The sequence below is a fragment of the Malania oleifera genome, chromosome 2, assembly GCF_029873635.1.
Source record: "Malania oleifera isolate guangnan ecotype guangnan chromosome 2, ASM2987363v1, whole genome shotgun sequence".
In the NCBI taxonomy this organism is placed as follows: Eukaryota; Viridiplantae; Streptophyta; class Magnoliopsida; order Santalales; family Ximeniaceae; genus Malania; species Malania oleifera.
The window spans coordinates 78978340-79122518 of record NC_080418.1 but is presented as its reverse complement, the minus strand read 5'-3'; the positions used below and the strand labels follow the sequence as shown (position 1 = coordinate 79122518).

General features: G+C 36.2%; 1 protein-coding gene across 4 annotated transcripts; it reads right to left on the bottom strand.

Moving 5' to 3' along the window:
* Positions 1-34328: 34328 nt before the first annotated feature.
* On the bottom strand, positions 34329-140341 carry LOC131149427 (probable sugar phosphate/phosphate translocator At1g06470). Of its 4 annotated transcripts, none has more exons than XM_058099856.1 (12): positions 139464-140341; positions 138921-139090; positions 126327-126412; positions 126125-126174; positions 103132-103199; positions 73692-73792; positions 73355-73367; positions 59738-59922; positions 58262-58348; positions 37538-37632; positions 35619-35771; positions 34329-34766 (listed from the first exon to the last, which is right to left on the bottom strand). In XM_058099856.1, the coding sequence occupies exons 1-11, from the start codon at positions 140012-140014 to the stop codon at positions 35666-35668; spliced, it is 1512 nt and encodes a 503-aa protein (XP_057955839.1). In that variant the 5' UTR covers positions 140015-140341; the 3' UTR covers positions 34329-34766; positions 35619-35665. The 4 variants fall into 4 exon arrangements, 3 of the variants coding, with proteins under 3 accessions (XP_057955839.1, XP_057955840.1, XP_057955841.1); XM_058099857.1 differs by having other exon boundaries at positions 139491-140328; XR_009135218.1 differs by lacking the exon at positions 34329-34766 and having other exon boundaries at positions 35719-35771; positions 37538-38943; positions 139464-140328.
* Positions 140342-144179: the final 3838 nt, after the last annotated feature.

Sequence of the window (144179 nt, the reverse complement as noted above, 5' to 3'; positions counted from 1 at the left end):
ACACATAGTCATTTTTAATTCATGTAAAAACCTAATTCAATATATAAATTTTTCCCTTACCTAAATTCTCAAACTACACCGACAAGGACTCCGGAAAAATTCCTACGGCGCTCACCCGGACCTTGAAATTAAAAATTCTAGTTCCATGTAATTAATCCTGAATAAAATATTATTTTAATATTTCCTAAACCCATAAATTCTAAATATATCCTTAAATATAGCCAAATTATCAAATTTTCCAAATTAATTAATTCATTTCCCCAAAATACTACCCATCTAGCCTTCGCTAGGCTCCACACACCTCAAATTAACATTTAAACTTATATTTAATACTCCCACTTAATTTTCTAAATTATGACTGCAGGGCCCAAAATTACACCTGCGGCACTCACCCGATCCCTGAATAAAAAACTCTAATTTCATTTAAATTATTCATAAATAAAATACTATTTAAATATTTTTTGGGGTCATAATTTTTAATTAACAGTTATACTCGCAAATTTAACTAATTTGTCAAATTTTTCAAATCCCACTCTCGCTTTGGAGTAGGGCCTAGAAAATCCCAATTGAAAAATTACCTACGTCAAAATGACAACAACGACGACTAGGACCATGTGGTGGTACCCGATCGTCGATTTAACTGCATATTAACAACGAAATTGAGAAAATGGGAAAAAATTATCTTTCCCCAGGAGCAGTGCCTAAGTCGTTCCCATGAAAAATCTGCTCCAGTAGAAATGTCGGCAATGGAGTTAGGAGTCCAACGAGACTTTCCGTTTTTCGATCCATCACAAACTCGTCGAAAAATTGAGACAGAGAGAGAGAGAGAGAGAGAGAGAGAGACGGAGACAGAGCAGCTGTGACGTGCAGGAATTTGCAGAGAGGGGGGTGGCCAATGACTGCTTCTTCTTCTTTCTTCTTCTTCTTTCTTCTTATTTCTTCTTTTACTTTATATATATATATATATATATATATATATATATATATATATACAATAACTTACTATATATGTGTATATATATATATATATATTTTATATTCTCTTATTTCAATTAGTTTTTTTTTAAATCCAATGTAAAAATATTTAATTTAAGAACTAATTATTTAATTATTTAATTTATCTTAATTTAATTTAATTACTTTAATTTTATTATTTTTTTCTTCTTTTTCCCACATCATTCCTTTTTTTTCTTTTTTTATTTAGTTGTTATTTTATCTATTTTTTTATTATTATTTCAATCATTTTAATTTTTCGGGTCTTTACATCAATTTCATTATATTGAGATTTACATTGAAGTATATTTTGTGCTTACACTTGTACTAACTTGCTCTATCTGAGAGTGATTCTTGTACACAAATTCTTCTTCTTGTTTCTTGTTTCTTGACGGTTCAGGGCTATTGGATCATTGTAACCGAGTATGGGGTATCGCTTGGAGAGGGAGCTCCAACCTATTGAAGGAGGGATTGTAATGGTGTGTTCCGCCCGTAAAGGAACATGTTAGTGGAATCCTTAGGTTGTTGTCTAAGGTGAGGACGTAGGCTGGGTATAAGTCAAACCTCGTAAAAAACTCAATCTCACTCTATTTCCCTTACTCTTTAATTTCCAACATACTTATTAACTGTGTGGTTGATTTAAATTGCTTCATCATAAATACTACGTAGATTGGACTTTAAATAAACTAAAGATTAATTTGATTTTGGAACTTGCGGAAACCGAAAGGAAGTACGTTGGTTGATCAATATAAATTACTGAAACCATAAGGGACTACGTTGATTGGTTTACACCCAAAACCTATTGACTGAAGGTTTATTTGAAATCTAAATTTTGCAAAGAGTGTTGATGTTATCTTATTTATCATCTTGAAAGACCAATTTCATTAATACAGGGCTTAATTTCTACAAGCATTCATATTCAGAATTTGCTATTTAATCCCCAAATCTTGATAGTGCTGCAATTCATTCATTAACTCGTGTTTGGTAAATCAATTGGTTGATTTTCATTAAAAATCATTAATTTGTGTTGATATTAAATCAATTCATTAATTGAGTGTGATTTGTGGTTGGCCTATACAAGCATTGAATATCTAATTATTCTTGAGTGATTGCTAAATATAAAATAAGTTGGGAATTTATAAAAGGAATTAAAATAAAAATTTTATAAACCCAATTCAGCCCCCCTCTTGGATTACACCTTACTTTTTTAAAAAATGAATGCCCAAAAAAAAAAAAATGTTCTTTTCAAAAAGATTTCTCAAGGGAAAAACAAAGAGAGAAGGAGAGAATAAAATTTTACCCCAAAAAAAATTTTGAAATAAATGTGAATGTGGGGGAACTTTGATTAAAAAAAATATGAGAGGATTTTGAAAATAATCAAAGTTGTTAATCAAAGATATGAAGGGGGTATATATAGATTTCTAAAAAATTTGACCATTAGGGACATGCTTGGTATTTGTAAAATTGTTTAATTAAAAAATTAAACGTGATTAGCGCTGGAAAATAACCGAAACCTGAAAGGTTCAGTCGACCAATGCTAGTGCTGGTCAATTGACCCTTAATAAAAATTTAAATTTCTGAAGGGGTTTGGTTGGCTAGGTATGGTGCCGGTTAGCTGACCCTTGGTGATTTCCAAAAGATTAAGAAATGGTCTGTTGGGCCAAGGTTCGGTCGGCCGAGCCTGAAGGGCCGTTCGGCTAGGCATATTTTGTTCAGTGAGGCCAGTCAGCCGAGGGGTGAAATAGGCTGAGAATTAATGGCCGGTCAACTGGCCATCTTGAGATATATATTGGCCGGTCAGCCGATGGTTTGTTGACTGATGTAGTTACAATGTACAATGGTCAGTTGACCGGGCCTTGTTAAAAATGCAATTTTGGCCCAATTTTTTTACCCTAAAATTATTTTAAAACCTTTAGTATATTTAGGCAATTTTTAAAAAGGTTTTGTATGAAAGGTTAGGTCCCCTAAGGTCAATCTATGGTCTTGTTTGAGTTTTCATCCATATCATGCAATACTTGCATTATTACAGACCAAAAATAAATCTAAATGCATTCACAATTAGAAATATATGTCTTCTTTTTCTTCTTTACTCTTCAATCTTCCATGGAATACGCCAAGTTGATAAGCTTGAAGTTCCTCCTGGCTTCCATTTCCCTCTGTCTTATGTGTATGCCAAATTATAAACCTGTTTAAGCACTAAGTACACATAAAATGCAAGTGCTTTGTCAGCATCAAAACAAGGATCAGACTCAAAAAGTCAAAAATTGTGATCTCCACTCAAGTTTTGGAAAAATATTTTGCCGTCACTCCACAAACTTTAGTTGCTAGACTAAGAATCAGAAAGGGAGAATTTAAGTGTCCACCCCTTGGACTATCATGGATAATGGCTCAAGACCTTACCCCTGAAGAGTTCCTACATATGATCATGAATGAGGAACCCGTATACTTTAGTCATCCTCCCTTGTATAAACAACTTTCGAAGATGGAATTGGCCTCTTCAATGCTTCCGCAAACAATAATCCACTAGCTACAACTTTTGCCTTTCCAGCCATATCATCCTCCGAATGACTCCCTGCAACCTGTGAACCACCGTTAGCACCTCCCCTCAACCCTCTGATAACAGTTACCGGAGGCGGCGCAGCCATGGCTAGCGACTACTTGTTTTCCATATTGAAAACCTAAAAATAAAAAACCAAACTTTTGTGAAGATATTTGGCCATCAGAGCACTTCTTATGTCATCGCCATCACCGTGAAACTATGTCGCCATCACAAGTTGTCGTTGCAGCTTCGTCGTCACCATCGCAGGTCTACGTTGCAGCTTCATCATCGTCGTCGTAGATTCACTATCGCAGGTCGTCATCTAACATTTGGCTTTTAATGCTTAGACTAAAATTGACCATAAAGTCCAAATATTATCCCTTAAATGAAGTAAACATATTTTACCTTTCTACATTATGTGAAGGGCACCGTTAAGTTCTCAAAACTAAGATCTAAGGTGGCAACAATGGGGTTTGTTTTGGTACCCATTTCTCTCCAAGTCTTAGTGGGTTAAAACCTGGTGTTTCTTTGACTCTCCAGACTTGTTTGATTTTTAGACCTTTCCTTTTAAATGGGCAATCAAATTTGATGTGGCCCTTATTTTTACATAGGAAGCACGTGGTGTGAGCATAGGGACCAGAGGAGGTACTAGCAAAGAATTTTTTTAGGCTTTTACAAAGTACCCCATATAGAGGTCCTTTTCTTCTTGTTTTCAATTCCATTAAAATCTATGCCCTCCTGTTCTAAGATCATCTTCAGTGAGCCTATCAACTTATCAAAGTTCTCTTTGCCTCTAGTAAATGTATAGATGATCTTTGCCCGTTCCTCTATTTTATTTTCAAGGCCTAGTATTTCTGAATCTTTTATGCCTTTACAATTTGGTTGTAATCTAACAAGTTCTTTGGCCATATTGTTAATTTTACAATCAAGTTCGGAAATATACCGATCCTTCTCATTTTCAATAGAAATTTGGGATCTTAAATCTTCTAGTTCTTTTTCCACCTTTTCAATCTTGTCTTTCAACAAAGTATATCATTTATTTATCTTATCAAGAATCTTATGAGTCCTAATATATATTCCTTTTGTAATTCCTCATAATATGGCAAGCTATCATCATCACATTCATCATATAATTTACTACTAGATTTATCACAGTATATATCACAAGAATCATTACATGAATCATCAATTGAGATAGAAGGTGAAGCATGCACCTCTTTAACCTCTTCATCGATTAAAGCTAATGGCAGTGATCTTCTCCTCTTTGATCATTTGAGCTTGAAGCATCCAAAGTAGTGGCTTTCTTTTTCTCGAATTCTCCATACTTCTTATTGAGTTCTTCCTATATTTCCTTTGCATTTTGACATGCCATGATTTCCTTAAAAACTTTAGTATCTAAAGCACAATATAACATGTTTATGGCACTAGCATTGATTTGCATTAAACTAATATCATGCTCATTCATTTCATTTTCAAGTTTGGGAAACTTTACATTATGAATAATTTTCATTGGGATATAGTTCCCTTGATCAATAACTTTCCAAGACCTCCAATCAATTGTTTGAATAAAAATGATCATTTTTTGTTTCCAAGCGGTGTAATCTACATCACAAAACATTGGAGGTCTTGTAAAGGATCGACCTTCACAAAACAGGGATACACCAAAGTGAGTCATGCAATCTTTATACAAAAACGGTTAAACTTATTGCAACCGGGCTCTGATACCAATTGTGAGGAATGGTGTAATCCCAAGAGGGGGGTGAATTGGATTTTTAAAAAATTTTTCTAATTATTTTACCGATTCACTGATAATATCCCAATCAAAATTTGAAGCATGTATGTAAATCAATCACGATAATGAACAAAAAAACATGCATATGTGGAAACATAAATAGTGTAGGGAGAGAGAAATCAAACATAGCAATTTTTAACGAGATTCAGCTATCCCCACCTACATCCTCGCCTCAAGCAACCCACTTGAGGATTTCCTTTAACCACTCCCTAACAAGGTGGAGCTACCTTATACAAACTCATCAATAGGGTGGAGCCACCCTTTACACACTCCATCAATAGGGTGGAGCCCCACTTTACACACTCCATCAATAGGGTGGAGCCCCCTTTACACACTTCTTCTAGGAGGAGCCGCCTCTCTAAATGATACCCCATGCCTAGCATGGTTCACAACCGTATTCCCTCCTTACAGGCGAAGAAGCCTCTCCAAGTGATATCCCCTCACCTGGCACGGTTCACAACCCGAATCGCAAATACAAAAGATTTGAAAATAAAAATTTGCGTACAATGAAATGCTTCTCAAAATCTAATTTGTACAATTGAAAAACTAGATGCACTCTCAAATAATTTTAAATATGAAGCTCGGTAGAGCATATGTATTCCTCTCAAAAATATTTTGCAAGAAAATGAGAGTATGTGATTTTTGAGAAAATGTGTATAATAAAATGCTTCAAAGATTCAAACCCAATACAAGATTTCCCCAAAAAAATATTTTTCAGGATAAAAGTAGGAGAAGTTAGGGTTTTCTCTCAAAAATATTTTTGCAAATTAATGAGAATTTGGAAAATTATTTTCTACAAGATTGACCTTTGATAAATCAAGAATAAGAAGCTTTTCAAGCAAGATATATGAGTTGAATATATGCCCAAAGCTTTTCTTGAATATCTCAAAAATTTCTCCAAATAGGTTTTTCAAAATGAAAGTTGGAGAAGTAAGAATTTGATCTTCAAAAATGAGTATAAAGTATGACTAAGAATCAAAGAATAATCAACTATATTTTCAAAATGATTCTCTAACATTTTCCAAGTGATTAGGCAAGGTTTATATAGCCAATTTCAAAATATGGCTGTTATATGATCGTTGGGCAATACTATAGTAATTTATTTTGAATTTTATGACCATTATATGCCCAGAAATGGAAGAACCCGAGAGGACCGGTAGACCAGCCAAAGGGCGAAATCCCTTTTTGCGCGGTTCGATCTACCAGGCCTATAATCCGATCTGCCGAATCATCTTTGAATGAAGTCTGGTCGATTGGGCCCTTTATAAAAAATACGTTTTGTCCATTTTGTTCTATCCAGTCGATTGGGCTTTAACAGCCAATTGACTAACCCCTTTGTAAAATTGAGTTTTGCCCTTGTTTTGATTTCAAAAACACTTCAAACCTTTTGGTATAAGTTTATCTTTGTAAATAAAAGGTTTTCATTTAAATCTTGGGATCCTAAGGTCAATCTATGGTCAATATAGAGCTTCAATTTAAATCATATGATATGCATGCTTATTTAACACATAATAATATTACAACTGAAAAAAAACATGAAGTCTTCAAGCTCTTCTCTTCAATAAATTCATAGAATACACCAGAAGATGTGATTGATTAAGTACTTCAAGGCTTCCATTTTGCATCGGACATTTGTGCTTACAGAAATATAAACATGTTCATACACTTAGCACACAAATGAGATGTTGTGCTTTGTCATTATCAAAACGAGATAGGACTCAAAAAGTCAACATGTCACATCTAATATACTTCGGTTCTCAACATTTATTCGACATATTTCCTATAAAATAGATTTAATGAGCTCATAATCCATGTTAATTCTAATGCATAGCATTCAAAATATAATATTGATATAAAAAAAGTACTACTAGTTTAAGCACATCATTTGGCAGTGAGGATCATGAAAATATCGACAAATTGGCTCCCAATATTTATGGAAAATCTTATCGAATGGGTGTCATTTAGCTTCATCTCCCATCTTCAAGAAATGTTTGTACATGTTATGCCGATAGGTATTAAATCAAGCACATAAGTTCCCGTTCAACACTTTTTTAACATGGGGGCCAGTGAAAATGTCAATATCAAAGGACGCCTACATATAACATACATATAGAATGTTAGAGAATAAATAAATAAAGTATATTAAAATTAATACAACTTGTTGGAAAGCTTACCAATATACTCCTGTACAGATTAATGTCTACTCCTCAGTTACTTGTGTCCAAGTGTAGCATATAACTAGAGCAAATTGCCGGTATAAAATGCCCACCTCATATACCCAAACTTGACATCAATCATCCATCGGTGTCATGTAGCTGACTAGGATCTCAATATGAATACGTTGTCTGGTCATATGCAAATGCTTCCAAAGCATGGTGTTTTTCACTACGCCATGTCCTAACCTCATTTGCGACAAGGTTGATGCTAAAAATAGAATTTAAGGATTAATAATAAACATACATGTATCTAAAACAATTAATTTATTAAAAAAAATTAAACAATCATAATCTTACCCATGCTACTAGTGTGGGTAGGCAAAGCACCCTGAGTCTTCCCAATCAATGGTGACCCCTCAACAGGTGTTGCTTCTAGTTGTATTATCGCCGCATCATTGGCTTGAGTAGTAGCATCGAAGGGCACACGCCTCATATGTCTAAAACCTCTTGGTGCCATGTATGCATTATAGAGAACACTGAATAAGAAAAATGTATATTGAATGGAATTATAGTAAAGTTATTTCAGTTATTTATGCATATCAATTATATAAAATGTAATATGACAATATAAATGCGTACCTATGAACTATGGTATAATAGAATGTATGAAATGATTGCAAATCCTCAATATTTGTGTCATCGTCGCTTTCTAGTATCTCTTCCTCCTTAGTACAATAATCCACCATTATTTCATCTTATACATCACTATCACCATCGTTGATGAAATCAACATACACATTATAAATTTGAATTTGATAAGTCCCTACTTGTTCTACTGTGGCACCAACCTTATTAAATGGTATAGGATTAACTTCTTCACCATCAACATCGTTGTTATCAAGCGAGGCCATATTGGAATTAGATTAAGTTATTGCACTAACAGATGGCTCACCTTATTGGAAAGCATCCTTGATTACATTTTTCTACCCATCTTTGACTTCTTGTTGACCTCATTGGTCACACCCAGTTTTGATTATAACAAATACTCTTGGTATTGATGGTTGTATTGAATATTGCATGCAGGTTCACCTTGTGCGCGCTCCAAGACTAAAAGACATATTATGATGGCGTGCGGTGTTCGTGCCGAAAAATGAAGATCTATATGTTGTATTTTGTATTTATTTGTTTATTTCTTCAATCTGGGATGTACTTTATTATGAAATGTGCACGTGTATAGCTTGTAATAATTTGCATCATGCATGGTAGATAGGTATGCTCAAAATGACCATAGTTGGATTTTAGGTACGTAAGCAGACCTTAGGGATGGTCGACCGACGCCGGATTTTTCCAGTAGGATAGAAAGTCCTCAGGTCTCTAAACAATTGCACTAATAAGTCCCCATTATCATCGTCATATAAGGGGAATTAAAATTAGCTAAAATTGGACTCAAAATTGAAAAGGTTGAGAGGGTTCGGGCGACCGAACCTATTCCGTGTAAAGCGGCTCGGGCGACCAAACAAGTCAACATGTTGACTTGGTTTCAGGTGACCGAACCTATTTTGAATGTATCTTCCTCAGGCACTTGAAGGCTTTTCAGAGCACTTTTCAACTACTTGGGCGACCAAACGTTTACGTTCAAAATAGGCTCGAGCAACCGAACTGTCTAGTTTGGTTAACCGAACTCTGAGCCGGGCACCCGAAATGTCGAACAAAAGCTACTGACTTTTGTTCGGCCGACTGAGTCATAATTCGGGCATCCGAAGCTCTTAAAGTTGAATTTTTGGCTGTGTCTGTTCGGGCACCCGATCTTATAACCGGGCGACCAAACCTCGCGGGTTAAAAATATTTTTACTAATTTTTAAATGGGGTAAACTGAGTTAATTTTCTTAATGATCTTTTAGACAATTCTAATTATACCCATTGTGTCCCCAAACGGTCAAAAATCCTCCTTGCCAATATATATCCTCTCATTTGCAAAATTAAAGGTCGATTAGCAAGATCATTAAGCAAAAAATTCTCTCAACTCTCAAAACCCTAAAAACCCCATATTAGCCAAATACTTCTTGAAAACACTCACATACTCCTCATTCTCTTTCTCTAAGCATTGTGAGTATCTCTATAAGGCTATTGTGCTTAAATTTCTCTAGTTAATACTCTCTTTTGGTATATTGATTGATTGATTTTACTTGAGAGTATAGCCTAAAGTTCTTCCACCGATTTCATTTGATAAATCTAGTGTGGAAAGGCTTTGAGGGTTTTGGTTCTTGCATTATTGTTGCAAGTTATCCAAACCTAGATTTTGTGTGCAAAAATCTTTTCTCAAAAAGCTAGTCTTTCAAACAACTCCATTGTGCTCTACACATTGAAATATACTATTGAGTTTGTTTGATTTATCTTGCGTAGCATATTTGAAACCTTGATTTGTTTTTGTGATATTCAAATAGTGTGTTTCAAAACTTGCTTAGATATACACTCTAGATCTGGACTGAAAATATATACGCAATTGAGTGTTTAGCACATATTAGAGCACTAAGCATATTTACATATCATTCGTGCTTGCATTATTGACTGAGCTATATTGGTGCACACATCTGTTTGTGTTGAAGCGCATTTACGTGTACAAACATTTTTATACACATTGGTTGTACTCTAGGCACGGACCTGAAGAGGGAGACTAGCCCTGTGGAATAGTCCCGGATTGGCTTAGACCTAGTTAGGAAAGTTAGGTGCGTCATCCTATTAAGGCATGTTGGTTGAGGTCAATCCCTTGAATTGACCTAGTTGTATTAGGTGCCGCTCTACCCGTTTAAGTGAGCATTATAGTGGTAATCCTTGTGCTGGTGTGGCCAAGGCAAGGACGTAGGCACAGTTGGCCGAACCTCGATAACATATCGTGCGTGTTCTTTACATTTTCGCAATTTACATTTACTGCACATGTATGTTTGCCTGATGATTGCGTAGACTGACCCTAGGCTGAATTACATTATTGTTAACATTAGTAGACCTAGACAAAAAATTTTAAATACCCAATTCACCCCCCTTTTGGGGTTGCATCATAACTATCACTTCTGTTATATTATACAAACTTTTGGGCTTTATGTTTTGTGCCAATAACTCTTTCAATTTTGTGTGCTTAGGAAAAAACACTTGTTCTGCTTGCATTGCTAATACAAAATGGTCATCAAGATACCATGTCCTGTTAGCTTTGGTGTATTTCCAAGAGGGGGAGGTGTGAATTGGAAATTTAAAATTTATCTCCTAGGTTAAATGAAACACTCGTATAATATAACCTAGGGTCTTTCTATGCAATTCCAAATGCGCCAATAATATGATATGCGGAAATTTAGATCAAGCACATCATTCACACCATAACTTACATGTATAGTAAATATAAAGTGCAGAAATATAAACAAGGCACACGATATGTTATCGGGGTTCGGCCAACTGTGCCTACGTCCCCGCCTCTAACTCGCAAGCCCGAGGATTCCACTAAAGGCTCACTTAACGGGTGGAGCGGCATCGATTACAACCAGGTCAATTAGCACAAAGCTGACCTCAACCTTTACAACTAGGTCAATTAGCGGGATTGACCTCAACTTACACCTTAATAGGATGGCGCACCTAACTATTCTAACCGGGTCTAAGCTAATCCGGGATTATTTCAAAGGGCTAGTCTTGCTCTTTAGCCTCGTGTCTGGAAACATAACAGTATGTTCACAATCAATTAAATTGGTATAGTGATTATACTTTCAAGTAAAGCAGATGTGTACCCAGTTACGCGCAATCACATACACCACCAACAAGATATAATAAGTAAACTCAATGTGGTTTAATATATGTCAACTCTCAAATAAGTATTTGCTATCAATGTAATTAGTGCGTGAGAGTGCAATCACTATCATCTTTATATCACAAGATGTATTCAATCTAAGTGCTCAAATAAAGATATTAGCCAAACAACATATATATATATATATATATATATATTTCAATCAGCAGATTTTCTCAATCGTATGATGCTCAAGTAATGTATAGATTTGGTTTGCAAAAAGAGTTTAATATTTTTATTCAATGAATGATATTAATCAATGAATATTGCAACAAAGATTTTTATCACATGAACAAATATCTCTTCAAAGATTTATCAAGATGAAACATACTAGATATTTGAAAGTGATTTGAAAAGAATTTTTGCAACCAAAATCAAATACAAACTTCTCAAGATATTGCAATGACGATGCAATACTTAGAAGCTCCAACGAAGTCTTCTTAGGAAAGACTTATTGATAAAGCCCCCTAAGAACACTTGAGGATGTGCTCTCAAATAAAATAATTTCACACAAACACAATCTTGAGAGAGCAATCCTTATGGAACAACAACACTCAAATCACACTTACAAAAGATATTTTGAGTAGTAAGAATTGGTAAAAATAAGTGTTGGAGGCTAAAAATGAGTATTATGGATTTTGGGATTTCAAGGAATTTCTCCAAATCAAGATTGCTAATCCTCTGCTAATTATTCCAAATGAGGGGGTATTTATAGACTTCCCTTAAAATATAAACGTTAAGGACATGGTTGGAATAATTAGAAAATATTTAATGATATTTAATTATTTTAAACATGTTTTACTGAGTTAACCACGATAAAAAATTAGGTCCAACCCGAGAGCACTGGTCGACCAGGACAAGTTCGGTCAACCCAAGTTCTTAGGATTTGGTTGACTAGGCCAAAAATGAACTGTGAGTTCAATCGACCGGACTTATAAATTGAAAGCTTTTTTGTGAGGTTCAGTTTACGAGACAAAAATGAACTGCATGTTCGGTCGACCGAACTTGTAAGTCCAAAGGCGATTTTTCCATTTTGCGAGGTTCAATCGACCAGGGCCATTTGAACTAGACTGGCCTGTCGACCAGATCATTGGGTTCCCACACGTGGGAACTCGGTCAACTAGGTTGGTGCAATACAAAAATCACTCGGTTGATCAGGAAGTCAATAAAGTTGACTTCATGGAGGTTCGGTCGACCAGGGTCAATTGAACTATAGAAGTTCGGTCGATCGAGCTGTGGTCAACTTGTTAACCCAAACCAGGTTCGATCGACCGAGGCTAGAATGAACTACATAGGTCGGTTGATCGAAGGTGCACATTTTGTGCATTTCGGTCCTGTTTCATCCAACAAACACCATATTCAAAAGTCTAACACATACAAGTGAGTGAGTGAGTGTCCCAGGGTCATTTCTAGGTCCTTTTGAAGGCACCGAAAAATCCGGTGTCGGTCAACCGAAGGGTGTTCCCTAAGGTTCATTTTAGTCATTTTTGGTTTTGAGCTTACTAATTAGATCATACAGGTGATGTGTGTGTGATTATTAGAAACCAAGCCCTAATTACTATTACAGACCTTTTCAATAATAATGAAATGAAATACAACACATAAATATTGGGTCTTCAACTTCACTCTCTCTTTGTGTTATCATCATGATTTGCCAATTTGAGTAACTACACATAACCTCAAACATGCATTAAATACAATGAGTATTTGTCATTATTAAAATCGAGTGTGGCCTATAAGGTCAACATGTCCTATTAAAATAAAGTAGGTCTTTATGTTAACCCACTCTTCTTATTACTAACATCCACCAGTCATATTTGAACAAGTAGACAAGTCTATTGGATCCATAGTTTAGTTCAATAATGTCATTTAAGATACCAAAATAGTCAATATCCTCATCTCCTTTTGTGCCTAGCATGACAACACCACTATTTTTGGTTCTTCTATGTAGCTCAAGAGACTTTGTATGAAAACTTATGTCATTAATAATGCAACGACTATAGTGATTAACTCGTTGATCGGGGCCACATGCTAATGTGTAAAAATCTTTACTTTTCATAGGTTCTTTATTATATAATACATGACTTTCATCTAGTAAAGAAAATTTTAGATGAGTTAAAAATTATTGAAAGTTTAATTATTATCAAATTCACAGAAAAGTTGTTACTTACACGTGTCCCATAGCACTTGACAAATTCTTTCTTATGTCTTTCTTCAACATTTCTTTCATTTTTCTTTTCAAGTTCAACTTTATGTTCACTGTGTACAACAATGGAATATGTTAATGTCAATTAAGTACATATGTATATATACAATACAAAGTATGGATTAAGAAACCACTTATTCGATATATGGAACAGCTTCATTACAATTATTGAGCATGTGAAATACACCTTTGCCAGCTCCTCAATATCAATGAAATCATGTACTCGTCCACCCAATGGTCAAACATTTGCTCGAAATTTGGAGCTGATGGGTTCTTCGTCTTTGGCATTACTATTGACAACATTTGCATGTCCCTTATCACGAGCAAACCTAGTGTCAATATCATGTAGATACATTGATCAAAATGCAAGACATTCACTATCAATGTATGTCTCAATGATTGAGCCTTCTAGTCATACCTTATTGCGTGCATAGTTCTTTAAAGTAGACTAAAACATGTGCATTTTACACAAGATTATGACATCTGCAAATAAAGTGAGGAAATCATGTGGCAATTGTTGCATGATAAAAATTACCTTTTAATTGGATACATCCAACGGTATTGCACTGGTCTTGCAATTATGACCTCCCTTGGTAAATGGATAGCTAGGTGGACCAAAACATCGAAAAATGCTGGTGGAAATATTTTTTTAAACTTACATAGTATGATTACAATGTCCATGTTTTAACATTTAAGTACATTTAATTTCAATTTTTTTGAGTACAACTCCAAAAAAAAATACCCAACTCAATCAACATTGAGCAAATATAATCATTCAAGTATCCACAAAGGAAAACTGGAAAAACCCTCTAAAGAAGGACTTGAGAGTCATGAATTTTCATTCATAAAATCTTACCTTCCAACGTGCTTATGCATCGAGATATGTTAGATACATATCTATCGGAGAACTTCATTGATTTCAACCATTCAAAGAAATTTTTTTTTTCATCCTACTTTGACAATGTATAATATGCTAATGACATGAGAAGCTTGTCCCCGTCCTGAATGAGGTGCAACTCAGGTTGTATTGTCATATCCTCCATATATAGGCAAGCATTTGCATTGTCCTTTGTCTTCCCATTTATATCTAATAGTGTCCTAATCAAATTCTCTCAAATAATCTTCTCAATATGCATAATATCTAGGTCCTGGCATAGTAAAAGATCTTTGCAGTATGGCAACTCCAAAAAAAAAAAAAATGCTTCTTTTCTCCAATTTAACTTAATGTCATGCCTTTCTTTTTTCTACTGCTCAGTGCTTTCCTAAATTTGTTGAGAATTCCACTTGTGAAGTTTGTCCCACATTGAAAAATTTGAGTGGATGATGGGTGCTTATATACATGGTTGGGCCCAAGACCCAATAGGGTTAAGCTTTTGGGTCAAGTTGGTGTTCACCCATGTGTATCAAGCCCACCCATGGGCTCCTCCAGTCCTAACAAGTGATATCAGAGCCGATGGTTTGGTTCCTAGCTCTAAGTGAGCGACATTGTAAAGTCGAGATGTGAAGCTAATTCTCCTGACATGCTAATAGTTGGAGGACCAAGTGTGTGACTGAGGCCAATAAAGATCATCTAGGCAGCGGATGGATCTGAATAAGGTCAAGACGTGAGAGGTAGGATTGGTTCAGAAGCACATGGAATGCAATCTGATGCACGTAAGGCGCTAGTGGTAAGGCCAACTTGAGCAACTATTGGGAAATTGGGCTTACTCCCGTGAGGGAGGCAGTTTCCATTCAAGGGGGAGTAGTTGGAGTTCACAAGAGAGGGGGAGATTGTTGAGAATTCCACTTGTGAAATTTGTCCCACATTGACAAATTTGAGTGGATGATGGGTGCTTATATACATGGTTGGGCCCAAGACCCAATAGGCTTAAGCTTTTGGGTCAAGCTGGTGTTCACCTATGTGTATCAAGCCCACCTATGGGCTCTTCCTTTACTAACAAAATTTTACATTTTTTATCAACTTCAACTGCTCTAATATCTCTTCCCCACTTAATCATTTTGGTTCAACCATCGTTCAAATTTTCCATTAAAGTTTTTATTTTAACGAATCCTCCAAGAATATCCATGTAGTAGAAAACGAAGATGACACATAAAGCATAACTTTCATCCATGCTTTAAGAATAATGAAATAGCATCCTTATTACACATTGGGCAAGCGAAGTATCTTTTTGTGCTTCACTTAGATAAATTGTCGTAAGCAAGGAAATCATTAATTGTCCACAAAATTGCAGCATGCAACCAAAATATTTTCCCAATTTCCAAATCATATGTTTCCACTCTTTTTTCCCATAGTTTTTTCAACTTATCAATTAATTACCTTAGGTATACATCAATCTCATTACTAGGTGACGTCAGTTCAAGAATAAGCAAATACATGTAAATGAAGGATTCTTTCATTCATTTCCAAGGTGGCAAATTATATGGCGTCATCATAACTAGCCACATGTTATATGATTTGCTCATATTACTAAAAGGATAGAAACCATATGAAGCAATATTAAGTTTGATGTTGCGAGAATCACTAGGAAACCACAAATATATTTTTTCGAACTCAGCCCATGTTTATGAGTCTGTAGGATGGTTAAGTGTATTTTCCACTTGAAGACATTTCCTTTTATGCCATCTTATATCTATAGCTGCATTTTTTGGACATGTATAATCTTGAAGCCTTAGTATCAATGAAAAATATCGCATAATTTTGTGGGAGATTTTTTACCCTTCTTGTGATTAGTTTTATACCTCAGTTCACCACATTTTGGACTCTTGTTTGTATTTTCAAATTGACCATAGAAAAGTGCACAATCATACCTATAGGTATGTATTGGAGTATAACTAAGACCCAAATCATGCATGCATGGCCTCATAAAAAGACTTTGAAAGTGTTTCATCTTTAGATAATGTGGCCTTAAGTAGCCTCAAATTCATGTTAAATGCCCTCTGAGTTTGATGATGCATTGTGATTGAATGAAGCAACTTTATCAAGAACTCTAACTTTAAGAACTTTTTACAATTTGGATAATGTGGCAGCCTGCGATATGTTGTCATCCTCAATGTCCACTTTGTTCCCCAAGTCACCTAACATTTCGATTTTCAATTTTCAAGTGCAAAAGTTTGGATTGGGTGTTTTGTTTGCTTAGAGGAGAAAACCCAAATTTGCAGCTGATGGATTTGGATTCCCTTATTTGGTGGCTAGATGGGTTTGTGAGTGATTGCCTCCGCTTTTGAAAATTTAAGAAAAGTACTCATTACAAAAAGTGGGCAAGATAGAGATTTGGGTGGGGACTAAAGAAAATTAGAATGGTAAGCTTATAGAGTTGGGTTTACAAATGAATAGTAAAGGTTTTTGCAAGAGTTGCAGACGATTGTGGGTTTGGAGAAGACGAGTGTAGTTGTGGCTCAATTTGCAAACAGTCATCCTAAAGTTAGAAGGAGGTCTTATCCGGTTGTTCAGATTTCATGAACGGTGGGAGGCAATGTCGAAATTTTAGTGGTTTTGAATGGGTATCGTTCTTTAGGCTGAAGCATTGTTAGTTAGAAGAGAAGCCTTCCTTTTGGTTCATTCAAAAGAGGTCAGCAAGTGAGAAGAGTTAGTTGAGGAAAATAAATAGCAGTAGTCTCCTTCAAGTTTATTTATGGTGATCTTATTGTAGTCATATCTTCAAGATTCTAGGATACTATTGCTTAGGAAAGCAAGATTCTAGGTTCTTTAGGGAATTGATATTTTTGCTTAATTAGGTTTCTTAATTTAGTTTCCTCAACTTCCAAGAATAAGTCTATGAAGGTCGTATACATTAGTTTTGAAGGGGTTGTAATTGAGAATTAAAGTTGTTGGATATTGATCTTGTATCACCGTATGTAGGAATGCTGCTTTGCCTTGTGGTTATGTTTCGTATTTGGGGATTCCCAAAATCCTTATTAAGGTGATACAGTATAATGGAAGCTTAGGATATTTTAGTCTTGGTGAGTTTTTTTTTTTTCCATATTTCCTCAAATCCATTGTTCAAAATGAAGCAATTATTATAAAGGTTCACCATTGTCTTTTGTTTCAGAAGTTGAATTTGAAGTCGATGATAAAGTTCTGGTTAAGAGTCATTCTACAGATAAACCAAATGTATTGGGAAAATATTTGACAACTCTAGTTTAAGCCTTGGGGATCATTTAAGTTTAGGTTGGCCTATCGCATAAGGCTTCCACTCATAAAATGGTCCAAAAAAGTGGATGCGCGGAGCTTATGGCTGTTTGTGGTCTAGACTTTATATAGTTGATGTAATGAGATTTTAGTGATGTATTTCAGTGGGAAGTGGAGTCAAAGATGCACGTGCATAAAAAAAATGAAAATATCCATATTATGTGGTGGATTATATTTTATTTAACTTATGTTTTGATCTATATGCGTGTGTGTACGCAGAAATATAATATTTTGGTATAAATAGGTAATAAATCAATTTTTAGTGTCGTCTACGATCATAATTTCCTAATGTGTTCATGTATAATATAAGAATTTTTCCAGATTGGTGCCTACTTTTGTTATTATTGTGGGATAAGATTATTGTTGTGGCTTCCCTATGGAGTTCTGTGGTGGGAGTTTTTAAAGGAGAATCCAGAACATATTGACTGCTGAGAGAGAAAGGTTATGTCGATGTTAGATTTTGGGGGACTGGAAATGAGAATTAAAGTTGTTGGGTGTTGGTTTTGTATCAAGTGATATTAGAGCAGGTTATCCAATCCATCTTTCGATGTTAGCTATCAATTTTTGATAGAGTTGATTATGAGTTTTAACTCAAACTTGTTGGGTTGATGATGAATTTTATTTGGAGTTATGTTTATCAAATTTCGAGGATGAAATTTTTATGAGGGGAGAATATAACGACCCAAAAAATAAAATGCATGGAAGTGTACAAAAAAGAAATTAATTAATTAGTTAATTAAATAATAATTATTATTCATTAAATAATATAATATAGTATAATATAATATATTAATATAACATAATATAATAACATATTAATATAATATTATAATATTTTATATATATATATATATATATATATATATATATATGGGAAGGCTCAGGAAGAATCCTAAGCCATTCTTGGAGACTTCCCCCCCTCTAATTCAATCTTCTCTCACTGTCTCTCTCTTCTTTCTCTCTCACCTCTCTTTCTCTCTCTCTCTCTCTCTCTCTCTCTCTCTCTCTCTCTCTCTCTCTCTCTTAAATTCTCATCCATTTCTTAGCGGAATTGAAAAAAAAAACATCATTTTTCGGGTCCTAACTCCGCTCCTCAACGTTTTAACCGGAGAGATTTCGTCATTTGGACGTTGTAGGCACCACTCCAAGGCTAAGGTAAGGGGAATAGATTATGTCAGTTTATTTTGAAATTGAACCGATTAAACTTCAGTATTTGGATACAGAAATATTATATTGGATTTTTTGAATGAATCAAGCGTATGAAATTTATGATTTTGGATTTATTATATTCGTATTTGGGAAAAATAGAAGTGTGTAGGGTGATCATCTCCTTTTTCCTGTAATTAATATATATATTATGAATTAAATTAAAACTGTAGAGGTGATCATACCCTTATTTTTAGCAAAATATACCAAGTGTATTATGACATACTTTCTTCGGTCATTTTACTAGATTATGATATAACACTCAAATTGTATGGCATGAGAATAATTTATTATATAGCAAATTTAAACTTGTTGGAATTTTTATGGTATTATATGGCAAAAGTTGTGGTATTATACTGATTTCTAGAATTGTTGGGGATAATGCGGATATTGTGAATTTGACGATTTAATACTGATCACGTGGATGGTTGGAAAATTTTGTGAAAAACTATTGTGAATTGTGTGTTGAGAAATTGATTGTTGAGAATGATGGGGAGAGATTACTGCGAATTATGTGTTGAGAATTGAGATCATGTTATCTGTTATATTATGTAAATTTCATTATATGTTCTAAGAACCTTGATGGACTAGTGGATGCTCAGTACGGTAGCTACAAACAAGAATCAGTGCAGCCACACTGTTCAAAGAGTGTTGGTGGATGAAAAGTTGATTTGGCCAGAGAAGGGTTGTGTACCCTCCTGGAGTCCGGACCAGGAAGCGGTAGGCAAATCGAACTTACAGACGAGTTATTTTGATTTAGTCTTGGTAGGCCAACCAAGGCTAAGTCTAGTCTTCGGACCGCATAACCCATCATAGGGGTTAAATATGTCGTTAGTCCAAAATAAGAGGTTCTTTTATACATATTTGTAGATTTATGTAATTGAGGCTATTATTGAGTCAGAGTTATTAACTAAAGGAAAATAAGGTGTGAGTTACATTTTACAAATGCCATTTTTATTTAAAGTTAAATTAATGGATGTATTTTGCTTACATAAAAACTCATTTTTGCCACACACTGGTAATAATTTATTCCGTCTTACTAAGAAGCACCTCACCCCAATTTTTATCAAACATTTTAGATATCTTGAGGAGTATAGCCGAAATTAGAATAGTATAGCAAAAGTGTGGGTGAGATAGAAGAGTTATTTAGAATAGATATTAAATTAATTATGTTCTTATTGTTTTAGAATTTTAGGGTTGTTAATTTTGATATTGGAGATATCGTTGTAATAAAGACAAGCGTAGTTTAGATTAAATATTAAGTTTGTTATTTTTTGAATGTTTTAAAATTTCTAAGGATGTATTAAATTTGATTTTGGAGATATTGTGATAATGAGGTTATTTAGTACTCTTGTATAATTTATATTTGAGGTCTTCCACTGTGTAAAATGTTTGGGTCATCACAAGTGGTATCAGAGCTTAGGTTATAGATTTTGCAAATTTTATGAATGATTTTTACTAGAGTATAGGCGTAAATTATGGTGAGGATAGGAATGGGTAGGCTAGGTGTTGCAAAGTTGATCGGGTATAGGATGCATAGCGAAACAAAATACAACAAGCAAATTGTAATTTTGGATTTTTGTCTTGCATCTTGGAAGTAGAAATCCATCAACGGTTTTCTGTGATTTTCTTGAAACAATCAATGGTTTCAAAAAAGCCACGGCAAACCATCGACGTTTTTTCTCCCGAGATGCTGCACTATGTTCTTTTTCTTGTGTAAATTAGTTCCTTCAAGAAATGAGCCACCATTCACAGCACTAGAATATTTTAATTAGAATTTCGTGCATTTTGGAAGGTGCGCACATTAGAGTGCACTTCTAGTTCTCTATGGTTCCTTTAGGGTTTAGTGTGCGTAGATTTGAGAGCAACTGAAAGAATGTTGGTGGTTACCCTCAAGGTGGATGCTTAGAAGTCCCATGGGTTCTTTAATGGTGAACTTCTTGGGGAAAACTAGTTATCCTAAGGTTCTATGAAAAGTTATAGTTCTCTTGTGCATGTTGTTCTTTCATGTTTTCCTTGCACTTAAAGAAAATATTCAATCTTTCTATATTCCCATAAGTCACCCATGGGTCTTTAGATCACTTTCTAGGGAGAGTACAGAGTCAAAATTCAATTCTAGTTTACAATAAAAGTATCAAGGAAGTAAATTTAAATTTTGTTCAATCAAAAGAGGAATAGGAGATAATTTTTTCTTGTAGCCCATGAGTCAAGTATCCAATGAAATTAGAATTTCAAAGATTGGGAATCTTTTAAATTTTTTTAAGAAAACAAAACAATAATCTGGGGAAAAGAAAAAGAAAAGAATGAGATAAATGTAAATTAAATGGGGACACACACCAAATGATATGGAGAATAACTAATCCAGGTGAGTGTGAGAAAATCCTACAATAAGAAATCACATTATACTAGCACATAGAAAAACATCCAACACCCAAAGGAATACTGACATGTAAAAGAGACTGCGATGCATAAGATGTCTTAAGACTTGTTCCATGATTAGTTTGACCAGTTATCTTAGATTTGGAAGTTACAAAGTTTGCATCAACTTAACAGGATAATCTAGTATATTAAGCTGATAATCTAAGGACTAGTTTGGAAATCATCAAAACTCTATAACGTATGAAATTGGAATTCAAATAAACAAGCACACATATATAGATATGAAAGCGAAACTTCTGCAAAATAGTTCCAGATTGAAAGAAAACCTTTCAATTTTCAAGTGAAAAAGTTTGGATAGGGTGTTTTGTTTGCTTAGAGGAGAAAACCCATATTTGTAGTTGATGGATTTGGATTCCCTTATTTGGTGGCTAGATGGGTTTGTGAGTGGTAGCCTCCACTTTTGAAAATTTAGGATAAGCACTCATTACCAAAAGTGGGCGAGATAGAGATTTGGGTGGGGATTAAAGAAAATTAAAATGGTAAGCTTATAGAGTTGGGTTTACAAATGAATAATAAAGGTTCTTGCAAGAGTTGCAGACGATTGTAGGTTTGGAAAAGACGAGTGTAGTTGTGGCTTAATTTGCAAACAATCACCCCAAAGTTGGAAGGACGTCCTATCTGGTTGTTCAAATTTCATGACTAGTGGGAGGCAATGTGGAAATTTTAGTGGTTCTGAATGGGTATCTTTCTTTAGGCTTTAGCATTGTTAGCTAGAATAGAAGCCTTCCTTTTGATTCATTCAATCAACTAGTGAGAAGAGTTGGTTGAGGAAAAATAGTTGTGGTTGCCGTCAAGTTTATTTATGGTGATCTTATTGTGGTTATATCTTCAAGATTCTAAGATACTATTGCTTAGGAAAGCAAGATTCTAGGTTCTTTAGGGAATTGATATTTTTGCTTAATTGGGTTTCTTAATTTAGTTTCCTCAACTTCCAAGCATAAGTCTATGAAGGTCATATACACTAGTTTTGAACGGGTTGTAATTGAAAATTAAAGTTGTTGGATATTGATCATGTATCACTGTATGTAGGAATGTTGCTTTGCCTTGTGGATATGTTTTGTATTTGGGGATTCCCAAAATCTTTATTGAGGTGATACAATATAATGGAAGCTTAGGATATTTTAGTCTTGGTGAGTTTTTTTTTTTTTTCCATATTTCCTTAAATCTATTGTTCAAAACGAAGCAATTATTATGGAGGTTCACCATTGTCTTTTGTTTCAGAAGTTGAATTTGAAGTCATTCTGTAGATAAACCAAATGTACTGGGAAAATATTTGACAACTCTTGTTTAAGCTTTAGGGGTCACTTAAGTTGAGGTTGACCTATTGCACAAGGCTTCCACTCATAACAGGGTCCAGAAAAGTGGATGTGTGGAGCTTATGACTGTTTGTAGTCTGGACTTTATGTAATTGATGTAATGAGATTTTAGTGATGTATTTCAGAGGGAAGTGGAGTTAAAGATGCATGTGCATAAAAAATAAAATAAAATGAAAACATCCATATTATGTGGTGGATTAAATTTTATTTAACTTATGTTCAGATCTATATGCGCGTGTGTACGTAAAAATATAATATCTGGTATAAATCAGTAAAAAATTAATTTTTAGCGTTGTCTACGATCATGATTTCCTAATGTTTTCATGTGTAATACAAGAATTTTTCAAGATTGGTACCTACTTTTGTTATTATTGCGGGATAAGATTATTGTTGTGACTTCCTTGTGGAGTTTTGTGCTAAGAGTTTTTAAAGGAGAATCCAGAACATATTGACTGCTGAAAGAGAAAGGTTATATTGATGTTAGATTTTGGGGGACTGGAAATGAGAATTAAAGTTGTTGGATGTCGGTTCTGTATCAAGTGGTATTAGAGCAGGTTATCCAATCCATCTGTCAGTGTTAGTTATCAATTTTTGATAGAGTTGATTATGAGTTTTAAGTCAAAATTGTTAGGTTGACAATGAATTTTATTTGGAGTTATGTTTAGCAAATTCCGAGAACGAAATTTTTAAAAGGAGGGGAGACTGTAACGACCCCAAAAATAAAATGCATGAAAGTGTAAACAAATTAATTAATTAATATTATTAATTAAGTAATTTAATATAATATTATAATATATTAATATAATATAATATACTAACATATTAATATAATATAATATAATATTATAATATTATATATATATATATATATATATATATATATATATATATATATATATAGGAAGGTTGAGGAAGAATCCTAAGCCATTCCTGGAGACTTCGCCCCCCCTAATTCACTCTTCACTCTCATCGTCTCTCTGTACTTTCTCTCTTACCTCTCTCTCTCTCTCTCTCTCTCTCTCTCTCTCTCTCTCTCTCTCTCTCTCTCTTAAATTCTCTTACATTTATTAGCGAAATTGAAAAACAAAAATCATTTTCGGGTCCTAGCTCTGTTCCTTAACGTTTCAATCGAAGAGATTTCGTCATTTAGACGTTGTAGGCACCACTCCAAGGTTAAGGTAAGGGGAATAGATTATGTCAGTTTATTTTGAAATTGAACCGATTAAACTTGAATATTTGGTTACAGAAATATTATATTGAATTTTCTGAATGAATCAAGCGTGTGAAATTTATGATTTTAGGTTTATTATATACATATTTGGGAAAAATAGAAGTTTGTAGGGTGATCATCTCCTTTTTTCCCGTAATATATATATATATAGAGTTAAATTAAAACTATAGAGATGACCATACACTTATTTTTAGTAAAATATACCAAGTGTATTATGACATACTTTCTTCAGTTAGTTTACTAGATTACGATATAGCACTCAAATTGTGTGGCAAGAGAATAATTTATTATATTGCATATTTAAACCTGTTAAAATTTTTATGATATTATATTGCAAAAGTTGTGGTATTATACTGGTTTCTGGAATTGTTGGAGTAACGCGGATATTGTGAATTTGACAGTTTAATACCAATCATGTGAATGGTTGGAAAATTTTATGAAAAACTATTGTGAATTGTGTGTTGAGAAATTAATTGTTGAGAATGATGAGAAGAGATTACTGTGAATTATGTGTTAAGAATTGAGATCATGCTATTTGTTATATTATGTAAATTTCATTATATGTTTTAAGAACCTTGATGGACCAGTGGATGCTCGGTACCATAACTACAGACGAGAATCAGTGCAGCCACACTGTTCTAAGAGTTTTGGTGGATAAAAAGTCAATTTTTTCAGAGAAGAGTTGTGTACCTTCCTGGAGTCTGGACTAGGAAACGGTAGGCGAAACTGACTTACAGACGAGTTATTTTGATTTAGTCTTGGTAAGCCAACCAAGGCTAAGTCTAGTCTTCAGACCGCATAACCCATCATAGGAGTTAAACATGTCGTTAGTCTAAAATGAGAGGTTCTTTTATACATATTTGTAGATTTATGTAATTGGGGATATTATTGAACCGAAGTTCTTAACTGAAATAAAATAAGTATTTTTTTTTTTTTTACTATATAGGTGTGAGTTACATTTTACAAATTTCATTTTTATTTAAAGTTAAATAAATGGATATATTTTGCTTATATAAAAACTCAATTTTGCCACACACTGATAATAATATATTATGTCTTACTGAGAAGTGTCTCACTCCAATTTTTATCAAATATTTCATATATCTTGAGGAGCATAACCGAAATCAGAGTAGCGCAGCGGAAGCGTGGGTGGGATAGAAGAGTTATTCATAATAGATATTAAATTAATTATGTTTTTGTTGTTTTAGAATTTTAGGGTTGTTAATTTTGATATTGGAGATATCGTTGTAACAAAGATAAGCGTAGTTTATATTAAATATTAAGTTTGTTATTTTTTTATGTTTTAGAATTTCTAAAGATGTATAAAATTTGATTTTGGAGATATTGTAATAATGAGGTTATTTAGTACTCTGATATAATTTGTGTTTGAGGTCTTGTGTTGTGTAAAATTTTTGGGTCATCACATACACATTCCTAAATTGTCAATGCATTAGACAATTCTAGAATGGTTAAAATACAAACTTCACTAATCCTAAATAAAACAAATAATTAACATATTTAATTGATTATTAATTTAGATAGTATGATTAATAATCAATTCAATATTAATTGATTTGCCTCATATTTATGATGAGACATATGAATGTATAGTAACGATTTTTCAACAGGTCTAAGTTTCAATGAACAGTTGCATATAATTAATGAAGACAACCAAATCAAGATTCAGAAGAGAATAAAGCAAAAATTACATTCATTACTCAATGAGGCACATTTTGTTGTAAAGTAATGCTTTTTAGGTCAAAGAATGCTAGTGCTAGATATCATAGAGTCATGATTACATTATCCCATGACATGATGCACAAGGAAGTTGAAGTGTATGTTTATAACATGACTGCGAAGTCAAAAATTGATGAAAAACACACACAAGTGCTGGAAAAATCATTTGAAAGATTAAAAAAATACAAGCTAAGATTAAACCTAACTAAATCTACTTGTGTAACAACTTCTAGCAAGTTGTTGGAATTTGTAGTAATTCAAAGGGGATTGAAGTAGATCAAGTTAAAATCTTAGTCATAAAGAAGTTGGAACCTCCATCCATTGAAAAACAAATACGGAGATTTCTAGAAAAATTGAATCACATTGCTCAATTCATAGCTTAGTTAGGTGTGGGATTAGTCACGGACCGTAAAACGGACGTGAACACCCGGCGTAATCCAAAAAAAAAAAAGAAGTTCAATCAATGTGATTCAAGATATTCGCCAATGGAAAAAACATGTTGTGCTTTAGCTTGAGCTACTCACTAGTTAAGATAGTATATGTTGTACCATACAACTCACTTGATCTCCCGAAAGGACCAATTGAAATATATATTAGAAAAGCCAACATTGTCAAGAAGAGCTCGATGGAGCATGTTATTATCTGAGTATGACATTATATACAAGTCAGTTAAAGTGATCAACGGGCAAGTGGCAGTTGACCACTTGAAGATGTCTTAGCTATGGAATTTGAAGAGAACAATTCGAAGATGTACTTTGATGTAGCAGTAGATACATATGGATGAGGAGTTGGAATAATTTTGGTATCACCTCAAGGGGAACAATTTCCTATTTTAACAACCCTAACTTTTCCCTATATTAACAATGTTACTGAATATGAGGCTTGCATAGCTGAATTGAAAGCAGCACAAGAAATGGGAATCGGAGATCTTGAAGTATATGAGGATTCAACTCTTATCATAAGTGGGGGAATCAAAAACCAAAGATCGGAAATTGATATTCTATTAATATTTCATGGATAAACTTGTCCAATAGTTTAAATTCATATCTTTCGAACACCTATCGAGATTAGAAAATAGATTTGTAGATGCCATGTTTCTACGGATGATATGCCATTTATGCAACCTCGTATCATAATAGAATTAGTGCTTGTCCAAATAATTGATTTAATAAATTAAATCCATTATTGCTTACATCATTTAATTAAAGCGCTGATATGTTTATTATGGACATTTTCTTTAGGCTTTGCTTCATTTTAAATACTAATCTCTCTCTTGTATGCTACTTAGATCTGTATTTAAAAACTTTCTCTGATAAAATTTGTTGTGAATCCTCTTCCTGAAAATCGTTAAAAAAAAAAAAAAAGAGTTTTGCTCCCGGGATAAGATTTTTTAAGAATGTTTGATGGCATATGATTGATTTTAGCCAGTTTTCACTTTGTTGTTCGCATTACAGATTACCAAACGGATTGTATCCAGCGAGTATATATGCATTCACATATTAGTTTTTTTTAAAATAATTATAGGTCATATTTCAACTGTATTGGATCATGTATTTAGGCCTCTTCATAATCTAGCCTCTTTCCTACTCTCAAGAGGCATGCTTTTGAGTGTACATAGAACAGCGTATAACCTGATAGAACATGAGCATCTAGGCTTGAATCAAATCTTAATAGAAATGCCAGTGTTGTTAGTCAGAATGGTATGTTTCAAATACACTCTGTTAAGAATGCATCGTCTTTAGTTTGCTTTTTTTTTTTTTGTTTCATTTGCTTCATGTAAACTTATAATGGAACCCAGACATGGCTGCTTAGAAAACTGGAATAGTCAAAACCTCGTGGGAACTTTTATGTTGAATTAATTCAATCATATCCTATACTTTCTGAATGCAACAAAAGTGTAACATGTCAAAACCCCAGATTGGTGTAACTTAGAGAAAGATGGAATCTGTTGAATGCATACTGCTTTTTGGACTATTGCTTTGTCCCTAAGCCCTGCCCCTGCTCCTGCTCCGGCTTTCGACCAAGCTAGCAATACGGTCACCTGTAAATTTATCCATGTATACTGATGTGCATTTATCCATTGATCTCACACCTTTCGCTATCTGGGTTACTATATTCATATGCTTCCATTACTTGATGGGAATACTTTGAGCTCTACCTTTTTAAGTCTCTTAAAAATCAAACGTTGGGCTGGTCAAATTCAGCGATCCATCCATTTTATGGCAATCTGCCTATTGCAGTTGCCAGAAGAAAAAATATGGAAAAAAATGAAAACAAATTCATTCATGAGGTAAAACTCATGCTTCAAAATAGATGATAAAGCACACTGTACTGTTTTGTCATCATTCACTAGCACCACGGCACACAATTCCACTCCCATTGAGATCCAAAATATACATTGCACTACTACATTACAAATGCTTTAGTTTTATACACTTTGTTGGGAATGTGGCTCATATTTAGAATAGATCACATGCACCGAAAAAAGTTACGTGAAACAAGGGATAATGGTATGAGAGAAGTCTATAGGAGGAAGGCAAACTGTCGACGGATTGGGCCCAAATTGTCGACGGTTTCAAGCAGAATGCGCAGAAGGTATTTTTCTCAACACCAAACCGTTGACGGTTACAATTGGCGCAGATATCGCAAATTCAAATCGGGGCTTATAGATTGTGCTAATCGGAGGATTTTCCTCGGGAGGATTGCTACAGATGTAGTTTAGATATACTAGAACACTTCTGTACGCATTGAGTCCATACTTAAAAAATATTGTAACCCAAAGATTATAGCTTTGACATTAATCATAGTAAAAACCGAAATGCTGCTCCTGTGGACGTAGGCTATTGCCCAACCACATAAATCTTGTGCGTTCTAGTTGTGTTTTCATTCTTCTTATTATTGTTTGCTTGCTTCTTGGGTATATTTCATCATCAAGTGATTGCATTGATGGTTGTTGATTGATTCGTGTGTGATTGTGTGCTTCCATTACGCGTATCCGGTGAACAAAACAACAACAAATGGTATCAAAGCTATTGATTCAACAATGGCTGGGGTCTCTTCGACTAAGTTTGATGTGAACAAGTTTGATGGAACCGCTAATTTCGAGCTTTGGCAACGAAGAGTGAAAGACTTGCTAGTGCAACAAGGGATGGCGAAGACTTTGTACGGAAAGAAGTCTGCGACATGAATGAAGCGTTGGAAGAAGCTTAAAGCAAAGGTGGTTTCCACGATCCGACTGGCCGATGATGCTATGTACAATGTCATGAATAAGGAATCGCCGGCTGCGATTTGGTTGAAACTCGAAATCCGATACATGTCCAAGTCACTTACGAACAAGCTGTATCTTAAGCAAAAGCTTCACTGGCTTAAGATGGTGGAGGGTTCAGACCTTGATCAGCACATAAACACTTTCAATCGGATTATTAGTGATCTAAAGGGCGTCGATGTGAAGCTCGAGGAAAAGGATAAGACATTGATGCTACTAAATTCCTTACCGACGTCTCCTAGATACAAAAACCTGGTTATGATGCTAACTTGGGGTAAAGAAAATCTGGAGTTGAAGGACATCATGAGTGCGTTGTTGGGGTTCCACCAAAGGAAGAAGGCCAGCGATGAGGGCTCAAATGCTCAAGAGCTCACGGTGAAGGGGAATCAAGATCGTGGGAGGAGCGATTTTCGAGGTGGATCATGTGGCCATATGGCTCAGTCCAAGTCCAAGAAGAAGGACATGTGGTGTTTTAAGTGTGGGAAAAGAGGGCACCTAAAACCCAAATGTTCGGAGAGGAGGAAGGGGGTGATGGTGATATGCTCTCGGTTTCATCGGGGTAAGATTAGTTCTCGCTGATTCTTAGATTTTGGACTCTACATGTTCATATCATATGACGTCCAATAAGGACTGGTTTACTACGTATAGATTGGTTAGTTCTTGTTCCACTATGATGGGGAACGATGTTGTGTGCAAAGTGATCGGGATAGAGAATATCAGAATCAGGATGTACGACGGTGTAGTGCGGACGTTGTGTGATGTGAGGCACATACCAGAGTTAAGGAAGAATATGGTTTCGTTAGGCACCTTGGATTGTAACGATTTCAATTACAAGTCCGAAGGTGGGGTAATGAATGTAAGCAAGGGATATCTGACCGTGATGAAAGGGAAGAGAGTGTCGGGTAATATTTACACACTGCTAGGTACCACAGTTATAGATGGAATTGTAGTTGTAGAGTCTGAGTCTGATAGTACTTTTATGTGGTGTATACATCTAGGGCATATAGTAGAGTATGGGATACAAGAACTTCACAAGAGAAATCTTTTGAAGGGGGTAAAATCATGTAAGCTCAAATTCTGCAAGTACTGCATGCTTGCGAAGTAGAACCGAGTTCAGTTCATGACGACCATGTAGAAGACGAAAGGAGTATTGGACTACATTCATTCTGATGTCTGGGGACCGGTGAGAGTGGCATCACGAGGAGGACATGTGTATTTCATGAGTTTTATAAATGACTACTCACGGAAGGTCTGGGTTTACTTCATGCGTCACAAGTCGGAAACGTTTGCCAGGTTCAAAGTGTGGAAAGGTGAAGTGGAAAACCAGACCGAGAGAAAGATCACATTCCTCAAGATAGACAATGGGTCTAAGTATACAAACTCGAGATTCAGAGAGTTATGCGAGCAGCAAGGCATAAAGAGGCATTTTACCGTACGCATGACACTGCAACAAAATGGTGTGGCTGAGAGGATGAACCAAACCCTGATTGAAAAAGCTCGGTGCCTCAGGTTGCAGGCAAGGCTCACTATGAATTTCTAGGCCAAGGCGGTTAATATGGTGTGTTTCTTGGTAAACTGATCGCCTAGGGCATCATAGAATGGGAAAGTTGTTGAGGAGGTATGGATAGGAGAAAAAGGTAGACGGCTCTAGTGTACAAGTATTTGGGTGTCCAGCCTATGCGCACATCCCGAGTGAGGAGAGATCTAAGCTTGAGGCGAAGTCTAGACGATGCATATTTCTGGGATATCAAAAAGTCGTGAAAGGGTTCAAGCTATGGGATCTAGTGGCAAACAAGGTGGTGATAAGTAGGAATGTAGTTTTCGATGAGAAAACTATGTTACGGCGTACTCAGGATGAAATAGAAAAACAGATGCTAAAAAATTGTAGCAGCAATGAGTATACGATTTAAGTGGAGTTAGAAACTCAAGGTAGGCGTGCAAGGAGTCCTAGCCTGAGAGATCAGCTAGTGGTGCAAGTGGAGTCAAAAACTTAGGGTGGAGATGACATAGGGAGTTGTAGCTTAGATGACCAACAGTTGCGTCGGAGCATAGCTGTTGACAAACCCAGACGCGTCGTTAGGCCACCCCCCCAGGTATGGTTTTGACGATCTGGTGTCTTATGTGCTTGTCACTAGCAGCAGGGACCCTACTATCTATTAAGAGGCGATGCATAGCTAGGAGAAGGGTAGCTGGATAGGTGTCATGGTGGAGAAGATGAAATCATTGCATAAGAACCAAACGTGGGACTTAGTGGAGCTTCCAACTGGTAAGCGAGCAATTGGATGGAAATGAGTATACAGGAAAATGAATAGTTTCAGAAAGGGAAAGAGAGAAGTACAAGGCTTGCTTGGTTGCGAAGGGGTACTCACAGAGGAAGGGAGTAAATTGTGATAAAATCTTCTCCCCTGTGGTCATGCACACTTTTGTTAGGGTAGTATTGGGACTAGTGTTGCAACATGATCAGCATCTGGAGCAAATGGACGTAAAGACGATGTTCCTCCATATTAACCTAAAGGAGCTAATTTACATGACATAGTCAGAAGGGTTTAGCCAACCTAGATAGGAGCACTTAGTCTGCAAACTGAATAAGTCACTGTATGGGCTAAACTGCAAACTGAACAAGTCACTGTATGGGCTAAAGCAGTCTCTGAGGCAATGGTATAAGAGGTTTGATACCTATATGACCCAGATTGGCTACAGGACATGTGAGTACAATTTATATGTCTATGTGAGGAAACCTTTGGATGAATCTCTCATTTTTCTGTTGCTATAAGTTGACGATATGCTGATTGCTACTAAAGACATGACCGAGGTCAATCAATTGAAGTCTTTTGTTGGGAAAAGAGTTTGACATGAAAGATTTGGGTGCAGTCAAGAGAATACTTGGCATGAAGATTCGCAGAGACAGAGCTGTAGGGAGACCATGGTTATCTCAACGCGGCCATGTGGAGAAGGTGTTGGAGAGATTTAGCATGACTAATGCTAAGCCAGTGAGCATGCCTTTGGCAACTCATTTCAGGCTGTTTACTGCCCATTGCCCAAGGATGGACGACAAGATCCGAGATATGTCAAGGGTCCCCTATGCTAGCGCAATGGGGTGTCTGATGTATTCCATGGTGTGTATGAGTTCGGACTTGGCACATGTTGTCAATGTGGTGAGCAAGTTCTTCTCGAATTCGAGTTGACAGCAATGAGATGTTGTGAAGTTGATTCTCAGGTACTTGAGTACAACCGGATATGGCATAAAGTTCAGTGCACAACAGAGTGATCCGTTGGTGGTGGGGTACGTGGATGTTGATTATGCAGGAGATTTGGATGAAATGAGGTCTACCACGAGGTATGTATTTACTCTGGTTGTAGGACCTATTTGTTGGAGGTCTATGGTGCAGTCGTCCGTGACATTGTCTACTACTAAGTCAGGGTACATAGCAATGGCTGAGATTGCCAAGGAAGCATTGTGGCTTACGAGGTTGGTCAGAGAGCTGGGTGTCTTGTAAGGTGGAGTTTTGTTGTAGTGTGATAGTTAGAGTGGCATCTCCTTGGTGAAGAATCAGGTGTACCATGCGAGGACGAAGCACATTGATTTGTAGTATCACAGGGTTAGGGAACTAATTGCTTCAAGGGAACTTTTCTTTGAGAAGTTTCATACGTCTGACAATGCAGCTGATATGTTGATGAAGCATCACGATGGACAAGTTCAAGCATTGCTTGGACTTGATCAAAGTCTCCAAGTGCTAGACGGGAGACAAACCCAATCAACAGGCTTAGGTGAAGCAGGGGTTATGCTTTCAAATTTCCAAGGCGATAAATATTCGCCAAGGTGGAGATTGTTGGGGATGTGGCTCATATCCAGAGCAGATCACATGCACCAGAGAAAGCTACGTGAAGCGAGGGACAATGGCATGAGAGAAGTCTGTAGGAGGAAGGAAAATAGCCGATGGATTGGGCCCTTATCGTCGATAGTTTTAGGCAAAATGCAAAAGGTATTTTTCTCAGCACCAAACCGTCGACGGTTTCAGTCAGCGCATATTACATAAATTCAAATTGGGAGCTTGTAGATTGGGCTAATCGAAGGATTTTCCTTAGAGGAATCGCTATAGATGTAGTTTAAATATATTAGAACACTTCCGTACGCATTGGGTTCATATCAAACAATATTGTAACTCAAGATTATAACTTTGACATTGATCATAGTGAAAACTGAAGTTCTACTCCCGTGGACAAAGGCTATTGCCGAACCACATAAATCTTGTACTCTCTAATTGTGTTTTTATTCTTATTATTGTTTGCTTGCCTTTTAAGTATATTTCATCATTGAGTGATTATATTAGTGGTTGTTGATTGATTCATGTCTGATTGTGTGTTTTCACTGTGCATATCCTGACAACAAAACGACAACACATTCCTCTTTCCCTCTCTTCCCACAGCATTTCATTTTAATATATTTGCAAGACTCCTTTTAGGTACTGTGAAATTGAGCTTCAAAAGTGTTCATAATTAATTAATACTATTTTGGGTTATGTGCTAGGCACTACTATATGGGATTTGACAAATCTACCCTGTCCTATGTTCGATCAATTGAAATTGGACATGACAGAATGGCACGTCGACGGTTTATCTAACTTCCTCACTAACTCTCCTTGTTTGGTCACACTTTCTCTGGACATGTACTCGGCCAGTTACATAAAACTCCGCGTATGTTTAGTTTGATCATGTTTTTCTGTTGCGCATCCACTTGACCTACAAAATCCTTCTTTGTTTCTTTGCGTTTTTTTTGTAAAGGGCGAGAAAAAGGCAAGTGGATATGCTCAAATAAATTTGATACACAGCTACTGGAACTCCAAGGGTGATTCTGTCCATTGTGTGACGCACCATCTTAAAACAAGTATGATATTTGGTTTCAGAGCAGTCTTACGTGATTAAGTTGTTGGAGTTCCTGCTTAAAAGTGCCGTAATGGTGATGTCTACCGAGAAATGCCATGGCAGAAGAATCATCTCAGCACAGATCAACTGCTGGAAATTTCCCAGAAGCTGTTAACTTTCCCTAGAGCCTCAAACAGGGTTGTAATTCATATTTCTTGAGGTTTGATATTAATGTATGTGACCATTATTGCATTGCATTGCTACATCCTCTCTGCTGTGCAGTAAACAAGCTTACTCGTTTGAAATCTGCTCTATTCTCCCTGAAAATGAATTACTATTGCATTATGCAGCTAGCTGCCCTTGCACATTGAAATTAATGGATCTTTGTTAACGTACTTGCCTTTCTTTTGGGTTGATATCTTGTCTCGACTCCAGACAACTAAAAAATGAACTGCTTGGCAAGCATATTTTAACAGTGTATAGTAGTATCGAGGGAAAAAATGATTACCATGAAAAAGGACATCTGCTTATCTCCCCTGTAGTTGTATCCAAATAAAACCGGAAATGGCATCTAACAAGATGGAAAATCGTAAAGCGAGAAAAGCCATTCAATTCATTATGCCTAGGCTAACAATCTCTTCATCACAAATTCTTCTTGATAAAAGAAAATAATGAGAATTTGTTACAAAATTGAATCAACAATAAACTCAAAATATAGAAACATAAACTGTAATTACCAATAAAAATATTCCACTGGCTAAAAGCTAGAGAAAACCTTCCATTCCGCATGAGCTTCTCTCATCTTGGGCAGGTCCTGATGTCAAATTATTTGTTTTAGTCTCGTGAATTCTATGGAAACTCCTTGCCAACCAACACAAAGATTGTAAATGTAAGGGCAAATCTTGAAGAGCATGGGGAAACATTAAATGCTGCAATTTTAAGAGTAGCCGCAAGGGATTATCTTCACTGAATTCCCTGGAAACCACACCTGAGAATGAACATTCCCTGAAAATATTTTCCCTCATCAGGTCATATGCATTGTGAAACTAGCAAATAGCTCATTGCATTAAAGAGGTCTTTCACAGCAAATTCAAATTCAAGGTATATTATCTTTTACTCATGTACAGTTTCCTACATTTTTTGAGAATTTCTTAGGTAAGCCTATGTTAAGAGATAAACCTTCCAGAGGACGGATCGACTCCTGCCATCAATATCATGGTATTTATGGGGAAAAGGGCTACCTCTTGTCATGGTGATCAGTACTCAACACAAAACCTTGTGTGAGAGAACAGTTAATGCACTTGTGCAAATAAAATAAAATAAAATAAAAATAAAAATTGAGCAAATAGAGACATCAGATGACTTTGAAAAATATTGGCTAGGGTAAAGTTTAAAGACCTGTGGAAAACCCAAGTCATTTTAGGAATTGACAAATATTTGTATCATTGAAAGAAGGCCTTCTTATAGGAAGAAATGGACAAGATATGATACATCTCTTCAGAACCTCCACACATATGGCTCATAACGTTTAACACCAAAAAGGGCAAGAGAATATATATATATATATATAAAATAAATCCACTTGGTTTCAGACTCGGTACAACCCAAGATCATCATTCCCTTTGGTTTGCACAATCAAAAATTTTTTTTGAAGGTTTACAAGAAGATCAAAAAATACGGAATTGTATCAAGAATTATGTACAATAAAATACGAGAATATATATATACCAAAACTATCAATTTGAAGAAGCATGGCCTCCCATGCATGCCAAATAAATAGTAAATGAGAAGTGAAAAGTACACGAATGCTTAGCCAAATCTCTGTACCATTTTAATATAAAGAGGTGAGAGACTTACTTTTAGTTTATTGAATTCAAATTATGATATGCAATTTGCAAGAGCTTTCAAGAGCTATCCTCACGATCATCCATCTCCTCAAGAATAACATATTTTGCAACAGATCCCCCCATGTCATCTTCACTAACATGAGCCTTTTGTAGTTTTTCATATCTGAAAAATAAAAGGGCGGGATCATAGTTCCATAGGAAAATATATATATATATACACATACATTCAAAATTCTGAAAGGCAACAAAGTTGAACGATAAAAAAATTGAAGATCACATATAAAAATTTGCTACATCACAACGATTCAAGAAAACAGCCTATAGCTGACAAATTTAGGGGTTGTTTGGTATCATTTATGTTTTATGTTTCTTGTTTTCATTGCTGTGCAGTGAAGAAACATATGATAAAAAATATGTCTTTGTTGCTAACTTTCAGTTTCTATTGTCGATTTTCAGTTAGTGCCAGAAACTAAAAGTCAAATTTTATAATTTTTAGTTGTTCTAGCAATCTATTGCAATTGATATCCATAATTCACTTTTGTAGATTAATAATTGTGACACAATTTTTGAATAAAAATAAAATAAAACTGGCATTTGAATTTAAAATAAATTTTAAAAAATACCCATAAAATTTCTTAAAACATTGAAAAAATAATAAAAATTATTCAAAAACTAATTTCACCAAATTTCAACCTTCATTAATAGGATTGTTCTTGGAGCATTAAAAAATAGGTATAAAATATAATAATGAAGTTAAATGATTATATATTATTTTCATTTTTTATTATAGTACTTTATAATTTAGATTCTTTTTAATCTTCATTATTCTAATCATATTATTATTATTTTTTAAAAAATTATTTGATCCATGGGCAAAAAAGAACATGCATTTAACTAAATTTTCAATTTGTTTCAGTTTTGCGAATATTAACCAAAGTTGTCATTTATCTATTTTTAGGTTTTTTTTTTTTTCTTTTTCTTTTTCTTTTTCATAAATTTGACAGGGACACTAAACATCCCCTTAGTTTTCATATGGTATCTAAAAATTCTACAACTTGACAAAGGATTGAGCCTATAATGTACTAATATCAATTCCTTCTATTATAGAGAACAATGTGCTCTCCATAGAGAAAAATGTGGAAATTCTTTCATTATAGAAATAAAAATAATGCATTATAATTGTACTCCTGAACAAGGAAGATGAAACTTATGACAAAAAGGACAAAATTCAGAGAGGAGAAAGGATAACAGTAAGGATTTAGAATTCAGTCTGCTCATTAATTTGGTCCCGCTCACAACTGAAATGAAATCCTTTCATGAAGTCAAGAATTTCACAGCTATCATAATCATAACTTGCCTGATGTTTAGAGCTTGCAGTTCTAAAGTCGATTTAGAATTGTGTGGATTTAGATAAAATGCAACAGACCTCGTATTTGGATGTATGGATATAGACAAAATGCAATACAAAATTGCAGAGTTTCGTCTACATGTACGTATTGCGGTCCAGCACAGGAAAAAGAGGTGTCTGCCACCTTAAACTATACAGATTTGAAATGTGATAAAGAAATTCAATTATATAGGCAGCAGTTCCATGGTCCAAACAGGGATACAAGCCATCTGACACAACAGGAAACGACAAAAATAGTTAAGGCATTATCACATGCTTAGGAACAAATTGAAGACAGGCCTTGAAACTTCGGAGAATTTTGAGCCAGTCATTAACATAAACTGCAAGCATAGGTTCTGGAGGTCCAGTTTTCCACCATCAGACGCAAAAGATTAATGACAAGTCCCCACAAAGACAACATGAAAATTAAAAACAATTTTTCCTTCACAAATCTGATGGAGTTATGTCTTCATCAAGCAACAGAGACAATGGATTCCATAACAAGAATACTAATCTTTTTGAAAATCTCTCTGATTACTTACTTGTACCAATTGAATAAACTGACACCAATCATGATTGTGAAGAGACCAACCCCTTTCAACCAGGTAAATTTATCATGGAAGTATAAGACTGCAACCTGAACATGGAAAGAAGAACATCACTAATGATCATCAGTTTAAATAAAATTAAGAGCTAACAAAGAACTCAGGACAATTATGGAGGATGGACTAGGCTCTCTGAACAAAAATTAGTCTAGAACTAAACATGACCAGTCCCCAAATGAAAACATGGGCATGGCTACATATTTGATGTCCATGACTTTATCATCAATGCGCAGTCCTGTTCAAAAGTGTTCATGAGCATGCCGAGGAATCATAAATAGTAATACAATGCTAAGTTATATATAAAAATCACTGACTTGCACAGCACTTGCATATTCACCCACAATCCCCCCAGTTTTCAACTCAAATAAAACATGTCAGACCCCATGGGTGATCAAAATACAATTTGAGAAAACCATGTGAAACATAAAAAATTAGCTGACAAATTGCTGATACAAGTTTTTTTTTTATCCTTCTTTTTTGCTTCAAAAAATTGAAGAGGAAGTATAAAAAGGATCCACTTAAATTTTTAACATTTGATAGACAAGGAAGGAGAAATGCTTTGGGTGCACCATAATATACAAGAAGCAAGGGAAAGGATGAGGGGAAAGGAAAAGTATTAAAACCCAAGGGAATCCCAATATATAATAGCAAAAAATTCCCTCCTGTTGAACTTTTCCCACAGGCCCACAAAGATAGCTTCTGCAAAAAAAAGGACAATTTTAAACTTTGAACATCAAAACTGCTATCTCAAAATCACCAAATATAGAACAAGATACCCAGATCCAAACACAATTCTGGAGCTTATTTCTGCCCCCCACCCGAAAAAAATTAAATAATAATAATAATAATAAAACCACCAGCCACCAAACACATCTTTTGCAAATTGTAGCATCACCTAAAGCACTCCAACAAAAATAAAAATAAAAATTGCAAGGGTTCAAAGCAGTTCTAAAATGAATAAACAAGTGGCTTACCAATTCCGCCGCCTCTTTACACAACAATACATCTATTTTGGAATATATCAAATTATGTCAACTAATTGACCTGGAATTATGCACTTGTTCAGTGCCATAAGTGAAGAATATAACCTTGGACGAAGCCAAAGGGGTCCAAATTCTTCTAACCAGAAAGCTTTCCATGGCTATAACAACTTACCATCAGCCATTTCCTCAAAGAAAAAATAAACCAAGAATTTAGATTTGTACTTTTCTTTTGGAAAACCATATCACCGCATCCCAAATCCATATTGCTCCCTTCCGATGAATGTAGTACTTCACCCAAGTATCTTTCTTTGCTCAAGTTCATAAAGATAGGGAAAATCTCCAAAAAAGAGAAATTACCACCTGTCGTTCATAAACATCTCTGACCAATCACCAACTTCAAACAAATCCCTTCACATAATTGCTCAATATAGAAGTCATTCTAACTAACATTTGTATAATATTGAAAATTTAAAACAGAAGTTCAAGATATTTCTGCTAATGCTCAACAAAGTTACTGATATATGAAATTTAAATAAGTACTAGAAATTTGGCTTTTTAGACTTGAACTCATTGGCATAAATTAAAATTAAACTTGACTTGTAAGAAAATGGTAGGGATACTAATGTGAGGTTTAGATCTTCTTTTGAGTCCTTGGAGATGCGTATTGATAAGACCCTAGTGTTTTATTGTGGAAAAATTGGGGAAATTGAAAGGATGGAATATAGAAAGAGAAATAAGTTGATCACTTCAAGGAAATCTACCACCAAATCAGCCAAAAGCTCTGAATTATATTATTACTTGAATGAAAAATCCCCATACAGTTACGCGCACACACACATACACACATATAGGGTAGGGAATCCTACTTCTAGTAGGATATATCCCAATCCAAATACTTGATGCACTCCAATAATTAATCCAAAAAATAACAAGGAAAATAACAAAAAATAAACATAACATTAAATAGAAATCCCAATTGATTTGAGAATCCTAACATAAATTGAAATCCTAATTGGTTTGGGAATCCTAACATAAATAGAAATTCTAATTGATTAGGGAATCCTAACATTCCTGCCTCATTCAAATAGAAATCCTAAATGGTGTGGGAATTCTGAAATCCTAATTGATTTGGGCATCTTAACATTCCTGCCTCATTCAAATCAGCCTGGTCCTAAAGGCCGAGTAGCAATAAACTTTGAGAATCACTCCTCTAAGGACTGATAAATTTCTCTAGTTACTTCTTCATCTTGTAAGCAAGACTAGTGAACTAAAACTTCTATAATGTCTCAAGTTCTATGTTTGAACACTCAGTGAGCCAAAATTTCTTGTGGTTGCACTTGAACGTCACTAATAGTTGTAATATTAGGCAAGTGTTGTTGCACAGTTACTTGCTCCCCCAACTTCTTGAAGCAACAGACATGAAAAACTAGATGTACCTTACAACCTAATGGTAAGTCAAGACAATAAGCAACAGGACCTATACATTATAGGATCTTATAAGGCCCATAGAATCGAGGAAACAACTTCATTGAAAAACAAACAGTCACTGATACGTGTCTATATGGTTGTAGCTTGAAAATTCCTCTTTTCACCATGATGCTTATCAGCATGATATTTCATACAAGCATGAGCTACAACAAGATTTCCTTTAAGGAGTTGAAGCACCTTGTCTCGATCATATAACTCCTCAACAACTTGATCAATCTCGAGGATCGAGCTAAATATCTAGCAAGGATAGGAGAAGCTCGACCATAAACGGCATCGAATGGAGTCAACTTGCTGGAGGAATGATAAGTGATATTGTACCACCATTCTCCCCATGGAAGCCATTGCACCCAATCCTTTGATTTGTCACTAGCAAAGCAATGAATATAAGTCTCCAAGAACCCATTATTAACTTCAATTTGCCCATTTGATTGTCGATGATATGTAGTTCTCATACTCAATTATGTTCCTTTCAAACAAACATTAGTAGGGACATTACCTAGCAATATAGGAATGCAGTGATCATGTGTTCACTGAGCTCCACAAGCAAGTAAGAAACTTCTAAAAAATAGAGATTCTAGCTCTTCATCCTAGCTAGATTGATGTTGTAGCTACATTGGTGCTCAAAGTTGTACCAAGCAACCATGCTGCAACTTTTTCAGAAGCTTCTATAGGATGGTTTGAAACCATAATGACATAACTACAATGTTTGCCTTTAAGAGTTGCTCTCTAGCCGTTCACAGAGAACTTTATAATCAATTTAGAAAAATTCCAACCTATATCACCCAAAGTTCATCACCATTCAATGCCCAAAAACATTTCATAATCTTTTAGTGGTAACAAAAAGAAATCAACATACAACTCATGATTTTGCATGGTAAGCTTAACCTTCTGACGCTTGCTCGAAAACATGACAAAGTCTTTCCATCCGCAACCTTTACATCAAACTTTTTACGTTGCTCCATAGGATAGGCTAGCTGCCCAACAATTTCAATATCCATGAAATAATTGGTGCTACTTGTATCAATTAAAACACCGACAAGTTGGCATTTTAGGAAGCCAATAATTTTCATGGTTTGAGGATTAGCATACCCAACTAAAGCATGAACTAAAGAAGTGATAGATTCATCATTATCATCAGATCCCATACCTTTCAAATTTGAATTAGCACAGTCATCCTCAACCTCTTTTGGCTCCTCCACTGGTTCAATTATCAAGAGTCGTCTCTATTTGCAACATTGCCCCCTATGCCACTTCTCATCATAATGCCAGCACAAACCCTTTGTCATTTTCTCCTTATGTTTGTCTCGAGTCAATTGTTTGGTAGGAGGATTGCAAGGAGCAGGAGGTTTGATAGTGCTACTGGCAATTAGCTTGCTAATGGACTTTCTAGAGCGACAACACTCTTCTTCCAATTTCTCTTCTAACCATGCGAAGGAAATTGCAATCGTCATAGTCTGTGGCCAACATACTTTGACCTCACACCAAATGTTACATATAAGATCTTCAACAAATGTACCAATGAGTTGGATTTCATTTCAATCTTTAGTTCTGTTTGATACACACTCAAATCATGTTTGCCATGCCAAGACAATGCTAGTTTATCATATTTTGGCAAGCTCTCCATCAATATTTTCATCTAGTGGGCCCAAATCGGACAAGTAATCTAGAAGCAAATTCTCACCATGAAGGCATTCAACAAAAAGCTTCAAACCAATCATACCATTGAATAGCATCATCATCCAAACTAATAGCAACAATGCCAACTTTAGATATTTTTGGAGTGCAGTCAAGCAAAGTATTTTTCAGCCCAAGAAACCAAACTAGTAGTGTCATCGCTGTCCCACAGAGGGAATTCCACCTTTATCACGCTCTCCTTAGAAACCTCCTTTGTGCACATATGGCTGCTCCCTACACGATTAATTGACATAGAGGCATCATCTTCTTTCTCTTTATGGGAAGATGCACCAAGTAGTTTATAGAAGGATGCCTAGATCTCTTCAAATTAAGGCTTAAACATGTTTCTAAGTTCAGCCTTTGGCCTAGCTTCCATTTGAGACTTCTAATTTTTATGATGTCATTGTGTACAAGTGAAGATAAAACATTCTAAGATCTTGCTTTTGTCGATGATTTAACAACACCCAAAAGAATGGCAACACTGATAGCAAATGAAAAGACCCTAGGTTTTATTGTAAAGAAGTGGGGAAACTAAAGGGATGGAAAAAAAGAGAGAGAGAGAGAGGGAGGGAGAAAATGGGGTTGATCACTTCGAGGGGATTCGCCTCCAAATTAGCCAAAGGGTCTAGATTATATTACTACTTGAATGAACAATCCCCATAAGGTTACACACACACACACACACAAATAGGGTAGGGAATCAGACTCCTAGTAGGAGTATAAATCCCCAACCAACTCCTTAATGGACTCCAATAAGTATTCCTAAAATAACAAGGAAAATAAGGAAAAGTCAACATATCATTAAATAGAAATCCTAATTGATTTGGAATTGTAACATGAATAGAAATTCTAATTGGTTTGAGAATTCTAACATGTATCTCAGCTTTATCCACATTTTATTTCCAATACCAAATTTGGGGTGCCTAATGGGCTTCACATTTATTGAAGGGAAGACCCATGGGTACGAGATTCGGCATCTTTTTGTGTCATTTTATCATTTATATCAACTTTCTTCATTACATAACAGGGTGGATTCATCTTTTTTTTTAATTTCTAATAAAGAGAATTTTTTTTGAGATTTCCATTTCCTCGGCTCTGAATGATAGAGTGGTGGAACTTGCACCTTTGTTGACGTTGTTGGAGGGTTGTTATCCTTCCAATAGGGTCTTTGGGAGGAAGTCGATGTTGGAGTCTTCCAGGGATCACTCTTTCAAATTTTTCCTTTAGTTTTTTTATCCAAGAAAAATTGTGTTTTTTCACCTATCATAGAATTTGGAAAGCCATTTTCTCAATTAAGGCTTTTATTTGGTTGGTTGTTATCAATAGAGTTAATTAACAATCTGTTGCAGAGGAGTCCTCCTAAGGCTTTATCCTGATGTATGTGTTCTTTGTGTTCATAGTTCTGAATCTACCTCCTATTTTTTTCCTTTTTTTGCATTGTTCCTTCTCCTGATGATTTGGAATAGACACTTTGGTCTTATTAGGGAAAGTTGGGTTTGTCCAAAGTTGAAGGAGGACATATTGTCCATTTTTTTTTCATGGTTCCAAAGAAGCAAAGAGAGATCAGCTCTTTGGAGACGTGGGTTGTAAGCCGTGTTGTGGGGTGTTTGGATGGAAATGAACCATCGTATCTTAAAGGGGAAAAAGACTTCTTGTTCTTTGGTTGGGGATAAGTTTGAACATTTGGCTTCATTATGGGCTGTTGGCTGCTGGCTGTTTCAAGGGAATGCCCTTTGGGGATGTTCAGAGTGATTGGTTTTTTGTTTTCTACTAATTTTTGTTTTTTTAATTTTGTTCCTTTGTTCTTTATAGGAGGATTTCTTATTCTCCTGTCTTGTACATTTTTTCTTTATTAATAATGTTCTTCTTTTTTAATAAAAAAGGTAATAGAACTAATATTTTTGATAATACATGAAATTGCATTAAGAAAGGAGAAGAGCTTACCACCTAAAGGAGGACAAGAAATCTTCACGAAAAAAATATGAAAAAAAAAAATTATCCATCCAGAAAGGAAGAAACATATACAATAAATCTCCAAGTAAATCAGACGAATTAGAAACATAGCCATATTGTTCCCCAAACACATCCAGAGGCAAACCACCATCATGATCAAACTGATGATTGGTTCATTGCTATCAATATCTGACACATGACCCCATTTATTCTTCTCCTAGCCTCTGCTATCCCTCCCATTTGTATCCTCCTTCTGACCATTCAGAGATTCCAAAATACACAAGCCTCTGTCAGCATTTATTCTTTAAAATGTATTTTGTTCTCCCATAACAATCACCTCGCTTGGATTCTAAAGCTTTTTCTGATACCATATTTGTTTTCCCAGCTCATCAAGAAACATGAACCTAATTACCACTGTCATTTTTGTAAGTCCTTTGCTTACCAATAACCTTATCACCCACGTCATCCCATTTACCCTGAATACCCTCCACTCACCCTTCCTGGGTCTTAGTCAAGCCCACCCGATCACAATTTGCCAAGGGATGCCTGCTGATCTTGTCAGTACAGCAGCCCTCTCCCACTGAAGACACAGAAGTGTCAGCCAGTCTCCTGTACTCACCCAAATCATTGTAATGTTGAGCTTGAATCTGCCCAGCATCATGCACCTTGTCCTCAACCATAACCTGTAAGAAGAATGTACTTGGCTTCTTCTTATCCAGCTCGAAACAAGCCTATTTGGACTGCAATATTGTATACTTCCAAAGTGGATTCTTGACCCCTGCACTACACCCTCCTTCTCCAAACTATGCTTCCTCTTAAGTAAGAATTTTGGGCCTGATTCAGACGCTCATTAGGTTCTAAAGCAGATTGGGTTCAGCACTTCCAAACCCCACCATAGGCCTCAGCCATATTAGCTTCCACATTTACTCTCTCTTTAATCCCTCTAGATTGAACCTCAACAGTTCCCAACTGAGCTTGCTCTTTGGTCTGCTCCAAATTAAAAATAAGTCCAGAACAACCATTAGCCATCTTACCCAGTAAAGGGGCCAGGCCCAGATGGACTCATTTTCAATCTGGCCTACCTAATGAGAAGCACTATCTGCCTCCACTCTGCAGCAATTGTCTTTCTCTGCTAACCCTTGTAGATTCCCATTATCCTCTGCTGGCACATGCCTCATTTCTTCATCACACTTCAAACAAAAATGAACAATTTTGGACATCAGACTTTCTTCCACGAACAATCTCTTCCCTGCAATCAGAATCAGTGTCCTTCACCAAATAAGAATCTCCCTTGTCCATTACTTCCACCAAAGATCAAAGTTCTTCTGCCAAGTTCTTTTGCGAAGTTCTTCCATCCACCACCATGATACCCTCCTGGAATGAAAACTGAGAGAATCTCTTGCCATTCCACCCCAATCTAGTTCCAAAAGCTTACTGGTATTCATCAATAATTGACCCTTGCAAATTTAATTTTATGAGTGAACCTCCTAGTCTCATTGAATATCCGAGAAGCTCACTCCATTGAAATGCCCCATAACCAGCACACCAAAGTGATGCCAGGTAATGAATCTTTTCCCAAACCAACAAAAAATTCAACTTCTTCACCAAAAAGATATGTGCATTATGTTCCAATCATAACCCCCACACCAGGTGCATTTCCATAATGCAGCCCTGTCCTCTCTCCTTCCAAACCCACAAATGAACTAGCCAAAAAGCCCTCCAAGTCTGGGCAAACCCAACTCTCTCCCAATAAACCAAATAATTATTCCACCCTCTCCAAGAAAAATCATAATGCAAAAAAATACAAGATGCTGTTGTTATTGGCATTGATTCAACTGAGCACCACCAACCAGATAAAAGCCTCGACTCTTGGGGGGACTTTGGCTTTCTAAATAGTATTACAAGAAGGAAAAGAAGAATTAGAAGGATCATGAACTCACAAAATGATTTACATGAATACGCCCCCAAAGGATCCGAGAAACAAAAACGAGAATCCAATCCCAAAGAAACACGACAACTATTCAACAAAATTAATGAGGAAAGGTCATCCCTCTCCCTATCATTAAGAGATCTCCGAAAAATGAAGCCAAAGGACTACCCAAATCAACAAGAAAATAAGAAATAATGCTATTCCACCCTGAGCTCAAATGGAAGAGATGAGTAAAAGAGGAGGATAAAACAACATTTCCAACCAAATACCTTTCCAAAAACAAATATGATAATCCCTTCCCACCAAAAATTTAGTATGGGGAATGAAGAGGAGATAAATCTGAGAGATAATCTCCACAGGCTCTTATCCAAATCCCAAATTAGTATCCCACCCATTCTCATTCAGCTCAAACTTTCTTTTAACAACTCTATGCCAAAGGGAAGAATCCTCTAAGGAAACCACCAAAGCCATTTAGCTGAGAGAGTGATACTTTTAGACACCAAATTTCCAAGACAACCCACCCTCCAATTTTGACCTACACACAACATCCCAGCTCACCAAGTGGTCCCTATGACCCCTGACCCCGAAGCATAAGAAATCTCTCATAAAGTTCTCAATCTTACTATGCAAAAAAGCTTGGATAAAATTGATTCTACCCCCAAGAGAGAAAAGAGCCCCTTCCAACCATCATGACACTTGGGTATCCTTTCCACTGCTGGATTCCAAAAATTTGCAGAGATGGGTCCCCCCCCCCCCCCCCCCCACAAAACCCCAAAGGGACACCTAGATATGACAAAGGTCAATCCAAAAAACCACACACCATAACAAAGGACCAGTCCCTAGCTTGCGCACATTAATAGTAACTAAACCACTCTTCCCCATGTTAATCTTAAGTCTAGAAACCCTCACAAAAATATGGAGAAGACCCAAAATGCTCCTAAAAGGACAATATCATCTAAAAGGAAATGGTGTCATCAACAAATTGAAAGTGTGAAACCACTATACCCTCTCTCCCCACCGCTAACCTTTCACCAATCCCCTGTCCACTACCCTATCACCATCCTACTCAAAACATTAATCAGTGGAACAAACAAAAAAAATGGGGAGTGGGTCACCTTGTCTAATACCTCTCGAAGCACTAAACAAGGATTTAGGTTTGCCATTCACTATAACCGAAAATAACACATTGAATGTGCAACCCCTCATCCACCGAGGTCGCCTCTTGCCAAACCCCTTCCTCACAAAATTTTTTTATGCAAAAAAATCCAGCTAACTTCACCATTGGATTTCTCAAAATCCAATTTAAAAATGAAACCCTGCTTCTCTCTCCTCCAAATATCCTCAATCACTTCATTTGCTACCAAAATAGCATACACTATCCCCCGCAAACGCACTTTGAGGCTTAGAAATGGTCTGATCAGCACTACACTCAACCTATTAACTAATACTTTTGTGATAATCATATACACACTTAAAATTTGAAACTAGACTAACAGGTTTGTATTCTGCAATCTTGGTTTCCTAGATGAGTACAATATCAGGGGAGTGCCCAGTCATAACCTATCTAATTAGACTCTTCTCCCAAATATATGTAAGCCTCTCATGTTCCAGCCAATAATCTTCAGAATTTAACTCATTTATCACCCTTCCCAACACCCTTAATACCCCTTATAATTAACAGAAGAAGCAAATTTTTTTAATTCTTTCTCAACCTTCTTTTTTCTCTCATATGTTCTAGAACTCAAACCTAACCTCACTTCATTACCTGCGAGATTTACTAATCTCAAACCTAGCTAGGAGTTTCACAGGTCTCCATAGTGAATGCTTTTAAATAACAGTCGCGACCATTATGAATGCCATTACATAACATTTTTTTGGGTGCTCAATACTGCCACCATGAAATCGGTTGGAAGAAAAATCACACCTGTAGCGGCTGTTGCGGACCACGACCATTATGTTAAGGTTGCTACGGCCATTACATAACCTCTGTAGGACCGTTACAGCAATAAATAAATAAATTACTTTTTCTTCTCACTTTTGTTTTTGCTCCTCTTTTTCTCAATATACGATGGGAGAGATGGGGAAAAAGATTATAATGAAGATGATAATGATACAAAATTTACATTTTTTAAGTACTCACAAGAGATGCATTAATAACAATTTGATAATACTAATTTTCTAAGAAAATATTTTATTTTGATAATATTAGTATGTTCTATAATTTTCAACTTCAACCTTCTTTTCTTTTCTAGTTATTGTATATTTGTCTTACTCGTATGTCTTATGTGTTTAATAGATTAATAGAGTGTATAACATATTTTTTTTATTAACTAATTTATCACACATAAGAATAATGAAAAAAATATGAATACAAACACTCACATAATTTTTCTATCAATGGTGGTTTAAAACAAATGTAAATTTCTTGCCCTTATCAAACAACTTAGTTGAACTAAAGGATCCAATATACACAAACTCTTTCTAAGAACAATTAAAAGCTTAAAACATGTAAAATACACTTATATGCATAAGGTTGTGAGTGCTTGAAAAAAATTCAGGTCGTTACACTTGCTTCCTGTTATGTAACATCCACTACTCCTGCTTCCCAATACACCCATTACCATAATGTTATGCTACCCACAACTTAAAACTATGCCATAGTCTCTCTCACCTCCCCCAAGATCAACAGAGAGCCATCTCCTTGGGAAGGATCCTCCCTTTGGCATAGAACAATAGAGGAAAGAATGGGACCGTACAAGAAAGGGAAGAATACCTTTTCTAGATTTAAAAGCACTTGGATTTATATGTGAAGCGTATTTCAACAAGTTATGTAGGTCACTACATATCTAATTTCCGTAGATGAAAAGGATCAATATGAACATTTCACCTTGGATATGTCACACCACCAATCTTCACCCAAATCAGTTTACAAGCTAACCTAAGTTAATATTAAGTTGGCATCTACTCTATTATATTTAACTGTTAACATTGGATTCTGATGAAGGACTGCTTGTGGATAATTCTACGTGATCATAATTCATTTGGAGATTTAAAAATTAAGGAATTTCTTTATTAGCAAATCTAGATATTTTAGAAGTTTAGTTAATTTAGGTGATTATTTGTATTAGTACTAATGTTGGGCATATAACCGTATAAGTACTTTTTTTTTGTATTTTGTAAGACAATTATGTCATTTGAATGCAGAAGTGCTCTCTCTCATGCAGCCTCCCCCATTTTCTCTTCCTCCTCCTTTCTCCTCTTTCCTTCTCCTTCCACACTTCTCTTTCTGTGTTTATTTTCTGCCCTGTTTCTGATCTTCCCATTCAACCTGCAGCAGTCTCTTTTCTTCTTCCTTCTTCTATTCCACTTTCTATCTCTCTCCCTTAATTCTCTCTTTCTGTTTCTTTTACTGTCCTACATTAATTTGGTATCAGATAAAGCTTCGATTCATCCACAATCTTCTTCTGTTATCATCTGTACCTTGTCCAATGAACAATCATCCAAAATTCAAAGCCACAGCCGAGACCAAAGTGCAGCCACTGCAATTTCCTTCCATTGCTGCCAACATTGTACTAAAGCCACAGAATACCAACCATTTACACAACAATCAAGGAAAATTGGAGGCTCAAAGCACCATACATCAACGTGCAACTTTCTCCAAAAATTTCAACTGTGCCTGTTGAAATTCAAGCACTAACTCCCAGGCATCATTTCACTGCATACCCATCTCCATTGAAGACAGACACCACACAATGGCCTTCGCCTGAGGTTTCATTGTCATCCTCCACCAGAGAAGCCCCATGTGGCACCTGAGATTTTCCAGCCACTGACACGTTCAAAATCTGGAGTTATTTTGACACACTACCACCACCAGTAGAGTCAACATCTGGGATGTAAATCCAGCAGGAAGTCCACCACTGGAAGGTCATTTGCTGGCAACGCACACACCTCACACACTGGCGCACACATGTGAAAAATTGCCAGCACTTTCTGCAATTTTCAGAACCGTGAGAAGATTCTAGAAAAAATATTAGAATATTTTGCAATATTTTACTTTGATTTGGGATATTTGACCTATAGCATAGGGTCTTGGACTGACAATGCAAATTTCAGCTTTTTGGAGATTGAATTAATTATGCCATCATTCAGATTGATACTCAGCTGTGTTATTTTGAGATTTACTGCAATATATTGGTTTCCCTTAACGAGATTTTGGGAATGATTTGAAGAAATTCAACTGTAAATGTTTAATTTATATTTTTGGAAGAAAATTCAGTGCTGTCATCCCACAGATTCAGGTTTAATTCTGAAACTCGGCAGAATATCATCCACAAATTCAGAAATAATGCTTAGAAATTGAAGTTAAATTGGGGCCAGCATTTTTAATACTCAACAAGATATGAATTTGGGAAATGTTACATGGGCTTCCAGGCCTTGCCTTCAGGATATTGCTCGTCTCAGTGGTAACCCTTTTCTAAGAAATTTTTCATGGATTGGCTGTTTCATCTTGATATTTATTTTGAATACAAGGAGACAACCGAAAGAAGAACAAGATTTGCATCTAATAATCTAGTGGGCTATGTGGCTGCATGATGGGATAGAATAAAATGCTGCCGTAGACAACTAGGTAAAACTCAAATCTTCAGTTTTAGAATTAAAAGTCTGTAATTTTCCCAACTGTTATCATGAGATCATCTTCCATCTCAAGAGAAAAAATAATTCTTATTTGGGACAATATGAGTTTCCAGTTTCAAAAAGCTTATCAAAGATGAAACAAGAATTGTTGTTCTTATGGGCTATGCATATGATCACACAAAAGATGAAATTGCAAGTGAACCTGAATTCATTGTTTGTAATGATAATCAATGTAGAAATGAAAGCTTCATTAATTGTGTGAACAATAGACCACATGATGCCATCCTTGAAGAGCAAGCAATTGCAATGGAATAAAATGTTAAAACTGAAGAAGAGTTTGAGAAGCAGGCAGCAAAAATCAATGTTAAAATTACGAACTCAATTCAAAGCAAGAGCTTTTAGAGGATGAAATTGTTGAATCTTGTGCTAAGTTTGAGATACATGGACCCAAAGCCTCCATCTTCCAAAGCGTAATTCTCCACCTATGGACGTTGGGATTAGGGCTCTTGAGAAGAATTTCAGTAATTTATTGATATTGGCATGTCTATTGAAAATGGACAATGTGAAATTACTAGTTGACTGGCTCAAGGATATATTCTCCCTGTGCTTGTCACGCCATCGTAAAACTCAAAGTCGAGTTTTCTCTGACAAGGGGTGTTTAATGGAGAATCACTTGCAGATAATTCTAGGCAGTCACATTTTGTTTGAAGATTAAAAAATTTGGGATTTTCATTTAAATTAATAAATCTGGATATTTTATAAGTTTAGTTAATTTAGGGTTATTTTATCTATTTTAAGTACTTTGGGGTTATTCTATAAATTATTTGTTTAGTTGCAATTTTGGGTGTATATGCACTTTGTTTGTATGAGACAATTAATTAAATTCATATGCTTAGGTAATAATGGAATTATATGTTTACCTAGTTTATTTAACACAATTATAAAAACTAAGAAAATGTCATATGAATGGAGGAAAAACACTTTAATACCTATATACAAAAATAAATGAAAAATTCAAAATTTTAATAACTATCGTGGAATTAAACTTATGAGTCATACGATGAAATTGTGGGAAAAGGTAGTTGAACAAAAATTAAGGCTAGAAGCAAAGGTCTCAAAAAATCAATTTGGTTTTATGCCTAGGAGATCTACCACAGAAGCTATATATCTTTTAAGAAGATTAATGGAAAAGTTTAGGGAAAAGAAAAGAGACTTGCATATGGTATTTATTGACTTAGAGAAAGCATATGATAGGGTACCTAAGAAAATTCTATGGTGGGTTTTAGAAAAAAAAAAAGGTGTATGTAGTGGGTATACTGATGTCATTAAGGATATGTACGATGAAGTTATGACTAGTGTAAGGACTATAGATGGAGAAACTAGAGAATTTTCAATCACCATAGGTGTACATCGAGGATCTGCTTTGAACCTTTATCTTTTTGCTTTAGTGATGGACAAACTGACTAAGAACATTCAAAATGAGGTTCCATGGTGTATTTTGTTTATAGATGATATCGTATTGATTGATGAAACTAGGGGCGAAGTAGAGGTTAAGTCAAAATTATGGAGAAGCTTTGGAATCTAGAGGCTTCAGGATAAGTAAAAATAAGACAGAATATACAACAGCAGCGAAATCAAGCCTTAAGTCCGACTAGGTGGGGTCAGCTATATGAATCATTTCCGCCAATTTATGTGATCATGGAGCATTTCTTTTGACAAATTTAGGGCTATTAAATCCTTATTAACTATCTCATTCCAAGTTATTTTAGGTCTACCCCTACCCCTTCTACCAACCCCCGCAGTAACTAACTCGCTCTTCCTCACTGGCGCACTATGTGGCCTACGTTGCAAGTGCCCAAACCATCTGAGTTGTCCCTCCCTTATCTTATCTTCTATAGGAGCTACACCTAACTTATCACGAATATGTTCATTCCTCTATTTATCTTTCAGTGTTATATCACTCATCCATCTAAGCATTCTCATCTCGGCAACTTTTACATTTCAGATATTCTATTTCTTCGTTGCCCAACATTCTAATCCATATTGCATAACTGGTCTTATAACTGTCCTATAAAACTTCCCTATTAATTTTAAGAGTATTCTACGATTACAAAGCACACTTGAAACACTTCTCCATTTTATCCAACCTGCTTTAACTTTATGCATCACATCATCTTCAATTTCTCCTTCAGCTTGCATAATAGATCCAAGGTATCGAAATCTACAAGTTTCTTTTGTTCTCCCTTTTCTTCCTCTTTCTATTTCTCTCCCATAATTCTCTCTTTCTGTTTCTCAAATCACCCTACATCAAATTCTCCAAGTCTTTCAATTTGTTAATGTGAACAGGCACCACATGATTATTAATATAATATGGAAAAATTGAAAGAAATGCTAGTAATTTCATTGTGTGTCTATTTCTAAACAAAGCCCTTCATAAATTACTCATTGTCATATTTCAATCCTCTAGTTTACTCCTTCAAAACAACTAGCCAACTTGAACGTGAACCACATGACTACTAATGTAATATGGAAAAATTGAACAAAAGGCTAGTAATTTCATAGCATGTCTACCTCTACGCAATGCCCTTTTGAATTACTCATTGCATATTTCATTTTTCTGGTTTACTCCAAAACCATAGTATCAAATAATGACTGCTACATAGCATAATGGTCATTACGTAATGGAAAATAAGGCCTTCGATACCATTACAAACCACTAATGCGGTGCGCAAAAAATTCACGGCTGTAACGGCCCATAATGGGTGTTACACTTATGTTACGGCCCGTAACAGTTCTTACACTACATTATGGCTGCTGACTCCTTATCTCCTCGAATCTAGTTCATTTTTGTGGTTCTCTTCAAGTTTTGCTGCTTCTTCCCCTCTCATCTCCTTCATCCAGCTTAGATCTACTGATCTGAAACTTTGAAACCCCCAAAATCAGCTCCAATTTGTTGTTTGTAGCTGTGCTCCACAGGTCGGCTGAGTCAGCTCTTCAATCTATGGAGATTTTCACAATTTCTTGGCAAAATTGCTGTTATTTGGGAAAGTTTAGGATATATTCTACAAGGAAATCGTGAAATAGAAGAAATTTGGGGATTTGGAGGCTTGCAGCTCAAACTCACTCCATTTGGTAGGTTCAGCCACTTTTGGGACTTAGGTATGCCTTCTTCCAAACTTCAGTCTTCCATCTTCTTCTTCTTCTTCTTCTTTTAATTTAAAGCAGCAGAGGCTACTCCAGCACTACTACAGTGCTACACTGCTAGTAGGCTACTAAATTATTAATTTATACTTATTACTAATTGCTTTTATTTTATTTTATGTATGTAAAATTGTAAATAATTAATTATACAAGTAAAATTTATTAATTAATATAAAAAAAAATACTAAAATAGTATAAAGTATAGAATCTATGGCACATAGATTTACAAATAATATATAAGTAAAAAATTATTAAATAATATAAAAATTTCTGCAAATTATAAATCTACATATTTATTTTTTTAAATACCTTGACAATTATTAATTTAATATTCGATCTACAATTTATAATATATTCTAAGTTCTACACAATTAGTCAAGTGACTCAAGTACACTACCTTTTAAATAATTAAATTGTAAGATCTACAATTCTATATTTATTTTGCTAAATTGTAAATTGTAAATTGTAATATAAATAATTGTAAATCAACTAAAATTTTTAATAGTTAGCAACTTAAAGTCTTAAATTTAATCCATCATTATCTTATATTGTTATGTAATTAGCTGATTATGTACCATTTTATTCTTAATTTCTTGTATAAGGACCATAACTCTTTATTTTTACTTGTGTAGAAATCTTCTAATCAAGCATCAAGATGCCGCTTGATAAAAAAGGAAGTGAAGAGCTACTCCAGTGGAAGGTAGTAGACATGTTGTCTGATGAAATTATGTGGAAAGACAATTAAAGGAGGAATTACACGATTGAAACAACACCTAGCACATAAAAAAGGTTAGGTGTCTTCGTGTCTCAATGTAACCACGCAGGTTAGAGAAGAAATGATGAAACATCTACAACAATATGCAGAGAAGAAGAAAGATAAACAAAAAAGGCAAGAGGAACTAGAAGCTCAAATTAGATGATATTTTGAAAATTTGAGTGATGAAGAAGATTCAGAAGAGGAAAGAATGACATTTGCTCAACAAGAAAGCATACAAGCACAAGAAGAATGGGAAGAGAGACAAAAATTTAGCGCAAGAATTGGTGAAAGTGGCAATTATTATGAATAGGGTGGTGGCTCTAGAAGTGCCAGTGCCGGTGGTTTTGGTGGAGCTCGGTCACTAAGAGTTCATGAAGTTGGAGGTAGTGGACAATAGTGGATTTGCCTTGATGCCCCTGAAGTTAGATTAAGGGTGATGTATCCTACTTTAGAAAGAAGTAGGAGTGCCAAGCAACTAAAAATAAATAACACAATTCTAAAGGGTTTAAGGAGTAAATTAGGAAAAGCAGTGGGAAAATTCCTAATTTATAATCAAATTCCAGCGAATGTAGCTGATTCTCCATTTATGTAACCGAAGCTTAATGTTGCTATAGAGGTTGGAATGGAGGTGAAGAGCCCATCACCCTATGAGGTCTCTGAAATATATTTGTAGCAAGAGTATCAAGAAATGAAAAATTATATATCTTCTTTTGTTGGCATTTGGAAGGAGAGAGATGTAACCATTATGTGTGATAGTTGGGACCCACAAGAAAACACATAATAAACCTTTTAGTTTATCGCAAATAGAGGCACTATTTTCCACAAGTCAGTTGATGCCTCTAATGTGCCAAGTCGAATAGCTGAATGTTATTTCAAGTAATTTTCTTATTTTGATCGACTTAAGTAACTTGATGACTTGTATATTTTTCAACTAAGTAGTATTAAATCTACAATTTCATTTTGAATTAATGGATGAGGTGGTTGAAGAAATTGGAGACGAAAATGTTGTCCAAGTAGTGACTGACAATAAAGCTACAATGAAGGCAGGCGGGGAATTATTAATGCAAACGAGGTCCAATCTCTACTGGATAGCATGTGTAGCTCATTGTATAGATCTTATTTTGAGACATTGTTAAGAAAAGTATGCGATGAAAGTCTTAGAAGATGCAAAAATAATAACCACTTTTATTTAAAACCACATATGGACAGTGAATTTCATGAAGAAATTCACAAATAAGAGAGAATTGCTTCGTCCTGCCATCACTCGATTTGCCACCAACTTTATTGCCTTAGAGACCATTGTTAGGCATAAACAAGCATTGAGGGAAATGTTCATATCTCATGCTTGGAAAAACTCAAGGTTTGGGATGGCAAAATCAGGCCCAGCATATAATATGAAGAAGATTATCTTAGGGAGAGTTTTGACGAAAGGCCTCTGATATAATTAAAGTATAGGAACCCTTAGTGAAAGTTTTTAAATTAGTTGATAGTGATGAAAAACCAACCATGGGATTCGTATACAAGGCAATTGATAGGGCAAAGTTGGTCATTCAGAAAGAATGTCAATTCTACAAAGATTATTGGAAAATTATTGATAACTGGTAGAGTTTTCAATTGCACCAAGACTTGCACGCAGCTGGTAAGTGTAATAAAATACAATTTCTTAATATTTAAACTTTTAAATTATGCATAATTGCATTAAAACAACATTATTGATTAATACGTTTGTAAATTTAATTTTAGGATTTTTTTTAACCCCTAACTCCTTTATGGTGCCTCACCGACTCACCCTCTCCTGAAGTTGCTAGAGAAGTCATGGATGGAGTTAAAAAAAGTGAAAACCAAGCTAGTATCTAATATAGATACTCAAATTTGGGCTATTAATCAAGTAAGGATCCGTTCTATTGAATAATGAATTATTTTAATATTTTGTAATACTTTCTATAATACATATCTAATTAATAATTATACTTCACAATCCTTCTTTTTTAGTTGTTGCTAACTTGCTATATTGGGATAGGTAGGAGACATTTCGAACCCCGTTGGCTCAAAAGGCACTAAAACAAACAAATCTTGGTAAATGCAGCTAAATAATGGATGAATATATTTGTTTTGTCATTTTTTTGTTCAAATTTGACTTTTCAAAAATAGACTATATTGACATATGTTTTTCTTCAATTATTTATGCAGTCAAATGGTGGATTCATTATGGCATGTGTGCTCCTAAGCTCCAAAGAATAGCAATCAGAGTTCTTAACCAGGTCACATCAGCTTGGAACTATGAGCGTAATTGGAGCACCTTCAGCATCATCCATACAAGAACAAGGAATAAACTAAAGTACATGAGACTACAAAAACTTGCTTTCATGCATTACAACATGAGATTAAAGTTAAAACATACAATGAGAAGAAGCCAACAGAAAATCGAAGAGAGTTTCAACCCTATCAATTTGGACTATATTTGCCCAAAAGGATGACCCTTAGGAGAGAGAGATACTTTTACTCGACAGTCAAGACAACTCAAATTGGTTACATGAAGAAGTTGGTGGTACTGTAGAAAGAGGTGATCAACCACCAATAAACATGCATGATTCAAGTTCAAGTCTTGAACGTACACAAAGTGATGATAATCTTGGTTTGAGCCCCCCAAAGTGATGATGGTGGTAGTGGTACTAGGACTGGGGCTGGGGGTGATGGTGGTGGTATCGGTGGCAATGCAGAATATGATTATGCGCATGACACAAGGACATCATTTGTAGGGAATACATATCCTCCTAGTCGTTATGGACAACATGATATATCCAAAAAATATGACTGGGGTATTCCGGACGAGTACCAATCTTCACAACCCAAGAGGAGTGCTACTAGTTGTGGCCCTAGTGGGAGTCATGGTGCACAACCTAGAATAAGTCAACGACACCGAGATCGTGATTTTGCTGAAGATTCATATGGTGTGGTTCGTAATTTTGGAGACTTTGCTTTAGATGATTCATCATCACAATCATATGAATCTCACAATAGCAGTTATCATACAGCATATCCACCACCTCAACACTATGATCCATATTATGCGCCTCATCCTAGTGGGTCAAGGTCTAGTGAGTCTTCTTCTATACACTACCCAGAGCTAACTCCAGCCCCAACTTATGGATATTATTCAAGATATGGTCAAGGAGGAGATTATGCACCTCCTATATCAGTTGGATTTTCACCACCAGTAGATTTTTAGGAGTAAGAACAAAATAATGTGAACATGTGTATATTCGGCTATGTATTTCCACAAGGGCGGGGATATGATTCCCAATCCCAATCTCACGATAGAGATGCAGATTATGAAGACCCTCCACGCCATTCTTTTGGTGGTGACATGTGATATATTGTAATATTGTATTAATGTATTCAACTATTGATACCAATCGTTTTTCCAATTCATGTATGCGTATATTGAGTATTGACTCATTTTTAGTAATTTTATGTCTCTAATTAATTGATTCTTCATTTTAATAACATTTCTACATTTTCTACCCATTAAAGTAGTGCAAACTAATATATATATATATATATATATAACTTTTTTTGTATACGGCACACTAAAATTAATATAAAAATCATAATGCCTATTAAAAAGCATTTGTAGGTTGAATACAAGCAGTCAAAATTCATTAAAAATCATGTATTAATAGGTATCATGCTTATTCTTCAATTTTGGCATGGTTGTGCATGCGTGAAACAAATTCACAACTGTTATGCCGCTTCCCATTACATAACACCCACGTCTCCGACATCCCACAACACTCGCAACTGTTATGCGATGTTACCCGCAACCGTGATTTAAAACCATGTCCAAAACACCTAGCAAGCTCTGACAGATATTCACAGATTTTTTTCAAAACAGAGACTAAAAGAACTATCAAAATAATCTATTAAATAGAGAGCATAAGACACATTGACTATGATAGATATAAAAAAAAAACAGAAGAAGCCACAATTCATTAAGTATTAAATGCTAGACTCAACCATAGTTCATTGATGGTTCATACCAAAATAGTGACAGCCTCCTTGACAACTCCAGCAATTGTCACAGTCACTGCACTAGTTACCGAGACAAGAATGAATTCTGTTAACACCTGCAGCAAGAGGCACAGCTTATCCCTTGTGGGCAGGAACTCAGATCAAAGGAGACGCGGCTTACTAGAGCATGAACATAAGAAAATATGAAATATTTGTTTTCAATATCACCCCCCCCCCCCCCCAGCGCCCAAAACATCCAACCCAAAAGACACTCTAACACCACCAACTAAAAGGAAACAAATATGTGTATATAAGCATGCAACAGTGTAAAGCTATTTATGATTAAATATATCGACTTTTTTTTTTTTTTTTTTGCAGGATCTACATTTTGACAATCCCACTCTTCGATACAAAAACTATTCTAGCCATGACCACCATTCAATGTCTAAAAAGGCTCAATCGAGGCTCGCCTCAAGATGAGGCATGACTAAAACATCTCGAGGCTCAATCTAAAAATCCAGCCCATTACACACTCTTATGCATTTGTACAAAAGGCATGCCCTTTATGCCATTGAAGTTCAAGCTTATGCAATTTGGGTGTGTGAATCTCAAGTTAGATTTGGCTAGAAAATTTAACCACACCTTTATATGAAAAATGTCGTAGCATGAGTTAATCTGTAAAACTGTTGAACCTCAACCTTTCCAAAATAATTGACAGTTGCACCTTATATCTTGAAAATAATTTGAACTTTATAATGTTATACCTATCATTTGGTATGATTTACTAAATGAATTCAAGTTAGTATTTGGCGAACAAGTATTTTACAAATTATATGTGATTTTTTTTCACATTTTAGTTGTAATTCTTTCAAATTTTTTTTCCTTTTTATAAATATATGTAATTTATTCATATATTTTTGTCCAGAAGTAAAATTCTCTAAAGGGCTACACCTCAAAACCTTCCTTATGCCCCCCCTGTTAAGGGTTTGCCTTATGCCTTCACCTTTAAAACATTTTGGCTACAAAGAATTAAGTTGGTCAAATGTTGTTAGCTATTTTATCTAATGGATTAAAATTTAATTTAAACACTAATTGGAAGCAGCATCTGGATGAGATGACAACATGATACATTTGGATCATAAAAATCTGAACCACACAAAAAAATTATTGAGAGGTGCAACTGTAGCAAATCTCTATTATTAATTAGCGGAATCGTTTGCGGTTTTCAATCAGTTTTTTTTTTTTCTTAAGACTGAAACAAATTTTTATAACTTCCAGTTATCTTCTTAACTTCCCATTATCCCCTAAAAATAATAAATTTAAAGAAGTGAAAACATTTAAACAAGTCTTTATAACTTCCCATTATCTTCTTCTCTCTATTGCTTCCCAAAAAAATAGTAAATCTAAAAATGTGTGGCACACACGTAATGTGGCCCACAACTAATACAACACACACTCATGCACACGCGCACACACACAGAATGCCTTTTTATAGAAATGCTTACCATAAAGAAGGCAAGAGTTCCACCAAAAAACATCAGCAAGCAACTCCGAGCAACATGCCACGAGTTATTGAAGTACTCGTTCATTTTTAATTCGCGCCATGGATCCAGCATAAGAGAGAGGAAAGCAGTTGCAATGGCCATGACTGGAGTCACATAGCTCATCAACACAAGAGGATTTTTCAAGCCTGAAAACAGCCGCATAGAAGCATCTCAGGCTAGATTAGCAGTAAATCAATGTATAATTGATCCTAAATATCTCAAAAAATGTAAAATAGACTGATCTTTGCATGGTTTTCAAACCTGGAATGATCAACAACCTGGTAAAACTACTGGGCCTGTTGGACCAGTCGGACCAACAGGTCAAACCAATAATGCCATCAGGACAATATTTACATATATATAATACAGCACTAGTAGATATAATATTACAAATATGTGGTCATAATCACCTATTAGCTAGTTATACTAAAAAATAATTACCAGCAACAATTTATATAAAAAAAATTTATAAATGTCAAATATTTAAAAATAATTTTGAATTTTTAAAAAAGGCAGATAGAGGTGAGTTCAGTTTAATTGAAAATTAATTTAAGTTGGAGCCCATGGGCACTAAACATTCAGACATGTCTTAATCCTATCTAGCAAATACAACATCAAACTGCAGTTTGTTGGGTGGTAACTCATTTCTATTTGCTTATTTGAGGTCCTGGGATCAATTCCATTTGGCTGCAATTTGCCTACACAGTATTCGCATTTTTGTGCAGGAGCAGATTAACCCACCACTAACCCCAGTCCAGACCTGTTTGGGTCAGTTTAGGCTGATTCTGACCGGATTGGTCTGTTTCAAATCCAACTTCTAGCTTGTACTTGGATCAGTCTGATTATGGTTCCAGTAGGACCTGATTGGATCAGCAGTCTATTCTAGGTCTTGAAACCATGGGTTTCGGAGTCAAAAGAATCATATGCAGGGCCAAGGTCAAAGAGAATGGACATCTGCATGAAACAAAACTAAGATAATTCTGAGCCTGATCTGTCATTGATTGGAACCACTTACAGTAAGGGCTGAAATTGAAAAAAAAACTGAATTTGATAAGCACTGATGATAAATGCTGAACTGGATTAGTTTTGCAAGTCCTAAGTACCGTTTGGCTAAGCCAGCAATAATTACTAAATATAAGTGAAGTACTTCTAAAATTAACATTAGCTACTCAGATTTATAATAAGTAGGGAATTTTCCAAATAATTCTACACATATTTCATATTTTAACAAATTGTGGCATTAAAATAAATAAATTAAAATTACAAGATAACAATTAAGTGAAAATTATTATAAATTTAGTTATAGTAACATATTATTAATTTGATTAAAAATATATTAATTATATTGAAATTTAAAAAAAAAATTACAATCCAATCAATATATTTGAAGTATACATTTTTTTTTAAAAACATAATTCTTAATAATACTCATATTTTAAAACTACTATAAACTATATTATAAAAATATGAATTAATTTGAAATTTATTAATATAATTTATAACCCTTATTATTTAATATATATACTTTTCAAAAAAATTGAACTATGTAATTTACTAAAAACACGAGTTTGCTATCGTGTGGTAAAGTAGCACTACAAAATGCCAGCCATCTGTGGTTGCTTATAAAAACCCACTCAAAATAATAAATTTTTTTTTTTTTTACCTACATTATATAATAACCACTTTTTTGTTTAGATGCTAAAGAGCACTAGTTGACAAACACTTATTTTGACAAACATTTATTTTAAGACTGCAGGTCTGTGGAAGAGTGACAAATTCGCAGTCTTATGGTGTATATGGCTGGAGAGTAATGCACAGATTTTTTTCTGTGAAGAAGTTAAACTGCTCACTAGTGTGGGAAAATATTCAGTACATGGCATCTTTATGGTGCATCAGGTACGGAATTTCTGGGGAAGTTAGTTTTCGGGATTTAAACAGGGCTTAGAGGAACTCGCTGGTTTGATTTTTGTTGTCTTAGTTTTTTTCTTTTTCCTGGTTTGAACCAGATTTTCTACAAGAGAAAATATCTTATTCTCCCTCCTTTTAAATTCTTTTCCTATTAATGAAATTTCTATTTCTATATATATAGTGATAAGCGCTTCATACACTTTATTAAGGGAAAAAGACAACTGACCTTCTGAGGTTTGCCAAAAAGTCACAGACCTCCCCTAAGGTTTTAAAAATCCCATAGACCTCCCTTGACATTTGATTTTTCGGACACTCACCCCTCAAAAGGCTTGGCTCTTTGCCGAATATAAGGGTAAGTTTTGTGCCTTTTTTTCAAACCTCGACGGAGGTCTCTTGAATTTTGAAACCTCGAGGGAAGTCTGTGTCTTTTTGCCAAACCTCAGGTGAGGTCACTGTCTTTTACCCTTTTTTAAAAGTGCAGTGAAATGGAGGCTAAGCCAGTTAAAGACTTACACATACCTTGAGTACGGTATCCTATCCTAGGATTGGTGTAATGAACCATCTTGCCATTACTAAACAAGACTGTCTCATACTAATCAAAGGAACTAAATATTCCAAGTGATGATATCTTCTAGCTTTCATCTTTCTGCATATAGGAACCACTATTGATCCATTTGCAACAGCAGCAAACTGACAGCAATAAAACTAGATTAAAATTAGCCTTGGTACTAATCGCAACTGACAGTCAATGTTTTATTTAGGATTCGACTAATCTCATGTTCCAACCATAAAGGTGAATTCCACACAATGGAACTAGGTTGACCACTCCCAAGTTTATGGTTGATTGATTTCCACAGTAGTTGCAAAATTTTTATCTTTATAATTTTTTTTATAAGAAAAATAATTTTATTAATGAATGAGAGTGAAGAAATACATGAGTTGGAGAATGAGGTGCACACAATTTCAGGAAAAAAAAAAGAAGAAGAAGAAAAAAAAGACACCACTAAGAACAGTTAAAAAAGGGCAGCCCTTCAATCCCTAAGCAAATTTGATAAAAAAAAAAATCCTTCAAAATGGCCTTGAAGCTAACGCCTGTAGGGAGGTCAAAAAGCCAAATCTATCCCATGACTTGTAGGAAGGTTTTATATTTCTTGAAAAATCCTAGCAATCCTTTCAATCCACAAGGTCCCAAAAGTAGCATGTAAAGCACAATTGCGCAAAATTCTACATTCCTTACTTCTTCCAAACTCCCAACACTAGACCAACATGAGGTCATTTGGTCATGGGGGTCTCCCATGCCTCACCAAAAAGGGAAAGAAAGTGTTACTCAAAGCTGCCTAGCCACTCACCAACATAGAAAATATGCTTATTCGTATCCTAGACTCAAAACATATCACGCAAATAGCTGAACTGATGGCCTTATTGGGTTTGATCACCTACAATAAGTCATTGGTATTAATCTATTGAGAACCACGGTCCAAGAAAATCGCTTGATCTTGGAAGGGATCTAAACCATCCAAGTAACATCCTCTAGAGGGAAAGGATAAGAGTTCGAAGATTTCAATAAGTGGAGGGAAAAAGATTTAGACAAGAAAAAATCAGAACAATCCCCAAGCCAAATGCAAAAATCACACCATAAATGAGGGGCAAAGGAATCCAAAAATACCAACAAATTGATCAACTCATGCTATGCTACCTCAATTTGCACCTATAATGATGAGTTTATACTTACTTTTTATAATCTTGTGCCAAAGGGAGTCTGCTTCTAAGGAAAATATTCATACCATTTCCTCACTAAAGAGATGTTCTAAGACACCAAATTCCTAAGCCCCAAACCCCTTCTGATTTAGGTACCCTAACCACATCCGAACTAATAATATGATCCCTTTTACAATCATACCTGCTATACCGCAAAAGTCAAATCATAATAGGGATTCTGAAGCAACAGCAACAGCAACAACAAAACCAAGCCTTAAGCCCACTAGGCAACGTCGGCTAACATGAATCCTTTCCTACCAATTTATACAATCATAGGCAATTTCTTCTGAAACTCAAGGGCTATTAAATCCTTACTATCTCATTCCAAGTTATGATAGGTCTACCCCTATCCCTTCTGTTGCTACTAATAGTAATTATCTCAATCCTCCTCATTGGTGCACTATTTGTTCTATGTTGCAAGCACCCAAACCATCCAAGTCATCCCTCCCTTGTCTTATCTTCTACCAATGCTATGCCTAATCTACTGCGAATATTTTCATTCTTTAATTTATCTTTTAGCGTTACACCACTCTTCCACCTTAGCATTCTCATTGCAGCAACTTTTATTTTTTGGATAAGTTGTTTCTTGGTTGCTCAACATTCTGATCCATGTAGCACCACAACTAGTCTTATAGCCATCCTATAGAACTTTCCTTTTAATTTTAAGGTTATTCTATGACCACACATAACATGCCCGAAGCACTTCTTTATTTTACCCACCCTACTTTAACTCAATGTAACATCATCTTTGATGTCACCTTCAACTTGCATAATAGATCCAAGATATCAAAAACTAGTTGTGTTATTAATTCCTTGACCATCAAGTTTAGCATTTCTCCAATATTCCTTCTACATCTGAAATTTCATTTCATATATTCTTTCTTATTTCTACTTATCCTAAAACCTCTAGATCGAATGCTTCTCTCCTTATTTCTAACTTAGATTCCATTCCACCTCTAGTTTCATCAATCAAGGCAATATTATCTACAAACAACATATGCCATAGAACCTCATTTTGCATATTCCTAATAATTTCATTCATCACTAGAGCAAAAAGAAAAGGGCTCAAAGCAAATCCTCAACAGGCAGTATCATCCTCATTTCTTTCTTTCCCTAGCATACCAAATTCAAATGTGTCTCTCTTCCCTCCTTTTGTATGTAATCTATCATAAAAATTATTATATGCTCTATGTTTAGCTTCACTAATGTCCTTTTCGGCATCTTTTCTTGCCTCTTTGCACTTTTCTTGCCATGCTTTATACCTAATTCATTTTGTCTTTACGACTTTATAAATGTTGAACCCACCATCAACTTTCTTTCCTAGCTGAGAAATTCTCTCTAGATTCACCTAAAATCACTTTTGCTATCTTTTTAATAGAGGTAGGTATCCTACCCCATCGAGTGTTTACATCTTCTCTATCCCCTACTGTCGAATCACCCTCTTTCATCATTTTATCAATAAAATTTATTATATTTTCTTTCTTTAGGCTACACCACTTAGTTCTCTTCAATTGATTTATGTTGTCCTTTCTCTTCCATTTTTAATATATATAATCTACCACTAGAACACTATGTTCTTTTGTAGTTAAACTTTCACCTATATAACTTTACAATCCTTACATGCTAAATGATCTATCCTCCCAATTAAGGAAAAATCTATTTGATTTTCATTTTGTCCGCTTTTGAAGGTTAGTAAGTGTTCTTCTCTCTTCTTAGAGCATTAATTCATTGTCATAATATCATATGAACCGGCAAAGTCTAAGATCATATCTCCAAACTCATTTTTATCTCCATATCCATGTCCTCCATGTATCCTCTTATAACCTTTATTATCCTTTCTAGTGTGTCCATTCAGATAAGCTCTTCTGTATATTTTCTCAATCCTTGATATCCCTTATATAATACTATCTACATCTTCCCAAAATTGTCTTTTAAGTTTTGAAGCTTATTTGAGGAGCATAAGCACTAATTAAATTTTTATTATCCCTTAACTTAAGATCATCTTAATTTTGGTGATTCCATTTTTCAGTACACTTGGATGGTATAAGTCCAATGCATTGCTCGTAGGGGGCAGCCCAAAGCATAATCTATAAGGATTCATATCATAGAAATCTGACAAGTTTTATGCTGGCTTTTAGATACCTCACGCAGCCCTCCTCCTGTAATTGGGCTTTTGGGATTGGCTGTGTGTGAAAAGATTTTGGTAGGAATCTAAAAAGGGAGAAAAAATGGGAATACTCAAAACCTCCTAAGGATACTAAGCCCACTTCCAAGTCCCAACCCTCGAATCACCAACTCTAACTCCAAAAAATCAAAGATCTAGAATTGCACCCTAAACGATGACGCGAATAAAACAAAGACCAAGACAAAACAATGCACCCAACTAAGGACATAAAATCCCCTAGCTCACGTTATCCCCCTTAATACTAGTTACACTACTCGTAGACGTGACGATCTTCAAGCCTGGAGTATTCCCAAAGGTTTTTTTTCCGAAACAAAAAACTTTTTGAAATTTCTCAGCATCATCCTATAGAAAAAATCAAATTAAAGATGGGACGCTTCAACCTCATCCCAGAAGCACTAACGTCTCCATTGGCTGCCATTACACAATCCATACATGCTTTGTAGAAGACTAGCAACCTTTTATCCAACTCTTGCAAACCGACCCAAAGACTTTCTCCAACACCCCAATCCAAAAATGTCACATCCAATTGTAGGCTTTCTCAAAGTCCAATTTAAAGACAAAAATGTTTTCATCTCTCCTCTTTACATTAACCATTGCATTAGCTACCAACACACATCTAGAATAAATATATCCTTCTATGGAAGCAGCTTGCACAAGTCACACTAAATCATCAAAAGCTCCCATAGCCTCAACACATTGGTTGAAACCTTATAAGGAGTGGTTACAAACTAATATGCAGGAAGTCTTTCACCCTACAGGATCATTCTTTGGAATTAGACCAATACAATTCATGCTGCGCCCAACCACTCGTTAGTATAAAACTAATGAAGAACTGCCATGCATGTCATCCCCAATCACATTCCAATTCTAACCAACGAGTTTGCCCCTCTTCAACAGGACTCCAATCAAGCCCCCTCAATCATAACATCCTCGGAGTACTTGTTACTATAACCACCTCTCGTATTTGCTTATGATGATCACTCACCATGAAACCAAAATCCAACTTTAGTTATTAAATAACTCTTCCTCCTCCTATTATCCATGTAATGAAAAAACCTAGAATAACAATCCCCCTCAAACCCATTTAAGCTCAACTTCTCTATTCAACTAATATCCTCCATGATTGGAGCCTCCTTCAAGTCATCACGCAGATGAATCTTCCTAACCCTATTGTCTTCTTCCAAAAACGCACACTATTCCAACCTGTCCAATCCTTCCACCTCTAAAAGGATTCCATTCTTCCCATCTCTTATGTCCCCAAAAGTCTCTTTATTCTATATTTTCAACTTGTTTTTCACAAATTTCAACTTTTTCATAAATTTGAAAAACCTTCGCCTTGAACATGACACTTTTACACCAATTCTCTAATCCTAAAAGAATGATGGTCAGCGACACTCTCAAATCTAAAGGACTGCAGCCCAACATAAATAGATTAGAATCTAATACCACAGGATAATGGTCTAAAAAACAGGCCTAGCCAAAAACCTCCTAAAAAGTGTTGACAATGTTCAAAAACAGTTCCTTTCTCTTTTTTTTCTCTTTTTTTTTTCTTTTTTTGATAAACAAAGAATTTTACTATAAGGGAGAAGAATGAACAGCAGAGAGAGAGAGAGAGCGAGAGAGAGAGAGGAAAAAATAAAGAACGAACAGGGAGAATAAGTAATCCTCCCTTCACACCAATAGCAAGTTACAAAGAAAATACAGTCAACTCATAAAGCAGAGCCAACCAATACCACTGCAGGTCTTCCAAAGAAATGTGATGAAAAAAGCCATTATCCAACATGCACGGCGAAGCAAGGAAAACCAATCTACTCCAACGCAAGTTATTAGCAGTAGCCACACCTTTGAAAATTTTAGCATTCCTCTCCAACTAGACGCACCAAATAATAGCCATAACAGTGCATTGCCAATTTGCTACAAGGCATTCCTATCCTTTACCTTGCCAAAAACCCTAAAAGTGAAAGTACAAAAGCCTTCAAAGTGGAGGAAAAAACCCACTTGCCACCAAATATACCAAATAATTTATTCCAAACAACCCAAGTGAAAGGGCAGTGAAGAAATAGATGTGAACAAGTCTCTCCACTCCTAAAACGAAGGACACAAACAAGTGGCAGAGCTTATTAGGCCTTCTTTCTAAGGCAAATCTTGGTGTTGATTCTTTCAAGTATCACAGTCCAAATAAAAACTTTTATTTAAGAGGGAAAGGGAGCTTTAGCTTTCCAAATCAAAGGATACAAAGCAAAAGGATCCTCAGTAGATTAACAAGTCAAGTATATATGAACAACTGGATTTATCTTCCAGCAATGTCCTCATATATGGGTCCCCCCTCAGCTTGTCTGTCAATTGCCCTCAATTCCTCAAGAATACCTTTTTTTTTTTTTTGCTGGATCTAACATCTCCAAAAATCTCCATATTCCATATTTTCAACTTCTCTTCAATAGCTTAGTCTTTTCATCACCCAAAAACCTTCCCAACCTTCGACACTGTACACCTAACCAAACTGAAAATCAGGTTGAGAAAGCCACATGTTTTCAAATCTAAATGGAGTAGCCCCAATTAAGAGGATTAGACTCAAGAATAAGAGGCAATGGTCAGAAATAACTCTAGAGAGTACTTCTTGAATAAAGGTAGGAAATGCATCTTCCCAATCAGTGGTAAACTCCTAGTAGCTGCTGATCTAATGCTATCAGCAAACCATATAAATTGAGCATTCAAAAGTGGGATATCCTACAATAATACTCCCTAATAAAAGTACTGAAGCCCCTTATTACGCTTGAGCCAATTTTGGAGCCTCCTAAATTTTCTCATTAGAAGATCTAATGACAATCACCCCCACCCCAAACATTTTATTTATTTTTTTTGAGAGGTGGGGGTGAGGGGGTAGTGAGGAGAACACAGAACGCATGGCATAAACCGCAGTCAATTTACCTCTCAACCGAGGGTTATTCCATCCATGAACCGAAATAAACCACCACTGGCCCTCAGGCCTCACCTATGACATATAAAAGGAGAGAGAGAGAGAGAGAGAGAGAGAGAGAGAAAGAGAACATCCAATTTGCTAGAGAATTCGGCATCCCAAATTATCATGATACCCCCCGAGTAAAAGCTAACCACACCCAATCTTTGAATCTACATTCCCAGACAGTCCTAACAAGAAAACCATCCAGCAGCTCTAATTTAGACTCTTGAAACACAGAGCAACCTCAAGTACAATATACTTAATCTTATGTCATTTACCAAGGCAACCCAAACTCCTAAAATTCCAGCTCAAGACCATAATTCTACCACCTTACTGCACCTAACCCTCTTACCCTTCCCAGGAGGTTATCAGCCACCAAAGCTTCCTCATCAAAAAGATTTTGAACCTATAGAAAAACATGAAAAAATATTACCAGACTGATAAATAAATTTTAACGAAAAAAAAAAAAGATCCCTGGTAGAAGTCCCTACCTCCTTCAAAAATGCCTCTTTGCTTCGAGGTTACAACGTGAAACTTATTAAGATAATACTCTGGTTCTCCAACAGCCTCTATATTTTCCACATCCTCCAACTGAGAAGAAGGGAGGCCCACATCCTCATATTCCCGAATCAGTTCTAGTAGCAGATTGTTATCTTCTTCCTACTGATCTTCCACTTCAGTGTCCAGACAGAGATAGATCCATCGGTTGAGTTTTTTATTCCACCTTGTGGCAGCTTCTTTGCCAGCTAGAATCTGTGTTTTCCATACCAGACTCCTTGCCTGTATCCTTGCTGGATGTTGCATTAGCTTACAAAATATTCTCCGCAACCCCAGCCTTCCTTGCATAAGCTTCACAGTTTGCACTCACTGTAACCAATTTCCATCACTTTTGGTATAATGAATCGAAGGAATAGCAACACATTTCCCTTTCTTCTAGCAGGGCCCTCTGTGAATCTTCCAAGCTGGTTGAAATGTTTCCAGGGGCCATTTTTGCACAATTGTCCTGACTACTTGATTTCACTTGAACGTCTGACATCCCTTCCATAGCTATTCTCTCGTCTACCACAAATGCTGTAAACCCAGGCCCCCATCAGTCAAAAATAATAATAAGTCCCTCAGACAATTCTGGCTTTTTAGCTGTTTTGGGCTTTTCTTTTTCCACGCAAGCTAAGACGGCCCATTTTCCTTTCCTCAGGCCTATCGAAAATAAAGTCTTCAGAATAAGGCCTCTTGGCCCAAAATGAGTAATATAAAATTTATTCTCAAGTTAGATTACCTTCATCACGTAACTCGATCCATTATCCTTACAAGAATAGTTTTTAAAATTTAAACCAGATTTGGGCCTGGATACTGCCCACGAATCACTCCCTCCCAAATTCACGCTTTCCAAATTTCAGTGATTTGCCTTGCCGATATTTCCAGCCGGTGGCCCTGGAATTAATCCATCTCTGATCACCAGAACCTCCATTCTTTACCATCTCTGCATAACTAGTCTCATTTGGAAGCCCATTATACACAAGACTCTTGTCCTCAGTCCTCACACTTCACTATATCTTTAGATCCACAACCTTTACAAGAAAAATCTAGAGCCTTCTGTGTATTTTGTTGTATTTTAGCATCATTACCTTTCAGAAATCTGCAGAAAATACATCAGCCAGAAACCTCCTTCCCCGCCAGAATCCTCAGTTAAAATCTTCCCCTAGAGTACAAGAGCTTCTTGATAACTATCATACGTCCGAACTTATTGGACACAAAAGCATATGATCAAGGATCCTCCTAGGCTTCTCATCATTTTTTCTTGAGGGTAGTTAGATTTTTAAGACCAAAACTCACAAAATTGTTGTTGAATCCATTTCATTTCATTTAAAAGAAATAAGTAACGGGATTCTCTGTTCTTTCTAACCATTCAAAACAATATCTATCAATGCAGAAAGAAGCCTGCCTGTCCCTCCATCCAAGTAAATTGACCATTAAATAAACAAATACAAATAAGACCAAAATCACAAATGAAAACAAAAAAAATAAAATCAATGTTCCTCACACTAGAGGTCAAATGAGTTCCCCCTAGTTTTTCACTGGAAGTTTGAATAATATTGAAGCCAAACATCACTTTGGACAACAAAGACCAGATAGCCTGGTTACATCATCTAGGAAGGATCCTCTTGAAGAACATTGAGTGGCCCCATAAACAGACATGATCCATCACACCTTAAACCCCTTACCTTTGACAAGACAGAAAAAGAAAAAGACCAATGAATATAATCTCCAATATTAGCAGTCCTACTGTCACAAAAAAAGCACAACAACCAACCCCACTCCACCCCGCCCCACCTCCATGCACCTAAAGAGGAAAGGAAGCCCAATATTTGAATCTAGATACCCAAACACTTCCAAATATAAAAGCTTCTATTTCTGTCAATTTAGAATCTTGACGAAGCAAAACATCAGAAATATCCCCAAGCACTAATTCCTTGATCAACCTCCTCTTTCTCTACCCCTAAACCCCAGCATATTTCAAGAAAGAATCCTCATTTAATCACACTAATAGGACCCAATCTCCTACCACCACCTTTCTCTAAATTAACAAAAGCTAGTCTAACAAACTCCCAAATTAACTTCTTAGCCATCTTCTTATCTACAATAGACTCCTTACCTAACAGGATAATTGCCCCACACGAACTAACCAATCTTAGACCTGATTCATCAACCAAAGTTTGAGCAACCTTGTAGTCACACCAATCTTCTAGCAGTTTGAAAATTTCTCTCAGCTACAAACCCCGTTGGCCCAAAGGTCAACCTAAAGTTGTTATTGGTTAACACTGGAATAGGATTCATAGGAAGAATACCTGCAGAAGCAACAATGATTTAATGTTAGAACACCAGCTGATCATTTCCCGAGTTCTAGGTCAAACTTGAAAGATAAAAATCTATATACCATGGGAAGATCCAAAGAAAGAAATCATCCATCTAGAGACAGAATTTTGTGATATGAAAAATACCTTCCACTTTGCTACTCTTTTCACAACTAGAGATGCAGAAATTTGGTTACTTCCCTCTGTGATCCAAATAATACCTTCTATTTTGCCACTTTTTTTAGAGCAGAACCAGATTTACCAGAAAAATATCACCTAAAGCTACGCCATACACATTTGTAACTTGTAAGAAACACAGCAAGTGTTTCTTTCCCAAACCCTTTCATTTCCATTGGAGGGCTTGTTGGTCAACAACTCATTTTCCGTCAAGCACTAGTCTCCACCCTTCAAAGTCAAAAGAAGATAATAAATCATCATCCTCGTATCAAAATTCAGGAGAGCCCACAAATACATTTGAACTCAGAATGACCTCCTTTCCTTTCATTTTCGCATCAATCCTCCAACATCATTATCACTGTCACCTGATTGCAAACTTCTGTCAGCCAATGAGGAGTTTGTCAAATTTCCTCCTCCCCATATTTTTGTTGTTGTTGACATGAACCTGAACATAATCCTTCTTTGCTTCAGATGACTCCATCAAACCAGAAAAATGCATGTTCTGGAATCCTGTTCAGTGATGAGAAACATTCATAGCAATTAATTTTCAATTGAAACAGTCAAATTCTGTCAACCAATAAGCAGCAAGCTGCTGCGATTGTTCAAATGCCCTCATCCCCATATTTTTTGTTGCTGCCGTGAACCTGGACAGAATCCTTCTTTGCATCAGGTGACACTGTCAAACCAGAAGAAATGTGTGCTATAGAATCCTCTCCAGTGACAAGAAACATCCATACCCATTAATTTTCAATTGAAACGGTAATAGAGGATTAGGAGGCCTCAGCATTCTCAACTAAGGAATGGCTGTCTTTGCGTATATGAACATTATCATCTGCATTTCTACACATCAACTTTCAACAATTGTTAAATCTATAGAATGGGCCTTCTGGTACGTCCATTCTGTAATTATCAGAGATCTACTCTTTGGCACTAAAGAAAACAGTTTCTTGTTTATCACTGTTCTAGACTCCCCCATGATCCATTTGGTTGATGAACAGAAATCTAATATAAGGAAAGCGACAACAAAAAAAAGGCATTTTCCAGTCAGTCATTCCAAGCAAGTTGGAAATCTTAGCTTTGAAACAGTTGTGCCCAACACCATTCCATTGGTAAAGGAATCCTTTCAACTACAACAGATTCTGATGATGTTTTAACATTAAATTCTGGGTTATACCTGCCTCTAAAACCACTAATCAAGCTTGATTATTGCAAGGTTTAAATTGCTTCCACAGTTCCACCATGTGAAACATGGCAGCTGTCTGTTTCTTGCAAAAACACCACTCATATCTCTCCCATACTATGGTCTCCCCATTATGTGCTGAACATTTCCTATTTCCTAATAGGCATAAGATGGTACACATAATGGGACACTCCAGAACCTAGAACACAGAAATTTAGTTACTTTCTTCTTATTTGATTGTTGTGCTTGTGCTCCCTCATGGGGAAATCCATCTATTTTACCAAATCAAAAATAATTATTATGCATCTTTTAATTAACAGCCAGATTAACAAATAATACTAAAAAGTTACAAACCCAGCAGAATTCAAACCAATTCCTAGGTTTACTAACAACCATACTATAAAATGCTGTATCACAAATCAATTCCAAGTGAGGTAAGAACATATGACTAATCTGTGCAAAAACTCTCTTGCATATATATGTTCAAGGCTATGTGGATCTAAGGCTTTAAATACTTTATGAAATTGGCATATTGATCAAAAAACAATATACTACTTACCATAGGCTTCTCTCTTCATGTCAATTTTCACATCAGCAAGCACCAACAAGATGAGAGATTGAGTTTCAAGCCAACAAAGATAAAGTAATTAGGCATAATAATACAATGAAAGAGGGAATAATATGTAGCAGGTACACATTTCTAAACTAATTGGAAAGAAAGCAAGGCACAACAGTTGTTGGTTTGCGATATCAATTAAGATTTCAAAATGTACCCAACTTTTTATCTTGAGACAAATAGTTCAAAAAGTATACCTGCTACTATTTCCCCAATAAAATTTAATTTAACTACTGGATCAAATAGTTCAAAATTTGGGAATCACAACAGAAACACATACCTGCAGAAGAATCTGAGTCATAGACCAGCGAAACCCAGACATGACAGCCGCAAGCATAACAAAAATGAAACCCCAAAAGTCAAATTCAGTCTCCTTGGCAACTTCCATAAAGACAAATTCAAGTTAGGATTTGAAAAGACAGAAAATTAAACACTGAAAACATAAGAAATGCTTAAGAAGTAAATTAACATATTTCAAAGCAAATGTTAGACACTCTTGACGTTCCTGCTGCCATAAAAACATGGGCCAAGCCAGTCTTCACGGGGAAAGCAAGGTAAACCGCTATAAAAACATGGGACAAGCAAGCCTTCAGTGGGGAAAGCAAGGTAAAATCACACTAATATATTTGATTACAATTTAAATTTAACCAAAACAAATCAAACAACATATTTCTTTTGATAGAAATAGAAATTTGTTAGAAGAGACTATGTTATTTTAATAATTAGGTTGTGAGAGTCAGGTTTTTTTTGTCCTTTTGAGTTTTTTTTTAATCATTAATATACAAGAGGGCAGACCTGCAGCTATATATATATATGCTCCAGGACACTGCCACTGGGATTTCTTTTCTTCTTCCCTTATTCTCTTCTCCATCTCTAACCCTACATGCTGTATTTTCTTCATTGAATCTGTTAAGGCTTGATATACATTATTGGCCCACAACCTAACAGCTTAAGGTTTTAGGTAAAGTGGTAATCTTAGATTGTATCACAGCCAGATTGCTAGGAGGTCCTGGGTTCTAGCCTTGTTGCCTGGATTTATTGTTTGTTAAGGTCTTATTCCCTATAATGTGTGTTTTTCATTCGTTGTTTATCTGTCCTCATGCTGTCGAGCTGCATGTGCAGAGGAGTGTTAAGGCTTGATATACATTGTTGGCCCACAACCTAAGAGCTTAAGCTTTTAGATAAAGTGGCAATCTAACAGAATCTTCAATATTTCAAATGTACAACAGAATTCATTAAGAGAAGAAGCAGTATAAGCTAAAAGAGGACCTCAAGATTAGAAGAGAAAAGCAGAAAAGGAAACCCTTCTCATGATAATTTTATGGACCACCTTAAACTACTTAAATCTTTTTGACACTTCCTTTTTCACTTTCCACAATCAAACCAAATCCCCTGCCCTGCAGGACCAGATCACCATATACTCTTATAAAGAAGCCTTCTTTTTAATAACCTTATCTGGAGATATGGGAATTGGTAAGATGTTGTCCCATTTGAGCCTGCTCTTGGCCCCTTCACCTTGTCATTAATGATTTCCAGTAAGTTTTCTTTCTCCCTAAACAAAGGCACCCCTTCCAAATCAACAGATGGAGTATCTGCCACATGAGAGACATCATCTGAGGGGGGCTGAATCTGAATAACCATATTGGGCCCATACTTCATCCAAAGATAATCTGCCATCACACTCAAAAGAACTATAAAACTCACTCCCCTCATCTGATACATCACCCCTAGTTCTCAATTTCCTCTAAATGTCCGACCTTACACCCATTGACCCCAACAGCACTTATTGAATCAGATGGACTGTCCACAAGTATGAAACTCCATTCTCTATTGTGCATCAACATTCTTTTTGTTTGTAATTCTCGGTAGAGCCTTACCTCTTCAAGAATTTTGTGCAGCTCAAAACCGGTTGCATTGCATCACTCTCTGTGAGGAAGCTGACTTAACAGGACCATCTGAAAAGGTCTGTTTATAAGTGCCTTTTCCAACTTTAACTTCAAGTTTTTCCTTCTGGTCACAACCTGATTTGCAGTGTTTCAAATCTCAGATGATTTTGGTTTTCCTATCTTCTTACCATCCTGGTGTGTGCCAAAGAAGAAGCATTCAGTATATCAAGAGTGGCAGCAACCGTAACTTGAGACCCCTGTGCAGAAGGAAGTCTCAGAGAATCTTCAACATTCAGAACTAGATTCTTCCTCTATCAACATTCTGACCCGAGTGGGAACAACCACTAACATCACCAGCAGGAGCATCTCTCTCCATTCCCATTGACCATCAATTAAAGAATCTCTATCTCATAGTTGCCATCTGTTAAAGGTTAATACGCATTGTTTACCCACACAATGTAACAGCTTAAGCTTTTATGCAAAATGGATGTTTAACATGGTATAGGAGCTATGGTCACAACGAGGTCCTGGGTTCTAGTTTTGTTGCTGGCATTTATTGTGTAATGGTTAAAACAACCTTATTCCCTGTAGTTGCTGCTACTTATTATTTGTTTTATCTCTCCATGTGCAGGGGTGTTAAAGCTTGATATACATTGTCAACCTACCAGCTTAAGATTTTAGGTTAAGCAGTTTCTTAACACCATCATTTTGAGCAGTGCACGCCACTGAATTTAAGCTGCCTTGTGTAGGTCTCAAAACACAATGGGTATGTCAGGATAAATTCCTGTTCTGGGATGTACAAATTTGGAAGATAAACCTGTTGAGCAGGGCCCCTTTTTGTAGGCCTGCAACAGATTCTCTTGATTCTTAGAAAATGATCGGACCTACAGAAATTTAAAACATTATTTAAGCCCCGAGTAGCTAGCCCATTAAAGCCTCATTCTATAGCTCAAAAAAGTAATTAGTTTAAGTTAAAAACAGTTTTAATCTTGGATCAATTCAATTCAACCTGTGGATTTGAACTCAAAAGCCCATAAGAATCATTCCCACCCTCAATACAGAGAAAACCATAGACAATGCCCAGAGAGCGCCAACCAGCTCCCGAGGCTTCACTGTCGTACCACAGTCCCCAGATACATCACAACGAGAAGCTGAAACTTTGCCGCCCACTAAATCCTTGAGCAAATCCTTAGATGTCCTCCGCTGATCCCTATGATGATCATCTGGAACAAAATTTGCATATCTTTTTTCCTTCAGGCCAATTACCACTTCAAGCAAGCTCTCCCTGATCCTCACAAACTTATGGTTCTCCACCATAAGCACATATATTACTTCGAACAAAACCCGCGTTTTTCACCCTTTTCAAAAACAGATTGGAGGACCCTTTGACCTGAATGGCTTTGAAAGGATCTACCTCCCAATTTCCAATGAGGCAGACCACGAACAAGATAGGACAGTGAAGGTGAGAAAATGAGAGAGAATGTGAGCATGAGAGAAATATGTAAACTAGAAATTTTTCCCATTATGTTCTTACTCATTACAAAATCAAACAAAAAGTAAAATTAATCTGAAATTAAAATTGAAATAATGGGAAAAAATTTATAATCGGTAACAGCACTGCCAGTAGAATTCAAAAATCATCTCAAACATATTGAACTTAAATAGGACATTTCCTACCCATATGATTTAAGAGGCTCCCTGTTGATAAGATAACAGATAATACAGGACTGCAACAGCCACACTTTTCTCCTTTTCTCTTTTCTGTTCTCAAATGGAAAAGAAAAACGAAATGAAACGGACAACGTCCTTGACATACCATCTTTTGAAAACAGTTTTTTGGGTAATTTGCTTCAAAAAATAAAATAAATAAAATAAAAAGAAAAAACTCAAGAATGGGATCAGCTAACAACTAAGATGACCCAAACAGACCTTTTCATACTTTTCTTTTTCCATTGTCAGCAATGAGTAAGATTTCCAAAATCATGCTTTGAAAACCCACACAAAATGGGCCCATAGCCAACCATCATTCTGTTTGATTTATCCATGGCATACAAGTGATTCGTGTTGAATTGGGTAAAATGGAAGACCTATCACAGCAATAGGTCTTTCCCTCTATTTATAACATATGTCAACTACAAACCATTAACCATAATACCCTTACTAACACACACTTACCAATGTAACACTAGCACACACTAATTATGCTAAATGACTAAAATAACCATTAACACTCCCGCTCAAGCTGGAGCATATATATCATATGCTTCTAGCTTGTTACAAATGACTTTAACACAAGCATCCCCCAAGGCTTTAGTGAATAAATCAGCAAGCTGCAAATCAGACTTTAGAAGAGTGGTTGTATTCAACTTCTATACAAATCTCTTCAGAACAAAGTGACAATCAACTTCAATGTGTTTTGTTCACTCATGAAAGACCGGGTTGGAGGCAATACGAATAGTAGCGGCTATCACAAATCAACTTCATAGATTGGGCATACAGAAAACCCAATTCTTCCAACATGTTCGTCAACCAAACAAGTTCACATGTAGTATAAGTCACGGCCTTATACTCTGACTTAACACTTGACCTAAACACCACGGTTTGTTTCTTACTCTCCTAAGAAACCAAATTACCATCAATAAAGAAAAAGTCTTATCTAAAAACCACAAGAACATACTTCTTTTATGACAAGACAATTTCCATTGATATCTCAATGCTTCAATACCCAAGAAGTACTTCAATGATCCTAAATCTTTGGTCTAAAACTTAGGCTATAGAAATTGCTTTAGGCCTTTGATAACTTGATCATTACCACCAATAATCACAATATCATCCACATACATAGTAAGTAGAATACTACCGAATGGAGTATGATGATAAAATATGGAGTGATCTATTGCACATTGTTGAAGGCCAAAACACTAAATTGACCAAACCATGCTTTGGGAAGACTATTTCATACCATATAATGATTTCTGGAGCCAACACACTAAGCTAGATTCCTCTTGAGCAACCCATCTAGGTGGTTGCTCCATAAAGAACTCCTCCTAAAGATCACCATGTAGGAAAGCATTCTTCACATCTAATTGATGCAAAGGCCAGCAACTAGTGGTGGCTAGGCAAGAAACAAACTGAGGCAAGTTTGGCAATTGAGGAGAATGTGTTTGAATAATCCAAACCAAACACTTGAGTATATACCGTGGCAACAAGGCAAGCCTTCAACTGAACCACAGAACCATCTGGATTAACCTTCACAATATACACTCAATGATAGCCAACCATAGGAAAATTAGGCAGAAGAGATCCCAACTCCCAAGTATCATTATCGTGCAGAGCATACACCTCTTCATTAATTGTAGCCCTCCACCCAAAATGGGGCAGGGCTTCAGAAATAGATTTTGGAAGAACAACAAAAGATAGAATACTAACAAACATAAATATGAGGGTGACAAGAAATCATAACAAATAAAATTTGAGATTGGATGTTAGGTAGAAGTGTGTTTATCTTTTGGAACAGCAATAGGAGGATCAACATCTTGGAAATTGGACCATCTCACAAGGGAACAGGAAGCATAGAAGTGGAAGTTGGAGAAGGCTCTCCTCCTTTGAGTCGTCGTGTGTACACCAGCAAATTCAGACAATTCAAGAAACAAGAAGGACTCAAACTGGATGAAGATGTAGGAGGACTAAGCAGAGATAATGCGTTAGCATTTGGAATGCTAGGCAGAGGAAGAAACTCATCAAGGTCAAGAGAACTCAAGAATCAAAATATTATGTTGTAGACTCAAAATAGGTGACATAATCAACATAAAGTAATGCTCTAACATCAATATCCCTTTTGAGTACAGGAATAACACAAAACAATACATTTGATAGCACGAGAATCCGATTTAACCATTCCTGGACTTAACGGAAGGACAAAGGACACACAATCGAATATACACAGAGGGAACAATGGAGCCTTAGGGAAGAAAACTAAATATGAGGTTTTACCACCAAAGACAAAGGATAGCACATTATTGAAGAGAGAGCAAGCAGTGACCATGGCATCATCCAAAAAGCTTTGGGGACATCCATTTGATATAATAGGGGTCGAGTGACTTCGAGAATAAGTTTGTTTGTCACTCTACAACTCCATTTTGCTGTAGAGCGTGAGCACAAGATGACTGATATCACATTGAATCCTTGCTTGAGAATAGCAAAAGATATTAAACAACCAAAACGATCTTTCATTAAATACAAGCAAGTCATTCAAGAACAATCACTGACAAATGTAACAAATTACCATAACCCCAAGTTTGACTCGACATGACTAGGACCCCAAATAGTGGAATAGCCTAACATGAAAGGGCTAACTGTCCATCTATTAACTTGGAAGCAAAGGGAACATGATGGTACTTTCCTAATTGACAAGACTCACACTCTCAAGAGTAGACATAGAACTCAAAGTAGAAACTAGTTGTTTTAACTTGTGCAATGATGGATGACCAAGGCAGCAATGGATTTGATGTGGTGCAGCAACGACACTATAGACAATAAGAGGAGGGAGTAATTCAAAGTAATAAAGTCCACTAGCTTCATGTCCTATGCCATTCGTCTTCCTTGGAGAATCGGGAAAGAAGGTTACAAAACAATTTAGTGACTTTGTACTTTTACTAACAGACATGAAATTGAAGCGAAATTTAGAAATGTACAAAACATAAGAAAAAGAGATGGAGAAAATAAGGCTTATCGTTCCTATCCCCTTAACTTTAGTTATGGACCCATGGGTAACTTGATGTAGACTTTTAGAGTAATGGACGGCAAAAAAGAAGTTGGTGATAGTTACCATCATAGTCTTAAATTTCCACAAAATTGTTGAAATTTTCTTCAACATTTCTTATTTCTGTCACCCCCAAAATCGAAATGGCAGTCGATTTCCATTTTGCATAATTTCCGTCAAAATCTCAACGAATCACCCGAAATTTATCAAAATCTCGAAATTTTAGCCAAACTTGTCGCAATTTTAACCATATGATGAAATTTTGTCTGAATTCAAATGTGAAATTTAGGAGTGAAGTGAAATTTCTATCTTAATTTATTTTATCGAAACAAAAGACTATTACAAGTGCTTTTGAAATTATATGAAAATTAAACATAGTAACATTTTATTTAACCATTCATGTCTAAATTATCATTATTTGTATAATAAATAATATTTAAATGATTTATGAATTTCATTTGTATTAACTGAATATGTTTCATGTACATTATCTTACAAATATGTTTGATACACATACTATTTTACAGCTTTTCCACCTCACACAAAACATAGATGTAGTTAATTTGTAATATATTAGTCCTAAAACTTATATTATTATGTTTGTTAACCATTTCTAAAGTTTCACAAAGAATTCCATGTTTTACTACTAATTTCCGTTATTTTTTTCAAATCGAAATTGAAAAATCCGTTGAAATATCCACACTTTTGGAGCTTCGAAATTTGAGTCAAAATCGAAATTTAAGACATTGGTTGCCATACATTATATATATATAGCCATAGTAGTGCGCCATAGAGCTTTCCTATCCTTTCCCTTGCCAAAACCCCTAAAACTAATGTTATAAAAGTCCTCCAATGTGAATGGAAAAACCCAATTTTCACTAAAAAATACCAAATGCCTTACTCCAAATAGCAAGTGAAAGGGCAATGAAGAAATAGGTGTGCACAAGTCTCCTCTCCTTGTACAAAGGACACAAATGTTACGAGATAGGGCCTTATTAGGTCTCCTCTTTTGAAGTATATCATTGTACTTCTTTCAAGTATTGCAGTCCAAATAAAAGCTTTTACTTTTGAGGGAAGTTTAGCTTTCCAAATCAAGGGATACAAAGCAAAAGGATCCTCAGTAGAATCACAAGATAAGTAGGTGAAAAAATATTTACAAGAGAATTCCCCAAAGGATCTAAACTCCAAACCCTTTTATCACTCCCCAATTGAACATGAAAAGAACAATCTCATTAATCTCTCTCTCATTAAGATTTCGCCTAAAATGGAAGTTACAAGAATGCCCACCTTCTTGGAAAAGAAGAAAAGCAAAAATTGGGGTGTCATGAAAATTGGATAACCAAAAAAAGACTAGGAAAAGTACCAGCCAAAGATGCCCTACCACGCAAAGGATCCTCCAAAAGTGAATATACTCCCCAATACCCATTGTATAATGGACTTTAGGAAGGAAATAATCATAAATTTGGCATACAAACTTCCAAGGACTCGAATAAGCAATGTTAATTCCCACGTTAGCATCCCACCCATTTTTGTAGTATTCCAAATTTACACAAATTACCTAATGCCAAAGAGAATTAGGTTCTAAAGGAAGTGCTATAACCATTTCCCCACCGAAGAGACATCAAGAAGTTACTGAGACCCAAGCCTCCCTCCCTTTTAGGCCTACAAACAGTCCCCCAACCTACCAAATGATCCCTACTACCCTCTACCCCAATCAACCATAAGAAACTTCTCATTAATTTCTCAAGCTTTTGTGCCAATCTCATAAGAATTCTAAAAAGAGAAAGGGAATACAAAGGGATGGAAGACACTCAAGCATAGATAAGGATGACACAACCCCCCAAAGTGAAGAACGCTCCTTTCCACCCGTCCAATCTCCTAGCCAATTTCTCAAAAATGTGGTCCCAAAAGGAGCTCGCATTGGGATTCCCACCAAGGGGTACACATAAATAAGTCATAGGCCAAGTCAAAAAACAACACAACCAGCAAGCCTAGAAAAAGGATCCACATTAATATCCAGACCCACCAAACTGCTCTTAGAGATATTAATTTTTCAGCAAATTAGAGAAGCAGCTCATGTCATCTGATAGGAAGAGAATAGTATCATCTAGAACTAAATATGTGAAATGATGCAATTCTCATAATCTAGCTTAATCCCCTTCACCAACCAAGACCCACACTATACTACTCAAGGCCATATGGTTAATAGCAGCGGAGCTCATAGCCCAAGGACTAGTGGAAGAGATACTAGATGACATGATGACATCTAAGCAAAAAATGCAATGTGATGAGATGCTTGTTGGAATGCTCAATACTATAAGAAACTTGAATATTCCTCTAAGATTGTTATAGTACATTATTCACCCGAACAAGTGATTGATGAAGGAAACACACTTTTAAGATTTGGGGACTCCATCCCAGCACACACAACCTGAATATAGCAGCAATTCAAAATTATACAGCGAAGAGCATGCTTTTGGAATTCACAAACTCCGTCCCAACACACAACCTTGGACAACCGGAGCAAATCATGAGCACAGGACAAAAAAACCACAAGCACAGAAAATACCACTGTTTCAGGCCCCAGTGAACTCAATAAACATTGACAAACAGCTTCAGGATATATCAAACAATCATTCCCCAGATGCCACAAACGAGCAACTAGAAAGGTGAGGTCTTTGGACAAATAGACATCGCCAAAAATTTTGATAATATGTTTATTGAGGAATTAGAACACTGCAGGAGGAATTCAAGCCAGAAACATGCCTCAAATAACCTTCACGCACCAGCGCATGGGGTCAGCCATGCCAGTCTTCAACTGGCATGTGAGAGCATGAAGGCAGAGCTCTAGTCATGGGATTTTAGTGGGGGGTAGATCGGGAATATCTATGGGTGGCTATGGTGTGTGTTTTGCAAATCTATAGCAGTTTTTGTGTACCTGAACTGGCAGAGTCTTCCAGGAAATTTCCAGAGACTAGTGGCTTTCAATAGCTGCTGATTGCTTTTCAGGCCTATGCTGGGGTGGGGAATTCTCCTATAATGGTAGACATGCCTTGGTTTAGACGGTGGCTATGGTGGCAATTAGAGTTAGTGATGTAGACAAGAAGTAAGAACTAAGGAAGATCCTTGCTGGAAAATAATTAAGAAGAATAGGGTTAAGGAATTGTGGGGTTAAGTTAGTAATTTATCATGTGTTTAGTATTAATTAGTATAGGATTAAGTGTATTTGGGGGTTGTTTGTAATATTTGTGAAATATTTGTGTAAAGTAGGGGCACGTTTGTAATGTAATGTAATGTAGCTTTAGGGATTTATGTGTAATTTAAGTAAAGAGGCTTTCTTATAAATAGTGTGTGAAAGCCATGATGTAGCCAGTTGTTGATGAATTTGAATTGAATTGAATTGAACGTGAGTTCCCCCCCTGGTATCTCTTCTCTCCTCCCTTCCCCTTCCTTCATCTGTTCTAATTTCTCCATGGCAGCAGAACCTTGATGCTGCCCCGGCATCAGTTAGGTCTCAAAATCATGCTCTGAGACCATGTTGGACAACTGGGTAAATTGGAAGACCTAATCACAGTTATAGGTCTCTCCCTCTATTTATATATACATCAAGTACATGCCTATCATCATAATAGCCTCACTAACACATGCTTACCAACATAACACTAACACATACTAATAATGCTAATGACCAAAATAAACATTAAAAGTTTTATTAGTACCTTCAACAAAGAAGACGACAACTACTACAACAATTGACCCAAGCCTTAAGTCCCCCACATAAGGTCAACTTCTTTTCCCATTTTGCGCAACCAATAGCAATATCCTCTTAAATGTGGAATGCTGTCAAATTTAATCACCGTCTTAGCTCTAAATCTATCCCTTCCCATTGTACTACTACTAACAACTGACCACCCCTCCCCATCCAATTGCCCTTCCCTTATAATTATCTTCTATTGATGTTATGCCTAACTTATCAAAGACGGGCTCATTGCCAACTTATTTTTAGAGTTATACCAATCATCCATCCTAGCATTCTCATTTATACAACTTTACTTTTTGGAAATGTTACTTCTCGGTTGCTCAACAATTTTTATCCATGTAGTATGGTTGGTGTTATAGTTGTCCTGTTGCTTTTAATTCTAATGGCATTCTACAACAACAACAACAACAAACCAAGTCTTAAGTCTCACAAGGTGGGGTTGCTACCATAATCCTTTTTGCCAATTTACATGATCATGGGCTGTTAAAACCTTACTTTGTCATTCCAAGCTATTTTAGGTCAGTTAAGATTTTCAGTAAAACGAAAAGACCCAACACAATGACAGGTCTCTCCCTCTATTAATAATATATAACAAATACATTCTAACCAAAATACTCTTACTAACTTTGACTTATTAACATAACACCAACAATGACTAAAAAAACATTAAAAATCCCCCTCAAGCTGGAGCATAGATAGCATATGCTCCTAGCTTGTTACAAATAAATTTAACATGAGCACCACCCAAAGCTTTGGCAAACAAATTAACAACCTGCATATCGAACTTCACATAAGCGGTGATAATTAGCCTCTGCACAACTTTCTCCTGAACAAAATGGTAATTAACTTTGCTGTGTTTTGTTCGCTCATGGAAGATTGGGTTAGAAGCAATATGAAGAGCAGCGTGATTATCAAATATCAACTCCATAGACCGCAAATGTGGAAAACCCAATTCTTCTAACATCTTTTCCAAACAAGCTCACATGTAGTGTGAGCCATGGCCTTATACTCTAACTCAGCACTTGACCTAGCCACTATAGTTTGTTTCTTACTCACCCAAGAAACCAATTTACCACCAACAAAGATATAGTACCCAAGTGTAGATCTTTTGTCTAAAGGTGATCTGGCCCAATCTGCATCAGTATATCCCTAAATTTAAGTGTAACCTAATCTTGATATAAGAGACCTCTCTGAAGTGCACCTTTGAGATATCTCAAGATGTGACTTACAACGTCCCAATGACTTGTCCTCAAAGATTCTAGAAATTGACTCACAACACTTGATGCAAAAGATATGTTCGGCCTACTGTCTATTAGATAATTCAACTTTCCCACAAGTCTCCGGCATCATCTTGAAGTTATGCAACAAATCACTCATATCTTGCGCTAAATTATTGATCCATGGGTGAATCAATCAATTTGGATCCCAACAACCCAATCTCATCCAAAATCAAGAGTATTTCTTTTTTAACAAAACAATTACCATACAAGATCTGGATACTTCTATACCCAAAAAGTATTTCAATGGTCCCAAATCTTTGGTATGAAATTTACTATGTAGAAAATGTTTTAGGCACTGAATACCTTGATCATCATCATTGTAATTACAATAACATCCACGTAATAAGAAGAATCTTACCCAATGACGTATGACAATAAAACACAGAGTAATCCACTGCATACCGTCTAGGCCAAACTTTAGTACTACGGCACTAAATCAATCGAACCATGTTGTAGGAGACTATTTTAAACCATATAATTCCTTCTCGAGTCGACTAACTAAGCCTAACTCCCCTTTCTTGAGTCGACATATTAAGTCTAACTCTCCTAGAGCAACAAACCCAAGTGTTTGCTCCATATAGACCTCCTCCTCAAGATCACCATGCAAGAAGGCATTCTTCACATCTAATTGACGCAGAAGCCAGTGACAAGTGGTAGCCAAGGTGATGAACAAACGTACTAATGTAGGTTTGGAAACCAGGGAAAAGGTGTCTGAATAATCCAAACCATACACTTGAGTACACCCCTCAACAACAAGACGTGCCTTCAAACGAGCCAAAGAACCATTAGGGTTAACTTTCATAGTATATAACAACAACCAACCACAAATTTTTTAGTAGAAAGGGATATTCATTCCCAAGAATCATTTTCCTATGAGGCACTTATCTCTTCAACCATTGGATTGCTCCACCTAGAGTGAGCTAAGGCGTCAAAAACATATTTAGGAAGGGCAATAGATGATAAACTAGTAACAAATCAATAATAGGAGGGTGATAATAAGTCATAGCAAACAAAAGTGGAGATAGGATGTTGCGTACATGTGCGTTTACCTTTCTGGACAATAATGGGAGGATCAACATTGTGGGAAATATGATCATCAAAAAAGGAAACGAAAGATACGGTAGTAAAAGCTAGAGAGGACTCTCTTCCTTGGAGATGCCATCGCAAATACACCTACAAATTAGGACCATCGAGACGATGAGAAGAACTCAAACTACATGGAAACATAGGTGGATGACTGGCTAAGGGACAACAAACTAGAACCTAGTATATTAGGGACAAAGAAAGAGACTCATTGAGATCAAAAGCACTCAAGGACTAAGAGTAGTATGTTGTAGATTCAAAGAAGGTAACATCAGCAAGAACAAAAAAAAAGTGATGTAGAGTAAGACTATAACAACGATACACCTTTTGAGTGCACGAGTAACCCAAAAAGACACATTTTATAGCACTAGGCTCCAACTTATCCACCCCAGGAGTTAGCTGATGAACAAAGGCGTGACACTTAAATATATGAGGAGGTAGAGAAAATAAAGGTGAATTAGGAAAGAGAACGACGTAGGGAATTTTACCACTAAGAACAGAGGATGGCATTTTGTTGACAAGATAGCAAGCCATAAGCACAGCATAAGTCCAAAACACTTTAGGTACATGCATTTGATAAAGTAAGGTGCAAGTGATTTCAAGGATATGTCTACTTCTCCTCTCAACAACCCCATTATTTTTAGGAGTGTGAGCACAAGATGACAAATGAACAATAAAAAATTGAGACATAAGTAGTGAATTGAGTACTGAAGTACTCTTTGGCAAAATCACTTTGAAGTACTCGAAATGGCAAACCAAATTGAGTTTTTATTTCAAAAAAAAAAAAAGGCACAAAATATATGAAATAATTTAGATCAATCATTTATTAAATATAGCCAAGTCATCCTTGAATAAAAATCCACGAAAATTACAAATTATCAAAAACCCAACTTGCACGCAACTCGACTAGCACCCCAAACATCAAAATGGGCTAACATGAAAGGGCTTGCCCGTTTATTGACCTAAGAAGCAAAAGGGGCACGATGATGCTTTCCCAACTAACAAGACTGATAGTCAAGACTAAACATAGGACTTAAATCAAGAACTAGACATTTCAACTTTTCAAACGAAGGATGACCAATGCAACAATGGATTTGGAGAGGTGTGGCAACAACAGTGCAGGCGATCGAACAAGATAGTGGCTCAAAGTGATAAAATCCACCAGCTTCACACCCTCCACCAATCGTCTCCCTCACCTTCAAATCTTGAATGACCACAAAATTAAGGAAGAATGTTACTGAACAATTCATGGATTTGGTAATGTTGCTAACTAATATAAGATTGAAAGGAAACTTGGGAACATACAAAACTAAAGGAAGAGAAATAGATAAGTGGGATTTATAGTCCCAATTCCCATAATAGCAATGGTGGACCTGTCAACAAGAATAACATGAGGTAAGTTTTCAAAATATTGGAGAGTAGAGAAGAAATTAGTGTTAACATACATAATTTAGGATGTAAATAGCTTTGTATAAATCCCTATAGTATGAACGACGGCCACGATTGGTGAATGACTGCTAGTAGTGTGAATGACTGCTAGCAGTGTGAATGACGGCCACGGTTGGTGAATGACGGCCACCTACCATGGTAGGTGAGCCACCACCACCTACCATGAGATCTTGCCACAAGCCAGAAGCTATAAATCGAGGACCCCCACCGAAGCTAAACTACAGATCTCAACTGCAAGTTGTGTCCTCGGTTTTTCCATATTTTATTCTCTGTGTACATGTTAAATAGGGACCCAAGTATGTAAAGAATATACAATTAAATATACAATTGATTCATTCAAACCAAAATTAACATGGTATCAGAGCCCCTCTTCTAAGTTCGTTGTTCTCGGTTTCAGCAAGTTCCATCTTGCTTTTCGTGGGAGTCGGTCTTCTCTGTGGTGTCCACGTTGGTGGTTTAATTGAGTTTTGTTGGGGGTTGCCAGAGTTTTTTTTTTCTTTTAGTTGCACATGCTGTTCTTGATTGCAGGCTACTCATCTCGGTGTTTTTCTCTTTTCTTGGTGGCTGGGCATCTTTGTGGATGTCAGCAGTTTTTGGAGTGGTCAGTAGCTTCAACTTGGCGTAATCGACGAAGGTGCTGTGTTTCTTCCTCTGCCGTGTCATTTTTCATACACAGGGCAAGCTTGCTATTTATTTGGTTGACTGCTTGGGCTTATTTTCTTTTTCTTTGTGCCTTTCATCATGTCTATTGAAAAGACTATTTTTAGATTTAATGGAAAGAATTTCCCTACACGGGAATTCCAATTTAAAATGTTCTTGAAAGCGAACAGTTCTGCTCTCAAGTTCCCGTTGATGAAAAGGAATTTGCACAATGGGAGATCAAGGATGCTAAGGTAATCTCTTGGCTGTTGGGGACAATTGAGTCCCATCTTGTGACCAATCTTCACTGTTTTACTACGGCTCGGACTATGTGGGATTATCTGCACTCTATTTGCCAACAAGATCACGATGCTCGAAAGTTCCAATTGGAGTTGGAAATTAGTAATTACAGCCAAGGTATTTACCTATTGAACAATTTTATTCTGGTTTTATTAATCTTTGGAGCGAATATTCTGCTATTGTTCATGCTAAGGTTCCCCCTGCGACACTCGTTGCTCTTCAAGTGGTTCATGCTGAGGGTCAACGCGATCAGTTTTTGACGAAACTTCGACCTGAATTTGAGCCTGTTTGCGATAATTTATTGAACCATAATCTGGTTCCTTCTTTGGATATTTGTTTGGGAGATTTATCGCGTGAAGAACAGCAGTTATCCACTTAGATGGGTATGACTTCTAAGAAGGTATTTTGTTAGGCTGTGAATGTAGCATATGCAGCACAAGGGAGAGGGAGGAACAAGTTACAGTGTTACAGCTGCAAGGAGTTTGGTCATATTGCTCATAATTGTCCGAAGAAAGTTTGCAAATACTGCAAGAAAGTAGGCCATTTCATCAAAGACTGTCGGGTGCAGTCTCAACATCGCCAATCTCAAGATTTCCAGGCTGTAGTTCGGTCCTCTTCTTCTTCTTATATGCCACCCACCGTCAGCTCTAATTCGTTTGTTCTCACACCAGCAATGGTCCAACAGATGATTGTGTCTGCTTTTACGGCCTTAGGCCTACATGGTAACACTACTAAGTCAACTTCTTGGATTGTTGATTCGGGCGCTTCTACTCATATGACTAGTAACATGACAGGTCTCCATGATGTTCGTAAGTATCAGGGCACGCAAAATATTCAGATTGCTAATGGCAGTGCTCTTCCAATTACTGTTGTTGGTAATTTGGGCTCTTCATTGCGCGATGTTTTTGTCTCACCTGGATTGTCTACCAATTTGCTTTCTGTTGGTCAAATGGTAGATAATAACTATGACATTTATTTTTCTCATGATGGTTGTCTTGTGCAGGATCAGGTGTCAGGGAAAGTGCTCGCGAAGGGGCCTAAAGTAGGACGTTTATTTCCTTTACAATTTTCGGTTCTTAATGCTATTTCTCTTGCTTGTACAGCTACTGCCAATAATAATGAAGTTTGGCATAAGAAATTGGGTCATCCTAATTCTGTTGTCCTGGCTCATCTTATGAAACAAGGTTTCTTGGGCAACAAAGATTCCTTTTCTTCTTCTCCTGTATCTTTTGACTATGCTACTTGTCGTCTTGGTAAAAGTTAAACTTTACCCTTCCCTACACATGGTAGTCGTGCTTCTAATTGCTTTGAGATTGTGCATTCTGATGTTTGGGGTATGAGTCATGTTATTTCTCATGCTCAATACAGATATTTTGTGACATTTATTGATGATTACAGTCGTTTCACATGGGTCTATTTTCTTTGTTCTAAAGTTGATGTGTTCTCAACCTTCCAAACTTTTGTTGCCTATGTAGAAACCCAATTTTCTACCTGTATTAAGATCTTACGCTCAGATTCTGGGGACAAATACATGTCTCATCTTTTTTTATCTTTTCTCCAACAGAAGGGTATTCTCTCTCAGCGTTTGTGTCCTTCCACCCCTCAACAGAATGGCGTTGCCAAGCGTAAGAATCGTCACCTTTTTAAATGTTGTTCGTACATTGTTGATTGATTCTTATGTACCTCCTAAGTTCTGGGTAGAAGCTTTATCTACCGCTGTCTATTTGATCAATCGTTTGCCTACTATCACTTTAAATTATGATTCTCCCTATTTTCGATTATTTGGCATATCTCCGGAGTATCAAACACTTCATACTTTTGGGTGTGTTTGTTTTGTTCATCTTCCACCTATGGAGCGTCACAAGCTTGCTACCCAGTCTATCATGTGTGCCTCTATGGGAAATAGTCCTACTCAAAAAGGATTTGTTTCTTATGATGCTCATGCTAATAAATTCCAAATCTCCCGAAATGTGATTTTCTCCGAAAATCAATTTTTCTTTTGGTCTCAATCTCAGGTTATTTCTGATACTTCTTTTACTTGTCTTCCTGCTTTTGATGATGTGTCTTCTTCTATTGAGCGACTTAAACCAGGTGTGGTATATCATCGACGTCCTCCTCCTTCTTCAATGCCCCTTCCAACCACTGCTCCGTCATTTGGTTCTGTGGTTCCTCGGCGCTCCACTCGGGTTACACACCCACCGGATAGGTACGGTTTTTCTCATACCTCGCTTACTGCAACTCTTGACACTATTTTTGTTCCTCACTCATATGTCCAGGCAGCCACTCAAGCACGTTGGCAACAAGTCATGCAAGAAGAAATCCAAGCTCACACTTGGGACCTTGTGACTTGTCCCTCTGGTGTCAAACCTATTGCTTGTAAATGGGTGTACTGAGTCAAGTTTCAATCTGATGGGTCACTGGACAGATATAAGGCCCGTCTCGTGGCTCTTGGGAACCGACAGGAGTATGGTATTGATTATGAAGATACCTTTGCACCTATTGCCAAAATGACTACTGTGCAGACTATCTTAGCACTTGTTGTGTCACAAGGGTGGTCTCTCCGACAGATGGATGTGAAGAATGCTTTTCTACATGGGGATTTGAAGGAAGAAATCTATGTCTCCACCTCCTGGCATGTTGGCTACACTTTCCTCAAAGGTTTGTCAGCTACGCCGATCATTGTATGGACTGAAACAAGTTCCGCATGCATGGTTCAATAAATTTCGCTCTACTCTACTTGATTTTCAGAAGTCAGTTTGATTCCTCCCTTTTTCTTCGCAAAACTTCTAAAGGAATTGTATTGCTTCTAATATATGTTGATGACATTGTAATTACTGGCTCTGATATTGCGTTAATTCATCAATTACAACAGCATCTCAAGGCCTCTTTTCACATGAAAGATCTGGGTCCCCTGCAGTACTTTCTTGGCCTTGAGGTGCAGCTTGCTCCAACTGGTATGTTGTTACACCAGCTCAAATACACGCAGGAAGTGATTTCATTGTCTGGTCTCCAATCAAGTAACTCTGTTCTTACTCCCTTCGAGGTAAATCTTAAGCTTCGTCAGGAAGCATGCGAGCTTCTATCAGATCCATCCTTGTATCAGCTACTTGTTGGGAGTTTGAACTACTTAACCATTACTCGTCCTGATATTTCTTTTGCCATGCAACAAGTCAATCAATTTATGCAAGCTCCCCGACATCTTCATTTAGCCGCTGTCCGCCGCATTATCCGATATCTAAAGGGCACCTCTACACGCAAGTTGTTATTTCCTAAGGAATCTTCCTTACAATTGGTGGGGTATAGTGATGCTAATTAGGCCAGATGTGTGGATACTCATTGCTGTGTTACTAGTTGGTGCATGTTCTTAGGCAATGCACTCATTTCCTGGAAGAGTAAGAAGCAAGACAACGTTTCCAAGTCCTCCACTGAGCCAGAGTATCGTGCTATGTCTTCCGCATGCTCTGAGATCACATGGCTTCGTGGGTTATTGGGTGAACTTGGGTTTCTCAACTTCATCCCACTCCTTTTCATGCTGATAATGCCAATGCTATTCAAATAGCCGCTAATCCTATTTTCCATGAGCGTACGAAACATATCGAAGTAGATTGCCACTCCATACGTGAATCCTTTGACAAACGAGTGATTACTCTTCCTCACATTTCCACCGAACATCAAACTGCAGACATATTCACTAAAGCTCTATCTCAGCACTGGCATCAGTTCTTGGTTGACAAATTGATCCTTCTTGATCTACCAACATCAATTTGAGGGGGGGATGTTAACAGAGATAATTTAGGATGTAAATAGCTCTGTAGAAATCCCTACAGTATGAATGACGGCCACGGTTGGTGAATGACAGCCACCTACCATGGTAGGTGAGCCACCGCTCACCCATTGGCAAATGATGGCAACTCTACACTACCAAGTATCTGGGACCAGACCACCTCAAACTCGAGTTTCAACCCCGCTAGAACCTGAAGAGCTGTCATTTGCTCCTGCATCTCACAAACATCAATAGTTATAGGTTGCACGATGTTAAGCTCCTCATAAATATGCTTCATCTCGAAAATACTATGTAACACTCCTATCTCCTTGTTGCAACTAAAAATACTCTAGAGATAAATCATACATACATGTAATGTCACTAGAGTACAGAAGCTTGGCATAATCTCGAATCTCCTTGCATGAAATACTCTAGGGATAAATCATACATGTAATGTCACTAGACTACAGAAACTTGTTCTATCCTCTCATCAACCGGCCCAGATTGGGACAAGTGGCCAAATTTTCCTAATCCTATTAAATAAATCTTAATAGCCTCGTACCACTAAACATAATTCTTTCCATTCAAAGTTTCAATTGTTATCTATGGAAACAATTAAGGAAATGTGATTTTGGGATTCATAGGCTCCATCCTAACACTCACAAACTAGACCACTATCAAACAAGAGGAACATACAAACTACTAGGAACAACTAAGAACAAAATGAACCATCAAAACAACCACAAACCAGTCACAAAAACTAATTAAACACTGTCATAGCCTCACAAAATCAACGTATGAAGATTGCTTTTGCTCCAGAAGACTCACCAATGGCTTTTACTAATATCAAAACAACAACTAATAGATTGCCAAAAGTGCATGGTCAAAAAAGATTGGATCTTTGATCAAAACGCATACCCAACAGCTTGATATTATGACCGAAGGAATCAAAACAAGATGGAGAAAAAATATATCAAAAGGTGGCCAGAAACTGTCTCACACGTCGACCACAGGGTCAGGACTGTCGGCACATGGGGACACATGGTGTGGTTTCTAGTGATGAGATTTTGTAAGGTTACACTTCAGAAGGTTCTATTTTTTGCTATGTGGTGAGTTTTGTAAAATATGGAAGGATTTTGGTGGTTCTGAGAAGGGCAAGGACAACAAGGTATTTTCTGGCGATGGTTGAGGTCGGTTTGGTGGTAAGGTTTATGTTCATTCTTGCTTTGATACCATGTCGAGATTTTTGGTAAATTGAATGGACCTAACACAATGATAGGTCTCTCCCTCTATTTATAATACACATCAAATACATTCTAATGACCATAATACACTCACTAACTCTTATTAACATGATTTTAAATAACGGAAATTGAAGTCCCCGAAACCAATATAGGCCGATTTTGCAAAGCAAAAAAAATTCACAGTTGTAACGGTAGTTACCCAACTTTACGATTCGTAACGGTTCATTGCGGACTGTTACATTGGCCAACAAATTGCCAGTCGAAGGACGATTCCTGAATCCCTAAATCCATGCTTTCCGCTGCTTTCCCCCTCTCCCAACCATCCATCCTTGGTAGATCTGCCATTCAATCTAACATTCAAAGAGGAAAATAAAAATCGAACCTTGAACTTTCGTTGGACGAAACTAAATAAGAAGGCTTCACTTCGAAGCCTGAGAGTGAGATCAGATCTACTCATCTACCCCCTCAAGCAATCGCATTCACAACCTTGCAGAAGTTGCAAACTTGCAGCAGCTTCGCGAGTCACCAACGACAGCCCTGCAGCACCTCCGCTGCCTCCGCGAGTCACTGATAGCCCTTCAACAACTCCCTCTGCCAGTCGTCACCACTCGCCAGCGGCCAACCTTCGATTTCAGCTTCGGAGTTTGGAGTCATTGGCCATTCGTGCTTCGACCCCTTCGAGGCTCCTCTCTCAGTCTCAGCTCAGCACTCCACTCTCAACTTCCCCACTCTCCAGTGCACGTATGAGATTAAGTTAAAGAGTCAAGACCCACTGGCCACTTAAACCTTTCACTATATTTTTCTTTTAAAAAATTATATGTTGTTGTAATTGTAACTTGTATCCTATATGTTAAATTGAATTAAAAAAAAAAGTAATTTAATAGAGTAAAAAATTAGAAATCAATACTAATCATATGTAAAATAATTTTTTCTTAATTTATGAATATTTTAATTGTCTTATTTTTTTTAAAAGTAATTATGAAAATCTAGTTCCATCACATATTTCTTTTTTCTTAATATTTTTAAGTTTTAAAACATCATTTTGACCTTAAATTTGAAATTAGGTAAAAAACAAATCTTTACATGATCTATTTTTTGCTTTTAGTTATCAAATAAAGTAAAAATTGATAACTTAATAGACAAAATTTTAAATAAATAGTTAATAAATTAATAATTCTGATTTTTACTACTAGAAAATCTAGAAAAAAATTATTTTAATCCATATACTGAGAAAATGCTTAAAAAGTTAAATAGTCAATTTGTATTGTACGGATCTCTATTAGTGATGTATATGAAAGTAGAGCAAAAGTCTTTTTCACCTTTAAAATTGCAATGTTAATTTCTTATAGCTATAAATGAAAATAAAATCAAGTTATATAAAATAATGAAAATATCCTTTTAAAGATAAAGATATTTTTTTGTAATTATTTACGCACTTTAAAGATATGTATTTTTTGAAATCCTTTCAACAAGAGAACACATCCCTTAAATATATGCATAAACACTCTTATTTTACTAATAAATAAAATATCTAATATTTTTAAAAAAATTATTTGAATATTTTAAATAAACATTACTTATTATTTTTAATCAAATATTATATTTTATTTTTACGTAATAAGTATTTAAAATTAGGACTATTTAGTACTTACTATTTAATATTTACTAAATTACTAATTATATTATGCCTGTCATTTTTTTTATAAAGGCTATAACTTTGTATTTTCTCTGTGTTTTGTGTAAAGATCATCAAATCAAGTCTTATCAAGATGCCACGTGAGAAAGGAAATGAGAACTTACCTAGTGAGGATATTGGATGGCATTTTAGTACTGTGGCGGACGGTAGCAGACATGTTATTATGTGTAAGTTGCGTGGGAATATAATTAAAGGAGGCATTACACACTTGAAACAACACTTGGCACATAAAAAGGGTCAAGTAGATGGATGCTCAAATGTGACCACCCAAGTAAGAGAACAAATGATGAAACATCTACAACAGTATGCTGAGAAGAAAAGAGATAAACAAAAAAGGCAAGATGAAGCAAAAGCCCAAATTAGAGAAGATTTTGAGAATCTGAGCGATGAAGAAGACTTGGAAGAAGAAAGTATGAGATTTGCTCGACAAAAAAACATACGATCACAGCAACAATGGGAACAGAAACAAAGATTTCGAGCAAGAACAACTGGAAGGGGTAATATTTATGACGAGAGAGGTGGCTCTGGCAATGGTGCTACCAATGGTTTCAGTAGAGCAAGAGCTCGATTTTATAGTGGTTGATAAGCTGGAGGTAGTGGACGACAATGGATCAACCCCGATGCCCCTGAAGCTAAACTAAAGGCAATGGATCCTATTTTAGAAAGAAGCAAGAGTGCAAAACAACCAAAAATCAATACTGAGTTCCTGAAAGGTTTAAGAAGTAAATTAGGAAAAACAGTTAGAAAAATCCTAATTTATAATCAGATTCCAGCGAATGTAGCTGACTTAGCATTTATGCAACCTATGCTTGATATTGCTGCAGAGGTTGGAAAGGGGGTGAAGGGTCCATCACCCTATGAGGTATTTGAAATTTATTTGGAGCAAGATTATCGAGAAATAAAAAATTATATATCTTCTTTTGCTGGAATTTGGAAGGAGAGAGGTGTAACCCTTATGTATGAAGGTTGGTCAGGACCAACTAGAAAACACATAATAAATATTTTAGTTTATTGAGATAGAGGCACCGTGTTTCATAGGTTAGTTGATGCCTCTGATGTGTCAAGCAGAACAGCTGAATATTATTTTAGGTAATATTCTAATTTTAATTGTATATGCAAATAGTATTATGAACTTGTATGTTTTTAATTAAGTAATAGTAATTATTGAATCTATAATTTCATTTCAGATTAATGGATGAGGTAGTTGAAAAAATTGGAGAGGAGAATGTTATCCAAGTAGTGACTAATAATGAAGCTGCAATGAAGGCAAGAGGAAAATTATTAATGCTGAAGAGGCTCAATCTCTATTGGACAGCATGTGCAGCTCATTACATAGACATTATTCTTGAAGATATTGGTAAAAAAAGTAACATGAAGAAGGTCTTAGAAGATGCAAGAATAATGACCTCCTTTATTTACAACCACACGTGGACAGTGAATTTCATGAAGAAATTCACAAATAATAAAGAGTTACTTCGCCCTGCCATCACTTGATTTGCCATCAACTTCATTGCTTTGGAGACTATTGTTAGGCATAAACAAGCATTAAGGGAAATGTTTACAGCTGATGCTTGGAAAAACTCAAGGTTTGGGATGGCAAAATCAGGCCCAGCATATGATTCGAAGAAGATTATCTTAGGCTAAGAGTTTCGGCAAAAGGTCTCCGATCTAATTAAAGTGCAGGAACTCTTAGTGAAAGTTCTTAAATTGGTTGATGGTGATGAAAAACCAACCATGGGTCTCATATATGAGGCAATTGATAGGGCGAAGTTGGTCATTCAAAAAGATTGTCGGTTCTACAAAGACTATTGGAAAATTATTGACAACCGGTAGAGTTTTCAATTGCACCAAGATTTGAACGCGGCTGGTACGTGTAAATCAAATACAATTTCTTATTATTTTAATTTTTAAATTATGCATAGTTGCATTAAAAAACTATTGATTAATTTGTTTCTAAATTTAATTTTACGATATTTTTTGAACCCACAATTTCTTTATGGTGCCCCATCCTCTCCTGAAGTTGCTAGAGAAGTCATGGATGGGGTTAAAAAAGTGATAACCAAGATGGTACCCGATATAGATATTCAAATTCGGGCTATTAATCAAGTAAGTATTGGTTCCATTAAATTGAATAATGAATTGTTTTAGTATTTTATAATACTTTCTAGAATAATTATTAATACATCTAATTAATTAATTGTATTTTACAATCATCCTTTTTTAGTTGTTGTTATATCAAAATAAGCAGGAGACATTTGGAACCCCGTTGGCTCAAAGAGCAATGAAACAAACAAATCCTGGTAAATATAGCAAAATAATGGATGCATGGCTCTATTTTCTCTCTTTATGTTCAAATTTGACTTTTGAAAAATACACTATACTGACATAAAACTCTCTTTAATTATTCATGCTGCCAAATGGTGGATTCATTATAGTTTGTGTGCTCATGAGCTCCAAAGAATAGCAATCAGAGTACTTAGCCAGACCACATCAACTTCGAAATGTGAGCATAATTGGAGCACCTTTAGCCTCATCCATACGAAAACAAGAAATAGGTTAAAGTACATGATACTACAAAAACTTGTTTTCGTACATTACAGAATGAGGTTAAAGTTAAGACGTACAATGAGAAGAAGCCAACAGAAAATTGAAGATGGTTTCAATCTTATCAATTTGGACTACATTTTCGAAGAAGATATCCTTTGAGTCAATGGTTAGAGTAGAGAAAGATACCACTACTTGACGATCATGACAACTCAAATTGGTTAAATAAAGAAGTTGGTGGTACTGCAGAAGGAGGTGATCAACCACCAATAAACGTGCATGATGATTCAAGTTCAAGCGCTGAACATACACAAAGTGATGACAATCTTGGTTTGAGCCCACCAAATGATGATGGTGGTGATAGTGGTGCTGGAGCTGGGGTTGGGGGGGTGGTAACGGTGGTGGTGGTGGCAACGGTGTAGATTATGATTATGGATATGACACAGGGACATCATTTGTAAGGGATATATATCCTTCTAATCGTTATGGACTACATGATAGACCTGAAAATAATGACTTGGGTATTCCTCCAGGGAACCAATCTTCACAACCCAGGAGAAAGAGTGCTAGTGGTAACCCTAGTGATTCTGCTGAAGATTCATATGGAATGGTTCGTAGTTTTGGCGACTTTGGTTTAGATAGTTCATCATCACAATCATATGGATCTCATCCAGCATATCCACATTATGCATCTTGTGACTCACGTTTTTATCCTAGTGGATCAGGAATCTCAGGATCTAGTGAGTCTTCTTCTACACACTATCCAGAGCCAACTCCAGCCCCAACTTATGGATATTATTCAAGATATGGTCAAGGAGGAGATTATGCACCTCCTATATCAATTGAATCTTCTTCACCACTAGTACATTTTCAGAAGCAACAACAAAATGACGTAAACATGGGTTTCTTCAGCTATGTATTTCCACAAGGGTGGAGAGATAATTCTTAATCCCAATCTCAAGATAGAGATGCAAATTATGAAGACCCTCCACGTCATTCATTTTGGTGGTGACATGGGCTATGTTATAAATTTGTAAAATTGTATTCATGTATTCAACTATTGATATTTGATATCAATCATTTTTCAAATTCATGTATGTGTATATTAAGTATTGACTCATTTTTAGTAAATTTATGTCTTTAATTAATTGATTATTCATTTTAATTACATTTCCACATTTTTTACCCATTAAAGTAATGCAAACTATAAAAAAATATGCCTTTTTTGTAAACAGTGCACTAAAATTAATATAAAAAGTATATTACTATTAAAAAGCATTTGTAAGTTGAATAAAAGCCATCAAAATTCATTAAAAATCATGCATTAATGGATTTCATACTTATTTTTCAATTTTGGCATGGTTGTGCATGCGTGAAAAAAATTCACAACCGTTACGCCCGCTTCCTGTTATCTAACACCCGCATCTCCCACGACACTGGCGACTGTTACGCGATGTTACCCGCGACCGCGATTTCGAACCATGCTTATTAACATAACACCAACACACTAATAATACTAAAATGACTAAAATAACCATTAACAAGGTCTACCCCTATCCCTTTTGCCACCAACAGTAACTAGCTCATTCCTCCTCACTTGTGCACTTTTTGGCCTACGTCACAAATGCCCAAACCATATGAGCCCCTCCCTATCTTATCTTCTACAGGTGTGACTCGGTAACTTACCGTAACCAAGTTTATTCCTAATTTATCTTTTAATGTTATACCACTCATCCACCTTAGCATTCTCATTTTAGCAATCTTTACTTTTTGGAAATGTTGTATCTCAGTTGCCCATTATTTTGATCCATATAACATTAGTTGTTCGTATAGTCATCTTATAAAGCTTTCCTTTTAATTTTAAAGGTATTCTACAATGACACAACACATACAAAGCACTTCTCCTTTTTACCCAACCAACTTTAACTATATATATATATATATATATATATATATATATATATATATATATATATATATATATACACATTACATCTTATTCAATTTCTCCTTCAGCTTGCTTAATAGATCCAAGGTATCGAAATCTACAAGTGCTATTAATTTATTGACCATTAAGTTAATATTTTCTCCAACATTCCTCCTACCAAAATTCTGTCTAATTTTTGTTTATCCTAAAACCTCTAGATTCTAAAACTTCTCTTCGTAAGTTTAACTTAGACTTTACTCCATCATTAGTTTCATCAATCAAGATATATCATCTACAAACAACATAAACCATGGAACCTCATTTTGGATACTCCTAGTAATTTCATCTATCTCTAGTGCAAAAATGATAAGGGCACAAACAAGATCCTCAATGTACACCTATTGTGATTGGAAATTCTCTGGACTCTCCACCTTAAGTTCTAATGCTACTTGTTGCACTACCATACATATCCATAATGACTTCCTACACACTCCTTTTTTACCTAAAACCCACAATATAACTTCCTTGCATACCCTATCATAGGCTTGCTCTAAGTCAATAAAATTCATATGCAAGTCACTTTTGTTTTTCCAAAACTTTTCCATTAATCTTCATAAAAGATAGATAGCTTTCATAGTCAATCTCTTAGGCATAAAACCAAATTGATTTTCTGGACTGTCGTTTCTAACCATAATCTTTGTTTAGTTACCCTTACCCACAATTTCATTGTATGACTCATAAGTTAAATTCCACAATAGTTCTTAAAATTATGAACGTCTCCTTTATTTTTGTATATAGGTCTTGTTATTACCCTTTTTCCTCCGTTCGTGTGGTATTTTTGTATTTTTTATAATCGTATTAAATCAATTAGTTAACCATATAATTTCATTATCACCTATGCAGTTCCAAATTTCAATTGGAATGCCTTCCAATCCTATACCTTTTCCATTTTTAATCTTTGTAAATGCAAAACAGCAATATGAGGGTGACAAGAAATCATTACAAACAAAATTAGAGATTGGATGTTCGATACAAGTGCGCTTACATTTTCAAACAGCAATAGGAGGATCAACATCTAGAAAAAAGACCATTTGACAAAGGAACAAGAGGTGTAGAAGCGGAAGTTGGAGGACGCTCTCCTCCTTTGGGTCGATGAATGTACACATGCAAATTGGAACAGTCCAAGCAACAAGGACTCAAATTGGATAAAGTTGTAGGAGGACTAGGCAAAGAGAGTAGGTTAGGATTTGGAACACTAGGCAAAAGAAGGGACTCATCAAGATCAACAATACTTAAGGCCTCAAAATAGTATGGCGTAGACTCAAAAAAGGTAACACAATAGAGAAAAATAATTAATGTGAAGTAGGGATGTAAAATTAATATCTCCTTTGAGGACAAGAATAGCTCAAAAATATATATTTGATAGCACAAGGATCCAACTTATCCATTCCTAGACTTAACTAATGGACAAAGGAGAGACAGTTGAATATATGAGGAGGCAATTAGAACGAAGAAGCCTTAATGAAGATAACTGAATGTGAGATTTTACCACCAAGGACAGAAGATGGCATTTTATAATGAGAGAGAAATCAATAAGCATGGTGTCACGGTCTTGGGCCCAGCTTCGGTGAGGTATTGTCCGATTTGGCCCACTAGCCTCACAAATTTATAAAAAACGCCTCACATAATTGGAGCCCAAACCATCCTTATAAGCCCAAGATCTCCCTAGTACAAATCAGATGTGGGGACCGTGACAGACTCTCCCATCCAATCTCTGACGTCCTCGTTAGAGCAGGTAACACTTCTGTGTAGGATTTACCTACATGATAGTACCCCCAAGGTAGCTCTGATACCAAACGTAACGGTCTTGGGCCCAACTCTGGTGAGGTATTGTCCACTTTGACACACTGGCCTCATAAATTTGTCCTATAAAAGGTCCCCCACATAATTGGAGCCCAAACCATCCTTATAAGCCAAGATCTCCCTAATACACATCCGATGTGGGACTGTGACACATGACATCACTCCAAAAAACTTTTTTTTTTTTGGGTTTTTTTTTCTACAATCAAGACATCAATGTGATAGAGGCCTCGAGGAAAGTGATGAGAGAGAGGCCTATGGAGAGGTTAAAGGAGCAAAAGTGTATGAGAGGCCCATTTGGCTTAGTCTTGCAAGGCATTAAGAGAGATTGGACTCCTAATGGATGCAAAAGGTCCAAAAAAAACTCTCAAAAGTTCCCTAAGAATATGAGCCCATGTCAAGGTCCACCCCAAAGATCTACAAAGCTATTAAAAATTTTGGGCCTATAGGAGTTTGGCCCAGACATTAAAAATCAAATCATTGGAGGTGAAGGCCCCTAGCTGCATAATCCGATTCCCATTCCATAAGGTGTGCAAATGAGCATCTGTCACCACTCATATTCTCCAAATGCTTGTCCAAAAATCCCCTATTCATACTGTTAGCCTTCTCACTTCTTATATAGTGATGTTTATGGAGTAGTCGTAGTGAGGGCATGAGTTAATCATCTTGGTTGGAACATGCTTAGGATCAAATTGAAAGGTCGCACAATTGAAGGTGATTTAAACTAAACCTACAAAAGGGGCTAGTTTTCGATGGCTTCTTGTTGGCATCCAAAAAAATACTACAATTAAGCTCTTTAGTACCTACAAAGTGTTTGAGCCATCCTTTCTAGTTGTAGCCCTCTAGGAGGCAAACGATTCTCCCAAGTTAACCTTTATAAGAAATATGAATCTGCTAAAGGCATTCCTCTTGAGCTATAGCATTAGGATTTTGTCCCCTTTCTTGTTCCTCCCTATGCATTGTGGGGCTTTGTCGGAGTCCAAGAAATCATTCCAAGACTAGAGAAACCATGCAAGTTCATTGGTTTCTAGGAGACTACAGATAATGCGGTCTTTCCTATATTTCTATGACTCTAAAAGAGGTCCACATTCCTTTTGTAGAGAATAGGATTTAAGGGGTTTTTGTCTACGATCACAAGAAGTTTGATCATCACCATGCATGAGGTTAGGGATAACGAGTCTTATCATATTGATAATGAGATTGTTATACATTTGAGTTATAAAATATTATTGTTGTTAATAATATCAAGAAAATTAACATTAAACCAATATATGTATTGCATACACATACAAAGAAAACTAACATAGGGTATAAAAAGAAAATGAAATTGCAAACAGTGCTAAATGCTAATAAAGATACAGAGCGTGCTAGAACACTAGTAATTTGATTAATGCAACCTTACCTTCTTTTGCCAAAGTACCTTCCCTACGTAAATTTCACTTAAAATATACTTACTAGAAATTACAATAAATTTAGATAGAAACAAATGAACAGAAATTAACCAATTGGCAAGGACAAGCTCTGTACCTGTTAATAAAATGCCAACTGAGATAATTAAGATGATTCCTAGAAGTTTAATACTGGGAGACTCCAACCTTCAAAATAAAAATTTGATGTTAAAATCTAGAAAAGACGGTTGAAATGCAAAAGAACTTAAAAAACATGGTCATCAAAAAGCAAACAGCACCAATGCTTGATTATTAAATCATATTTTTAACAATCTAACAAATCATTAGTATTTTGTGTTCTTGGATAATGGAGTAATTGAAAATTTACCTAACATCTCTCTCTCTCTCTCTCTCTCTCTCTCTCTCTCTCTCTCTCTGGTCACTGGCCATGAAAAGATGTCTCTCCTTGCCATTAAATGTGACTTGTTGCATGCTCAAGAACTCAAAAAGATATGATCCCCAAAATTATAGAAACAAGGGACATCTTATTTCTTTAGTGTTGGGTCCTTTGTAGATGACTATTTTGAGTTTGTTAAGATATTATATAAAATACAAGACCTAATCACAATGATAGGTCTCTCCATCTATTTATAACATATGTCATGTACATATCAATGACCATAATACCCTTATTGACTCTCACTTATAAACATAACACTAGCACATACTAATAATAATGACCAAAATACTCATCAACATTCCCCCCTCAAGTTGGAGCATAGATATCATATGCTCCTAGCTTGTTACAAATGAATTTGACATGAGCACCCCTTAAGCTTTAGAGAACAAATCAGCAAGATGCAAACTAGACTTCACATAAGAGGTTTTAATGAGCTTCTATACAAGTTCTTCCTTAACAAAGTGGCAATCAACTTCAATTTACTTTGTCCACTCATGGAATAATGAGTTGGAGGCAATCTCAAGAGCATCTTGAATATCACACATCAACTCAATAGACCAATAATGTGGAAAGCCCAATTTCTTCCAACATGTTCTTCAACCAAACAAGTTCACATACAGTGTGAGTCATGGTAATATTATATAACTCAGCACTTGACATGGCTACCACAGCTTGTTTATTACACTTCTAGGAAACCAAATTACTCCCCCAAGAAAGATACATTATCTGGTTGTGGATTCTTTTCCAGAAGATGCCCAATTTGCATTTGTTCATCCCTAAATATAAAAGTGACCCTAATCTAAATATAAGGGACCTCTCCAAGGTGCACCTTTGACATTTATCAAAATGTGAATTGTTGTATCCTAGAGGTTTATTCCTGGAGTCTAAAAACTAACTCGTAACAATTGTTGTGAAATATATTTTTTATTGAGCGACTTTTTTAGATAATTAAACGTTGCAGTAAGTCTTTGGTATCGTTTTAGGTTAGGCAACAAATCACACATATATGGCAGTAACTTCTTGTTCCATGGCTTTATCAACAAGTTTAGATCCCAACAGTCTAGTCTCATCCTAAAGATCAAGAATGCACCTCCTCTGTGACTACAGTTCCCATATGTTATCTGGATACTTCTACACCCAAGAAGTACTTCAATAGTCTCAATTCTTTGGTCTGAAACTCAGACTGTAGAAAATGTTTTGGGCCCTAGATAACTTGACTATCATCACCAATTATGGCAATATCATCTACAAACACAACAAGAAAAATTCTACTTGGAGTATGATGGTAAAACATAGTGATATACTGCACACAGTCAAAGGCTAAACTCAAGTACTACAACTTTGAATTGACCAAACCATGCTCTAGGAGACTGTTTCAAACCATATAATGATTTTTTGAGCCAACACATCAACCCAGGTGGTTGCTCCATATAGACCTCTTCCCAAAGATCACTATAGGAAGGCATTCTTCACATCCAATTGGTGCAAAGGCCAGCGACAAGTGGTAGCAAAGGAGATGAACAGGCGTATAGAGGCAAGTTTGGCAGCCAAGGAGAACACGTATGAATAATTCAAATTGTAGACCTATTTATATCCCTTAGCAACAAGGCGTACCTTCAAACAAGCCACAAAACCATCAAGTTTGACTTTCAAAGTATAACCCGGTGACAACCAACCACAAATTTAGCATTCCTGTAATGTATTTATCTCTTCAACCAATGCATTCCTCCATCCAAAGTAGGCTAAGGCTTCATAACATATTTAGGAAGACCAACAGAAGATAGGCTAGTAACAAAACAATAATAGGAGGGTGACAAGGAGTCATAGCAAAGAAAGTTGGAGATTGGATGATGTGTGCATGTGCACTTACCTCTTCAGATGGGAAGATCAACATCATGGGAAATGGGATCATCAAACAAGGAAATCAAAAGTGTAGCAATAGAAGTTGGAGGAAACTCTCTTCCCTTGAGCCGCAATCATGAGTACACCTGCAAATTAGGGCAATCGAGGCAACAAGAAGAACACAAACTACATGGAGACACTGGTGGATGACTGAGTGATGTAGGACAAGAAGTAAGGCTTTAGGAAGATCCTTGTTGGAGAATACTTAAGAATTGGATCGATGATTGTTTGGTTTAGTTAGTAGTATATTATGTGTTAGTATTAATTAGCATATGATTTGTGTATTTGGGGGTTGTTTGTAATATAATTTGTAATGTAGCATTTTGTTGTAGTTTCATGTATATTAGGGGTATATGTGTAAATTCATGTCTTAAGAGGCATTCTTATAAACAGTGTGTGAAAACCATGTAGACAGTTAGTTTTGAATTTGAATTGTGGTGAACATGAGTACCCCCCTTGTATCTCCTCCCTTCCCCTTTCTCTCTTCAATTTCTTCTAAATTCTCCCATGGCTGCAGATCCTTGATGCTGCCCCTGCATCATTTGGTATCAAAGCCCAATATCAATCTCGGTTCTTCCACTTCAATACCCCATTTTCCTCGCTCTTCTCCTCTTCTCTTCTTCTTCCTCTTCTCTTCTTCTCTTCTCATCTTTCTCTGGTTCCTCTGTTCTTTCCCTATTCCTCTGCTGCCCAGCGGCACTGTTTCCTCTTTCCTCTTCTATGTTCTATTCTCTTTCTAGTCTCTGTCCTACACTGCTGCAACCCCTTTTCTTCTATTTTAATCTTTCTTCTTCTTCTTCTCTCAGTTCTCTGAATTTCTACTCCTCTTAATTTCTTCTCCTCCCTTCTCTTAATCTCTTCTTCCTTCTATGCTTCTCCCTCACTCCTCTAATTTCTTCTTCTCTGATATGAATTTTCAATTCTACCAAAAAACAAAAAGAGAAAAAAGTTCTAAAATTTTTCCTAAAATTCCATCCATGTCCCCATTTGTTTGAACAACACTTTCCAAACACCATTGTGCAACACTACCCATCCCATTAAAATCAGAACCCCTCAATAGATTCCCCCTGGAATTTTCATCACCATCTAACCACGTGTGTGGCCCCATGAGCCACCACTAGGCTACCCAGCCACCGACCCCTTCAAAATCAAGCCTTGCCAGAGTCATTTTGACAGACTGCCGCCACCACTGTATTCCTCAACCCCTGACTACCTTCGCCTGGAAAAAAACCGCCAGAGGACCCTTGCCAGCAATGCATGCACCCCACACACGGGCGATCATGAGTGATATTCTTCTAGACTTTTCTCCTACTTCCAGAATCACGAGAAATTGGTTCCAGCCACTACAAAATTGGTGTTTTATCTTGAGATTTTGTTTTGCAGCTTGATATTTTGGTCCCAGACTTGATATTTTTCAAGTTTGATAATTTCCTACAAGAAGTGAGAAATTATTGCTGCCAGCAGTAAAAGCCAAGTTCTATCGTTGCATTTTATGAATTTTCAAGGTGAATTTGTTTAATCAGCACGACACTCAATATCTAAGGTGAATTGAAGATAGTTCTGAAAACAGAGAGTCAAACTTACGATTTTACATGTATAGAACGAGAATTGTGGCCAAATTGTGTTAAAAGACTTTTGGTGACACAAAGTTGCAGTGGGTATATGTTTATATCCAAAAATATGGAGACAAATTATTGGAAAAAGGAAAGCCATTTATCATAGCTTGGGCACAATTTCAATCTTTTCCACACCTTTCTCAAGTGTGGAGGAAATGTTTGCAAATTCATCATTGGTGCACAATGCCCTATGAATTTGGTTTCAACAAATGGAGTCACTCTTATTCAACATCATCCAGAACATCACCTAGAGCCTCATGAGATGTCTTGGATTGATTAACACTACCTTACACATTTATGAAAGATGTTTGGTACCTATTCGAATGGTTGCTTACTTAGATAATGTTTGGTGTGATATCATCTCTATGAAGACAAGCCATGTACTCCTTCGTTCTCCTTGGTTGGACAATTTGATTGTGACTCAAGGACATGAGAACATATCTCCCACTATAATGGGAGGAAAATCATTTTGAAGTCCGCTCTACCAATCAACCAAGACAAAGAATCAGCCACAATTACTAAACTACAAGCAAGGAAATAAATATGTTAGAAGACATCCAAAGTCTCTCAAACATTCCACATTGTAGAGTTTGTCATCCTTGATGAATTCATCGCTACCAACTCTCAATTCAAGTCTATGATGCTGCCAAAGGATCGCGGTTTCTTGTACCACTCAAGCAATGACTTTCAAAGAGTCCAAGTTTGGATCTTACTTCTAATCCTCTAGCATTTCAAAATTTGAAGCTGACTTTTTTTCTTACTGGGGGAGAATTGATGTAGGACAAGACGCAAGACCTTGGGCAGATCCTTGTTGGAGAATACTTGAGAAGAATTGGATCGATGATTGTTGGGTTTAGTTAGTAGTTTATTACATGTATAGTATTAATTAGCATATTATTATGCGTATTTGAGGTTTTTTGTAATATTTGTGTAATTTAGGGGTTTGTTTCATGTATGTTCGGGGTATATGTCCAATTTCATGTCCTAGAAGTTTTCTTATAAAAAGTGTGTGAAAGCCTTGTCATAGACAGCTAATGTTGAATTTGAATTGAAGTGAACGTGAGTTTCCCGCAAGTATCACCTTACTCCTCTCTTCCGCTTCCTTCCTCTTTTCAATTTTTCTAAATTTTCCCATTTAGGGCTGTAATCGGTTAATAACGGTTCGGTTTTGGGCCAAACCGAAAACTAAACCAAATCAAACCAAACTGAACCAAACTTATTATCCCTTGGAGAATCGAACATTGGGCAGTTCAATTCTGACTTTTTTAGTTTTTAACCGATTTTTTCCTAAATTTCCATTGCACAAAACCAAAATTGTTCCCACCAAAGCTTCTCTGAAGAAGAAGAAGAAGAGCGACCTAACATATCCATCATGGGGGTCAACTAATGAACAAAGGATACACACTCAAATATACGATGAGGTAAAAAGAATAAGGCACATTCGGGAGGAGAATAGACTATTACCACCAAGAACAAAGGATGGCGATATGACATCCTAGTGATAAAATAGCACGTAGTGAGTACAACCTCACTCGAAAACACTTTAGGAACATGCATTTGATAAAGTAAGGTACAAGTGATGGATGACTAATTTCCTCTTTGCAACCCCATTTTGTGCGGAGTGTGGATACATGATTGTTAATGAACAATACCAAACTGAGGCATAAAAGTAGTGAATTAGGTATACTAAAGTACTCTTTAGCATTATTAGTCCTAAGTTTCCACACAAGCAAACCAAATTGAGATTTATTTCAAAACAAAAGGCACAAAGATATAACTCAAAACAACCTTTTATTAAATAGAGCCAATTCATCATCGAATAATCATCAACAAAAGTTACAAAGTATCAAAACCCAAACTTGGACACACCCCAACTAGGACCTCAAATATTAGAATGGACTAACACAAAAGGGGCTTCTGCCCGTATATTGACTCAGAAAGCAAAAGGAACACAATAAATGCTTTCCCAACCGACAAGATTTACACGCTCAAGACTAGACCATAGGACTCAAAGAAGGAACTAGTTGTTTTAACTTTTCCAACAAAGAATGACCTAGGCTATAAAGGATTTGGAGAGGTGTGACAGCAGCAATGCAAGCAATAGAAGGAGATAGTGACTCAAAGTGGTGAAGTCCACCAGCTTCACATCCTCCACCGATCATCTTCCTCATTTTCGAATCCCATATGATCACACAATCAAGGAAAGAATGTCATGAACAATTCATGGATATGGTAATCTAGCTAATTGAAATAAGATTGAAAGGGAACTTGGGAATATACAAAATTAAAGGATGAGAAAAAAAGGAAGTGGGATTTACAATCTCTCTACCCTTAACAGAGGTGGACACATCAACAAGGGTAACATAAGATAAGATTTTTGAATATTGAAGAGTAAAGAAGAAATAAGGTAAACTTGTATATGATCAACAACAATTGAATCTATAATCCAAGGACTTGGACAAGAAGTATCGGATGACAAGCAAAGGGTCACCTTTCAGAGCAATAGAAGCAATAGGAAGGGAAGCTTGCTAGGTCGCTTGATTTTTATTTTTATTTTTTTTTTCCCAGATAATATGCTAGCATGCTTTATATACCTAGAATTTGGAATACTCTTCCTTTGACATTGATACAATGCAAGCTCGAGAGTGTGGAATCTATAGTGCTACATTGGTGATGGGACGCAACTAACCACGAAGATCCCAACATTTCTCAATAGTAACCTCTTCATCCACAATGAGTGCACCTACGAGAAGGGCATATACCTTATCCATTCCTTCCACCACGCCACTTTAAACCACCTCGAGTACTTCATCGATTCCTTGGTTGAAAACCAAAATCACCCTATGTAATGAAAGCAGTCCTCTCATAACCAGGGGTTCAAACACTATATGCAAGGGTAGGGGAATATGCGCCAGAGGAAGCACGAAGTATAATAAACATCAGCAAAGAGTGGCAACTCTGCACCAGCAAGTACCTAGGACTGAACCGTCATAAAGGTTTCAAACCCACTAGAACCTAAAGAACTGTCATATACTACCTTTTCTGCTGCATCTGGCAAAAACTAGAGTAATGGATTGCACGATGTTAAGCTCCTCATGGATACACTTCATCTCTGCAAAGTACTTTGTAACGCTCCTATCTCCCTATAGTAACCACTTCATCTCTGCAAAGTACTCTGTAACGCTCCTATCTCCCTATAGTAACTGAAAGTATTCCAAGGACAGAGTGATCATTTCAATACAAGAGCTTGACATAATCCCAAAAATATCCTTTCATACATCCAAATGCAAGGAGTTCCATCAAGTTCCACAAGAGGGAACAATCAATGCAACATCTTGAATCCACACTTCTTTATTTTTCTCATTAGAGGGCCTAGATTGGAACAAGTGTTCGGATTTACCTAATCATGTCAAACAGACCTTAACAGCCAGACCATTAAACATAATTCTTCTATCCAACTTTTCAGTTATTATCTGTGGTAGATGAAGGAAATATACTTCTAGGATTTATGGACTCCATCCCAACACTCACAAACTAGACCAATGACAAACAAGGTGAATGACCAGAATAACCAGAACAACCACAAACAAGGTGAACCATTGAAACAACCATGAACAAGTCACCAAAACCCAAATAAAACCAACATACAAACACTAACCTGCTCTAAGAGACTCACTGATGACCTTTAATAATAATGAATAACTAACGAATTGCCATGAGTGGACAATCAAAAAAGGTTGGATCTTTGAACAAAAAACCAAACTAACTACTCGATATTCTATGCAAGAAATCAAAGCATTCTGGAAGAAAATTGCAGCAAAACCAGAATGCGCACCAGCACGCCAGATCAGAGCTGCTGTGCATGGGGACTCCTCAGCCCTCTGCTGATAGTATTTCACAGACCCATAGAACAGAGAGTTCTCTGACTATCTATGTGGTTGTTGTCTTTGAAACGTGGAAGGATTCTGATGGTTCTGAGAAGGACAATGACAGCCAGGTTGTTTTCCTGCAACTGCTGAGTTTTCTGGCAATCCCTGGACTGGTTTCTAGGCTATAGAGGTGCGGTTGATCCTCCTATAATGGCAGCTTTGCATAGGATGATCAGACTTAGAGTTTGGTTTAGCAGCAAGGTTTAGGTTGAATCTTGCTTTGATACTCTATCAAGATATTAGGTAAAGCGGAAGACCTAATCACAACGATATGTCTCTCTCCCTTTATTTGTAATATGTCAAGTACATATCAATGACCATAATATTCTAACTAACTCTCACTGATTAACATAATACTGGGACATAGTAATATACTAATGACCAAAATACCCATTAATAGAGTCCGTAGCAATTTACGGTCCCTCCTCGTGTTGATCCTCAGTGTTCCTACCCTTATCCTCTAAATAACACTTCCACTCCTCTTTTGATTGTACTAGTTACTGGAACTTAGAAACAATAGAAGGTCTAAGAACATTGGAAACCAGGTGCAGGCATCACCATCACCATGCCTTGCCCTGCCACCCTCTGCCATCTTGACTTTAGGCCCTAAAGATCCATCCCACCTTGAGGATCTCATTGCTCAATGAAATGGTACCAAGACTTGCATTCTGTAGTCCTTAGCTGCTCATTCTATGGCTAATTATATTTTCAGTTCTTCATGTTCTTGTTACTATGCATTCTTTTGTCATGTCTATTTCCCTTTTTTTTTATGATTACAAAACAAGAGATCTCATTGATAAGAGAAGAACTTACACAAAGGAGAAAAAGATGTCTAACTTCAAATTTCTGGAATAACCCAAAAAAAAAATAAACTAATAAAACAAAAACACTGGTGAAAGCCAAAATCAGAGCAAAAGATTCCTTCATTCTCGTTGGACCTCCGAAAAACTAACTCCCTTAAAGCAACCAAAGCCAACACACCATAAAGAGGCCAAGTAAAGAACCTTCTCCCAAACCAGCTGCCAATTCAATTTTCCCCTGGAAAAAATCAATGCATTACGCTCCAAACATGATCCCCACAACACTGCAAAAATGCTGTATTTACAAAGTGCAGCCCTCTTGTTCCTTCTTTCAAACCTCTGAAAAGAAATAGACAACAATTCCTCGACTGACACCAGGCAAACCCAAGATTTTCCCATCACACCAAATAATTTATTCGAAATTCTCCAAGCAGTGTAAAAACATAGGAGGTGCTGTTTCAGAATTCAAATAACAAAGCACACAGACATCAGGAGATAAGGCCTTCAACAGTCTCCTGACCTGCAACAGGTTGTCAGTATTGATTTTATATTAAGCATAAGCAACCAAATGAAAGCCTCAATTTTTGGGATGCTTTGGCCTTCCAAATCAATGAAAATAAGGTAAAACAAGAATTGGAATGGGTCAAAAACTCACAAAATGGTTTACAAGAATACACCCCCGCATGATTCAAAGCCCAAAACCAAGTATCCCTAACTGAAGAAAGATGACAATTGTTCAATAAAGACAACAAGGAGGAAAATTCATACAGCTCTCTATCATCAAGAGATTTTTTTAAATGAAAGCTCCAAAAAACCAGACCAAGTCAACTACAAAGAAGGATATCATACTATTCTGCCTTGAGCTCAAACAAACGAGGCAAGGAAAAGATTGGCTAAAATATCATTCCCGAACTATGGATCTTTCCAAAAGCGAATCCGAGAACCCACCCCCACCACATATTTAATGTAAGGAGTACACTAAGGGATAAATCTGAGAACACCAATTTTCCAAGAATCAACCCTCTGTCCGATTTAGATGTACAAACACCATCCCACCTTAATAAATAATCCCTAAAATCCCCGACTCAAGACGACTCCAGACCTGGATAAGGGTGACTCTAGACCGAAAGGAAAAAAGTGCTCCCTTCCAACCATCGAGCCTCTTGACCACTCTCCACTACCGGACTCAACTCCGCATATCTAGGATTGCCCCCCGAATGGACCCCTAAATAAGTCAAAGGCCACTTTAAAAGACGACACCCCAAAATAGAAGACCGCTCCCTTACTTGTTCAATGGGAACATTAATATTTGATAAACCATTTTTCCCCATATTTATCTTAAGTTCTGATACCCTCTCAAAGACTTTGAAGATATCCAGAATACAGCTGAAAAAAGGGTTATGATCCTCTAAAAATAAAAATAGTATCATCCGCAAACTAAAGATGAGAGACCACCACTAAATCTTTCCCCACTTCCAACCCCTTCACCAACTCCCTATCTACAGCTCTATCCACCATTCTACTCAACACACCAATTACTAGAACAAACAGAGGGGGATAAAGTGGATCACCTTGTCTAACACCACTTGAAGCCTAAACCAAGGCTTAGGTTCTCCATTAACTACTACCTCAAACCACACATTAGACCAACAACCCCCTAACCACCTGAGCCAACGCTCACCAAAACCCTTTCTCACCAAAATCTTATCCAAAAAACTCCAATAGATTCTACCATAGGCCTTCCCAAAATCCAATTTAAAAATGGAACCCCTCTTAGTCCTCCTATGCATATGCTCCACAACCTCATTAGCCACCAAAAGCATCAACTATTTGTCTAACCCCGCAAAAACACTCTGAGCTACAGAAATTGTCCTATCAAGCATCGCACTCAACCTATTAGCTAGAACTTAGGTGATAATCTTATAAACACTAGAAACTAGGCTAATAGTTTTGAAGTCCTCTACCCTAATGGATCTAAATTTCTTGGGCACAAGGATAATAAAAGTGGAATTAATGCTCTTGCTCAGGATCATGTTCCCATAAAATATAACAAAAACTTTATGCAAGCCAATCCTTAATAATATCCTAGAAGTCTTGAAAGAAAGCCAAATTAAAACCATCTAGACCTGGAGCCTTATCCCTCTCCATCTTGAAAACTAACCCCCTTCACCTCCTCCTCGTCAAAAGGTCTATCTATCCACAGCATTTGAACAAAGCCACCTCCTTAGAATAAAGATTTTCAAAAAATTCATAGATCTCGAAAGCAATCCTACTAGGATCATTAATAACTCTCCCTCCCCCCACCTCCAACTCCCAAAACATATTTTTCCTCATCTTCCCATTAGCAAGCCTAAGGAAGAAGCTAGTATTTCAATCACCTTCTCTGACCCAGCTCCTCGATTCCTTAAAAATCACCTCTACCAGTTCATTCTTTAGAGAGATTCTTCTTGCCTCCTCACTCTTCGAGAGATTAGTCTCCTCTTCCTTTCTGTCCATAGATTCCAACTCACCTAGGATGCTAGATTTTATAACTCTAGCATCACCAAACACCTCCTTATTCCAAGTTTTCAGCTTCTCCTTCAGACATTTCAACTTCCTTGTAAACCTAAAACCTTCCCAGTCCCTCCCTATATTCTCTTCCCAAGACCATCTCACTACTGGCTTAAAAGAAGCATGATCCAACCACAGATTCTCTAGTTAAAGGTAGCATTGCTCAAATAGGGAAATGATCAGAAGTAGGTCTCGAAAGAATAGTTTGGGAGAGGTTAGAGAACTCGTCCTCCCAATCACTACAAAACAAGAATCTACCCAGTCTACTAGACACCACCCTAGCCCCCTCCCCGCGACAAACCAAGTAAAGGTAAATGAAGATCTCTCAAGCCACACTCCACAATAAACAGGTCAAATTGTTGCATAGTAGCAGTAAATCTGCCCCTCCCTTTTCGTCTCCCTCAAAAACTTTACCACATTAAAATCACCACCCACTACCCACCTAAAACCAAAAGACATAATAAAGCTCATCCAAAAAACACTCCTAAGAGTTGGTCAAGGAGGAGCATACACCGAGGAAACCCACCATTGACCCTTCCTTTTTCATTTCAACAAGAACAAAAAGGAAAAAGAAGCCCACTAATAGTTGTTGGTCCCTTCCTTACGTCCTGATTCCCGTACCAAAGCAATTCCTGAAGAGGAGTTCCCTGTGTCAGTGTTGTTCAAAGTTTCCCTCTCTTTCCATTCAGTCTAAGTAAGGAGCTGTTCAACTCTATTCCTTCAATGGATAAAAGTTGTAGGTGCAAAAGCAATTGTCCACTTTAGAAATAGACTGAGAGACGCACATGATAAGAACATTGTCCTAAACAACCTCAAGATGGTAAGAAATCCCATTCCCTACGCTAACCACCCCAAATCCTCCCAATAATCCCTCGATCAATCATCTCCATTTTTGTTTCCTAAGTCATGACAATATCCACGGAGTACTTGGACAAAAAATTCTTGATTAGACTCCTCTTCCTAAACCCCCCCCCCCCCCAAACCTCTCACATTCCAACTAATAATCTTCATATCTCGACACACTTACCACCCTTCCCAAGCCCTTGCCACCCCCATAGTTAATTGAAGAAACCAAATTTCTTAATTCTTTCTGAACTTCCTTTTTCTTTCTATCATAGGTCCTAGGGCTCAAACCCAACCTCACCTCCTTACCTAAGGGATCAATTAGTTTTAAGCCTAAATCTTCTAAGAGTTTATGTGAGTCTTTAAAGTCTCTCTCACCTTCCTTGTAGCTAAATCCATAGCCCTCTCCTCTACAAGAAACCTCCCTTTGGCATACAATATTAGAAACATGAATAGATTAAGTGGGAAGGGTAAGAATACTATTACTAGTTTTAGAGGAACCATATCTCCCAAAGAAACATCTAGCTTTTCATATCCCCCCAACACCCATGGAAAGAGCATTAGAATTATCAATATGAAGGAAATCAAGCTGAACATAAGATGCAGTGCTACTTTCATCCTTTTTACGGTGTATGAAAATGTTAATTCAGTATTAATGAAAAATGAAAACACACCTTCAACTTGCGAAATGAGACTAGTACGTTGGAAACTAAACTAGTTGAAACTCCCAAGGATCCCAACCTGAAGTTGTGTTGGGAGTTGGTCCAAATTTTGAAGACATTGTCAACATAGGTAGTCAGTCAGCAAGCTGATCTATTTGGCTGTCACTGGACCTGGCATATCCTTTGTTATGGCGGTGGTGAGTAGGTTATAGAAAATCCCAAGCAAATAAACGAGAACACTGTAGGATTCTTTGGTATCTCAAGAGCTCTCCTAGCAGAGGTTTGGCAAGTAAGTGTAAAAGTAGCTATGATACTGTGGGATACTCTAATGCAGATTGGCTGTGTCTATTGAAGATAGAAGGTCCACTACTTAATATGGCACATTTGTGGGTGGTGATCCTGTTTGCATAACAACAAACAAACTATTGTAGCAAGATTCAGTGTTGCAGCACAATACTAAGCTAAAGGCTATGGCACATACCTTCTGGTGTAGTTGAAGTCTCTCATATGTTTTATGACAATCAGACTGCCATTTATATTGCTAGTAATCCAATGTTTCATAAGAGGACAATGCACATTGAAGTTATCATTTCGTGAGGGGCGTTGTAAAGAAGGATGTGACTTGTCAATACTCCAATTGTGAAATCTGGTCATAAGTAAAGAAATATTGTGACGCAGGCTTTATTTAAACCCCACCTTGTCTAATTGTTGTAAGTTGTAACCATAACCTCTAGCCTGAAGGGGAGTGTTAGAGAGGAGTAGGCTATTCAGCATTTAGTTGGTGCATGCAGTCTGCTTTTTACTATTAATATAAATTGATCTAGCTGGGAGAGCAAACATGCGACTCACAGATCTGGCCGACAACAACCCCCCCCCCCCCCCCCAAAGCTTTTTCTCCTATCTTCTCCTTCACCTTCTCTAACCCTAAGCTCTATTTTCCATTAACCATTCAGATTATTTCAGATGTGCATTGCAAGTCTTGTTTAACGAATATTTTTTTTTTAATAGAAAAGGAAGAGATTTCATTGATAAGAGGAGAATTTACAAAAAGGAGAAAAGGACTTCTCCCATCAAATTCTGGGAAAAAAACAGAAAAAACAAACTAATAAAACAAAAACTCAAAAAATAAAATAAACATAAAATTCAGAGCAAAAGATTCCTCCAGTCTAGCTGAATATCTGAAAAACTGACTCACTTAAAACAACCCGAACACAACACACCATAAAGAAGCCAGGTAATGAATCGTCTATTCTAACAAATATTAAATACAGTAATATCGACTTTTATGAGTTAAAGTCTATATTCACTAGAAAGCTTGCAGAGATCACGGAGAACTATATAAAAGTGAAGCAACACCAAATGTTAAAGAGAAAGGAGGCTGTTGACAAAATTACATTGTCTATACACTTGAAGCTACAACTCCTTACCCAAACAGAGACTAGGCCACCTATCTAAAAGTTGAATAGAAAGCTCCACCCCCTTCAAAAGCTCAATTGTACCTTCTCTTTTCCAAAAGGAACAAGAAAATAGCAACATGAGTCAAGAGCCAATATTTTCCTCATCTTTAATCCTAAAATGCCCTTTCCAAGTGAAAGCCCCTCAATCACAGAGTTGGAATACTCCCACAAATGCTCGTCACTACTAAGTGGTCTCCCAAAACATCTAGCAGCCAGCCAGCTAAGCATTTAGTACAACAATATCATTGTCAAATGCAAGGCTTTACTATAGCAGCTTGGAATGGTTGCAACAATTGTTTTCTAACAATTTATGGCTTTCTTGTTTGTATAATAGATTATGTCTCTTTTATCAGGTAACAGACAATTGTCCATAACTGAAATTTTGAAGTTAGAAAATTCTGCAATAGGTTTTGCAAAATTATGCTGTCCAAATTTTGGTTGATACCCTCATTTTCATTTTTATTTTCTTTTGGATAGAAAAGAATCAACATTAAGAAGGAAGTATATACAAGAAGGATAAGAGATCCTCCAAGCTGAAGCATAACACAAAAAGATAACAAAAATAAAAACGAAACAGGTCCAAATCAAACTAGCAGAGCAGACAAATCACACTCAATATCCAAAAAAATTCACACTGCCAAAGCATCGCCACAAAAACAAAAAAAAAAAAAAAACACAATGAAATTATTAAAAAAAAAAATAACCAATCTCAAGTGAAATTACATCTGAAGCAAGATATCAAAAAATACAAAGCCAAAGCCCCACAAAAGAGCAAAAGCTGCACATCACCATAAATTCCTAGCTTCTGTATGCTTTCCAAACCCTCTTAGCATCAATCAAAAAGACTCCTCCAGAGTGCTAGGAGACACCCAACATCCTGCAAATAGACCAAAATGCATGTTCCACAACAGCCAAGCCATGGAACAATGGAGAAATAAATGGACACGTGTCTCACGACTAGCATAACACATCACACACACCAGGAGACAAAGCCTGATAAGGGAATTTCAATTATAACACCTTAACCTTAACCTTAACCTAGAAGGAACTTTAGCTTTTCATAAAAAATTAGCAAAGGGTAAAAAATGTAAAGATTTGACTCAAATGGATATAGAAAGAGATACAAGAGAAAACTCCAGAAGCATCCAAATTCTAAATTCTAACATCCCTACAATATGAACTCGAAAATGAATCCAACAAAGAGATAAAAGAAGAAAACTCCACACTTACTGAAGTCTCAAGAAACAGTATCATCAACAACAATCAACAAAGACGAAATAAGAGCCTCGTGCTTAGAAGAAAGATTTTTTTTGGGGGGGGGGGGGGGGGTGAGAGAGCAAGAGAAGAACCATCCTCCCAGTCAGTGCAGTCACTGATCTTTCCAAAAACAAACAAACACTACAACCATTCCCCACTTTAAACTCAGCACAAGAAGGGAAAGGGAGAAATACCTGTGAAATGAATTTGCATGGGCTTTCATGAGTCGCCCACACTCTAATATTAGGATCCAAACCACTTTCTTTGCAAGCCAAATTTACTCTTAATCACTTTGCCAAAGAGAATCCATTTCCAAGGGAATATGCCGCAGCCACTTGCCACTAGGGCAACACTTTTGCCAAGCTACCAAGACCCAAGCCTAACTCACTCTTAGACCTTCTTCTTTTGGATGAATTTGTTTTTGGTTAATGCTTGTAATATAAAAATAACATGATGTAATGATCAAGTTTGTGGTGGTAGAGGTCCTGGGATGGAGGGAAACAATGGTGGTGGTCCTGACTGATTTTCCATTTTCCATTATAAGACTCCAATATACTCTCCCCAAATTGAAAAAACATGCAAGTACAGGGAATCAGTTTATCTCTCCAAGAGCAAAATAGTGCACACAGCCACAGTATCATCACATCCTTCTGCCTTCAAAAGCTTCAGAACCAATCAACAAATAGACCTCCAAAGAATAAGGATAAATCAAAAGAATAGTTTGTTCCATAAGCACAAACATCAAGAAGAGAGTTGTATATGGTCATCAAACTTGCCTCAGATTGTCCATGTTAACTCTATTAAGAATGGTCATCCACACAAAAGCTTCCACCTTTGAAAGAATTTCAGCTTTCTGACACTTTACTAGCAAGAGGAAAGAAATGAGAAGACCAGTTTAGATGAGAATAAAAAGATGTACAAGAAAAAACACTTGAACAAAATGACATATCGTAACATCCCCACAAGGAGAATAATGATGAATCCATCCTCTAGTGAGGAAACTCCTGTCTCCCTGTTAAGATTACCACAAAACTAAAAATTCCAAGAAACAGCAGTAGTATCAATAAAGAGGAAAGAAGAAATATATGCCTCACAACACAAAGTAAGAAGAAATGTAGAAGGAAAGGCAACTTAGATACATAATCCCAAGGAAAAAATCCTTCTAAGAGCAAACCGTAGAACCATGTCCCACTTTATGCATGATATGGGGAAGGAAGAAAGGAGTTACCTGCAAATGGATTTACATGGGCTTTCATGTGGAATTCTAGCCGCAATATTAGCATCTCAACCATTCTCTTCCAGACCATGTTCACTTTTAATAACCCTATGCCAAAGGGAATCAGTGTCCAAAAACCAATGCCATAACCACATAACCACCAGAGCAATATTTTTAGACACCAAATTACTGAGACTGAAGCCCCCTTCTTAGACCTCTGAATAATCTCCCAACTCTCAAGTTCGCCTCTCCTCTCACCCACCCCTAACCAAAGAAAATCTCTCATATTCCTCTCTAGTCCATTAGCAATACCCACCAGAATTTTAAATGAGGATAAAAATACAAGGGAATGGAAGAAAGATACCTGAATTAACTTAATGCAACCTCCCAAAGGAAAGAGCACACCCATCAAGCCATTTAGACAACTCAGGGCATCAGATACCAAGACCTCTTAGAATGAGGATTCCTGCCTAAGAGTACTCCTAAATAACTCAAATACCACCGCAAGATCCGACAACCCACAAGAGCGGCATGCCTAGAGGTCACTCCTGGACTCAGATTAATAACAGCCAGACCACATGCTTAAATTAATCTAAAGCCCTTGAAACTAACTCAAAAACCTGTAAGATACTGAGAAAATTACAAAAAGACATCCTGAGATCAGACAAGAAAAGAATAGCATCCTCAGAATATTGCAGATGGGACAATCACTCTATCCCTACCTACAGGCTACCGCAATACACTGAATAGAACCCCTACAGGGATGACCACCAATCATCGTACTTAACATTTCAGCAAAATAAAGAAAGAGGGAGATAAAAGATATCCTTGCCTCACACCTAAACGCTGAAAACCAAGTCATTTTTCTATCGATAATATGATTGCTTTTTGCACATTGAGGGGATATTTCTTCATTGAAATTAATTCTTGTGTCCATGTTAGTACTTTGTATTTGATGCTGATGTTTGCTTTCTTTATTTCTTTCCTTTATTTATTTATTTATTTATTTTCAGAGTGGCTCGAAGACACAGTTATCCTAACCTGCTAGTCCTGCTCAACTCTAGATTTATCCCAATCCCATCGGCTCAAGGGGATTAGACAACTAGGGCCAGTTCAAGATTTTTAATAGATGGGAGGTCAGGCCAGTTTCCAGGGAAAAAAAAGGTCAATACTGGCCAACCTAATCCATAAACACCTCTAGCTAAAAACTTCCAACTAACTCGATCATAAGCCTTTTTAAAATCCAATTTGAATACAATATCGCTTCCTTCACACCTTCTCAAATCCTCCACCACCTCATTAGCCACTAAAATGGCATCCACATTCTGCCTTCCCCCCACAAATCACTTTGAGCTTGAGAAATTATATCTCCTATTACAAAACTCATCCAGTCATCTTACTTGCAAGCATGGTCTTAAATTTCCACGAAATTTCCATCGAAATTTCCGATTTCCGTCACCCTCGAAATCGAAATGGCAGTCGATTTCTGTCTTGCATAATTTCCATCGAAATCTCAACGAATCATCTGAAATTTATCGAAATCTTGAAATTTTAGCAAAACTTGTCAAAATTTTAACTATACAATGAAATTTCGTCAAAATTCAAATGAGAAATTTAGGACTGAAGTGAAATTTCTATCATGATTTATTTTATCAAAACAAAAAATTATTACAAGTGCTTTTGAAATTATATGAAAAAATAAACTTACAGTAACATTTTATTTAACCATTCATGCCTAAATTATCATTATTTGTATAATAAATAATATTTAAATGATTTATTAATTTTATTTGTATTAATTAAATATGTTTAATGTATATTATCTTACAAATATGTTTGAAACACATACTATTTTACAACTTTCCACCTCGAACAAAACATAGATGTATTTAATTTGTAATATATTAGTCCAAAAACTTATATTATTATGTTTGTTAACCATTTCTAAAGTTTCACTAAGAATTCCATGTTTTACTACTAATTTCCGTTAATTTCTGTACTTTTTGAGCTTCGAAATTTGAGTCAAAATTGAAATGTAAGACCTTGCTCGCAAGTACCTTCACAATAATCTTAAATATACTAGTAACCAAACTAATAGGCCAAAAATCAGCAACATTAATAGATCTGCTTTTTTTGGGAACCAAAGTAATGAAAGTAGAGTTCATACTCTTACCCAAACTTCATTAAAGAATAAATACTTAAAAATCTTCATTGAATCTACTCTAATCATATCCTAGCAATCCGAAATTAAATCCACATATTATAACAATTAGAAGTCAGGGCCTTATCCCTATCCATTCAAACACAAGCTTCCTAACCTTACTTTCCTCAAAAGGCTTCTCCAACCAAGATTTCGGATCCGCTAAAATGGGACTCCATGCCAGTCTCTCTATCATTAACATAGTCCATCCTCCTCAGAGAAAAGATTAGCAAAGAAATCAGTTAGCTCCCTAGCTATCACAACAGAATCAAAAGTAACCTCTCCCTCCCTTATCACCAGCTCCCTAATAACACTCCTATTGTCATTACAAAAAGAATAAAAACTTGGTGTTACAATCAGCCTCCCTATTTTGTCTTTTGTCCTCCAACTATTGACCTCCCAAAAAATTACCTCCTCTATTCATTTATTAAACCCACTCTCTTAAACTCCTCATCCTCTAATAAATCCCTCTTCTCCTCTTTCCAGTCCAACAGCTCCAAGTCTCCAAAAAGGCTGTTTTTATCTTTTCTATTTTCTTTTTTAATTCTAATATCTCCCAACATTACAATATTCCCCTTGTTCACCATTTCCTTCAATTTCTTAAACTTTCTCATAAACCTAGAGCCCTCCCAACCCTTATGACTCTCCTCAAACCAGCTATTCTTACCAAATGGAGAAAAGACTTATGATCCAACCACATATTTTCAAACCTAAAAAGCATAGGACCCTAATTAGTCTCTCTAGAGTGACAAAATAGGAAAATGATCAGGCACAAGCCTAGACAAAACCATTTGAGAAGTGTTTGGAAATTCATAATAAAAACCTATCTAAACAACTCAGCACCACTCTCTTCCCACCCACAAACCAAGAAAATAAAGCATTATCCATTTCAAAGCCTCCTAGTCCACACTCCATAATGAAATTAACAAAAATTAATCATGCCAGAAGAAAATTTACCCTCCTTTGTTCCCCCTCAAAAACCTCACCACATTAAAATCCCCTCCAAGTAGTCATCCAAAGCGAAACCCAAAAACAGCATATAGATCATCCCAAAAAAGAAAAAAAAAAAAAAAAAACCAACAACAACAACGTAAACGCTGGTCTAGAAGGACCAGAAGTAACACACCACTGACCTCTACCTCTAATATCTAATGACATGGATACAGAAAAGGACCCCATTAAACTATCAATATCACCATTAACAGGGGATCTTGCAAGTTGCAACTTGTATATATTTAAGCTTCATGCACACAAGATGCTGACTGTTCTACCGAGCCTTAATCAATCTCAGCCTTCCTCCTTGTCTCGAGGATTTCATCAAAATATTGATGGAGCTGAACACAAGTAGTGAACTTCGCTCTCCTCTACAATAAATGTACATGAATGCCTTGCCCACTGCCAATCCTTGCTAACAAAATCATATCTTTGCTGCACATGATTCCAAGAAATTTCAGTGCATTTAAAAATAAGAAATAAAAAAAAAGGAACTGATGTTTGAGTTTCTTTGTTGCAGTTTTGGGAGAATAAGAGAGATCGCCTGGTTAGTTGTGAGACTGACAGGTGATCTAAATTGAAAGGAGGTCTGCACCTTAGCAATGTGTTTTCTAAAAACATCTCTCTCAGAAAATTACCGTGGAGGTTCTCCTTAGAAATTAATTGACAAGGTAATAAAAAGTAAGTATGGGGCTTATTAGAAAGGGTGGGAGACTAGAGGAAATGGCATTGCTTCTCATGCAAGCCCCTGGAAATTTATTTTCCTGGTTGCTTGTTTGTTTTTATCCTCTCACCCATTTCAAAGTGGCTAGTGGCAATAGGGTTCAGTTTTGGGAGGATGTTTTAGGTTGGTGAGAGTTCATTGAAGTTGATGGTCTCCCTATTTTAAGATTTCCACTTTTCACAACGCACCTATCAGCTCTTTATTTGAAGGGGTGTTCTCTTTTCTGGGATTTCCACTTTTTTGGGATCTCAATGAAAGAGAGGATGATGGGCACTCCACCCTGCTTAAGCAGCTTAATGTTTTGGGGCTTTTGTTCCTTCTAATAGAAGAAATAAGTGAGTTTGGAAGGGGGATTCGTCAAGTCTTTTTCCAATTAAATTTTTTTTCCTTCACTTCCTTAGAAGTTAGAAGTCCATCCTCCAATTTTTTTTCCCAATCATTTTCCGTGGAGCCACATCATTTGGAAGGCTAAGGTTCCTTTTAACATCAACCCTCATTTCTATGTCACTCAACACACTTAACATGCACGACCTATTTCAATGCAGAAAACCCTATAAGGCCCAAGTCCTCATGTTTGCTCCATGTGTCATGAGTCTAATGAAACAAATGCACACCTCTTCCGTAGATATCTTTGGTACGCTCTCTTCTTGTATTTTGATGAAGCTTGGGCAGCTCCACAGGTCGTGGGAGATTTCCTACACATAAGCTTTTGGAGTTTTGGCTAACCAATAAGAGTAGGACTTTATGGAGATGCGCAATTTTGGCAACTTTGTAGATCCTCGTAACTCGTAAGGAATTCGAGAATCTTCACGAACAGCACAACTTCTACTACCTTGTTATGGGATAGAGTTGTGTTTCTTGCCAACAAACATACAAACAAAAGTAACTTGTCAATTAAAAACTCCCACTTTATAGAAAGAAAAGCCTCTGACAAGAAAACTTACAGCACAGTCATTAAAAACAATGTCAATGTCAATGACGGAAACAAAAATACAGCAGATTCACCCAGTAATAAATTCTGCATCAAATTCATTACATTATTACCTCATGACAGCTAGAATCTAGGTAACTGATTTGTGTAGCGAGAAGAACATGCAGTGGAGCAAGAGAACAAGGGCGCAAAAACGCCTATTTCCAGAACACAGTATATTGAGAGTGCCTATTTTCTATAGTATTTTAAGTATTACGTTCACAAAATTCAATATGTTTTATGAAAGTTACCAATCCTGGCCATATCTCTTGTACAAATATAATGATGCAGATCACATTCATGATTAATTATATGCAATTCACATTCTAATATTAATCATGCACAATACTTATTGCAAATTCTTTGAGTTTAAAGCTTACAATCCAAGCTCTACAAGAATTAAATTGCAATCCATAAATCATAATTTGTGAATTTCCTGCACCTGCCACCACAATTTACTATAAAGCCCTATATTACTTTCACAAATTAAAATATGCATACTAAAACATCAAGCTTAGGATAATAATATGCACTCCCTACAACAATAATTTTCTTTCTATGTGACAAGGAACCATTCAAAAAAAATCATATTATATTAAATTGTAGGTTATGAACTTTCTGTGCTTAAGTCTATAATCTATGAATTCATGCATCAATAGCACGTCCAATCCCTTACAAATAAGTTCAGTAAAGCTAGAACTATGAAGACTTATCAAAAGTTTGCTCTTTCTCTTGATTAGCACGAAATAATCTCTTTCTAGGAAGAAATGCAAGTGTAACATGAAGAAGGATGAAAGTACAGAGCCCATAAGTAAAAATGCTATAAAACATATGCTGTAGACAAAATAAGAAATCTCTACTATTAGAAAGAAGATTCTCCTTTCATGACCTGGTTTTAAAACTACCCACAATTGCTCCAAGAACACCCCTATAACCACCCATAACTACCCAAAATGCCCTTTAGGTCTTATTCATTTTCTCTACAATTATTTCCTCAAAATAAATAAAAAATTTTAGAGAAAGCGTGTGCCCACGGCTAGTAGAAAAGAAAGACAAAAGAAAGCACAGCCACTGCACAAGGCACCCAAGCCACATCGGAGGGTCTAGGAAGAGCATGATGCTCAGAGTCTCACATCACATTTGGTTTTGAACCTGACCACCAGGTTTAGGAGTAGCACACTTAGCATTCAGCCAAGCTCACCCTCAAATTGTTATCAAATCAAGCCATGATGTTATATCAAATTCAGGGAGAAAAATGTAAGAATCCCAAAAAAAATGAACTCAATGACAACAACATGCAACACAATCACTCCATAGTATAGCAACAAACCATATACTACAAATACCAAAAAATAACAAAATGCAAACAAAATGAAATTGAACATTTCTAAACAAATCCTAATTCTTTAATATTTCAAAAATACGGGGTGGCACATCCATCCATTTTTGTTTCAATAACAAAATATAGAAACTGTCAAATAATATACTTATATAAAGAACTAGTTAAGACCTAGTGAAGTTGGAAATCAATCTCAAATGACAAGAAATTTCACCTGAATGCAAAGGCAAATAGAAGGAGAAATATAGGAGAAGCAGATTTACACTGCATCCAAGATTTGTGGGGAGAAAAAAAAAAGTTAGAATAGCGTGCAATCAAATAAAAAATCAAAATAAATTGCAGACTGGAGAAAGGAAGTTCATTCTGGGGGACTACATAATCCCAATGTAAGGTGCAGCAAGAAGGAGGAGACCCACCATAGTTGCAAATGTAACAGAGATGAAAACTAGGGATGCATTGCTCAGATTAACATCCAAGGCTGTTCCAAGAGCCGTTGGTACAACTGTGAAAGGCAAAGTCCATCTGTAGCATTAGTTGTTAGCAAAGTTAATAAACCAAGTTACATAGAAATGCACAGATTAAAGCAAAAAACGAATAACATTTAGAGAACAATGAAAGCTGAGCCAACAAGAGATGACAAGACAAATCAATGTAGATCAAAAAACATTGCACTTAAATCTAATTGAGAAATGAAGCATTCAGACAAGGATATACATTTCAAATAAAAAAATTTGTTATTCTTGTACAATATCTCTGTTTCTAAGTATACAAAACATGCAGTCCAAAACATTTATCTACTGACACTAAATCACTGATGTAGGAATAGGACAAATCATTCTCCCTACAATTACCACGTGAAACCTGTCTATCAATCCATATTTCAATGTGAATTTAAATTCACAACACTACAGTTCTGATTAGGACTTTCAGTTTCCACCTAACCTTAGCCTATCAAATGAGATGCAACATTATCAATCTTCTACAAAATGTGACAAGATTTCCTGCTTGTGCATGAGTATCCTATTTGTTTCTGTTAGGACATGACATACATTGTTCGCCCGTAATATAATAACTAAGCTATTAGGTCAAATGATGAATTAACATGGTATCCAAGGCATGCTTGTTAGGAGGTCTTGGATTCAATTTTTTTATTTTATTTATTTGTTTGGTTTTTGGGCACTCAACTAATATACCGGGATAATGAACCTGCCCATTTACAATTCATTGGGTTCAATTCTTATTAGCTGCAATTAACTTCTATTTGCTTCTAACATACTAAGTCAGACATTTTCTAATTCACAAGATTTGTACCTAAGATCTCCCATTTTCTCACCTTTCCATTTGATCATTTTATGAGTGCATCGGGTGTGTTGTGTGATCGTAGAGTAAACTTAAAATTAAAAGGAAAATTCTATAAGACAACTATAAGGTCAACTATGCTTTATGGTTCAAAATGTTGAGCAACTAACAAAAACATGCACAAAAAATAAAAGTTTCCAAAATGCGAATATTAAGGTGGATGAGTGGTGTAATATTAAAAGATAAATTGAGGAATGAGCATATATGCAATAATATAAGGAGGTGCAGCTTAGATGGTTTGGGCTTTTGAAATGTAGGCATAGTAGCGCACTTGTGAGGAGGATTTAATTATTGTTTCTAGTATGAAAAGGGATAGGGGTAGGCCTAAAATAACTTGGAATGAGATAGTGAAGAAGGACTTAATAACTCTTAATCTAGTGCAAATGCTCTCGATCGGGTGAATTGGCAGAAAATGATTCATGTAGCCGACGACACCTAGTGGAACTTTAAGGCCTGTTGTTGCTGTTGTTGTTGTTGTTTGCCCCTTTCATCACTTGGCCTATGCCTCAAGGAGCAAGAATGGATTTAGGGAATTATCCAGCGCACATTGCCTTCGCCACAAACAACAAGTGGCCACCCTCACTTTGCCCACGAGGATTGTGAGTTGATTGTTGCGAGACAATGATCAAACAGTCGGGAGAGGTCGATTAGTTGATGGAGAAGCGAACAAAAGGCAAGTGAGGATTTTTTTCCCCTTCAAGTGACCGAAACAAAATTAAGGAATGGAATGCACCAATCAACCATTGTTAAGAGTGTGTGTTCTTAGACGCCACTAATTTGGAGTTCACAGCCAGAAGATTGGGCAGCCATGGATTTTCTACAAGATGATTGAGCAGCCATGAGATCAAAGGGTATGGAAACTTCCTTTTTATGGGGTTATGATATATTGTGATTCTTTCCCTCAAGTTGTGCACATACCATCAAGAAATTTGTTGCTCTTAAATTTACTTCATAATAAACTCCCTTTTCATCACTGCACTTATCCCATTTTTCAATTGTCACTGCATTAATCCCACAATATATGAATTTAGAAATCATCAATCATGAGAGAGAGAGAGAGATAGAGAGAGCCCAATGGAAGGGAAGCAACTTAGCAGACAAGCATGGTAAGGGTGGCGCAACCAATGTCTAGTGGAGAAGAGAGTAGCTTCTACATCGGTGATCCACCAAAACTATGTTTCCAACGTAGACAAGGAGGAAAGCAGGAAGAGAACCCAGTTTGTAGATCCTCATCCTCTTTTCAAGCTCCATCCACTTTTCAATTTTGGCGATGTAGTCTCTAACACGCCAACATTGAAGATTGGACCATGACACTGGTGTTGAAGTAGCAGGTGTGGCAGTGGGCGAAGGGTGGTGGATTCAAGTCATGCTTGGGGTCCAATGAGAATGATTTGATCAGGTGCACTTCTTGTTTCTATGTGCCAATTTGATCCATCTTATTAAATTTTTATAAAAAATTTTATATATATATATATATATATATAAACAGAAAGAAGAATTGAACTGCCTCAAAAAAGGTATAGCATACTTCATTAGAATAAAAAAGGGGTAAAGAGGATGTGGGTGGTGGTGGAGTTGAAGTCTGGATGCAGTTGGAAGCTTTGAACTGTCTTTAATTCTTCATTAAATTGAGAAGAAGGGAGAGAGGAGTGTGGAGGAGAGGAGAGTGGGTCTAGGTCTCCATTACTATTTCGATATTTGCGGAAGTTGTCAAAGCTCCGAAATTGGGAGTTCCCAAAGATGGTAATTTTTTTGCACAATCAAGGTGGGACCCTAGTTGCCCTACACACAAAACACAACATAAACATTTCTAACAGAGGCCCAATATAGTCCTAGACAGAAAAAGGAACACTGTGACGTTCATGCACCCAAAAAAAACAAAAAAAATTTGTGACCACAATTAATTCTAGTGAACACAAGTGCATTTAACCCTTTTTGATAGCAAAAGAAATCTATTAAGAAAGAGGAGAAATTGTAAACCTAAGAAAGCACAAAAGATCCACAACGCAAGAAGGCTAGATAGTAAACAATACTTAGAGGATATTTGTTAGTGAGTAAATTGGAGTAGATATTTGCTTGTTAGTTAGTTGGACTACCAGGACATATAAAGGAAGAATATAAAGGACAGGATTGTATTTGAACAAGCCAAAAAATCAATTTGAGAAATCAAACCTATGAACTATGAATGTCAAGGCAATGGCATTTCATCTAGCGATAGATGTATGGGGATGCTAGAGGAGGCAAGCCCCCCCCCCCCCTCCCCAAAAAGCTCCCCACAATTTTCTCTTTTGAATCTGACAATTGAGCCTAGTCCTCTCTCTCTCTCTCTCTCTCTCTCTCTCTCTCTCTCTCTATATATATATATATATATTACATACCTTTTCCAAAAAACAAAAAAGAAAAAATCACTTAGAATATACAATAAAGATATGACTACTATTATTACATGTTATATTTTATACCAAATATATATATGTATATATATATACATTTTTAAATAGAAAATGTCATATATGCACCTTAATTTCTTATGACGGAGTTTAAAAATTGACTCTCTCTCTCTCTCTCCAAAAAAAGAAAAAATCACTTAGAATATACAATAAAGATAAGACTACTATTATTATATGTTATATTTTATACCAAATCTATATTTTTTATTTTTATTTTCTAAAATAGAAAATGGCACATATGCACCTTAATTTCTTATGACAGAGTTTAAAAATTGACATCTATTAATTTCATATTTTAAATTTTTCTTACATAACAAAACAACAACAAGCCTTAAGTCCCACTAGGTGGGGTCGGCTATATGAATCCTTTTCCACCAATTCACCCGATTCAGAGCATTTTCCTCTTGATTCAGGCTATTAATTCCTTCCTCACTACCTTATTCCAAGTAATTTTAGGCCTACCCCTACCCCTTTTTATACTAGAAACCATAACTAACTCACTCCTCCTCACAGGTGCTCTACCAGGTCTACGTTTTAAATGTCCAAACCATCTAAATCGCCCCTCCACCCCTCATCTTGTTTTCAACCGGTGCTATGCCTAAATTTTTGAGTATATGTTCATTTCTTACTCTATTTTTTAATGTTAAACCACTAATCTACCTTTGCATACGCATCTCAGCAACTTTCATTCTTGTATATGCTGTTTCTTAGTTGCCCATCATTATAAACCATAAAGCATAGTTGGCCTTATAGCCATCTTATAAAACTTTCCTTTTAATTTTAAGGGTATTCTACGATCACAAAATACACCTAACACACTCCTCCATTTTACCCAACCTGTCTTAACTTATGTACCACATCTTCAATTTCCCCTTCACATTGCATAATAGATCCAAGATATATAAATCTATCAGTGCTATTAATCTCTTGATTATCCAATTTAATCTTCTCTCTGTTACTACTCCTTACAAAACTGAAATTACATTTCCATTATTCAATCTTATTCCTACGTATCCTAAACCCTTTAGACTCTAATGTGGCTCTCCAAAGTTCTAGCTTAGATTCCACTCCGCTCCTACTATCATCAATCAACACAATATCATCTACAAACAACATATACCAAGGGATCTCATCTTGGATATTCATAGTAATTTCATCAATTACAAAAGTAAAACGATAAGGACTCAAAGTAGAACCTTGATGAACACCTATTGAGATTGGGAACTCTCTAGACTCTCCTCCTATAGTCCTGACGCTAGTCACTACTCTATCATACATACCCTTAATGAACTCCGTATATCTACAACAAACTCCCTTCTTTTCTAATACCCACCAAAGCACTTCCCTAGGTACTCTATCATAAGCTTTATCTAGATCAATAAAAACCATATGCAAGTCCTTCTTCTTTTCTCTAAACTTTTCCATGAAACTTCTTAAAAGATAAATAGCTTCTATTGTTGATCTCCTAGACATAAAACCAAATTAATTTTCTGAAATCTTCATTTCTAATCTTATTCTATGTTCAATTACCCTTTCCCATAATTTCACCGTATTACCCATAATCTTAATTCTACGATAGTTATTACAGTTTTGAATGTCGCCTTTGTTTTTATACAGAGGTACTAATGTATTTTTCTTCCATTATTCAGGCATTTTCTTGGTTTTTATAATATTATTGAATAGATTAGTTAACCAAATAATTCCTTCATCCCCTAAACATTTCCAAACTTCAATTAGCATTTTATCCGGTCCTATAGATTTCCCGCTTTTCATCTTTTTTAATGTCATCTTAACTTCAAGGAGTCTAATTTTACGAATAAATCTCCTATTTTTAATCTTCTCTTCTTTTGTCACTTCCAAGTTCAATCTTTCATTTTGGTTTTCATTATACAACTTATCAAAGTATCTCCACCATCTTTCTTTTATGCCTTCTTCTCTAATTAAGACATTATCATTCTCGTCCTTTATACATTTTACAAAACCTAAATCTTTACATTTTCTTTCTCTAGCTCTAGCAAGTCTATAAATATTTTTTTCTCCTTCTCTTGTATCTAGCTTAGTATATAAAGTATCATAAGCTCTATGTTTAGCTTCACTAATAGTCTTTTTTACATTTTTTCTCGCTTCTTTATATTTTTCAAGATTTTATGGTCAAATCTTATACCAATTTCTTTTTGTCTTAACTGCTTTTTGGACTTCTTGATCCCACCACCAACTTTCTTTACTATCCAAATATCTTCCTTTAGACTCACCTAAAACCTCTTTTGCTATCCTTACAATAGAATTCACCATTTTATTCCAAGCATTATTCACATCAACCTTATCCCCTATTGTCCAATCACACTCTTTGTTCATTTTATCTTTGAAATATTACTATAATATCTCCCTTCAAGTTCCACCATCTAGTCCTCTTGTGTTGACTTAATGTACTCCTTCTCTTCCATTCTTTAATATGTATATCTAATCCTACGAGCCAAACTTTCACTTGAGATAACATTACAATCCTTACAAGATAGACGGTCCCTATTCTTAGTTAAAAAGAAATCTATTTGGCTTCTATTGTACCCACTCTTGAAAGCTATTAAGTGTTCTTATTTATAAAGCAAGTATTAAATATAACCAAATCGTAAGACATGGCAAAATCTAAGATTGTATCATTGGACTCATTTTTATCTCCATATCCATGGCCTCCATGTATCCTGTCATACCCTATATTATCCTTCCCAATATGGCCATTCAAATCAGCTCCTATGAATGTCTTTTCAGACATCGGGATCCCTTGTAAAATACTATCCATATCTTTCCAAAATTGTCCTTTTAGATTTTCTGCTAAGCCTATTTGGGAAGCATATGCACTAATGATGTTCACTATCTCTAAGCCTAAAACTAACTTGATTGTAATGATCCTATCCCCTATTCTTTTAACATCTACTACATTATCTTTTAGGTCTCTAACTACAATAACACCCACCCCATGTTTATGTTTCTCTTTGCCAGTGTACCAAAGTTTAAATCTTGATTTTTCAATTTCCCTGGCTCTCTCCTACCATTTCGTCTCTTGAAGACAGACTAAATTAATTTTCCTTCTAAACATTATTTCCACTATTTCCATACTTATTCCCGTAAGAGTCCCTATATTCCAAGTTGCTAATCTTATATTAGTTTCTTGTACTAACTTATTAACCCTTTCCCTTTTATACTAACCCGGTATATTCCCTTGATCTAGGGGATTTTGGTAAGAATTCATGATAAAAAGATCTGACAAAGTTTTACATTGGTTGTTAGCTACCTAACACAACCCTGCTCCTTTACCCGGGCTTGGGACCGGTCGTATGTATAAAGACTTTGTGTTACACACACGAAGTACACGTTTGCATTTGTTTTTTCGTTTTAGCAAGCTTATTTCACAAAGACAATTTTCTAAGTTACACTCTACAACTAGTAGAAACTACTCACACAATACAATGCATTAAAAAAAAAAAATTTAAGCATACAATTTTGAGTGTGCATCCAAGCTAGAGTAAAATCCACGCAATAGTACATTTTTTTTTCTTACATAGAGAAAAAAAAAATAGGTTATACTATTTTAGTATGAACATATTAAAAGTACTAAAAGTAAAGCTAAAAGCAAATATACAATGTAAAATTTATTGTCTAATGATATAAAAATCTAAATCAAAAGGGTTAAAAGTTAAGAAATGCTAATCCCAATATATAGAATAGGTACACATATTGATATAACAATCAATAATTCTTAAAATAAAAATCATAGAGAATAAAGAGAGACAAAAATATTCATCCTAAAAATATGTCAATTTCTTCCCAAGTATTTCACTGAAAAGGAAAGTTTTGAGACATTAGTTATAGCATTATTATCTTGATATTTGTCAGCACCTAGAATTTTAAAAGTGTTTAACCATTTTTAATTATGTTAAGAGTTGGTGAAAACAAGAAAATTGATAATCTTGATTCAACTTATTTTTACTCTCTTTGTTTATAAAATTATAATAAAGTGTGTTTTTTTTAAGTTATGAACCTTGTTAAAATAGACTTGCAATAAGATGAAAGGTAACTATATTGTGAATTACTTAATTATATACATTAAGAAAGAAATTACAATTGATGACTTTTGTGGTATGAAAGAAGTAGTGAACACAATTATAGGATCATTACTCAAGTTAGATTATTAGTTTATGACTAACCTTTTGAATTTCTTTTATTTTTATTTTATTTTTTGTATATGCCATGCTCATAGTGATTTTGTTTGGATCTTTTTTACTGTAGTTGGCATGTCTTTTCATGATTCTAATTACTGAAATCTCTCTTTTTTAACTCTTGCATGTTAATAGAGCATATAATTTAGTTGAAAATCAATGGATGTCATAATAATTACATTCATGTTCAAAAAATCCCAATAATTTTTTTATGTGTATACTTTGGCCCCCTGCCACTGATTTCATTTAGAAGGAAAGGCTTTGCAATGCCACCAAATGCATGGAAACTAGTAGCAATCAAGGAGGCACAACTTGGGAAGAATACGTACAAGCACTGGGAGCTTGATTTGGAAGATAAGCAAATGAAGATCCCTTGGCTGAAATCCAGAATATCAGGCAACAAATTACATAGTATCTTGATGCTTCTGATTTGTCATTTAATAAGGTGAATACAACTGTACAACTGAGGAATATGCTTCGTGGGTGGATGAAAAGAGGAGTTACAAATGCCAATTCGCCTGTTCAATCCAAAGAGTTTGCAGGTCGCTCAAGCTTATCCCCAAAAATTTCTAAATTACAAGAAGCTATTCTGATTGCTTTAAGCTCATCCCTAAAAATTTCAATCCTTACAACCATCAGCTCAAGAATAAGTCTTGTCACCAGAAACCCATCAATGGTAATACTTAGCAAATCTTTGTATCCCACCACTTCCATTATATGCACCCAGTAAAAGACCTCAAACTAACTTCAAAACACGTAATACCATATCTGTGGAATTTGGAGGAAAGAAGAGCCAATGTTTCTGGTGTGATGAAAAATATACACCTGGGCAGAAATGTAGGAGGAAAATTTGTTGATAAGTGAGTTAGAAAATGCCATAGACGAGGGGTTGAAAGGGTATTGAGTTAGTCTGCTCCACTGCCCCTGGACAGAATTTTTTGGAATCTGGCCACTGCTCGTTCAGGACAGCACTGGGTCACTGCTGAATCTGTGGGAAAGAAAATCTGGGCTTGGAAGGGTATTTCTGTGAATAGAGAGAGGAAGAAAGCTTTGTCTTTGATTCCTCTTACCATTCTCTGGGCTGCATGGAGAGAAAGAAATGCTAGAGCTTTTGAAGGAACATTTACTTCCCCCACAATCCTGAAGGATGGATGGCTTGCTACACTTTCAAGCTGGTTTGGTGGCAGTACATGCTGGACACTTATTTAATTTTTGATCTCTTGGACGCCTTGTCACACTGTTGATCCATCTTTTTGTTCTCTCTCTTTTCTTGATTGTACATGTGTGTCACCCGTGGTGCACTCCTAGTAAAATTTCTCCTTGCTGACATAAAATAAATAAAGATATGCCTGATAGCGGGGTTACAAAACCTGGGACAAGTCCCTTTTCTTCTCCAGCTGTTTAAGTCGAGAAAAAAGACAATGCTCAAAGAATGTGTATTGATTACAGTGGACACAATAAGCAGATTATTACAGGCAAATTTTCAATTTCAGTATTCAAAGAACTACTTGATGAATTACATGAGGCCACTGTGTTTTCCAAGCTGGATTTGAGATCTGCTTATCATCAAATCACAATGGATACTCCATATATTAACAAAACAGCATGGTCATTTTTTATTTTTTATTTTTTTGGATAGAGCTCATGATGGCCATTATGAATTCTTAGTCATGCACTTTGGGTTAGCTAATGCCCCTTATGAATGACCTCTTTAAGCAGTACTTGAGGCACACTTTGTTTAAGTGTTTTTTTAATGATATTTTAGTTTCTAGCAAGAATATGAAAGAGCATTTGGTGCAATTGGTTAAGACAAGTAAATGCTGTTTTGCAGGGGCCAAAAATTGAATATTTAGGTCTTTAAGTATCTGCTAATGGGGGTTCAATTTATCTGAAGAAGATTGAAGCTATCTTGAAGTGACCAATACCAAAAAAATATTGAGCAACTGAGAGGTTTTGATGGCTTGACTAACTATTAGAAGATTTATAAAGCATTATGGGCAAACATGCAGACCAGTCAATGAATTGCTTCAAGAATTCTTTTACTTGGATACTTGGAGCAACGAGGCAATCAATTTTTTGATCAATTGATGACTATCATGACAACACCACCTGTACTAGCTCTACCTGATTTCTCAAAGGAATTTCCAGTTGAAACTAATGCTTCCAGAGAAGGAATTGGAGCTGTACTTATGCAACAAGGTCATTCCATTGCTTATATCAACAAAATTGTATCCCCCAAACATCATTTGCTATCCATTTAAGAAAAAGAAGTGTTCGCAATTCCTTATGCCATAGATAAATGGAGCCACTATCTCATGAGTAGGCATTTTGAAATTAATACTGATCCCCAAAGCCTGAAATTTTTGCTAAGGCAAAGAATTAATAATCCCAGTCAACATTCTTGGCAATCCAGATTTATGGGATATGATTATGAAATAACTCCTACAAAAGAGCCAAGGAGAACACAGCTGCAGATGCTCTTTCCAGAATTCAGTCTCAAGATCAGGCAGAATAGGCTATTTCAACAATTTCTACCGATTTGTTTACTCAGGTTCAGCATAAGTGGCAGTAGGACTCCCATTTTCAATTCGTAGTACAAGTACATTCAAACATTCAAACTAAATACACCTCGAAGTCTGGACAGCTTAGGAGGAAGGGGAGAATAGTGGTTAGGAATGACAAAATGTTGCAGCAACAAATAATGCCAATGTATTATAGCAATGCATGTGACGGGCATTCAGGAATTGAAGCTATAACTAAGAGGATTTCATCCTTGGAAAGGCCTTCAAAAATGTGAGACAGTCTGTGAGGGAATGTCAATCTGTCAAAAGGTGAAAAGATGAAAATGTGGCTACACCTGTGCTGCTACAGCCATTTCCTATCCTCAGTCAGTTCTTACAGATATTAGTGTGGAATTCCTCACTGGTCTACGGTCTGCCAAGTTCACAGGATAAGGAGGTTATTTCCTTGGTAATAGACAGGCTTACGAAAAATGTTCATTTTATTGCTCTTTCACATCCATACACAGCTCAATCATATGGCCCAAACTTACACGGGTGAGGTAAAGTTGTACAAACGACATGGCTTTTCTCAATCATAGCTAGTGAAAGAGATCCTATTGTTCTCAGTAAATTCTGGCAGGATCCACTTAACCTGCAAGGAGTGTCTTTACATTTATCTTCAGCACATCACCCCAAATGGATTAACAACCAAGGATTTTAATAGAAGTGTGGAAACTTATATAAGATGTATGACATGGAAAGAGCCTACCAAAATGGGCTAAATGGCTTCCTTTAACTGAATGGTGATATAACACCACTTTCCATACAGCTGCTAAGGTACTCCCTTGAAGCTTTGTATGGATATCCACCTTCTCTTCACATACCTGCTTTTCCGGAGCAGTGGATAGACAGTTATAGGACAAGGAATAAATGATGAAATTGCAGCAATGTCATCTCAGAAGAGCACAGCACATGACAAGACAAAACGCTGATGAGTGGAGAAGTCAGAGAATTTTGAAAATGTTGACGATTGAGCCTTACTAGAGTAACAGCCTTACAAGCAATATACAATGGTGAGTTGGTGACTAGGACTTCTCAGATATTAACTCCATAGAATTGGTCATGTAGCTCACAGATTAGCTCTACCAACTTCTGCACAAATGCATTCAACATTTCATGCTTCCCAGTTGAAGTTTTATGGCCAGATTACTACTACAGCACAGCACAAAACAGCCCAGCAAACTGTTACTCTGCCACCTACAATGATAGGTCCTCAATCTTCTCTGAAACCTGAAGCTGTATTGTCCATAAGAATATTGAAGTTGTATGACCAGATTAATACTACAGCACAGCCCAGCAACATTGTTACTTTGCCACGTACAATGATAGGTCCTCAAACTTCACTGAAACCTGAAGCTCTATTATCCAGAAGGATGGAAAAAAGAGGCAATCTGGCTACTCAGGTCTCATTTCAATGGGCTGGCCTTCATCCACAAGAAGCTACTAGGGAATTCCTCACAGATTTTAAAGCTCATTTCCCTATATTTTTCCTTGAGGGCAGTGATTTTTCTTTAAAGGGGAGGAAATTGATGCAGTCACTTCTGCTGGAGCAAGTTAGAGACTTAATTAACGTAACTAACTGCAGTTAAGGGATATTTGCTAGTTAGTTAGTTAGTTGGACTGCATATTTGCTTGTTATTTAGTTGGACATAAAAAGGAAGAACATAAAATATAGAATTGTATTCGAATGAGCCAAGAAATCAATATTGGAAATCAAATCCTATTACTATTCTTATCTTTCTCAACATTTTTCCAAAGAATTACATTCTTTTAACAGCAATGGTACCAGACTGGATCATAACATATTATTATGCATCAACAGAAGTAAACTGTCCATCAGCTCACCAGTACTAGATCTTTTTCAATTTTAAATGTTACCCAGAGGTTGGTTCAAAGGAAAATTCACCATATCTCAAACTAAAATACAACAAAAAGTGCAAAACACTCCCTACAATATTTTTTCCTAGGAACACAACGTAAGAGCTACAAGCACTGTATCCAATTACTATGACCATACAATAACCACAACTATCAAGATTAAAAACTACTTGCCAAAGGAATGCTTCCATTTGTTCTATTCATCAAGAGACTCAAGCCAACTAGGTTGATTATGTTCCCAATGTTACCTAAATAAGCATCTCAGCAGTAATGGCAAACTGAAAAGTGCCTTAAGTTTGAATAAATTGTCTATCCAACCGCATTGATGTTTCATTATTTCGACAATTTAAAAGTGATTTCGGATGCACAATAGATATTCTACCAATCAATAACAAAAAAAAATATGGAAATCTCAAAACTAAAAAATTTGGAAATCAAGAAAAATAAACACCAGCTTGGTAGGCAATAATGTACAGAATTGAACTAACTATGTTGCCAATATTGATAGGGAACTGCCAAAGAAAAGGACGTGAAACTGATAACAATACCTCTAAAAAAGTAATCCCTCCATGACATAGTCACACCAGGCTGAAATCTTTGAGACCAAAACCATGTGATGGCCTTTGAAAGAACAGCTTGCATTGAAAAGTGGACGGTATTCATTAATAAAGGGGCTGGGAACTTTCCCATATCATCTCCCAGTAGAGTTTTATTGTACCTACTCAAACCAAAAGAAATGAAAAATTAGAAGCCACAGTTCAGTAGCAACCAGCTAAAATCTCTGGAATGAAAACTTATGTGTGCGTTTGGACATCCCAAAGAAACTAAATAGCTCTGTTGGTCTTGTTTATACCCTTTCCTAATTTTTACAAATTCAATAACATTATTGAGGCCACTGCGCAGAGTTTTGAAATGTCATAAATTCAAGAAATCCTAAACCACAATGGTAGCAACAATTCTCATTACCAGCCCCATTTTCAATCACGGATTTTGAACATTTTTCCAGGACGTATGACACAAATGACGAATTCAACTTCTTAGAGACGCCCAAAGTTCTCGCTTGATTAATAATCAATGATGCATAAACTTACAGCGTCAAGAATGTGCTGAAAGTGTACCAAACCAGTATGAAAAACAACGTCTTCAACACACTGGCAACGCAAAGAGGACTCCTACAATTCGTTGGCGAATCTACGCGATCAGGAAAAGAATTCGAACCACCACCATCGTCAACACCCGAAAGCTTCACCTCCCGTTCGGGCCCATCCTCAATATCAAAAGGCACGTACTTCTCACTCCCACTGCCCTCAACGCGATTAGAGACACCATCCTCATTCATATCCACACGATTACCCCCATTCACGTGCACGCCCCTCATCTTACACTCACCATCTTCGTACCTCTCCATATCCAAAGACCCAAATTTCAAAACCCCCTGTTGAAGCAAAGGCAATTCGAAGTCAGAGTCATCTACGCTCGCATCAGCGTTTTCCGAAACACGATCCGAACAGACTATTCCATCTTCGACGCACCAGCGCGAGAATGAAGGTTCCCTTCGGAGACCCGAGCCGGAATGAGCAGTAGTACTAGAGCCCGTGAACTCAACCTTGTCTGCTTGTGCCTCAAAATCACTCTCTACCATCTCCTTCCAGGGCCTATTTGGAAGCCATGGATGCAATAATGCGATCCAACCCAAAACGCCCAACAAGAACGACGACAAGAAGAAGAAGAAGAAGAAGAAGAAATCAAATCAAATCAAATCAAATCAGGGAAGAGTAAAGCGAGGTGAATTGATTTGAAGAAAGGGATCTTAATGGGTATTGCAGGGAAAGAGAGTTGAGATCTGATTCTGATCCGGGGTTGGTGCGTTCGGTGTTTCTGTTCATGAGGAATGGTTGTTGTGGTGGAATTGTCAAGGGCGCTGATGCAAGGAGGGAAAGACCCCGCCGTGGGTAAAACTTCAAACCAGGAGGAAAGAGCAGGAGACTTCTTAGATTTTGAGGTGGGCGTGGGCCCCTCGCGCCGTTGCTTTGTCTAATGGAATGTACGATGCGCTTTTACTTTCGACTTTTTGTATGAAGTTACGCAAATGTCCTTCCTTTGCTTTCATCCTTTCATTTCTTGGAGACCGTCGCAGCCCCCTCCACTCTTTTTTGTTTAAAGAAAAAACATTATTAAAAATTTGACGGAGAAAAGTTTTTTTAAGGAATCAGGAAAGAGAACAATAAGTCCCTCAACAAAAGAAAATAAACAAATAAAAAACTGCAAATGTGGTTGCTATTATTTTATTCTCCATTTTTATTTATGCATTATAAGGAAAAATATTATGAAAATGTGTTTTTTATATTTTTAAAATTTTTTATTTTTTTGTCCATTTTCGGCTATTTACAAAAAATAATAATAATAATTTTAAATTATTTTGATAACTTGTCATAATATTCTATTATCCGTAAATACTTTTTTTGGTTAAATCATTCATGTTATACATACTTTTTTAGTTAAAATAAAAATAAATAATCATACAAATTTAAAATATAGTTAAAATAAAAATATCCATGAATTTTAAAAAATAATAATAAATGTTATTTACAAAATATTTTACTATTTTTTTGATTGTCATGTTTTTCGTAAAGTGAATTTTCAAATACAATAATCAAGTGAAATAATTTAAATTTTATTGTAATATTTTAAATTTGTATTATTTTGTAATTTTAGTATTGTAAACATATTTTTTAGTTGTTAATTAAGAGATATTTTCCCTTCTTTGCCATTATGAAGAACATAATGAACTTTCAATGGATCATATGTAGTACCCCAAATTATTTGCTCTAATACCAACTATATGAAGAGCGGAGCTGGGACCCAGGAATGATGTACGTTTTTCAATTTGATCGAGAAATGAAAAAGAAATTGAGAGTGAGAGAAAGAAAGAGTGTAGAGAGAGAAACTAAGAGGGAAAGAGACGGTTCTGAGGGGGGTTTAAGTTTCCTGATGGATCAGGAAACATCATGATCCATCATATATTATATTATATTATTTAATTAATAATTCTTATTAATTAATTAAATTTTTATTTTATTTATTTATTTATTTATCATTATTATTTAAGATTATTCCACTAATCTTATATATATATATTTGGAGTCGTTACATTCTCCCCTCCTTATAAAAATTTCGTCCTTGAAATTTGTTACATAACTAGGAGCGAAAATTTTATTTTTTATCATTATTATTTAAGATTATTCCACTAATCTTATATATATATATATATATATATATATATATATATATATTTGGAGTCGTTAAATTCACCCCGCCATATAAAAATTTAGGACACAAAATTTGTTACAAAACTGGGAGCGAAAATTTTATTTTTTATCATTATTATTTAAGATTATTCCACTTATATATATATATATATATATATATATATATATTTGGAGTCGTTACATTCTCTCCTCCTTATAAAATTTTCGTTCTCGAAATTTGCTACATAACCAGGAACGAAAATTAATTTTATTTAAATGGGCTCTACAATTTTGTAGATGATTAAGAGTACTTGTGAATCAAGATGGTTTAAAGCAAAGCGGAAGATCAGAAGGTGATATATTATAACCCTAAATAAAATCTATTATTAACGCATAACATTAGAATAGGTTTAAAAAAATATCATAACGTACCCATTCCCACCCTTATCCTAATTCATGTCTATACTTTGGTAAGAATCATTCATAAAGTGATGAGAATTGACAAGCACCACTAAAGGATCCATTGCAAGTTCCAGATGGGTCAATCACAAGGTCAAGAGCTAAGAAGATCAAGGAAGTGATGTAAGGATTGGTGCAATCCATTACAACGGGTGACGACATAGCCTAGTGTTTAGTGTAGACTTTTTATTTCAATAAGCATAGGCATGTGGGCCTATTTTATGTTTATTAGTTATAGGTGTTTAGGGTTACGTTATTTGAATTTGAATTTAAATTTGAATTTGAATTTGAATTTGAATTTAAATTTGATTTTGATTTTGATTTTGAATTTGAATTTAAATTTAATTGGAGGGGTTTATAAATAGACTTGTAGCCACATTCTACAAAAGGACATTTAATAAAAAATGTAAGGTTTTGTTTCTTCAAAGAACTTATGAACTTATCAAGAATTTCTTTCTTGTGGCGTTCAAATTTTATACCTTTGGTTCGTCATTTAATTACAATCTTTGGGTCAAGGTTTGTTACTTTATACCTACGGTTCGCGTTTCATTTAGAAACGCTGGGTTGGGGTTTTCTATCAAAAACCTGATTTTTAGGTTTCTTGGGCAAACATTCCAACATTGTTTCTGGGTCTCAATGCGTGTCGATTGAGGTTCACATCATTTGGTATCAGAACTTAGGTTTTAAAATCAGGTTTACTATCCTTTTCTCTTTTGTTATCAAAAAAAAAAAAGGAGGGGGGGGGAATAGAAAGAAGAAAAAAAGAGAAAAGGCAGTATTTTGCATTAAAAAAAAAACAAAAAAGAAAAAGAGGAGGCAACAACTTATTATTCTTATATGTGTTTGAATATATCCTTGGCCGAGTTGGTTATTTTGTTCCGTTGAATTTCTTTTTATTTCGTTTGCGCCATTATTGTTTTCTTGACTTTTTTTTGTCTTTCCTTCGTTGTTTCGTGTCTTGATTTAGTTGTTTTCATTGATTTAGTTGCGTTTGATTTGTTTGGGATTAGTTCATTAAAGAACTAAAAGAGAAATCCTGAGTGGTAAGAGGCACGAGTATGTGAGCATATCAGAGGGAAAAAGCCAAAAAAAATTTTTTTTATCAAAAACACGAACGTTGAGTGTCATTGTTTGGAGGGTAAACATGTAAGGGAGTGAGTGAGGAATTTTTTTTTTTTCTCTTTAATATCCTTTTTGCAGGTTTGAAATTATAAGTAGAAAGGTGGTTGGCGCTAAAACTTCCAGCAAAGGTAACGAGAATGAGAACCCTCCACAAGACTCATTCTTCACCTTGCAAGCCATTCAATAGTAGTTTGAAAGACTCAATACGGTTTTTGGGGAGTTTAGAGATAGTTGGATAAACAAGACGCTGCAATTGATGGACTGAGAAAAGGGCAATCCAATGAAAGGCGGCGAAGGCCACATACTCCTCCGATTGCTGAATTTGAACATGATATAGGTAGCAATGAAGCAAGTGATGATGAACATGACGGTATAGGCAGATTTGCTTATCGAGGTGCTAGGCAAGAGCAACAACCTCGATGGGAGCTAAGGGGTCGAGATAACATCGATAGAAACATTGTAAGCATCAAAATGAAGATTCCTCCTTTTCAAGGGAAAAATAACCCGGATGTATACCTTGAATGGGAGAGGAAGGTTGAGCTCATTTTTGAGTGTCATAACTACTCCGAAGAAAAGAAGGTGAAATTGGCATCTGTGGAGTTCACTGACTACGCACTGGTATGGTGGGATCAAATTCTTCTTAGTAGGCGTAGAAACATGGAAAGACCTATCCAGACGTGGGCTGAAATGAAGGCGGTGATGAGGAAGCTATTTGTACCAAACCACTACTACCAAAACTTACACCAACGTCTTCAAAGCCTTACCCAAGGTACCAAAAGTGTGGAGGACTACCACATGGAGATGGAGATAGCTATGATTCGGGAAAATATTGAGGAAGATAGAGAAACTACGATGGCACGATTCATATGTGGGTTGAACTGGGAAATTGCTAACATAGTGGAGCTGCAGCACTATGTGGAGTTAGAGGACATGGTGCATATGGCAATGAAAGTAGAGAGACAACTCAAACACAAGGGT

What these genes read in the sequence shown, in the direction of transcription:
- LOC131149427 (XM_058099856.1), bottom strand. Translation starts at nt 140,014, where the DNA reads ATGGTAGAGAGTGATTTTGAGGCACAAGCAGACAAGGTTGAGTTCACG. An exon ending in GAACTCTTGCCTTCTTTATG is followed by an intron (nt 58,349 to 59,737) that starts GTAAGCATTTCT and finishes CTCTTGCTGCAG; the next exon opens with GTGTTAACAGAATTCATTCT. An exon ending in AGGAGGCTGTCACTATTTTG is followed by an intron (nt 37,633 to 58,261) that starts GTATGAACCATC and finishes TTCCATGTTCAG; the next exon opens with GTTGCAGTCTTATACTTCCA.